The sequence below is a fragment of the Papilio machaon genome, chromosome 13, assembly GCF_912999745.1.
Source record: "Papilio machaon chromosome 13, ilPapMach1.1, whole genome shotgun sequence".
NCBI classification, from domain to species: Eukaryota; Metazoa; Arthropoda; class Insecta; order Lepidoptera; family Papilionidae; genus Papilio; species Papilio machaon.
In genome coordinates, this window is record NC_059998.1 from 50,243 (window position 1) to 156,149 (window position 105,907).

Sequence of the window (105,907 nt, forward strand, 5' to 3'; positions counted from 1 at the left end):
TTGAATTTAATTAATTTTCTTTTAACATGTGTTAATGTAACAGAATTACTGAGTAACAGTGTTTAAAATATCTTCGTATGTTGAGTAAGACATATTGCGTATACCATGTGTAAATAGTTCGCATCTCATCCGAGGACTCAGTCAATCGCCGCGAGACTAATGGCCGAGATTTGTCGCCTCAAAGTGAATGCGGAATTCATACCAAGATTCGTTCAAAGGCGACCATAAAAGCTCCAAGTATTTCTTGTACTATTGCTTTTTATTGCAGATAAATGAATTGCTCAATTGAAAGGAATGTAACTGACTTTTATCAAAAGGCTCAGTAAATGTTTACACTCATAAACTCTTTTCACATCAATCAAAGATATTGTAAGAAACTATTAACTTAAGTTAGTTATCAAATGAATATAATTTCATATAATTTAGGAACATTAACAATGAAATAATATAAAGTTTGCCATCACTGCATATTGTAAATTATTGTGTTTTAAAATTTTGTTAATTTCTATGGCAATAAAAAGTTTATTATTAATATTGTTATTATTAAGGTGTCGTTATAAAAATAAACTTGTATTGAAAACATAAAAAAGGTAATAAAAAAGTTAATTATGGTGTAGGACAGCGCCGGTCTGTGCGGTCCATTTCCGTAGCAAAGCCACTGGTCTGAGTGTGAAAATGAAAGGTCTGCGACATCGTAACTGCGGGCAACTCCCCGGGGCTACATTTCCTGTAAAATTTCACGCTCCACTCCGTCGACATTGTCGTATTAATTAAAAGTTACCATAGACTTTAGTTCTGAGTAAATCAGGACTTAGTGAAATGTATCCACTCTCGCAGTCAACGAACCGCAACATGACTTTTATGCTAATTTAATATGAACAAAATGAAACAAAGCAGTGTTATTAGACTAGGTGCTAATGGCCACTGGAAAGTAATGCTTACTTTTACCTAAATAATAACATTAATAGTGTAAAAAAATTAACTTTAAGTCGTGTATAAATACTACGATTACAGCTTACTGTCCTAATATAGTTTGTTAACCACATTTATTAAACATACCTTTAAATTCAAAGCCCAATCTACTTCAAAATAATCTGACTAAAACGAGTTCTGTATAACAAGATAATATCCAACCAATAATATTCTTTATTTTATCAACTGTATAAAATATTTTCGAATCAAACGCGAAGAAAATACGTAGTTTAAATACCCAAAGGAAATCAAGTGTATTGCGCTGCAGCACCGCCGGCCGGCCACGTTGTGGTCACAGCTGGCGGACTTGTGTTGACACACATGGGTAGAGGGTTGGCATTATTTATCAACTTGTTCATGATTGAAAAAATAACTTTTTCTTATTCACTAATAAAAAAGTATTCTAGAAAAACTAAACGACTAAAATGTCGCTTTCAATATTTCAACCACATCACTTAACATCAGGTCGGATCGTGGTCAAATGCTAAATTTTAAATTGTTGAACAAATAATGTACGATAAGTAACTTCCTTTATTTTCACTACTGGTAATTAAATAAGTTCTAAACTTACAAAAATACAGTACAGCAATAGAACTAGAAAATAGCAATGAAATGTAGCGACGAATTGATGTCTTTTTTAATTATTCAACAAAAGAGATGTCCGGTTGTACAACAGACCGAACTTTTACCTCATAAGCTGTTAAAAACACATAAAATTCTCCCGAGCAAAAATACATTTGCGGCCGGTAATATGGACGAGTAACGAGGAAGAGTAATGACGTATTAACAGGGAAAATGTTATATCCGTTTACGTGATGACCTCATTTCCCTCACACGTACTTTGATGTATTACAGTAAAATGCGTACAAATTTATTTAACCATATTCTTTTTAATATCATTTTCTAGTCTCACGACTCTAGTTACGTGAGACTTCTCTTTCTAGCAGCGGCTGCGACCGTAGAAATGTACCTTACTTTGCTTGTCGTAACTTTACCTGCACACGTGTATAAAACCATAATTGTTATGAGGAATCAATGTTGTAGTTATACAGCAGTTACTTCAATGGAAACTTGCCATTAATTGAGCTATAATGCTGTATTTAATTGCGTAATTTCATTACAAAATAATTATGATAGCTTTAAAGAAGAGAATTGTAGAGCACATCAACGTGGAGTGTTGCAGTGACAAGGAAGAGAGGGGTAGGGGCGAGGTGCCGTGCGGAGCGGTCTCTCACAGCAACAGATGGCCGCAATTGCACTGATTCAATAAACTTTTATTGGAACATAAAATGCGAGCTGCAAGCTGTCTAGGTATACGCTTGGAACCTGGACAATTAGCTAATAAGTTTACTTTCCTATTGCTTGTACCCGTAGTAATTACTTTATAGTTAAAATGATCCAAATATATAATAATAAAAATATTTACCGACCCGCGTAGTATCCGACGGACGGAGATTGACAGACAGAATCATAGTTTCTTTGGTAAACATGCTTTTAGAATTAAATAAACTTAAATTTAGAAAAAGTGAGGAACAATATCCACCACTTGTATTTCTCCGTTCAACTGTGTTCTATTGTGTGCAAGCGAACTGTAATAATAAATGACTTGTGAGTTTTGCAAAGCGTTTCATTATGTGTGTATTGAGAAAGTAGCGAAGTTGTCGCGGGGTCGCTGTGCTCGTTGTGTATTCATGAGGGCGGCGATCTCAAAGGAATATCCAACGAGCGTACTGGATCTCTATCTTGTGACGTCATTACATTCACATCGGTAAAGATAGTGCTTTAAACGGACCATCTGTAACTCGTACTTACACCTATTGCTTTTTAAATCTGTGGTCTATGCTCTATTTCCATCCACCATATTGTTGCACTGGGATTTGTCTTACATAATAATTTATGCGACTATGTATACAACTCGTTGGTGTCCGCAAGGGGCTCAGAGTCCAATTAATTGAGGGTAACTAAGCCTTACAGTTGGACCAGTGCAGGTTCACTTCTCACATATCTTTGAATTTGTTCGCAGATATGTGTAGATTGCAGTCGTCCGGTCAAGCGCTGAACGACTGTGTCACCGACGCGATCTATTCAACGAGCAGATAGCACAAAATGTTACACTCAGTGTTACATAATCATTAAGGGAGACCCTTAGTACAAATTTAGAATAGAAAATCAACACTAACTCGATTCTCAATCACTACATTAGGTTAATTATAAAGTTAAACAAAGTATATCCAATTGGTGTAATACAATTGTAGCTATGATATAAGATATGAAGGAATATTATTCAAATATATTTACACAAGCTAACTCGGAACGATATTGAAAACATTTGAGTTTTGCAGTAAGACGTAAATGCAATGGGAGCGAAGGTTCACAGAGATTGCCTGTGCATATTGCATGCAGGCGCCGGCACAATACGACTCAGCTCACACTGGATTACAACTCATTGTACATACACCCGGATCAGGAATTTTAATATAACATGTTGTTTATCTTGTACCAGACAACAATATGTCATATGCTTTGATTTTCAAACAAAGGAAATTATATTTATATTTTTTTGGGTTAATTTAATGTAATTATTGGAATGTAAAAAAATCTAAAATACTACTTCTTTATAACTAACTATTGCATTTATTTATTGAAACGAAAAGCTAAAATATTGTTCGACATTATGTTACTTAAAGATAATGAATAAATATTAAAAGAACATTAGTGAGAATTTAATTAAAATTCTTTTGTGATAAATGTTACCAAGTTAATGTATTTGAATTGTAAATGATATGTTTATTGAAATAGAAATCACCAACGTATGATATTTAATGAATCATAGAGAATATTTTGTCAGTGTAAAAGGTTGTTTGTTGAGTAAATCGGTGTCAATAAAGTTGTGTTTGATGATAATTCGGTAGCGCGGGGCGCGCGCTCCGCCGGCTCGGAAACGACGCCGTGTATCGACACATCACATCACATCACAATGTTTGGATCAATGAGAAAGAAATATTTCCATTTCAACGATCGTTTCCACGTAACATTAATTTAACTTAAAACAGAAACGTTTATTTACATCTCAAATTAATTCGAATGTAACAGTTTGTTTCTTTAATTAATCCTTGATTTACCAGGTCACTCAGAAAGTATTGCGAAAAAAAGTTTTTATGTATATGAGACTGGTCTGTTATAATTTATTTAAAAATATGATTAGTTATAAGTAAAAATAGGTACTGTCTAAATTCAAAACTACCCTACACATTTTCTGCGAGCTTATTAAAATTACCGTGTCTCATTGAAAAATGGATTTGCGTCGAGAACATTTTCGCGCTATGTTTTTTTACGGTTTTAAATGTCGCCTGAAACCGGACGAATCGTACGATAGACTTCAAATGGTATTATTGGATGAAGACCCTTCTAAGGCAACCGTGTATCGTTGATATAATGAATTTAAGCGAGGTCGACTAACTTTGGGGGATGAAGAAAGAAGTGGTCGCCCTTAGACGGCTGTTACGGAAGGAGACGTGCTAGCACTGAAAAATTTGGTCCAAGACAATAGACGAATTACATGTCAAGAGATTCAGCATATACTGCAGATTGGATCAGGAAGCCTTAACGAGTATCTACACGTGCATCTACGGGTGCAGAACATAGTTTCACGCAGGGTGCCGCACAACCTCACCGATGTTCAAAGGCAGGCAAGGGTGGATTGGTGCTATGATATGATAGACAAATTTGAAGCAGGCTTGTCTCGGCGTGTTTACGACATCGTTAAAGGTGATGAATCCTGGATTTATCAATTCGATCCAGAAACAAAACGCCAGTCGACGGTTTGGGTGTTTCAAAACGGATCAACGCCTACCAAAGTAAAGCAAGCTAGAAGCGGGGGGAAGATTTTGATCGCGAATTTTTTCAATTTGACTGGCTACTTGGTGTCAATTCCTTTACGAAACCAAAGAACCATTTACGCCGAATCGTATACTACCAAATGCTTGGCAGAAGTTTTCTCTGTTGTGAGAAACAAGCGACCAAAAACGGGCTACTGCTCCACCGCGATAATGTGCCCGCCCACACCGCAATCAAAACGAGGGACTTCCTAGACAGCACACTGGTCAAACTCCAGGGTCACCCTGCTTACAACCTTAACCTAGCACCGTGTGACTTCTTCTTATCCCCAAAAATAAAAAATCAACTCAAAGGGATTTAATTTTCGTCGCCGGATGATGCGCTCTCAGAGTTCGAGCAGGCTGTAAACGAGGTGTCTGCGGCGGACTAGAATAATTGTTTCGAAAACTGGTTCAGACGCATGAAACTTTGTATAGAGACTGGAGAAGAGTACTTTGAAAAGATGTAATAAAAATATATTTACCTATAGAATATTTTTTTTTAGTTTCGCAAAACTTTCTGAGTGTCCCACGTATGTTAGTTTAAATTCGAATATGTTCTTAAAGCTACGGATTATATATTGTTTAAACAGAAAAGGTTCTATTAAAGCTTGGTAAACACTTGGGTCGTTACCTTCACAGCTGAGACTGTTGAGGCTAATGAAAAAGTTTTGCCGCTCCATTTAGTTTCCTCTTGAAAGCTTGTTGCAAACTCTCTCGGGTTTCAGACGCCGTATTACTTACATCAGACATATCAATGTTTGAGAAGACTTTTGCCAGCTTTTTCACGTAAGAAGTTTCTCGGTCTATTACGTTTTTTTCCATTTGCTAAACCTAGAATAGAAATCTTTTATACTCGTAATGTATTTCTTAAGTTTATTACGATAATCTCTTACATTAAAACGTGGAGTAAACGTAAGCTTAAATTTCATGTGTACATATTTCGATGTTCTCATTTTAGTTATATTTTCCTAAAGCAACGTCTAAAAACTTCACGATAATATTCACTCTTCGTTTATTTCATTTTCTTATTTAATTATATTACTAACGCGTGTGACTCGCGCTGACGACAGTGAATACAAATAATTAAGAAGCTTAAGGAAATATGTGACGTAACGTGACGTGACGTGTCGTCGACAGCTAACGAGGATCTTCATGTTAACATAATCGTATATACCTATACATACGCAGCTCGTCATCAATATACTCGTATTATTTGGTACGACGCACCGACGCAGCTGCGACAGTGTGCTATGTACCTACTCTGAAACAATATAAGTAAGTACATTTTATGGAGAATGAATCATATTGATTAGCTAGAGACAAAATTTGATTGCACAAAAAAAAACGTTAAGTTGAATGGAACCATCGATGACGTCCGCAATTATAAATTCAAGACATTATACAAATTTAATTTTTGTTGCTGAAGTCTAATATTTTTTAACCTAATGCAAATTTTAATATTGAATTATAATGTCTCTCTACTTCCACTCAGATTCAATTTATTATCAGTGTGTGACGTCAGGCGACGTGTGTGAGGGCGCGGGGTGCGGGGTGCATGGTGCGGGGTGCCAGGTGGCGGTGCGGGGTGCCAGGTGGGGGGTGCGGTGGCTGCAGCAGCGCGTCTGTAATTAAATTGGTCAGCGAATGTGACGGCGACTGAAACATGCGGCTCGGCGCTGTACAGCTTTCACACAGTTAAAGCTTACGAAGGTTTACACTCGAGGACATTTATTTCGTACCCATTTTTCGGTGAAACGTAATTTGACGCTCACTATGCTTTTTTAAAAACACATCCAAATATTTTGTGGATATATTTGTCAAACAAATCATCACTCAAAATATACATAAGACATATTAAACTAGATTATTTGACAAACTGGTCAAACAAATACTAACAAATAATTTGACAAAAGTAACGTTTGACCAAAAGTATGCCTACCCTCCTGTAGAAAATTCCACCTCGTAGCACATTAGTGCTGTAGCGGTACCTACACGTAGCACTTATGACCTTGTAGCTAGGTCTACAGAGGTGGTAGCACCGGCAGAGCGAAGTGGGCATGTTGACATCGCGCTATGTCCGCTATAGCTCACATAATTCCATTTGGAGATCACTTGTTACCGACGCGATTCAATTACAGCAGCCGCCGCGTATGGAAATTGATATGTCACTAGTTTGACTCGTTGTCCGTTCACAAACTAGTGCTGATCTAAATTGCTAATGCGTACGAGGCTTTATTAGCTTAATTGTGACTAAGTATATAGTATTCTATAGTAAATAAGGGTTCTTCTCGTCTATTTAGTTACAGAAATGAAAATAAACTACATTAATTTTTGTTTCATATATTGATTCTATGTCGTTCAGAAAGACATTCTTGTAGTTGACCAAATGAAAAAAGTATTTGCAACTTTAGAAGTGTTATATATCACTTCATCAAAGACTCGTGGCTTTTAGTTTATTAGAATAATTTAATTAACAAGAAAACTTCGATACGATAGAAGTGACAAGCACGAAGTACTTCGGGGAAGGATAATGAACGGCCGCGGCGGGCGCTAGTTAATACAGGTGCAAGTTCAGCCGCAAGGTGGCGCCAATGACCCTTTAATGATTTTCTAATTATGTTTCCGATAGTTAGTTGTTGGAGTATAAAAACATCCAAAACAAAAAAATGTCATACATGTTTAAATTTAATTAAAAATTGTGTAATTAATGAATTGATAGATCCAGCCATTTCGATATTTACGTAGTTAATAAAGTGAACAATAACCATAAATTGAGTAAGGCAAGATAGCAGCTACGTAGCAAAACTCGCTGAGGTGAGAGTAACTTTGAACACAAGATAAAGGATAGAAAGAACGCACTAAACTTTTACCCTTAAAATTTATAACAGTAAAGTTTAATTTACATGGAATTTCAAAGAACAGAAAATAATAGTAATGCTGCTGTTATCATACAACAAAAATATAAATTACAAATAAAGAGCAACATTATCAAGCAAACAGGTCACATTACACGAATCGTATCGCAACAGTAACAGTGACAAAGGAAATATAATATAGCAGATATCATAAGCGCGTGCGAGATATAGAATGTCAGGCTTGTGTGGCGGGAGCTTGTCGCGAGTGAAGAGCGGCGAGCGGATCTGAGTCTTATTGAAACATGGCAAAATTGCACTGAAATTTCATTCTACGTTAGTGACTACTCAATATATTGGTGATTGAAATGTGAATTCGACCTTAAGAAACCATTGGGCATTGTCTTGTCATATTTGAATTTGGTGTCATTTAGCGAGCTTATAGTGAACACTTCTCCAAATTAGTAAAAGCATTTTATGACTTTGTTACATGATGTTGTTCTCACTACTTAATAGTCGCCATCCTCAAAAACAGTGATTTCGGTGAAACACTGCACAAAATCTTTAATTGTTTAAGAGGAAGCAGAAGATCACAAAATGTCTTTATCTAAGTGTTTCGCCAGTGAAAGCCTAGACTAATATGGATAGAATGCTTTACAACAGTATAAAAATGTTTAAAGCAAGAACAATCTAAGGCAAGAATATTAGTAATCAATTCAAAGGAAGTCAATATGGTGCGCTTCGACGAACACCCTCCGATCGATCCTCTGACGAAAATTGAATTATTTTGCTATTACTTGAACCTTTTTTAATTTAGATTTATTAATTTATCAAACGAGCTGATTGAGAATTTATACTGTTATTTATGAAATTGACGAAAAAAGATTCCGCGTTAAAACTCAAACAAAATCTGTTGATTAAGCAAACGTTGAATAAATGAAAAATCTATTAATTTTTAATTCTATCCTTACCTTATATTTTTTCTAGTTAAATTATACAAATTAAATGCCTTTTCAATTACACGTATGAAGAGAATTATGACTCAAAACAATAGCATTACGTCTCTTGGGCAATCGTATTTAATGGAATTTCTGAATAACTGTTTTCTATGCATTGAAAAAGTGAGTTGTGTGTTTTGTGGATATTGTATCATATTTCATGCACGTCGGGTGTCGGCTCGCGAGCCTCGTATTTGATAAACAAATCATCTTACAAATAAGGAAAGGATGACCCCAATTCTAGGGAAAATATGTCAAGTAAATAGCAATATAACTGTAGTTATATTTATTGTAAACCTCCTCTCGATTCTACTTAGATATCTATGTACGAAGAGTCGAGGTATTTCTTAAACGTTTCAATGATGTTATTTGAAGCTTAAGAATGTTGTCTTCAAATGTCTCATAATAAATAAATATCAATGCAACTTATGATGAAAGCATAGCTTTAAATCGATCAAATTGATAAATTGTATTTTTCGCTTACTCAGCGTCTACAATTTTGTTTTAAAGTAGTGTGCGAATGATCAATTCAATTAACGAACATGACTCGATTTCTGATAAAAATTGTATCTGTAAAAAAAAATTCTGAGGCTGTAATAAAGTGTTTTACAGAAGGAAATTGGATTTATGCAAGTTATAAAAGTTTATTCGATGAACTCAATTCGCGCCGAATAAATTTAATTTAGAGCTGACGGTGATAACAAGCTCGGCTGCTTACGAAATATTAAAAAGCTTTTAGGAGCTACTCTCTACTATTATTACTTTCGTTATAAATATACACGTTTGTAGTATTTTTAAATTTTGCTTATATCTTTTCCACTACGCCTAAAGAAGTACTTAAATAGATACCATTGAAATGGAACCTACCCAATTATTTTTAAAACTTTATTTGAACTAGAAATCTAGATTATTTTAATGATTTTTCGTAAATACTGATAACAATAATTTGGTGTAGATATTGAAATGTGTCATGTGATGACTTTGCAAGAATGTTACCATGGATTCACACTACCGGAATACTCATGCAGAAACATAATTTTATATCAAACATTCGCTTTGGGAAGGCTGAGATAAAAATATGTTTTGTGAGGGTATTTCAGCAGTGGAAACTGAGATTAAAGTAACTTGTGTATATTCACAAACACGTAGTGTGTGTGCGCGAGGCGATGTTGCCTTAAGCCCATATTTCCATAGTTATTGAATAAATTTTACGAAACGAATTGATACTCTCGCAACGAACTTTTTGAAATATCTCAAAACGAATTGAAAAAGTGCTCTGTATATTTTTTTATTGCATGAAATCGAAATTAATATTAACGAATATTCTACAAAAGTGTAGTTTAAATGTTTCGTTTATTAGAACTCATGTAAATTGTGTTACAAGCTTGATTATTAATGAATTGAAAACAAGTTTTAAATTATCAGAATCTATCAATGTATGGGTGGGAGGAGGTCAGGATGACGGATGATCAACACCAGCGCACAAAGTTTACCGTGCCGTGCATCCGGCCCGCGTCGTCCCGCAGCGGGAGATCGATCACTTCTCAACTAATGGATGTTAAATCTCTGCGGACGAAGACTTGCTTTATCAAAATTGTTGAAGTAAACAACGTTTAATGGATACGATTTCTTAAATCATGTTCAATGGAAATGTTCTCCTATATTAAAAGAAAAAAACAAATATTACCAAACAAAGAACAAATTGTGAGATATTAAAACATTGCACCACAATGCCCTAGGCAATATTAATTCCGTAATAATTATTGTAATAGTATGTTTTTAACCATTATTCACAGCTCAACAAAATTTAATAATACAAATGTCCAAATGCTAGACCAGTTTTGTCTGACAATGAAACAAACCAGTGAAAGAATCAATTTCAAAGCGACAATTATTGGCAAAAACATAAAGCTCTTTGAAGTTATATGAAAAATATTACACAGCGAGAAGTTCTGTCCATAGACTGAAATTAAAACCTAAATAAACTGTCAAACAAAATGTAAAATAAAAATGTTTATCATTGTTATTTTTATTTTTTCCCTCGTGTATCTACGCTAGGACCCTATACGCCGTAGACTCTACGGTGCGAATTTCAATTGTCGTAGCTTACATGTGGGAACATTATTGTTGTCTCTAATCATTTCTAAGAGAGTAATGATGATGAATATATTGTTGTTTCAGGCGCTACAAAAGTTGTAACTAACATAAATATTTTAATAAATATATTAGTTCACAAGATAATATTCACTCGGGCAGCAATTTTCACATACAAATAACAATAAGGTAACAGTGAAAAGACATAATGTATTGTATTATGTAAATTTATTGAGATTCCGCGTGGGATTGTTCGCAGATAAAAATCTTGTGTATATAATGTGCGGCAAGGAATGTGTACAATGGGTCCCGGGGGTCGTCGTTAGCTCCGCGCATTGTCCTTGCAAATTGCCTGCCGACCTCCCGCACTCTTTTATACACACTGTTTATATTTTTTATCGCTTAAGGAATAAAATAAAAGCGCCCACAGATTTATTAAATTCTTCAGTAGTACGCAAAGATTGAAATTTCTTATATTATTTACTTTTAAAATTAAAAAAGGTTCTTGGTATCATTTTTCTTTTACATTTCGATAAATACAAGAAACTTTAATCTTTTAACTAATTCTATATCTAAATGTAACAGTATTTTTCTTTAATTTGGTTCTCGTAACCAAGTTACCTTATACGAGTACTTGATCTTTTCAGTAGTGTTTCTACAGTCAACAGTCGATTTCATTAATTTTTTTATTGACATCTATTACTATATAGCAAACCGTAGACATATTGACACTTTATCAAAAATGTTTCGCCAAATAATGAATAGCATAATAATTTTCTTAAGAAAATTAAAAGTATACCTAATTTTATAAAGCGTCGGCAGCGTCGTTTGATGTGGAATACATTAAAATTTGAATTGCCAAGAAATATTAAAACGACAAGACATTTTCAACAATTTGAAATCCAAATATGTTTCATTAAAATGTACTGAATTGTAAATAATACAAGACTTGTGTCACACAAATGTTACATTATTATAATTAAAGTTTACGCTCGGCTTTTTGTCAGAGCGCGTCGATATGAATATCATCAAAATTAATATTGAATATTCAACATACTGTAGCGAGTAGATATAAGCTATATTGACAAATTATTGTAAAAGCATATTGAAGGATTGCACGAAGAGGTTGATAAATAGTAGAATTAGCATTTGAAAGCAGTGGCCGGCCGCAGTCTCGTAAACTTTGTGCAAATGCTGATGAAAACCATTCGATCTCCGGACTCGAGATCTAGAGAACTGAATGGAAAATAACTTGGCCCATCAGTGCAGCCGAACGCCGGCTGTGTTACAAAGTTTCATCATGATTTTTATCTCGGTTATTTCAGACCACATCTCTCTTATCAAAGTATTTTTTTATTTTCTTTTATAAATTCTAGCGACACATTCAGATATTTGCAGAATATGTGCATGTTGTTTGTTGTTTTGACATAGATACAGGAGAATATTCATTACAGAGTAAAAAATAAGGATTTGTGAAAAACTTTTCATCCTATTCTGCAATATAAAACATTTCTGCTCCTACCGCAAGCAAATCTATAACAGAAATGTACAACAGAACGTAATAAAGTTTGATAATTTTCTTCGTATGTCCCGTACGTTCCTACACGCGATAAAGATAATATATTATTAAACGTCAAGCCGATTTAAATTCAAAACTACGCAGCTTCTAGCGAGATTGGATTTAAAAAAAGTATATTTAGAATTCTTGTCAGACGGACGTGAGCGGACTGCGCGAGATGCCGACTAATGTTCACTAGTGATGAAAATAACATTTTAAATTTACTCTCACTATTAAATAGGTTATGAATTATGGTCAAAGAAATTCAATAAAATAAAATAAAAAAAAAACAAATACTTATTAAATGTGAAACACTTCATTTCAACTACATTTACTACATTTGATCTCAAGAAAAATGTTCAGTTTGAGCTTCAAATCAAATTTACTAATCTGTAATTTATTTGTTATCCATTTAATGAAAAAACATTTTTCTTTTGCATTGTCGCTTTTGAGCGTGGCCCATATTTATGTTCAATTTGACTGATAATGTCTCCATAAGATTGATCGACTTTTCTCCAACAGATTAGTGTAATAATAGTGATTGATTGGATTGCGAATGACAACGTAATAGCTATGTACAAGATTGTGTGACGTCACCGGGGGAAACTGTAACAAGTTTAAGAGCAAACCTTGAACACAATCCATTTGACCTAATTTATCGGTGAGAGTTAGCGGTACGACATCGGATTATCAGAAGTTTTCAGAACAACCGCCGCGTGTTCAGCGACGCGATTCCGGAGTTGCCGGACTCTGTCGAGCTAAGCCACTTTGATTTGTCTTTATGTTTTTGCTTTAACAATTTCCTATTTTATTCTGTTTTAGTAAATGAAATTATCTGTTTTAACACTCTCCCATCATTGATAATAGCTTATGTCCCCTTAAATATTACTTATGATGTACAATTTTTGTTCAGAGTTTTCAATGTCACGTAAAACATAAAGCTATTAAGTAATTTACCTGTCAGTCAAGTTTTCCTCAATTTGTAGAGCAATAGATGCAGTGTATTTGTGTATAAAAATCATTTGTAATAATGTCGATTGTCATTTCAGCAGGGTGTCAGGCGGCACTTCAACAGTAGGCCTGCAGTTTAGAGCCTTGCTTTGTGTCTCAGAGCAGGCGAGGACAAATTACACGGTCGCCGGCGTCGGGGTCGCAACATGCGGTGAGGTCGTGTTAATTACTCCTTTGATCCCGGAATCCGCCCCCGCCCCGCGGTCTAGTGATCGTGAAATTGGTCGCGTGGGCGTCGCTCAACTAATCTCTATATCTGACCATTTGACATTTACATATTGATACAATAGAGTCTTCATTAAGATGAGAATTGTATAAACAGTATACCCGTGGGTTTCCATTACCGAAACAAGTGTACAAAATCATAATATTATTGTCAGTGAAACGGATTAGTGGCTTCATTATGGAAAATAGTAGAATAGCTATCGCTATCTAACACTAGCAATTCACACATATATTCTAGTCAGCAGTGACCCCCCCCCCCCCCCTCCGCCGCTAAGAGTACTTCAGAACGAAAGAGTAAGTATACACTAGTAATCAGTTCAGAAGCATCCTTCGAATTTAATAATTGTGGAGAAAATATAGGCTTTAAAAAGGTTAAGAGAGTAATTAGGTATACCTATTTGCTTGCACTGTGTTAAAACTGAGTGAATAGATCATTTGACTGTCCCATTGATGTTATATATAATTGTGGAGAGCCACTCGCAGTCCACAGCAATCAAGCTGAGAACGCAGGCGAGGTGCAGGGGACGGGACGGCTAGACGTCGTAAAACTGGGTTACTTGGAACTCGCTCGAGGCGATTAATTCCCTGCCTCCAGCGACAAGCTTTTTTCTTCCGCAATGGATTTCTTTGTGTATTCTCAATTTTAATTACTTTTACATTTTCAGTGAGATTTAAATAAAAAGCTAAAGAAATTGCCTTTTCAATATGAATAAGATTTTAAAATTATGTCAGTAGGTCTCATCCGCTAGTGCTTAAGAGATAATAACTAAAGATAAATGTAATGTATCATCAAATACAGCGGCTTCGAAATCAATTTGATTTAATGACGAGCAATTTTGTGCACTTTACTTAGATATTTTTCTAGTACTAGTACTTGTCCAGTCGGGGCACGTCCTATAACATAAACTTTGATTAAATCCACAAAACTCTCACAAACTCTCAACTCTACCCCTGCTTTTTTATTCGAGGTTTATCTTCCAATTTGAGGACACTTTGTTTGAGTAGCGCGGTCAATCAACAGTTTGTTCCCAAATTCCTAATTTTAGAAAGCATGTCCATTTATATGTATAGTAAAAATCCATTATTTACAAAGAGTTTGAAATATCATACATAATTAGATGTCTTCCTTTAAAAAGCTTTAACGTATTTTATGACAGTGCTAGTGTGGAACTAACACAAATGATTTTTGCACACATAAAATTCTTCATCTATCTATATATATAAAAGAAAGTCGTGTTAGTTACACTATTTATAACTCAAGAACGGCTGAATCGATTTGACTGAAAATTGGTAGCTTAGAACCAGGAAACGGACATAGGATAATTTTTACCCCGTTTTCTATTTTTTATTCCGCGCGGACGGAGTCGCGGGTAAAAGCTAGTAATATAATAAAACTAAAATTTATAGATATATTTATCATACTTTTACCAATAGAAGACGATAGTCATGAAATTATTTTGCGGAAATACTTGTGAGTAGTGTATTGTGATAACTGTAGTTTTTGACAATGGAAACCGTCAGTAAGTTTTAAAAGAATCGCTCAATATACAGCAGTGTGCAGCATTGTTCAATGTACAATATATTTTAACAGTGGTAGACGCCAGTAACAACAATAGCCCGGTGGTCTCCCGCCACATCATACAGAAGACAGGCGACAAGTGGAAGTCATACCGTGTTTCGTTTGATGAGTGTGCGTTTCGGAGGCCTAATTTTAGTCCTATCTTCTTTCAAACATTTTTTTGGATGATGGATTTAATGCAGGAGAGGGACGCATAGAAAGGGGAAATATTGTCTTTATGCGAGTCTTCTTTTCCGTTTCTGCAATTGCGGATGTCTATGGGCCGTGGTCGGTTCTCCTTCGGCGAATTCAAGTGGCCGCTTGCTCGTTTGCCAGCTGCCAATATAAAAAAATACAGTTTGTTGTATTTTCAGTAACCTTTTACACAAATTATGGATGAACCTTTTTTATAAGTCGATGTCAAAGAATACAGTGGAGGGGGGGAAGTTTGTTGTTTTAAGGTAAATCCGCGGGCGATGGAGGCTCGAGGCTAAGCGCGTGTCGGCGGCGCGCGGCACGTATCGCCAACATTTAACTTTGCTTCATTCTTACGTCTTTATAATAATATGAGTAAATAAAATAGCCTTTTATTCAGTTCTACTTACATGTTACAATAAAAATAACGAATATTATATAAAGTTTGCTAGTGTAAAGGTTAACAGATTGAAAATTAGAAGTTAATGTTAGATGTTACTCTTCTAGTATATATGCTTTTTGCTTATTTTCTGCAGATCTGTTTCTTACGTCTTTACCATGATAAAATTAAATGTATAAACACGACTAAGTTTTGTGACGTCACCATTTGTATGTTTGGCCACTTTCATGTGATGAAATGAAACAATCAATTGACACATGTTTTATTTGTGTTACAACATATAAAACATACATTAACAACAATATACAGCAATACGCTTACACTCTAGTGACAAATGTCGCGGGCTCCTGTCTGTCTGTCTGTCTGTCTAACAAAGGAAGACTAGATAAAATGAGTTCAACTTACATCTTTGGTATGTATTCTCAAGCATTGGAAAAACATCTTTAAATATTAACCGTGTTTTCAAACCGCTTAAATATTTTACAGCAATCAAATTGTCTAAGGTTGGTTTCAGCTATTCTCAATAGATGGCGCTGAAGTAAAACACATCGACAATCTAATATAAATCAAATAAAAATTACATTTTGAAGAACTTTGTCATTTTTCAAAGATAATGCGTAGACAGAGTTATAGGAAATGAAATGAAACGTTTGACGTGGAATTATAGAGACAGGAGATTCCCGCGCGAAAATATACATATTACATCAAACTTACAGTTATTGGAAACTTACTGTTGAAGGAATAATATTTGTTTCAAATTTCTATTTTGTATAAACTGAAATAGCTCAAGTAATTACAAGCTATATAACAACATTCATATTTTATAAATAAGAAGTAAATATGACATCGAGTTTTTAAAATCAACTTTATGATATTGTCTTAGATAATTTTATGAACAAATATTCGTAACAGAAATAACTTTTTTAAATCATAAAATAACGCATTATTTTTACAATTTGTTTTATAAAATTTGTTCAGACAGTCAATATATAATTTATTATTAAAATGTATTTATCCAATACATTTAGTGAGTGAGCCTACACAGGCCTATGATCACTATATTTAATTTCAATTCCATACATTTTCTTATAAATAACACGATACAATCGTTGTCTTTTTGAAACATTTCATTTCTTTTAAAATATATGAAAATCTTTGGTATTTTATTTTTGGTATAATTTAAAGCTTATACAAATTTCTAACATTGCTAAAGGGTTGAATTTGAAGCATATATTTGTTTACAAGATTTTCATTTTATGTACTGACATATACATAATTATAACAACTGATTATATAAAAATATAAAACTTAAAAACAAATATAAAGTGCAAATTACATTAATATTTGTGTTCTTAAACAGTCTTAAAATAAAACTTTGTGCTCAACAAAATGCACTAACTTTTCACAGTATTATGAAAAGCGCCATCTCCCGGCAACGCGTTCAACTAACATTACAAAGCAACAACTACTCACACAAACTATAAAATGCTAAACAAATTAATAATTTTAGCAATAATTAATTTTGTGCGGAATTTTTAACCTTTAATATACACAGATAATGTTTGGAGAAAGCAATTTCATATAATTTTGCAGTTGTTTAAAGTTAAACTTTTGAAACAACAGCCGAGGTGATGGAGAACACATTTATGTATATTATTACGACTGAATCAGTGTTCGATTTCGAACAACCTTTGCTTATCCGCGTTGTTCGAAAATTAATAAATCGATAATATAATGGAATATTGAGTTTGTCCGTTACTAGATATTGGTCAGGAAGTTTATAAACCCATTACTACACGAGACAACGTAAATCTTCGATACTAATATTGTATTCTTGTGTCGCAAATATCGAATTGAGAGAACTCCGCAAACACAACATTGTATCGTTGACGAGAATTGTCTATTGCTCCGCAATCTTGAAAATTATAGCGACATTTCGTACAACATTTTTGACAAACAAGTTGTAAACGACATTGACATTGTGTAAGTCTAAAATCTCTGGGTTTCAAAGATTTACATCGCCTTTTATACGAAGGGTTTAAGACTATAAATGAATTTAGTGCAATTCACACTGCTGTATAAAGGACATCAAACATATCTGTTCTGAACATCGTACAAGTCGCTGCGCAGATGAGGCGCAGATGAGGCGCAGATGAGGCGCAGATGAGGCGCAGATGAGGCGCAGATGAGGCGCAGATGAGGCGCAGATGAGGCGCAGTTCAGAGCAGCTGACAGCGGCCGAGTCCGCGGCGCCGACGTCGCTGCTTCTCCTCCTGCTGTGGGTGTTTGCGGATGATGCGCAGATGAGGCGCAGATGAGGTGCAGATGAGGCGCAGTTCAGAGCAGCTGACAGCGGCCGAGTCCGCGGCGCCGACGTCGCTGCTTCTCCTCCTGCTGTGGGTGTTTGCGGATGATGCGCAGATGAGGCGCAGATGAGGTGCAGATGAGGCGCAGTTCAGAGCAGCTGACAGCGGCCGAGTCCGCGGCGCCGACGTCGCTGCTTCTCCTCCTGCTGCGGGTGTTTGCGGATGATGCGCAGATGAGGCGCAGATGAGGTGCAGATGAGGCGCAGTTCAGAGCAGCTGACAGCGGCCGAGTCCGCGGCGCCGACGTCGCTGCTTCTCCTCCTGCTGCGGGTGTTTGCGGATGATGCGCAGATGAGGCGCAGATGAGACGCAGATGAGGCGCAGATGAGGCGCAGTTCAGAGCAGCTGACAGCGGCCGAGTCCGCGGCGCCGACGTCGCTGCTTCTCCTCCTGCTGCGGGTGTTTGCGGATGATGCGCAGATGAGGCGCAGATGAGGCGCAGTTCAGAGCAGCTGACAACGGCCGAGTCCGCGGCGCCGACGTCGCTGCTTCTCCTCCTGCTGCGGGTGTTTGCGGATGATGCGCAGATGAGGCGCAGATGAGGCGCAGTTCAGAGCAGCTGACAGCGGCCGAGTCCGCGGCGCCGACGTCGCTGCTTCTCCTCCTGCTGTGGGTGTTTGCGGATGATGCGCAGATGAGGCGCAGATGAGGCGCAGATGAGGCGCAGTTCAGAGCAGCTGACAGCGGCCGAGTCCGCGGCGCCGACGTCGCTGCTTCTCCTCCTGCTGCGGGTGTTTGCGGATGATGCGCAGATGAGGCGCAGATGGGGCGCAGATGAGGCGCAGTTCAGAGCAGCTGACAGCGGCCGAGTCCGCGGCGCCGACGTCGCTGCTTCTCCTCCTGCTGTGGGTGTTTGCGGATGATGCGCAGATGAGGCGCAGATGAGGTGCAGATGAGGCGCAGTTCAGAGCAGCTGACAGCGGCCGAGTCCGCGGCGCCGACGTCGCTGCTTCTCCTCCTGCTGCGGGTGTTTGCGGATGATGCGCAGATGAGGCGCAGATGAGGTGCAGATGAGGCGCAGTTCAGAGCAGCTGACAGCGGCCGAGTCCGCGGCGCCGACGTCGCTGCTTCTCCTCCTGCTGTGGGTGTTTGCGGATGATGCGCAGATGAGGCGCAGATGGGGCGCAGATGAGGCGCAGTTCAGAGCAGCTGACAGCGGCCGAGTCCGCGGCGCCGACGTCGCTGCTTCTCCTCCTGCTGCGGGTGTTTGCGGATGATGCGCAGATGAGGCGCAGTTCAGAGCAGCTGACAGCGGCCGAGTCCGCGGCGCCGACGTCGCTGCTTCTCCTCCTGCTGTGGGTGTTTGCGGATGATGCGCAGATGAGGCGCAGATGAGGCGCAGATGAGACGCAGATGAGGCGCAGATGAGGCGCAGTTCAGAGCAGCTGACAGCGGCCGAGTCCGCGGCGCCGACGTCGCTGCTTCTCCTCCTGCTGCGGGTGTTTGCGGATGATGCGCAGATGAGGCGCAGATGAGGCGCAGTTCAGAGCAGCTGACAACGGCCGAGTCCGCGGCGCCGACGTCGCTGCTTCTCCTCCTGCTGCGGGTGTTTGCGGATGATGCGCAGATGAGGCGCAGATGAGGCGCAGTTCAGAGCAGCTGACAGCGGCCGAGTCCGCGGCGCCGACGTCGCTGCTTCTCCTCCTGCTGTGGGTGTTTGCGGATGATGCGCAGATGAGGCGCAGATGAGGCGCAGATGAGGCGCAGTTCAGAGCAGCTGACAGCGGCCGAGTCCGCGGCGCCGACGTCGCTGCTTCTCCTCCTGCTGCGGGTGTTTGCGGATGATGCGCAGATGAGGCGCAGATGGGGCGCAGATGAGGCGCAGTTCAGAGCAGCTGACAGCGGCCGAGTCCGCGGCGCCGACGTCGCTGCTTCTCCTCCTGCTGCGGGTGTTTGCGGATGATGCGCAGATGAGGCGCAGATGAGGCGCAGTTCAGAGCAGCTGACAGCGGCCGAGTCCGCGGCGCCGACGTCGCTGCTTCTCCTCCTGCTGTGGGTGTTTGCGGATGATGCGCAGATGAGGCGCAGATGAGGCGCAGTTCAGAGCAGCTGACAGCGGCCGAGTCCGCGGCGCCGACGTCGCTGCTTCTCCTCCTGCTGCGGGTGTTTGCGGATGATGCGCAGATGAGGCGCAGATGAGGCGCAGATGAGGCGCAGTTCAGAGCAGCTGACAGCGGCCGAGTCCGCGGCGCCGACGTCGCTGCTTCTCCTCCTGCTGCGGGTGTTTGCGGATGATGCGCAGATGAGGCGCAGATGAGGCGCAGATGAGGCGCAGTTCAGAGCAGCTGACAGCGGCCGAGTCCGCGGCGCCGACGTCGCTGCTTCTCCTCCTGCTGTGGGTGTTTGCGGATGATGCGCAGATGAGGCGCAGATGAGGCGCAGTTCAGAGCAGCTGACAGCGGCCGAGTCCGCGGCGCCGACGTCGCTGCTTCTCCTCCTGCTGCGGGTGTTTGCGGATGATGCGCAGATGAGGCGCAGATGAGGCGCAGATGAGGCGCAGTTCAGAGCAGCTGACAGCGGCCGAGTCCGCGGCGCCGACGTCGCTGCTTCTCCTCCTGCTGCGGGTGTTTGCGGATGATGCGCAGATGAGGCGCAGTTCAGAGCAGCTGACAGCGGCCGAGTCCGCGGCGCCGACGTCGCTGCTTCTCCTCCTGCTGTGGGTGTTTGCGGATGATGCGCAGATGAGGCGCAGATGAGGCGCAGTTCAGAGCAGCTGACAGCGGCCGAGTCCGCGGCGCCGACGTCGCTGCTTCTCCTCCTGCTGCGGGTGTTTGCGGATGATGCGCAGATGAGGCGCAGATGAGGCGCAGTTCAGAGCAGCTGACAGCGGCCGAGTCCGCGGCGCCGACGTCGCTGCTTCTCCTCCTGCTGTGGGTGTTTGCGGATGATGCGCAGATGAGGCGCAGATGAGGCGCAGTTCAGAGCAGCTGACAGCGGCCGAGTCCGCGGCGCCGACGTCGCTGCTTCTCCTCCTGCTGTGGGTGTTTGCGGATGATGCGCAGATGAGGCGCAGATGAGGCGCAGTTCAGAGCAGCTGACAGCGGCCGAGTCCGCGGCGCCGACGTCGCTGCTTCTCCTCCTGCTGCGGGTGTTTGCGGATGATGCGCAGATGAGGCGCAGATGAGGCGCAGTTCAGAGCAGCTGACAGCGGCCGAGTCCGCGGCGCCGACGTCGCTGCTTCTCCTCCTGCTGTGGGTGTTTGCGGATGATGCGCAGATGAGGCGCAGATGAGGCGCAGTTCAGAGCAGCTGACAGCGGCCGAGTCCGCGGCGCCGACGTCGCTGCTTCTCCTCCTGCTGCGGGTGTTTGCGGATGAGGCGCAGATGAGGCGCAGATGAGGCGCAGTTCAGAGCAGCTGACAGCGGCCGAGTCCGCGGCGCCGACGTCGCTGCTTCTCCTCCTGCTGTGGGTGTTTGCGGATGATGCGCAGATGAGGCGCAGATGAGGCGCAGTTCAGAGCAGCTGACAGCGGCCGAGTCCGCGGCGCCGACGTCGCTGCTTCTCCTCCTGCTGCGGGTGTTTGCGGATGATGCGCAGATGAGGCGCAGATGAGGCGCAGTTCAGAGCAGCTGACAGCGGCCGAGTCCGCGGCGCCGACGTCGCTGCTTCTCCTCCTGCTGTGGGTGTTTGCGGATGATGCGCAGATGAGGCGCAGATGAGGCGCAGTTCAGAGCAGCTGACAGCGGCCGAGTCCGCGGCGCCGACGTCGCTGCTTCTCCTCCTGCTGCGGGTGTTTGCGGATGATGCGCAGATGAGGCGCAGATGAGGCGCAGATGAGGCGCAGTTCAGAGCAGCTGACAGCGGCCGAGTCCGCGGCGCCGACGTCGCTGCTTCTCCTCCTGCTGCGGGTGTTTGCGGATGATGCGCAGATGAGGCGCAGATGAGGCGCAGTTCAGAGCAGCTGACAGCGGCCGAGTCCGCGGCGCCGACGTCGCTGCTTCTCCTCCTGCTGCGGGTGTTTGCGGATGATGCGCAGATGAGGCGCAGATGAGGCGCAGTTCAGAGCAGCTGACAGCGGCCGAGTCCGCGGCGCCGACGTCGCTGCTTCTCCTCCTGCTGCGGGTGTTTGCGGATGATGCGCAGATGAGGCGCAGATGAGGTGCAGATGAGGCGCAGTTCAGAGCAGCTGACAGCGGCCGAGTCCGCGGCGCCGACGTCGCTGCTTCTCCTCCTGCTGCGGGTGTTTGCGGATGATGCGCACCAGCTGGAACATGTCACAATGTATGTATTGTCAGCAGGGTGACAGTGTTGCAGTGTTGCAGTGTTGCAGTGTTGCAGTGTTGCAGTGTTGCGAGCAGACCTCGTGGAAGGCGGCGTCGATGTTGAGCGGCGGCTCCTTGGCGCTGGTCTCAATGTACGGAGCCGCGAGCGCGCGCGCCAGCTCGCGGCCCGCCTCCTCGCTGACAGCGCGCGCGTGCACCAGGTCCACCTTGTTGGCAGCCACCAGCATCGGGTACGTCTCTCTGTACATCACACACACATCACATAACTGCTCAAATATGTGCGGATTGCAACACAATGTTTCATTACATTATTTGTAACTTGTATTTTGTTAAAAATTTGTCTAGAATAAGCCATTTTTCATGTTATTAGGTATCAAACGTACAAGCGACTAACTAAATTCGCCAAATAGCGACCACACCATTACCTACCTTTAATCAACAACAGATAAGAGGATGCACAGAAGAAAGGATAGGAAGGAAAAAACGACTAAAATAAGTCATCTAGCACACACACTCATCAGACTACCTTCTATTTGGTCATGGTATTTCACCGGGTGAACCTGCACATTCATGCTTCAGATGTTGCTGTGCTGGTGTCTACCACTGTTAAGTCACTAGAAAACTTGTGTATAAAATTAGGTAGAAAACATTCAGAATGCGACCTGTCCTTGACGCGCAGTATCTGCGTGTGGAAATGGCGGATGTTCTGGTAACTTTGTGCGTCTGTGACGGAGTACACGAGCAGGAAGCCGTCCCCCTTGCGCATGTACTGCTCCCGCATCGCACTGAACTCCTCCTGTCCCGCTGTGTCCAGCACTGGAAGAACACACACCACAAGATCAGAACACCCCCGACTCCCTCTGCACGGAATTAATTAGAATAAAAACTTAGTTAGTGTTTTTTCAAACTAAGTTCTATATTAAACTTCATCAAGATCCATCGCGCCAGTCCGGAGATACAATCAACATCCATCCATCCGTCACATTTATAATATTAGTAAGATAAAATCAAAAACATCTGCATCGTAAAACTAAACCATTAATACAGCATTGGTTTTGATGAGAACTAAAATTAATGGCTGAAAGACAGAAAACAATATAGATAAAAAATATCATCGGTTTACAATTCAATATTGCTTGTAACTTGAATATTCCTACAACCTATTTTGTCTGTACAAACAAACACGTCTACATAAAAACATACACGCAAAATACCACATACCCACCTTTCAGGCTGAGTAAATATAAATAAAGAATTATCAAAACATGTTTGTACCATCTAAGATGCACCACTGTCCATCCACTTCAGTGTGCTGTATGTAGGAGTCCTCAATGGTAGGATCATAGTCTGTCACAAACAACTTCTGGAAGAACTGGATGGTGATAGCACTCTTGCCCACACCACCATCTCCTACCACCACCAGCTTCACCTGCAAATGTAACATTGTCACACATGTAACATTGGAACATGTCACCACACAGTTCCAGTATTACTATGGTATGTTGCATTATTTTTAATAAAAACTGGCACCCAACAAGCATTGCAACACCATATTAATATTTAAAAAAAAATTAAATAGGAACACCATCATTACCTAGTGGTACTTAACACTTGTGGATTTATTTAAAGGTTTTTTATAACATAATTAAATTAGATACTGGTTGTAGCAGATATTATTATGTCAGACTAGGTGTCGCCCGCCACTCCGTCAGCACAGAATTTAAAAAAAACCCTAAAAAGTTTTTATGTTAACAACTGTTTAGTGATTATTCAAACCACAAACTTACTTTATAGATGATAACATATTAAGGTGGTAGAATGTGTGTTAAAGTTTTCTGTATTTATTCAATATATGTTACTATAATTCATCATTTCCCTGGCCTTTTCCCACTCACGTGGAGTTGGCACACAAGGTTGTAAAACCTTAAAGTTTTGGCTTTAGTTTTATATGTCTGGCCACCTGTCTGTTGCTAACCCTACTTGGGAGGAATTTATTAAAATTAAATATCATATAAAATAAATAATTCAAAATAAAGGAAAAATAAAAATAAGTAAGAAAACATTATAAATAGAAAAACTAAGTTCTTGTCGCTGTAGTTACTGATCCCGTATACTTCAGTGGTACTGTTATACTTTACCATGATTTTATAATTATGTAACAAAATCATTAAGATTTAGAAGTATTCAAGTCATAATTAAAATCATATTCAGTATCAATGAATATAGTTATTCATTTCATATTGACAATAGAGCTCTGTGTGCACTTTGAAAACAGACAACTAATTAACTTCTACATATGTTATCAAGTATGTACTTGAACAACAAGCAATATATATGTTATATCCATTTTAATAATTTTTCCTTAACAAATACACAACAACCAATATTGAAATACATTACAGACTATCTGGATTTTTATGTAAACAATTTTAATTATTTCTACTTATTTAATTAAAATATTTCAGATTAATTATGTTACATGTAATATACATTTATACATGTATTTGTTATAAAACAGGTAAAGTTTCTATTATCATGTAGGTCTATTTTTATCAATATTAAACAAACAATTAAAAAGTAAACAGCTTACTGTCGGGAGATTGTCGCTCGGGGGACCGGGGCGCGTCATTTTGTCTGCACAGCAATAATTCGGCACTTGGCTTCGAGCACTCGACGTTCATGGGATATTATCTGTAACAATCCCAAACGGACCTTTTGTATCTACAAACAAGCACAGTGCTACATCGTACGTCCTACGCACCACCTGTATCCATCAAGTAACTGTACCTCTGCATTACTTCCTAGTCTTGTAAACGGTGCTCAGTCGGACCAAACGACCGTTAACAGTCGCGATCGCGTTATTAATATTTCGGTGATTAATAAAACCAAACAGTGTATTCTACTTTAATTATCTTTTTACATTTTAATCTTTTTTTTAAAAGATACGAACAATTTCAGACATTTTTGCAATAATGACAGATGACAGCCGATGAAGGATATGACAGTGACAATTGTTTCGGATTTTCGTTATAAAAATTAATTATAAAAATTATAATTGTGATGTAAAGATTCTGTTTGGATTGGATACAAAAATTCAAGGTAGGATTGAATGCTATTTATTTATATAAGTTGCCCAGAAAAATAAACTCTTCGCCTTATTGCGAAAAACCTTCAGAATTAAGTTATTGTATTGCTGTAGATGTAAAAGATGTTGAAAGTGTTGCAATATCAATGGAGATTGTAGCACCCTCTTGACAATGTGTTTTTATATTTATGGTCAGACCTTACAAGTAAAACATTAAAAAACTAAAGTCATAAAAAGTGGTATTAAATGAGTTTTTATAGAATCTTATAAAGGTGTGTGAATGAAATTACCCACAAATTCTATAAGTCTTGAGTCCAATACCCGCCATGTATATTATATTACATTAATCTGACGTTCTTATGGTAAAGAACATCGCGATGTACACAGGTGGGCACAGTTAATCGAAAAGTTAACTTCGTTAATCGTTAATTCGTTAATTAAAAAATTAACTTCGTTAATCGTTAAAGCGTTAAATTCTCGAAAATTTAACGCAAGTTAAAGTTAATCGTTAACAGTTAACCATGCCAAAATTATACATACTAATTTCACACTTATGTGGCGACACTTTTTTAAAATAGTAATTTGACTATACACTTTAACACATTCACATTAGAATTATAGAAAAGTATGGATGCAGTATAGTATATTTCATTACCAGTGCGGAAAGCCTGACATTGCAATGAGTTTCGACAAATGTCTACCCGAGCCGTGGCGCAGCCGAAGGTGAGGGTTGACAGTTGGAACAAGTTGTAATGACAGGTTCGCACGTGTACTAAACAACTATTTTTTATACAGTTGTACAAAAATGAAGCAATTTAATAGAATAATAAAAACACAATAAACTCAACTAACTAAAATGTTTGGAAAATGGCGCCAACTGTAAAAGAATACAAACAGAGATTTTTTTGTTTTCTTCACCCATTCTGGGTAGGCAAAGAACTATGCCCGAACAGCCAAGTCTTCAGTAGATTATTTTTATTGATATGAAATGAAAATGAAATTTAATGAGATGAAATAAAATGAAACCTAACCTAATTCATTGAATCAAATCATTAAATCTGATATAGTAACAAATTAGAAACTTCTTTTTAGAAATATTTGCACGAAACATAAAAACTTCAATGATTTTTTTTTTGTAAAAACTTTGTGGTTGGTTCTTCTTTTTAACAGACATTATTTTGAGAGTTGGGAAAGAGAACGCACGAGTAAAAAAGTATTTTAATATAGTTGTTCAAAAAGTGGCGTATTGCAGGGACGAAGAGCGTTTGGAATGTGGGCTATTACATACTCTTGCTTTTATTTACTCGTAATGAAATATACTACATATTTCGAATCTTCTTTTGATTTTGCCCTGTAGGTCACGTCTTTCCCGGACGTTCTGATGCATCACACTTGCACGCGAACTTCAGATATATCAATTATCAACTCGTTCGTTCACCATTCGAGTCGCCGACAGTCGCCCAACAGAGCTGAACTTACGAGCGTGGCGGGGAACGTAATTTAAACAAAATGACAACACGTCTCCAAGTTCCTAATTTAACGATTAACGGACTTTTATTAACGGAAGTTGAGTTTAACGGAAGTTAACAAAAGCGTTAACACTTTTTGAAGTTAACTTAAAAGTTAATCCGTTAAGCAAAATGTTAACTTCGTTAATTAACGATTAACGGATTAACGAGTTAATGCCCAGCTCTGGCGATGTACATATATCTGCGAATAATTCAAAGATGTGAATAAAGTCGTACTGGGTGTTCGTCGTATGTTGAATAGACCTAATACCCCAGCACCAGGATTTAGAGCTACTAAAATTTAGATGTTACTTTTTCTACAGGTTATCACTTCATTCCCAACATAAGTTCTCAAGACATTTATAATAAAACATACGAAGGTACGTTTATTATAAAAAGAAAGTTTATTAAGTACTTAGTAGGTGTATGTCCTGTAAATATTGTTGGTAGTATCGAATTTCTGCTAACTTACTCTGAGTCGAATGCGTTGATTTGCTCATACTGCAGTATACCCCTGCGAATATCAAGCGACAATAAATATTACCACTTTCATTTAACAATGTTAACCGAAATACACAGCCAAAGAAAATCTGAATTCTTTTGCAAGTTAACTTGCGTCCGAAAAACAGAGTGATCACTCCCCACGGAATCGTTCGGCTTAATCGAGATAAACCAATTCTTGCCTCCTCCGGCCTTGACAGCAAATGGCCGATATTAATTGAATCCCTGAATTGAATTGTACTTAGGATGGGCTGTTGACACTGTGACATTACGAATAGAGATAAAATTAATAGAAAAATATTGGTATTCCCACATTTAATTTACGATACTGAAAAAAGTCTTACTGAAAACAATGTGAAGCATTTTAACCTTAATTATAAGGTTTTTTTATACATTTCAAATATAAATAACGTTCTCACTCACGTGTCTAAATATGAACTAATTAATCCTCAAACCTTATCTCAGAATATTTAAATTATAAAATGGCATGAGGTCAATGATCGAAAACATTATCGTACAGGCAATCGGCCACGCCTAAGCCCAGGTCCGCAGTGACCCAAATTTTTTACCCACTTTCAAACATGTTATAGGTTATAGCTACATGAAAAACCGTCCGTTTTGTTATTTCATTTGATTATTTCTAGAAACTCGTAGAATAAAATAGTTGCTTTGCCCTTTTAAAGTTTGAAAAGTACTTCACGCTCAGTTCTGTAGTTCAACCGATTCATGGTTTTGCTAGATCTAGTAGAACTTATGGTTGAGTCAGGTTCATTAACAGATTTGGTCACTTGACGTAATGACCTGAGTGATCGTGCGTGATGTATTTTATTAAAACGTAATTCGCACTACTGTGGATAAATTTGCCATGCAAGGACTTATCGGCTCGAGAAATACTAATTCTATGCATTATACGCTACTTTTATATTACGAAAGAACTGTAACATTTAAATAACAAAAACGATGAGTAAAATGAGAAAAAGAAACTTTAACTGTGAAAAGACAAAGTCACCAATTGTCTGTTTCCTTTTTCTTTTTCAAATATCTTTTTTAGTACGTGTAAAACACACAGCCTCGCTATGATGTGTAACCTCAACAAATCTTTTTAACATGCCATGCTATCTCTTCACTAGCACAAATCATTCGGCTTTCGTAGACACGTGTACTGCTTAGTACATATTTACGACGCCCTCCGGGGACAGGGTGGGTAGCAGGTGCTGATTTATTGGCTTCGCTTGCCTCACTGATCCGTTTATCGCCCCGAATGTACCAGATTGTATTTTTACCTACTGTTGGAACTACAGTATATAGTTTGTACGTACGCAATATTTACAAGCTTTAATACATTTTTTAAAATATTAAACTGCATTGCGCATTAAGATATATTAAGCAAGCATTTATTTAAATCTGTAACCGTATTAAAAACATGCTATTTCAAATTAAAATTATTCTGTAAATTAATAGTTTTTGTTTTATTTATCGCTTCATTATGAAGTGTTAGTCTTTTTTAACATTGTCATGGCAACGGACCCGACAAAATGGCTACCCCTCCGGGCTTCCCGCGCTTTCGGCGCTTTCCCGCCTTATCGATTTTGCACGTTCTGAAATGCGTTTTCAGTTTTCCTAAAATGTAAAAATTGTAAAATGTATTTTTAATACAATTTTCTTTTTAGATTGATTAAAATATAAGTAACAGCTTAATAATATTATTATAGACACGTTATAAAACATTTTGAAGATATGGAAATAAGTACTAAATATGACATCAGGTTTCTTCCCGTTGAGGTTCAATGAGGTGAGTTTCATCCTTTCGCAGCTGTCACATATTTAACATGAAAAACCACTATGTAAAACCGTAGAATATTTTGCGCCTGAATTCGCCATCAGAACTATTCAGTAATATTGTAACCTTCATTTATTACGGCTGTCAAATGTATTAATTAAAAATAAGCTCGTAAACATCGTGTAGAGGTGAATACGTAACAATAAACACACGCCTGCGTATTGCAGAAATCAGATTGTTTCTGAACGGACCCCGCCGAATGGCAAACCAACCCTCAGTAGCTCAGTCCCTTGCGCACCTCCGCTACAGGAGAGCTTTTCCTTGCGCAAAACAACCGCCGGTTCATTGCACTTTGTTACATTAATCCAACAAATTATTCGATTCAAATTTTAAACAAAAATTATTCCTACGATATGCGTATACTTTATTTTGGTATTTAATTAAATTGTCGCGAGTGTTTTTAAATGTTGATATTAAAAAGATGCTGAGTGGCCGGTAAGTAATACAGTCTTAGTTAAGTAATGATAACACTCGTGAGGTGCTTGAAAAAAGCTAAGTGCGTACATTAGGCGTACTGTGACTTAATTAATCGGAGTCTGGACTGCTGATTTCTGCCATTACTTGGTATTTTTATTAGTTATGTAGCAACTCTCTCATTTCTCGTAGTTTTATCCTTTGTTATGAAAAACATATGCCAAATAAGTGTATGTTTGTTGCTAGTTAATTTTTTGTACAACTTTTCATGACTTTATTTTATCATCTCTGTTATAATTAGATAAGGTTTTGTTACGTAACTGATAATTGAATTTCTCAAGATCTCTGGTAGAAAAATGTACGGAAGCTGTAGTCTGAAAATGAGATAAGTATTGAAAATATAGGGCAAGTGTCAATCGAGATTTTCGCAATGATTGCGGCAACTTCCTGCTTTGATTTCTAATTAGCGTACAACCAACGATGGCGACGGCCATAGATCTGAAGACGTGATCTTTTGACGTCGCGCAATAAGATTAAATCATAACAAAGAAGTCTGCCGATTTTTGCAGAATAGCTCTATCTAATTAATTGTTTGTTAAAATTTTCTTTGTGTTGTAAATTATTTCTCTATTTTATCTTAACAATCTTTAACTAATAATAGTCGTAAGTCGTTAACACATTTAAAGGAGTTTTATTCTTGGACTATTTAGTTTTTTACTTTTATCTGGTGTTTATTATTATTATTTTTTAATAGAAAAGTACTAGTGCTTTCACACTAGATACATAAATAGTCAACATATTTCCTTTTCTGCAAAGATGTGTTAAATCAATAGTGAGTGAGTGATCCTACCTTACATCCTCACATAGCAATGTTGAAAGAAGCACTACCTGCTCTCCAGTGGAAACAAGAACCATAGTTGCGTTGTATCGTACCAACAATTTTTCTATTTACAAAGGCTCATTCTGTGAACGAAAACATTTTTCATTTACTATTATTGCTTTCTCGTTTCTTGTTTGTGCCGAGAACTTTGTACTTAACTTGAAAGACAAGTCTTTTTAAATATAAATTAAAATCGTTTGTTAACGCAAGGCTTGAGAATTCCGCTCGTCGATTTCTTTAAAACAGTTTTAATATGTTTTCATCGAAAGAATAAAAATAAAAAACAAAGTATTTTTTTTTAGAAAAAGCAAACAAAAATCTAACGAAATATATTTTAAATGGAATTTATTAATGATGTACAAAACTTCCAATAATTAATTAGAAATTATATAAAGAGTTAACTACAGTTTAAGTAAAAGACAAGATATTGTTAACCTGTTGTTCATTGTTAACTACGCGTTGTGTAGTGGCTGTTAACCCCTCGATGTCCCGGCAGAGGGATGTTCACACCTCTACGCAAAGTGAACAAGACACAATGCCTGTGTTACACAACACTACCTTTTTTGACTCTTTAAAAACGTAACTCCCCACAGTTTTAAAGAGTTTCTTCACTGCCAAAAAAACAGCTACAAAAGCAATATGCTTTGTTACGTTAAAGACTGATAACAATTGTAACAAATAGATTACTGATAAATACTAGGTACTAATCCATTGGTTATCGCTACATAACGCATACTAATAGTTCATTACTAACTTAATTACACTAGTAGTTAATTAATAACAAACTGAGAATTATTTTGGCATGGACCAAGACCAAGTTTGCTTGTATATATATAACTATTGTATGTTATAATTTATCTTATTCATTGTTTAAATAATTTTTAAAACGGAAAAACATAATTGAGGTACCTACCCCTACCCGATGGTACAATGTTAACCTACAAAGAGTGTCGAGTGCTGCGCGCGGCCGCAGGCGATGTTCTAGCCCACAGACTACGCTTAGCTCTTACGTCTGCTGAACTGCTCTAAATGTGGAATACATTACCTTCGTCTGTTTTATTATTTTTTTTACTGCATTCACCGGAATATACTAAAGACGTTTGATTTTTTTTTTTATAGATATTGTATGTTAAAAATTATACATAAGTATTTTTTTATAACTATTCAATTTATTGTTTTAATTGCAATGTACTTGTAATGTATTATTTATTAAATTTAACATATATCTACTGTTTCGTCGTATAACAAACATTCCACAGTAAAAGTTTTTTGTTCAATAATTCAATTAGTGAGCGAATGTGAACTCTCGCAGGCAACTAACTTTGCAGTTTGCTAACAAAGTTTTAGTTAATTATCATCGTCTGGGTTTTAAGACGATCAATTCAGTGCTTGAAGCATTAAAAAACCTGCTACGAGGAACATTATAGTTTTGTCGAGGAAAGCAATAACACTTATTTATGGACTTTTAAGCGTTGGTTACAAAATCCTGTATCAGTCCGTTTAGTGGCGAAAATTATTTTTTATGAATACTAAACATCGCCCAACGCCAAGCCCTTGAAGCTATCTGTACCGCTTGTACCAGCTCTTACTTCGAAGTTCTACCCATGTCTGGCGAATACAATCGGAAAACTATTCTCTAACGTCTCTATTCTTCGAAGTTTTCTATTATTACAAATGCTCTATGTAATGAATTTGATCAGCTCTACGATTCGTGAACATGAGCCATTTAATTATTCTCGAACAAGCGGATAGACGTCGTTCATAGACGAACAGACTGGATGTTATTACATAACAGCGTCGATAGCGGACATGTGGGGGCTGCTCACCCTCTGATCCAGGCGGGTACCTCGCCGCGAGCAATAACTAACCTTACGTCTAAAGTATTAAGGCCTATTTTTCTTAGTTTCTAATTTGTAGTGTGTAAATAAAGTGAGTTGTGGCGAAACCACAGTTAAAATTTTGATGGCAATAATCTTTTCGAGTATTTGACATTTCTAAAAACTTTAATGATATAACTAGCTTGACATTCTCATGACTCTTCAATGAATGAATAACAACGTAAGCATATTTTGAATAACAAACATACTAATGATTAAACTCCTGTCTCAATGATTACACTCGGTGCTATGTTAAACTAATAGAATATTACTTTTGCACAACTATTTCACTTCGCTGGTATATCACTAAACTTTAAGCAAAGTTAAATTTCTACTAACAACTCGTAGAATAAAATATTAAATAAAAAGCGTCCCTTTCATCAGATTATATGTGAGCAGGCTACGTCCCCTTTGAAGTACATGAAAGAGAAATATTTTGGTAATGCCGACCCGACTGTGCTGATCATCGGATAAAAATAAACATTTCGTATACTTCGATCATATTATGTAACTTATCAACATACGTTATTGGGCTAATTTTTGTGGAATTAAAGTTGTTTTTGACCGTAACGAATGTGGAGTGAATGTTCTTATGAAATAACTAGGTAACTTCTAGATTTCTATTAAACGCCAGCCTAATAGAAATCTAGAAGTATTTAATTTCTTAAATTAAATATGATAAATTTGAAATATTATATTTTTTTAATAAGAGTAATAATGAAAGTGATTACGTCGAAATAAATCGTGTGTCAAATATACATTTTATCCAGCTTCAATAAGGGATGATGTTTTCAAATCGTCAATATGATTTTACATCTAAGAGATGTTGGCAAATGCAGCCTGTACCTACGTGGGGCATTGAAATCCAATTTGTCGGGCCCGTGTCGACGCCGGCTGGGGCTGGGCCCTTCCCCATGACGTGAATTTAAAATCGATGTAAATGTGACACGGTGTTGATGAGTGCGACTAGACAATGTGACAAATGACACAGCGGACTGCCGACAATGCACTGAATATTGTACAAGAAACTGATTTAAAAAAAAACGTAAAATTATGTTGCATGTGTATGTTCTTGATTTAAATTCTTAGCGACCTAGTATACCTTAGTAACCTTTGTGTAATAAAAGATCAATAAAAACTTTTTTTTTTTCATAGCAATATTTCAAGCTATGTAAGTATTGAAAATGTATCGCGTGCGGCATTTAGATGTCAAATGCACGTTACAATAAAACAAGCGTCACGCGAGCAACCGTACTCACGACGCGACGCGCGTGCTACACACAGGCACACAGCACACAATGCCAGTGTGCGCCGCGCCCGCGACCTGCCTTTTATGCGCTTCCGGCAAAGGGGAGAAATTTAAATCTTACTTTACATCTTTGTTACCAAACTGTTGAAGAATGTTATTCTTTGAAATACGATCGTAAGTGTATCAATTTACATGTATATCAAATTCATTAATGGCATAGTAAAGTGGTTACACAAATTAAAGAGGGTAAACAAATAACATAAAAAAATTATTATTAACCACAAAATTACATGATAGAGTAGCAATATAGCGCAACAAAGCACTCAGTACAGTCGAATTATACAGACGTTAGTAGTAAATTCTAGGTAGTATTGTATATAAAACCGACATGGGACCTTGAACATAGTTTCCCTCGTAGAGACCCTCAAATTGAGTGGATAAGATCCGTGCTCGTTACAAGGAACAAAGTATGCTGAGTTATGAAACTGCGAGAGAAAAAGTATACTTAAAGTGATTTTTGTACCACAACCACAATAATATACTCACCTACGTGAAAAGTACGAAGAAGTATTTACTAAGTGACAAAAAATTATCGAGACTATATAGTTTGAGATAATATAAAATGAAAAATATACATATGCATGATGATCATAATGAAAAATATCTAAATATCAGTATCAAGCTAAATTATTAATCTTTAAAGTTTCGATAACTACTATAATATGTATTAATAGTGGTAGGATACTCTCAGTACCTACGAAACCGTAGCACATTTTCAGAACAGTTTAAAAAAGCAACTTACAATTTAGCCAAATTTAAATAATTGCGTCCAGCAAAATTAAAACAACATCTCAATAATGTCACGGAGTAGAGGTGTTCTATTTACGTATACATCAAAGCTGTGCAGGGACCCTCAATTACGTCTACTGATGTGGCAACGGAGCTCGGCCCACACACCGAGCTAAACGCCGTCGACGAGATAAGCGATACCCCACCCCCTCCTCCAGCCTACGCCGTGCCCCCACCCGGCGCCCGCCGGCGGTGGCCGAGGGTGGCCACTGCACTCGTGAAACCTCTTTTATTCAACGTTAGACCTCATAGTGATTAAAATACATAGATTATGATGAATCGATGTACTAATGCTAGTAGTTTCTGCAAGAACTTTTAGTGGTAGGAAATACTAATTTGTAAACAGTTTTTAGATGCCTTTACTCAAATAATCTTAGGTTTTTTAATTTCTCTGTCAGCTATGGAGATTGGAAGCTTAAGTTAAATACCTAATTGTTTTTCTTTCGTTTTATTTTATCAACATACGACTAATGTACACATATTTCTTGTAATTGGTACTTATTGCGAAAGATTTCAAGAACTAAAATTAAATGCTCACAAAATTTTATGAAGTTGAATTAAAAAACTTGGTTGTAAACAGTCTCTCTAACTTTAACGGTTGCTCGTTACTCTTGAACAAATGAAGTCAAACAAAAAAGGTAAAAAAGCGTAGTCTGTTTTTTTTTGAGATCGGAAGCAGGGCGGGGGCGTTCGCTAGGCTGCCCCGCGCTGCGGCAGAGGGTGCACAAAGGGTTGCGAGTGGCGAGCGACGAGCGCCCTGCGGCCCGGACCTAGATAAATATTTGATGCAATACACATTGATACTTTGATCTCTTAGCTTTGGTAGCAAGAAAAAACGCAACCTGACGGAAAATAACAAGTTTGGAAATAAATCTTTTATAAAATTTGTGAAGAACATTCCAAAGTAATCCAGTGTTAAATAACATTTAAAAAGTACAAAATAATGGACTATTATTGATAACATGTAAAATTAAATAAGAAACAATTAAGTTTTCAAATGTAAAATCGTATCGTTCATATTATATTTAACAACGAGTACGTGGGTGACTCTGGTCTCTACGGCGTAGCGCGTAGCTACGAAGCGTTATAACTGTTTAATAACGTCGTGAATACGTACAAAAGCAAATGTATTTGGTTCAATTCAAAATATAATAAATTAAAATAACATAGCATTAATTGAAAACTTCTTTAGATATTCACAAAACCGATGTTTTATCTCGTATCGTCAATATTTACACGTTTAAACGACATTTCCCGACCTAGTGTCTGTATGAGGGAGGGTTGGAGATCTCAATGAGCAATACTTGTGGAGTAGCAGGCAGCGACTACGGGGCTCAAGGGAGGCTCGCATTTCATTTAACGTCCGCGTGACGCATGGGACACCGGCGGCGGTGGCTGGGACGTAGGGCCAGACTGCGAGGGGTCGCTGGGGCGTCATTTTGGTCGGAAATGCTCTCGAGTCCTTGAACCCTGTGATTATAGCTACAAGGGTGTGGAAACCGTTTTACAAAATTGCTGCCATTCTAAGATCAAGATCTTCTCGTCGATTAATATTATTAACAAACAATGTTCTATTTAGAACCGTTTTTTCTTGAGTCGCGAATTTAAAATATAGATCGAATGGTAATCAAGTTAAATTAAATTAATTAAAATTAATTTTCGGATCGATCTTAAGGATCGAATTTTGATTTCAGGGATTAGTGATTAATGTAATAAATAACCATGATATTCTCAGGTGAGATGTGGACGTGCGTGGAGAGCGCCGGGGGTGCGGGAAGCGCAGCGCCGTGCTCACGCGCCAAGCATTCGGCGACGCTGCTGGGCGGTCACCTGTACGTGTTGGGTGGCCGCGGCGCCGGCGGCTGTCTGCCGCTCAGGGATTTCTGGCGATACTCACTTGGTAACGCAGAAAAATATAGACTTGTAGTAAGCAATTCATGCACGCTCTCTAATCTATTCTAAAAACATAAATTACAGCATTAAGGAATATAGCATCGCGGGTCGGTGGCAAGCTGCCAGCCGCGCACCAGACGTGCCCAATCACTATTTATCTTCAACTAGACAAAGCGTTTAGAAACACAATACAGCAAACATTTTTATTAAGTATGTTTTATGCAGATTCAGTATCGAATAAAATTCGAAAGAAATTCGATGCGGCATAACGTATGACAATGTAACCACTAACAAAGTTTGGTCTTGTGTGTCAGCGCGGGGCGAGTGGGAGCGGCTGGAGCAGCGCGGGGAGCCGCCGCCTGCGCTGCAGGAGCATTCGGCCACCGCACATGGAGACAAATTGTACGTGTTCGGCGGCGAGCCCGGCTCCTCCTCCAGCGAGACGCCGCTCTGGATATACGACACGCAAGTACGATGCATACAGTAACGCAGTGCGATCGATAAGATTCTCAAAAACTTAGTTATAAGTCTGTTCCAAACACTGCCCTTACACTTAAGCGATAAGTGGTTACGGATGTCGATAGTATTGTATGAGTTGATTGCAGTTGTGCGTGTGGCGCAAGTTGCCGGGACGAGTGTCCTGCGGGGGCGGGGCGGGGCGGAGACGCGGCGCGCGGGCGGCTGTAGGCGTGTCCCCGAGCGCGCGTCGCGGACATTCGGCACACACGCTGGACGACTGCCTGCTACTCTACGGCGGCTACATGGACCTGCGCGGCTCCACCAACGAGCTCTGGGCCTTCCACTATGGTATCAAAACCACAAATTATTATGATTCTGTGAATGAATATTCATTTTTCGAAAGAAATTATTTAAATTGTTTTTCAGAGTCGGAGACGTGGCGTGAGGTGCGAGCGCTGCGCGCGGGCCCGGCGCGGCACCGGCACGCGGCCGCGCTACTGGCCGAGCGGTTGTATGTGCACGGCGGGCAGTGCGACCTGCGCGACTGCGCCGATCTTTGGCACTACGACATCCGTATGTAACAACACACTGTATCAATTCAAGAGTGTGTCACGACTGACGACTCGCCGTTGTACCAGAGTATCGCTGTACAGTGTCGCGCGTTTGGACGTGCGTACGCGCGGGGCGGGGACCGGCGCCGGGCGCGCGCAGCGGACACGTTGGCCTGCGTGCGGGCGCACACCTCTACATCTTCGGCGGCGAGGCGCGCGGACACCCAACCAACGAAATGTGGCGCTTCCATTTCGGTATCGGCTCTTTCATATATTTGTTTAATTGACGATCCCATTAGATATGTTATTATATCCCATTGTATATAATAATTTATCTTTTTTTAAGTTTGTAATACATGTACACGATTTTTAACATTTGAACGTTCGACAGCTACAGAGACCTGGGAGCGGATGAACCAAAGTGTAAAGTGGCCATCGGCGCGCGTGGACAGTCGCGCGCTGCTGGTGGGCGGAGGCTGCGCGGGCGGCGGGAGTACCGCGGAAGGCGTGCGGGCGGGAGCGGCGCGGGCGAGCGTGCGCGCGCGCTCGGACCCGCCCGGCGGCTTCCTGCGCGAGATCTCGAAGCTGTCCTCGTTCCACCTGCGTCGCGCCGCGCGCTGCTCGTACAGCGTTCTGGCGGCCGTCGACCAGGACTCCACCGAGAGCCTCTCGCGCTCCGAGCGGCCCGCGCTGGCCAAGTCGCGCTCGGCCTACGTCATCGACGGCGGCGAGAGCCCGCGCGCCGGCGACCTGCCCGACTCCCGCCGCGCGGACCTGGCGCGCGAACCCATCTCCGTGCCCGACTTCGCCGACATGATCCTGCCGACGCCCGTCCTCTCGCCCGTCGAGGCGGCCAAACTCGTCTACCTAGACTCCGAGGACGAGGAGGACATCAAAAGGGACACTTCGCGGAACGGTCACGCCGAGGAAGCGAAAACGCCGAAAACTAAAGTGATCAGCATTCCGAAGTCCGCGTCGGTGAGGTTCATCAAGGGCGCGACGGGCGCGAGCGAGGACGAGGCGGATCTGTCGACGTCGGACTACGCGAGCGCCGAGAAGGTGAACAGGATATCGGGACCGTCGTCGCTGGGCTTCAGCAACCCGCATTACCTGGGGCCGGACGTGAGGAACCTGGGGGTGGCGATGACGCCGGACTCGGGCGTGGGGCAGGGCGACATCGAGCTGCAGGACCTGGGGGTGCGGCGCGGAGGCGGGGCGGGGGGTGGGGCGCGGGGCGGGGACACGCAGCTGCACCTGCTGCTGGTGGGCGGCAAGGAGTCGCCGCACCTCGCGCTGCTGCAGAGCCCGCTCTCCATGTGGACCTACCGGCTGCTGTAGCCGGCGCCTCGCCTTCAGCGAGCTGACCTCCGTTTAGAGGAACTAGAGATCGTTCCGCGTCCATGATCTCTTTAGTAATCTGCCAGTGATAAGAAAGTAGCGTCTTAAAGATTAGATGTAAATAAGGAAACATACAGGCAAACACGATCGCTGATGAATCGTCGAGTGACGAAAGACTAGGACGATTAGATGTGAGCAAAGTTAATCCAGAACAAAATAAGAAACAAGACGAACAATTCATCTCATTCGTCTGTTTTAAACAGATAACAAATGTGACAGAAGCCATTCTAGTTGTCTGCGTGTACATTTCCTTTCTTGGAAGATTTCGGCTATAAGTAACGTCCAAAATTATAAAAATGATGTAGATATAAGAAGACTCCATCAGGTACCGGTACCGTGCCAACATTTCGAGTATTGTAGGATAGTTTTTTAATGTATTTGTTTTATTTTTCATGTTACAATATTTTTTATGTTTCTACAACTGTTGCTATTTATATTGTTTCAGAAGTGCAATATATGTCCGTTCGTCTAACGATATACATACTCAAAAAACCTACAAGATGTCTCCAATTTTATTTAAAAAACAATATAAAATCTGCAGTTCTTCTTGTGTTCAGGATGTCTATGGGTGTCGAAGATCACCTAAGTGTATCCGCCGTAAAAAATATATATTGTCTATTCTTTGTACTTTAAAATCTACATTAAGTGGGCCTACTGTTGGTCTAGCTAATGTTTGTGACAATCGCTTTCGTATCATCATCGTCAATTAAATATGGCGAAATTAATATGACATTTTTGGAGTACTTTACGTCCATACTGCACAAATTTTAATACAAATTTTGTCGATGGCCAAAACTATGGTGATTATTACAAATATTCGTGCACGCTAAACGTTTCTGAGTGCGTCAGTAAATAAGTTTGGAGACAGCTTGCGCGTTAGTGTCAGCTAAGACTGAGTAGCGTAGAATAGCGTTAGTTTTGTACGTGTTACATTTTGTTTTTGTCTCGATGTTTGTGTTATTTATACTGCAGATGTTATTTGTCACTTATCTTCCATATTGTTGTCTCAATTTTGTCAACTACAATGATAGGGATGACGTCTGATGACAAGTTCACCACTTTATGTCTCCGCTCAGGATATGTGCAGTATATTTTTTTTAATTAATAATTTCTGACCTGGATACTAGTCCTTTTGGCCGGATATATGCAGGAGCCTTTAGTATTGCCAGTTATATTAAAATGCGTAGGCCGATTTTTTAACATATTTTAATTTTGTATCTGGTAACTTTGTCAAGTTGAAACTTTTAATTACAATCAGTATTGGGAATAGTATTTTACAAATATTAAATATGGTGATATTATAATGCAATAACAAATCTACGAAGCGCATAATTTAAATTTTATTAAACGTAGTTACGTATCAATATAGACTTTTATTTTCGACTAGCTAAAAACTTTATAAGTAGGCTATGTGTTCTTCCAGACTATGTTCTATATCTGTTCCAAATATCATTCATCCATCTAAACTTTTGTATTTATTATAGTGGGATTTCAAAAGGTAACACACAAGTGTTACATGTGATATATATATTTATAAAAAAAGTCGTGTTAGTTACACTATTTATAATTCAAGATCGGTCGAACTGATTTAGCTGAAAATTGATGGGAGGTAGCTTAGAACTAGGAGACGGACATAGGAACTTTTTATCATGTATGCATTTTTTTTTATTCCGCGCGGACGGAGTCGCGGGTAAAAGCTAGTACTTTAAAAAGAAACAATTCTTGCACAAATGTTGTCAAATTGCTAACAATCTGACGGGAAAAATAAAACCTCAAGAAATCTAAAATGTTTTATTCATATTTATAAATAAAATTTGTCAACTTAAATAATATGTAAACTTACACTATTATGATTAATTTTAATTTTTATATTTGTATTAAAAATTAAAATTAATCAGGAAAAATCCAATTAAAAAACACTAATTTTTACGTTAATTACATAAAAATACAAATGGTAGAGATCCAGATATCAGATGTACCTAAAGTATTTGTCATTACTGTGAAATTACACTGTCTAAATACTTGTATGACAACATATTGTCTGTTTTTCTCAATGAGAATGATTAGTGTTTTTTAAAAAGTGTTACGACAATGGAAGCCTCCACTTATTGTGTGTGTGTGAGTTAGGAGGTGAGGTAGGAGGTGAGTTAGGAGGTGTAGGAGGCGGAGTTTTTGAACTCAACTCCGAAGAGCGCCTTGCAGGCCGCCTGCGCCGCAGAACGACGCGCCTCCTTCTTGTTGGATGCTGGAAATAATACATTTCAATCATTATCTAGAATGTATGTATGTATGTATGTATCGAGGAGTGGAGATGGAGCTGACCCTTGCCGATGTATGTGGCGCCGTCGACGTCGAGGGCGAAGGTGTAGATCATGTTCTGAGGTCTGTCTCCCTGCGCCGGCAGCTCGCGGTACTCCAGCGCGGGCCTCATGTACGTGAGCAGCATGCAGGGGTGCATGGCGCCCGCGTCCGCCGGCAGGGTCTTCGGCTTCTTGGAGCCGCGGGGAGTTCGCGTCCCTGCAGACTCCACCTCCAGGGCGAACTCACATTCCGACAGTTGCTGAAAGATACCGACAAAATTAGATTCCAAAGAAGTAACCCAGGTGTGGAAGAAGGGGGAGATCACTGACCGCTGAAGTGGGGGGCTTCAGCTGCGGCACCTTGTGTCCCTCCACCTCCCACTCGCAGAACAGTTTGTGCAGAGCGAAGGACGCCAGCTGGATCATCGGCAGCGGCTCCTCCTCCGTCTCCTCGCCGATGCTGGTGGCGGCACCGCCTGCACCTGACACTGCAGATACAATCAAAACATACAGATATTTGTTTTTATTCACACTCTGTTGTGTGAAATGATGATCAAAGACATACCTTCATTGGTGATGGCCTTGCTCATCTTCTTGATGATGAGGTCGCGTATTGCCTGCTCCGCCGCCGCATTGCGCGCCATCAGCTTGTTCTCACCTCAAATGTTACACATTGTCAGTATAATAACATGTTACCACTTAGTTAATTTCAATATTCTTGTAGTCAAATGCTATTTCGGAGTCGTTTAATGATTATTATTTAAACAGTACATAACGAAGTGGAAGTATAACTTACCAAATCCCTTGTAGTTGTTCCCCTCGAGTGTGAGGTTGGCGCGGTACGAGTGCGGCTTCATGTACTGGTTGGGGCTCATCACTGTCTCCACTTTGAAATTCTGCAACAAGACCAGCGACCACACACTTTGGAACTACTTCTGCATTTTATCAATTAATATCAAAATACGTAAGTCGGCAGTCGACTTTGAACTTTGATCTGGTCTTGAAGAGCCAAGAAAAGGACGGCTAAATTGCTCTTCATCTGATCTCTGAACCGTCTATTTCAACACCCTTGGTATTATATTTTACACAGGGTGAGTGTGGGAGGTGCGTGAAAAGGTTACAACCACTTATTCTCCAATAATACAAAAAATCCCCCTTGTATTTGTATTATACTGAAATAAGTGAGGATATGGATGTGTATGCGTGTTTGTGTGTGTGGGGGGGGGGCATGTACTGACGGAGGCGAGCTGGTCCTTTGGCAGCATCTCGTTGAGCACCATGAGTGCGTTTTTGGGCGAGAGCAGACGGCGCAGCGTCTCGTTCTGCCGCCGCCGCCGCTCCTTGTTGCTGATCTTCTTCACTGCACATGAATACAACAACTTAATACAATGTTATACAAACATATCCAATCGTTAAACTTATCTGATGATCTGTGGAACCACTTTAACAAACATTGTTTTATTTCTTTAAGGAATTTAACACAGCGGAAACATATATATGAGAGCATAATTTGTTGTTGATTTGTTTGTGTAAAGCAATATGTTTTGCAGGTATTTGGTGAGTTGGAACTCATTTTTCAACCCATACCTCCAGCTAATTTAGACTTCATCCAGGGCGGGCGAGTTGTGTCAGTATTGTCAGTGGACATGTTGATGTCTTCTTCTTTCTTCATTTCTTCATCCTCGTCCTGTCAAACGATCATCTTTTACTGGAACTAGCTGACAAACAACTTTAAATTCTTTGAAAGATTTCTACAAGCTTGTTATGTTAACATAAGTATCTGTCTACAACATACCTGGAAGTTATTTTGTGCGGGTTTTTCCACTTTGGGTTCCTCGACCTCATGGGTCCGCTGCAGAAAATGCTATTTTTAATATACGCAAGTAAACAAAATAACATGATGTGTATACAATTTCTTCAAAGTTCCACACGCATTATAAACGTAAAAAGTTTATCTTATTGCAAAAATCTTCTTTTTAAATACATACCACTAGAGAAAACCATCACCCACATCAAAACATAACCAGCACATTAGGTGTTCAACTTTATGTAAATGCGAAATTTAATTCTCTAAGTGGATATGTAGTGACAAATCAAATGATCAATGTGAGTATGTACTCACGCTGGGTTCGAACGGGGTGGAGCGCCGCTGGTGGTCCTGGTTGTCGGACGGCCACGCGCCCTGGACGCAGCAGCAACCGTCAGCGGGCATTGTAGCCTCGACAGCAATGCCCCTGCCCCCCTTTACCTCTCATACATCACACACACACAAACACACACATAAACTTTTACCAAATTATCACTACTACAAATATCTTTTTGTAACCCAAACAAACTCTGTAATTATTAACTTTATGATGAACAATCTTTTGCTAGCTTAGCAGTATACCAAGATATATAAAGAAGAGAGAATGATCTGTGAAAATTAGTGAACGATCAATTTTTAGGCATGTTTCAAGTTGCAGGCAACGTTTACATGTTTGTGACACTGAATTTAAAATTGCTACATTTATTATTGGTAACAAAAGATCAAGACACATACGTCAACAAGCACACAAGAGGGCAGCTGGCATTTACTATCAACCTCTATGTTCCTAACATGTGACCACCCAGTGAAGTTGCACCAAACATCATTACCAACCACTTGCACATAATCAAACCATATAAAGAGTTACATCTCTTAGAAGACAACTAAGAGATGTAACTCTTTTCATCAGTTATGTCAATGTCATATGTAAGTGGTTATCTACATTCCAGTACAACATCAGACGGCAGTTACATTCTAGGAGTGTAGAGTAGGTTACTATACTTAGTCTAGAGAAATCTATATGTACACAAAACCTATGTCTCATGTACATAACGCATTCTCATCCTTGGCTATGCTCTGAGAGGCGCAAACCCATTATGTACATATATACCAAATTTTTCTTTTCATATAACATTATCATAGAGATTGACAAGCATTCGTTGATGCATAAATCTTCTATGATATTGCATTTATATGATCTGAGCTCAGTCAGAGATTAGCTGGTGACTTTGTGATGCCAGCGCCAAGGTCTGATGCTGAGGGCTGCGCTGTGATAAACATATTTATCATCAAATGTTTTGTAAATGCTCATGTACATAAAGATAAATTATCATTGTTACATAGTAACTTCATTACAAAAAATCTATATAAGTAGATATGATGTTGAGAGATAGATAGATAGAGATATAGTTTTTTTTATAAATTAATATCATAAATTATTGATCAGCAATGAAAATTAACTAGTTATAGGCAACTGACGGCTGAACCTAACAATTGGTCTCTCAAATCATATTTGACTGTATATGCATTTTTTAACCATTCAGAATTTCAACAATCTAAGGATTGCAATTATCTAAGGGTGCTAATGATCTTAGTTACAATTCTATAACTAGTTAACACCTGTAGCATACCTCCAATGCAAATTACAAATAGCAGTACCCCTGGATAAATTACGCTGTGATCAAGTGTAGATTGAACAATTTGAGTCGAGGAACAAGACATTGGAAAAAAAATCTATAAAATCGATTTCCATTGTATGCAAAAATGTAGTTACAATTTTATTTTTATTGTCTGCCACAAACAGGTGTGGTAGTAAAGTGTGGCTGGCGTCAGAGATCAACGGTACCGCAAAAGGAAAGAGATAGATTTATAAAAAATTTAGAACAAGGAGTTTAGCTAATGTTTCTCTAATGACAATGAATAGCGAAATTACCGCAAGTCCCTTGTTACGGAGGTTTGCTACCGGGGCAAGGAACAATATTTATTAGGTTCAGCCCAAAGAAGTTATATAAAATATTCTAATTATATTTATTGACTAAAACATGTGCAAGTAAACTGGGCATCCTAATGGTTATTAATATGAAGCAATCTAAGTAAAATATAGCTAAATTTTAATTTTGCTCAATATTTATGTTGTGTATACTGGAACTAAGAACAAATTTGGGTTGTAGCAAAATTACATTTACAAATTGTTGGCAGGTCAGCAATAACGAAATAAATGTCGCTCACCTCGCCAGCGGAATTTGCCGGGACAAAATGCCCCGGCGTGTTGTAGCGCCCATGGTTGCGGTTGTTGTCTACAAAAACGATTCACTGTATTAAACAAACGAAACTAGTCCCATAGGTTACCACACAATGCACCATTATACCTAAATACTAAGGAATTACTTGTAAGTAATTCCTCTAAATATTAAAAATGGCCAAACACTGGTATTTGACAAAATCAATAATTACGAAAGTCTGTTGTACCGATTCAAACAATTACCACTGATATCGTAAGTTTAAGTATCTAAAAAGATATTTATAAATACCTTATGTGCACAAATAGTTAAGAAAACGATCAAAATTACCAAAAAATAAACATGAAACTTACATTTGTTAAACATTTGTTTATAATATTATATGCAAACGCGTAATATTCAATGCGACTGTTTGTATTCAAACCTAAATTGTATAATTTACGTTACGTTACGTTAATTACTGTAATAGTTCACAAGTTCAACATCATCTATTAATTTTATTATATGAACAGCACCGACGCAGTGCAGTGCCTGCGCCTGTCAAATTTTTACAATTTGAGGTCAAAGAGTATGTAACTACTTCGTAGTAGTTTGAGCTCACAGATTACAAATAATATGTAGCAAGCAAGATTGACGTTGAGTTTATTCCTAAAAAAAAAATAAAAAAATGCAAAATAGGCAAAATAGGTTACTTTACTGACGTGAGGTTGTCAATATTACCATTCTAAACTAGATAAGGCAAAGAGTTTTTATGTATTTGTTAAAATCGTATGAAAATGAAAATTAAAAAACTCAAAACTTTTAATGTTTTTTTTGTTTCCCTCCTGTAACATAAAGCTACCTTTGTTATTCCTCTCTTTAAAATACGAATCAATGATTATGTTTTAAATAGTCTCAACGGATGCGGAAGACGCATACTGTTTAATGGAAAGGCATTGGGGATGGCTTATATCCAGCAGAGAGTAGACAAAGGCTGATGATGATAAGTCTGAACATACCACTATAAAAAGTTCAACTGCAGTTTTTCGAAATCAACAATTTTTTTCAAAAAATAAAAACATAGTTTACAAAGTACAATATTTTTGTTTTTAAAGACAAGAGTACATAATTAAGTCATTTGCATGTATTGCGAGTATTGGCAAGGAATGTTTTGAATATGACGGCGTATCCGCCAAAGTCAAATGTCTGGTTGACTTTTAGCTGTCAAAAGTCAGCCAAGCGAAGCGTCACTGTCGATGGTTGTGAGGGCGGCCATTGAACAGTGTTGTTCGAGACGGCGCCCGCGCACCACGCTTGCGACGAATCGCTTAGCATCTAATTAACAATTTAAATCTAGCGCTTAACTAAGTTGGTGTCGCATTGGTTAGACACTACAGTGTTCATTCCACTGTGTATTTTTGGTTACCTAACCCTTATTAAACAACTGCGATTGCAACAAGGGTTAGGTAACCAAAAATACACAGTGGAATGAACACTGTAGTGTCTAACCAATGCGACACCAACTTAGTTAAGCGCTAGATTTAAATTGTTAATTAGATGCTAAGCGATTCGTCGCAAGCGTGGTGCGCGGGCGCCGTCTCGAACAACACTGTTCAATGGCCGCCCTCACAACCATCGACAGTGACGCTTTGAAGGGGCAGGAGGGCCTTCATCAGAAATCATATTGTGCGGGTAGAAAAGCGGATATGTCAGCAGGTGGGCGTGAGCAGATCACAAGTCCTTGTTGCAATCGCAGTTGTTTAATAAGGGTTAGGTAACCAAAAATACACAGTGGAATGAACACTGTAGTGTCTAACCAATGCGACACCAACTTAGTTAAGCGCTAGATTTAAATTGTTAATTAGATGCTAAGCGATTCGTCGCAAGCGTGGTGCGCGGGCGCCGTCTCGAACAACACTGTTCAATGGCCGCCCTCACAACCATCGACAGTGACGCTTTGAAGGGGCAGGAGGGCCTTCATCAGAAATCATATTGTGCGGGTAGAAAAGCGGATATGTCAGCAGGTGGGCGTGAGCAGATCACAAGTCCTTGTTGCAATCGCAGTTGTTTAATAAGGGTTAGGTAACCAAAAATACACAGTGGAATGAACACTGTAGTGTCTAACCAATGCGACACCAACTTAGTTAAGCGCTAGATTTAAATTGTTAATTAGATGCTAAGCGATTCGTCGCAAGCGTGGTGCGCGGGCGCCGTCTCGAACAACACTGTTCAATGGCCGCCCTCACAACCATCGACAGTGACGCTTCGCTTGGCTGACTTTTGACAGCTAAAAGTCAACCAGACATTTGACTTTGGCGGATACGCCGTCAAATATCTTACAAATATAATAAATGTAAATGTTTAGATGGATGGATGATTGTTTGTTTGTTACAAGGTATCTCCAGAATGGCTGCATGGATCTCAATAAAATTGGTTAAGATGTAAAACATAGTCTGGAAGAACACATAGGCTGATTGTTAAGTTCTTTTAATGCTGCATGGACAGAGCCGTAGGTGACAGCTAGTATAGTTTTAAAAAGTAATATTAAAATGGGTATTTTTCAGATAAAGTAATAAAACAAATTACAGAAAATAGTTTAATATTTTTTAAACTTTTGCATCTTACACATACATGTAAATTACACACTATTGTACAATATTAAGAAACATAAATATTGCACAATAATCAAAAACAAGTAAGGAATAGCAATATGTACATTGTGTAATTTAGTCAATTGTCATTTTAAAAATTTGTATTTGCAAATTAATCAGCCAACAGAAATGTTACCTGTAATATTTTATCATAGAAAATGTGTACAAACTAAAAGTCACACAATCAATAATGCTATAGTCACTAGCTGTGCCCACTGGTGTTATGACATGCTGTCAATGAGGGACGCTCGCATTGTTGATGTGATGGCAGTAGGCTTGGCATCGTTCAATTTGAAAACACTCTCAATCACAGATATTTCAGTAGATGTAGTGTCCATGCCACAAAATGCACACCAGTCATTGACCACCATCCCCGCAGCCACCACTTCACTGCCCCTGTTCACTGTGCCAGCCACAAGGGGCACCTGCAGGAGGGACGAGAGCTCGTCTTGATCCTGTATAGTGGTTTTAGGATGCACAAGCCCCCCTCGGTTGCTCAGTGCTATATAAGAGCCTACGAGTACGTTACCGGCTACCGTTTGTCGGAACACTTCTACATCGAGCGTGTCTGCTAAAATTTCTTCAGTGTCGCGGTCGAGGTCCGGGTGCACTAGAGCTACATAGTCGTTGCACGCTATTACGTTTCCGAGAGCGCTCAGCCTTTCTTCGACTCGTTGCACTTTGACGCTGTCGGGCAAACTGTTTCTGATGTGTTGCAGCTCTGTGTCCGTCGTGGACGACGGTACCAACAGGCCGTTCTTGTTGGCTACTGTCATGCGACCAATAATTCTACAGCCGGCTATGCTAACATGTACGACAGGAATTGCTTCTGATAACTCCGCTTCGAAAACGCTGTAGAAATTCTCAGAGCCGCCGATTGCGACCATACAATAAGAATTTGTTAATTTACTAAACACTCCCACTTCGTTATTATTTTCAAATTGTACGCGGACCGCCATGTTTTTACTTAACTTTTTAAGCTTGTTTATGAACAACGACGAGCAAAAATGTATCACAAAGTATTTCAATCTTCACGTGCAACTCTCTTTCAAATGTCGTTTTGACAGTTTCAATGAGCCATACAATTCTTCCTCTACGCGATATTCACCATGTTGTGCAATCGGTCGCGTTCAAATATTAAAATTTTTATTAATGATTGATTACAAAATTTTAACTAAAATACTGTTATAAATTAAAATGGAATCGCATAAATTATACTAAATCTTCCGATACGTGTCTTATTTAAAGATCACGAATATTTCAAAGAAACGTATCGTTCCAGTTATCAAGAATAGGATAATTCAAAATTTCTATATAGTCAAACACATAGCTAACATATATAGTGGTTTGATAGTCAGTGTCAAACAAGGATATCTGAACCGGTAAAAGGCGTACTATATGAGTACATATAAAACCTATTTAAACATAGAAAATGGCATAAAAGAAAAAATTACATGAGAGCTACAGTACATAAAGGATATCGTGACATTTTTGATGTTGACGGGGGGTCGCTAGTGAGATGTCAAAATTTAGTTTTTCGTATGCCCACCGTTTTAGATAACATTGTCGGTTTATATACAGTAGGTCTAGTACGAATATTTGTGCGATTGTCACAACGTATTGTTCGTGTCGTCGGTGTCGTCGATTTTTGTTGTATACTTTACTCCCGATAGTGGCGCTGCACAGTTTTTAATACAAATTCTGTCGATGACAATCCGATAGCGGTTGTCACAAATATTCGTGCTAGGGTCACAGTCACAGCTCAATATACAATGCATTTATTCATGACGCATACATGAGTATTTGTAGCATGTTCCAATAATTTTAAACAATATTTTCCTAACAGGACCGTGCCCCAGAAAATGAATAATGCGTAAAGTGTTCATGCTAAATAATTTCAGCGAAAATGAAGAAAGTCCGAGATTTTCAGGAGATATAATACAAAATTTGAGACGCGCAATTCTTGTCCCACCTGAATATAAAACAAATATACAACAGGCATTACAAAACGTTGATTTCAAATTTCATAGAAGATGCAGTTACACCAATCTTATAAGGGTAATATTTTAAAAATAAATTAACTATACAAACATTATAAAGAGAAAGATTTGTTTTTTGTTTGTATTCATTGCTTGTATCAGCCTATTCAGGTCCGAAACTATTGACCCGATTTGAAAAATTCTTTCACTGTTACTGTTGGGAAGCAACAATATCCCCAGGTGACATAGGCTATAAATGATTTTTTTTAAATTCCGCGCGGACGAAGTCGTGATCAACTGCTTATTAACTATATAGAGATCAGTAAAACCGACTCCATAAAACCATTATAATTTTAGTTTTTTTTTTCGATAATTAATGCTTGTCATTTAAATAATCATCAATGAAGGACATCAAACCTAACCCGAATAGCAGCATCAGCATTTCTTTCTGTTAATAAAACTATTGCGGTATTTTTTGTATAGGAGTGTAATGTAGCAGAAGGACAGACGTTGCTGATTTTCTGGGGCTACGGCACCTCTGACAGCGGAATAACGATCATGTCAACTTCCAGCAGTACCTCGAACCTCATGTCAGTATGTATCATTGCTAATTTTGCTGCTTAAATTTATCAGTTTATAGTAACTCCGCTCCACCTCTATTCATTTATTAAATCTGGGCTTGATATGTGTGCTTATGGTCTGTAATGTCCCAATCTTACATATAAAGTTAACAAAAGTTGTATGTACAAATCGATCCTTCCGGCGAAAAGGGTTAATAAACCACAAATAAATTATGCTGTTACGTAACGAGGTGCATAAGGGTGTCTAGATAAACACTGAGCGACAGTTTGTCTCTATTCGTTTGAGGTCAACGTAAGACTATGGCAGGGATTCATATAATATCGACATAGATGTGTATATAATATGCGCTTCTTGTATTACGAATGTCATTTACGATACACTGTGACGACCTCGCAGCCGGGAGCGCAGGGCAACCAGCAGTTGCGCTCCACGGGCCAGCAGACGGACATCACCTGCGGCTACTCCAGCTTCGCCTCGCCAGGTGCATTTTGCAATATTACTTACAAGTAGAATAAACAACACTTAGAACTAAAAATATGCTACGATCTAGGATTCTCCAATGGTAGGGTCATCATCAATGGGCGTCTTCATTTAATCGTATTTAAATTGAGAGTAAGTAAACCACGTCGTTTTACGTTTACAGTTTTTAATCCGTTATATAAGTATTTTTTTAAGAGTTCAAAGTTTTGTTTTGTTCAGTGGTAGTGGGCGAGGCGGAGTCGCAGCGCGCGCTACGCGAGCGGCTGGCGGACTCGCTGACGTTCGCCGCGCCGCCCTCCCCCCCGCCTGCGCGCCGCTCCGCCTCCATCCTGGGCTCCGTATGCGCTCTGCTGCTTAGGAAACAGGTCGGCACCGAAGTTAAACGTTTCATTTTCTTAAGCGGATGTAAATCTCGCTCTCTGTATTCTTTTTGGAGTTAAAATACCGACTTTCGACTTTCCGCCAGGGATCGTCAGGGGCGGGTGCGATCGCGGGCAAGGAGGCGAGCGTCGCGCGCAGCCGGCAGTCGGGCAGCATCTGCCGCATCTGCTTCGGCGGCGCGTCGCGCGAGCGCCTGGCGCGGCCGTGCGCGTGTCGCGGCACCGTGGCCGCCGTGCACCGCTCCTGCCTCGAGCGCTGGCTGCTGCAGGCCGCCACCTCGCACTGCGAGCTGTGCCGCTACCACTACGTCGTCACCAGGACGCACAAGTCATTGCTCGCCTCATACCGTCAGACCATATCTACACGATAATATTACCCTATGTCCACCTATTGAAATGTGTGTTCGTGTGTTACAGATGGTCGTGGTGGCGCGCGGCGCTGGCGTGGGCGCGAGGCGGGGGCGCGCGCGCGTTGCTGGCGGACGCGAGCCGCGGCGTGGCGCTGGCGGCGGGGGCGCTGCTGGGCACGGCGCGGGCGCTGCGGGCCTGCGACGCGGCGCTGCAGGCGGGCGCACGGCGCGGCGGCCTGCCCGCGCTCGCCGCCAACGTCTTCTCCTCGCTCCTCATAGGACTCGTCGGTACGTACGCATGTACGGTAGACGGTAGGTAATCTATACATGGGTTTATCTTACGCGCTGTTATATTTCAGCGATTGTTCTTAGATCCGATCTAGACGTCTCTCCTCCCATTATTGAAGTATAGAGTGAATAAATAAAATGAGTATTGCACACTTCAGGGTTTATTCTCAATTACCTATATTGCAATACATTTAGACAGATAAGCGAGCACCATCAATTTGTCTTCGTTCCTACGTCGGGTCGGCACAGTACGTATTACCCTTCCATGCATCGCTATCGAGCGTCATATCTGAATTCGCTCCCTTTTTACGCGTATCCTCTTTTACACAATCCATCATAGTGTCTTCCTCATAGTTTCTTCACCTTTGTGGCCGTCCACATTCGTCTCTCCGGAAAAGATAAGGAAGCAAGAGTGAGAAAATCAATGTCCAGTTTCGCGCTACCACTGAGAGGTGGGGTCGGTTGCAGGCGCGCTGAACGGTCTGCTGACGACGTGGATGCTGCTGAAGGTGCAGGAGCACCAGGCGGCGTGGCGCGCGTGGCGCGACAGCACGCTGCACGTGCACGTGGCGCTGCCCGACGCCACGCCCGCGCCCTCGCGCCCGCTCTCCACGCGCGCCTCGCACGTCTCCGCCGACGTCTCGCGCGCGCCCACGCCCGCGCTCTCGCCCGCGCTCTCGCAGGCGTCGTCTGCGGCCACCCCGCCCCCCGCCCGCAGCCACACCGCCCCGCCGCTGCCGCTCGACGCCCCCATGTAATATTGTTGCCTTAAGCTATAACTGTCTTACCGATACACATAATGACAAAAATGTTTATATATTCAGTCGCAAGCGCCTTTATTCATCGCATTTTTATCTATTTTTATTTTTATATCGAGGAAAATACGAGAGCTGTAAATAAAACGACACGAATAAAAATGTTAATTATATTTTATTTCTCTCTAATAATATAAATTATAATAATACAATAGTTGTCAGATTTATATAATAGTCAGTAGGCAATTATTACAAGCCGATATTATTAATGTCAAATAAAAAAAGAATAAACAATTAAATTAATGTTAAAAATATAGTAAAGGTAAGCGCGATGCGCTGCAGCGAGGCGGGATACATCTCGCTTATGTAGAGAAATAAGTGAAGGCGATCCCGCTCCCAGCGGTCGGATATTCTCACCAAAATACAACTTATAAAAGAACTACAATACTACGCATGACCTAGATTAACATCGCTCGAGATATCTGTTAGTTAACTTACACGCTAATTTATAAAGAAATCACATACATCTTGAGATTAGAATAAATAGGAGGACCGTTCACGAGACAGCGCTTGGAGAAACGGCGAGTCGGGCGGCTCGCTGGCCGATAAATATCTGACATATAGCAACAAACAATTTAACAAATGTTCTTTGGAAGAATAAATATATCGAAACGATTGTAACGCTTCGCGCGACCGCAGCATTCGACTACCGAGTGACGTCCGGCCGCCACTCTGCCCGCGATGCGACTGGCACGGAGCGGGCGGAGCGGCGGCGGGGCGCGGACTAGTTCTCGTCCTTGAAGCGGCGGTAGATGGACTGCACGTAGGTGAAGACGCATTTCCAGTCCGGCTTGCGCATCGCCACCATATCGTCCACGTCCAGCAGGGGGTAGATGCCCGCCTTCTCTCTGCAAACGTGTTACACCATAAGCGACAAAGAGATCACGAGAAGAGAGAGCTGCCCCGTCACTACGAGATCGCCGAGAGAGGCGGTTGAAGCGACCGTCTCGTGTCGAGTTGTATACTCACTCGGCAATTTTGAAGGCGAGCGTGAAGTTGTGCCGGCGCTTGTCGGGCGAGAGGGCGCGGTAGTCGAAGGCGTCGGGCACGAAGCGGTGCACCAGCGCGCAGAATGCCAGCCCGTCCGCCCAGCTCGTCGAGAAGTTCTCTAGCTTCACATTCTGCGGCACACGCGCACATACGTCACACATCATGCCGCACAACGGCAAACTATGTGCCATAGAATATTAATCTAACAACACTACTTAACCCTCAAACCCTACTCGGGGTGCTGGAGCACCCCACAAGGTTTATTTTTCTTATTTATTTCGTTGATTAATAATGCACGTGTTTGACTTTCCGCGTATTTTACTTTGAGGTTACGCGCCACGGATTGGCCTGTGTCGCGGCGACAGCCGGCTGTTGTAGATTTGTGCACGAGTGTCGTTGGGTGCTGTAGCACCCCAGTGTAGGAACAACGTAAGTTTTAAAAAAAATTCTAAACTATTTTTTAAGCTTACTTCTATAGTTGAATTATTTTATTATAAACGTATAGATTCCCCAGATAACAACATTGAAGTTGAGCTTCCAGAAATTATTAATTTTGATAATAAAACAAAGGGAGAAGTGGATGTGTTCGATGCAACGGCTAAAAAATACTCTGTCCAAAGAAGAACCAAACGTTGGCCAATGTGCATTTTCTATGGGTTATTGGATGGAGTTGGTATTAACTCTTGGGTTCTCTACAAATGCTCAGAAGCAAATAATAAGCCTGACATAAAGCTTCGTCGGAGTTTTCTAAAAGAATGAATCTTATAGATGAACATTTGAAAATGCGCCTACAAACACCAACTTTGAAGAGGGATATAAAGGAGAATATCGCTGCGATTCTCAAGCAACTCATGCCTGTCGATTCTTCTGGGTCTGAATGTCACACACAGGGTCGTTGTGGTTTCTGTCCGAGAAACAGGGATCGGAAGAGCAAGACCAGGTGCACCAAGTGCAAAATTCCAATTTGCTTGGAACACCAAGTAGAAGTATGCCAAAAGTGCTCAAATTGATGTGTAATGTAAAATTTTAAGGCTGATTCGTGATCTCATAATGTCAATATATATAAATAAAAGTATAATTTTCTATAACTGTTTTTATTTCTACACTTTACTAACTATTTTATTTTGGGGTGCCTTGTCACCCCTGTGTAGGAATACTGTGTGCGCCAGGTAGTGTAGGGTTTAAGGGTTAATTATAATTTTTTTTTTTTATTATTAGATTATTACTACTTGATATTTAGGTTCTTACAGTATAAACAGGAACAACAAAACCATAGAATAATATTTACAAAAAAATATGGTACAATTAACATGTAAATTAAATAAGACATTTATAACAAAACACTGAGATTCAAAAAGAAATTGCCAAAGTACAATTAACCAAAGTTAGCAGACGTCGAAAAAAAAATAGACACATTGATTCCCTTTTTTAAGAATTAGGCCAATGAAAATAATTTTGAATTTTAGAATTGTTATCGTAAAAGTGAACGCAGCCGTGCCAGTCGCAGCTGGTGTTGCCCGACTTGGAAACACAATCATGCTCTACAAAACAAACACCGTTATTTCTGTTAACTATTCGTATTTTCTAGTTTTCAACGTTAGTCTACACTTCAATCGACTAATTTTTCGTAAATAATAAAGTTAATAATTTGAATAAACACTGGATCGTTTATCGTATTTTTATTTCGTGTATGATTTAGATATTCATGATTAATTATACGATACCAAAGCAATAAAAATTGGTCGTGTGATGAATATGAAGATGAAGTACATATTGTATGTTGTATAAATACAGAGAAAGTGTAAAATACGAGAGTTGCACATCCATATAAAGCGTAAAAAGCGTGGATTTTATGAGGCGCAGCGCCACACCGCCGGCGCCGGCGTCGCGCCGCCATTCCCGCCGCTGGCAGATGTAAATCTTATCACTCCCATCTCAACATCTCTGAACATCTCTGAACAACTGATACTAATTATAGTAATAGGGAATGTCATTTCTTAAAAGATTTTTAATGATATTGATGTTGCTCTTTAAATCGGTAATGTATACGTAAGAAAGTAGAAATATTTCTTTAACAAGCATTTGTGTCTTATACAAGATAATTACACTAATAGTTTCGTGATATTAAAGCATGTTTAAATATGATTGTAATCGGATAAAAATAAAATTTACATTTGCCAATAACAACACGCTCAACAACCCCACGCTAACACCTAAATTATCTAGGTTACTAGTGCCAAATGAACTGTCAGAGTGACAGCTGACAGTGACGGATTACAGAGAGTGAGTGAGTGAGTGTGTGAGAAGGAGCATTAGGAATTCGGAGTGGTGAGTGGTGGGCGTGGGGTGGGGGCGAGGGGCGAGGGGCGCGGCGTGCGGCGTGCAGTACCTCGTAGTCCCGGGTCTTGTCGCGACACCAGTGCAGCAGCCGTTCTTTTATAGTGACGGCGCTGGCTTGCAGCGCGGGATCGGTGAACTTGAAGTAGGGCTGCGACGGAGAGCCCGGGCTCTGCGGGCTCGCGGGCGCGCTACAAGCGGGATTCAGGTTAGAGTGCGCACCACCGCCGGCCAGACCCCGGCGCCAGGGACACGGGGGCACACGGCCCACGACCTGTCTTTATCATGTGCCCACATGCCAGACTAAGGGCAATTTTTATTTTGCTATATGTTTAGCCAATACGACACGACTGTTGTTGGAAACCGAAGATAGATTAAAATATTAATCCTAATTTGCAAATAGGGGAAACGTTTTATCCATACATTTTTCTCAAATGAAGCAGAAGCTTCAAGATTGTAACAATTCTAGTCAAAGTGAATGCCACAGTTCTCGAGATTGTAATATGTTATTTCGTAAGTCTATCAGTCGTATAGAGCAAACGGTAGCCGAGGAGTCGTCAACTCCAGGCGTTGGTTAGGCGGTGCGTTGTGACACGGAGGTGCGCGCCGCACGCGCGGTGCTGCGTGGCGGGAAGTGGGTCGCGGGTTATTTACACAAAACAATGTGGTGACCGATTGCATTGAAACCGAGATAGAGTATGACATGTGAGCTGTATTTGATGAAGTTTGCTTGACGCCGGAGCGAGGTGAGCATTGAGCGGCTACAAGCCAACGCGGATGACGTGTAACCGATGAGATGTACTCGGTGTAAGCTAACGCCCGCTACTTTTTTTTTATAATAAAGCAACTAATAAAATGTTATGAATGTGATATAATAATAATATTTACTTGTTTCCCTTATTCGTATCCACAGTCGCGGCTGTCAAAATAAATAAATATTTGCATTAAAATAATATATGAAGCGAGAAACGATCGATTTCATATTACATACTATGGAAATTCTAGATTAATGTATGGATATTGGATATATGTATGTATAAAAAAAATAATAAAATATTGACATATTAGGAAGGTTTTAAATGTAGTATTTCATGTCTGTATCCGAGCATACGCCTGTGTGTGTGTATGTTTGTGTGTGTATGTGTGTCACTCACTTGGGGGAATTGATGGTGTTTTGTTTCTCGAGCTGCCGGAACTTGGCGAACGGCGAGACGGGCTTTGGAGCCGCGCGCGTCATGCTCTCGATCACTGCGCATGAGAAATATTCAGGTTTTAAATGAGTACGTCCGTACTTTAAGTCATCATTCAGTTCAGTCTTCATGGCTGCGGTAATTGTTTTGCAGTGAGTAGCGACGTAAGATGGAGTAAGCGTAAAAGAAAAAACCTTTGGAATTTTTGATGGTGGTGCTGGTGCTAACGGTCTTCTCTGTGGAGTTCCTCCTCACGCTGGATGTCACCGTCGTTACCTCCTCCTCCTCTGAAACGATTCACAAAACTTTATCATGCACCCTCATTTTCAATGTAATACTATTAATGAACAAATATAAAACAGTGTAAAAGTTAACAGCAAACAAGTCGTAATACTTAAAGCTATTAGTCAAAATAACACAGTTACAGGACACGTACAGTACTGAACACAAGTCTTGGGCTTTAACTTTTACTGCACGAATCGACTGTGACAGTGTCTGATGTCGAACAGAGCGGTGGAAGAATGATATTGATTAAAGTGATAATAGTTGATTCACACGGATGCAGAAATGCGGAGGATGTCGCCCCCACCAGCGTCTCCGAAAGCCCAAGATCCGTGTCGATTACATTCAATGATCGGAGGTTTAGCTGACATGTTTATATACATCGAGTGTAGTGGGGGGCGGTTGAAGTGCGAGCATGGGCGGGGGCGGGGTTGGGGCGGGGGCGGGGTCATGCGACGCGACACAAGCGGACGAGCGCCACACACACACGACTCACGTCTCGCGCCTACCCAGTGGAATGTAGCGCTAAGCTAGCGCCGACACGAGGTCCTCGAACGCGTCGTCCGCGTTGCTCTCGTCCAGCAGCTGCAGCTCGGCGAGCGTGCCCATCGTACGGCTGCGGCCCAGCGCGAACATGCTTCCTGGCGCGTTAGCCGCGCGCGCCGCCTCCGTGCGCCCCGCAAAGTACGCCTCCACTGTTCGCCGCTTGTCAGGAAGTTGTTCGCGAGCGATGCCGCCCTCGTACAGCTTGGGCGCAGCGAGAAGGTGCATGGATTTCGTGCGAGTTGTCACCCGGCGCGGAGAGGGCTGCGGCGAGGAAAGCCGATGCCACGAGCCGCAGCGCGCCAACGGGCTCGAAGAGCCGCTGGAGGCCGACCGGTTGGATGGGATGCTGTCACAATCGGACGCGAGGTGCCCTTGACTTCGCGAAGCGACGGGCCGGCCGAGACCGGTCAAGTTGGAGGAGCTTCCGTCGTTGTAGTTTCGACTCAAGATTCTCGATGGCGACTTACTCTCGCCGCTGTGGTTTCTATATGTCGGAGGAACGACGGGTGGCGCCAAGCGATCCAACGCTGCGCGGAGCCCGTCGGCGGCTCGCGTTCTGACGCCCGAGGTGATGGTCGCAGAACCGCGCACCGGGCCACGCATCACTTTTGTCTCGACGCTATCGTGTTCCGTGGTGCCCTCCTGCAAGTTATCAACTTCTCCGTTCTGGTAGGGCGAAGACTTTGCGGGGCTGGAGACGGGCCGGGTCGGTGTGGGGTACTCGACGTTATTTTCGTTCATCACCACGTCTGGCAAGTAATCGACTTTGTGCGCTTTGGCCTTTTCTATGTCCGGCGTTTGTTGCAGAGGAACGAAAGAAGCGGTCACGTTGGGCGGGGTGTAGTCCACTATAGTGTAGGTGGGCGGAGCGGGAGGTTTTTGTTCAGGCTCGCGGTATCCGTTTGTAGTCGATCCCCGGCGGTTTTTCTCGCGAATCTGTCGCTCATAAAATTCTATTTGAAGTTTCTGTGCGTCCACCGGCCGAGGAAAAGGCTCCCGGGGCGTATTCGTTTCATGTATCTTCTTTACGAGTTCCGGCGCTGACAAATCATTCTGACTGGGAATCGCTTTGATAGGGTAGCTCTGCGGCTGGGGGGAGGTGACGTGAGTCGGTGGCGTGGGGGGATGATAGCTGTATAATTTAGGGGGAGGAGCGTGGGACTCCAACTTATCGTTTTCAAATTTGGAAGCGACAAGTCCGACAGTCTTTTTGGGCTTGTCGTTATCCGAAGCCCAAGGAACTCGAGGGGCTGGGGGACTGGGGACAAAGGATTTTTGAGTGTAGGCGAACTGGGCTAAGTTATCCGACGTGGGGGATTTGTCTATACTCGACGGAGGACTCCAAACATTTGGAGAAGCAGAAATGGGCGAGGTTATTTTCTTGAGGGGTTTGAAAGCCGACATCGGGGCGTGGGAGAATTGATTTACGGGGATGGGTTTTGCAATGAAAGGCCTTATCACGCTGGGTGGACTCGATGGGGTTTCGATCGAGGGTGGCGGCTGGGAGGGAAGGGGAGGGGCACGGATAGATTCTCTCCGCTGAGCCCACGGAGGTCTATTGATATCGGATGTGACATCGGAGAGGAAATTTTTCGGTCGGGCTTTGTGGTCGCTGGCGTTGTATCTGCGGGCACTAGCACTTATAGAGCGCGCGGGCTCGACGTGCTCGGCACGCTCGCGGCTCTCGAAGGCATTTTTAATATTACCGAACCGGCTGCTCCAGTTAGCGGGGCCCGTCGACTCATTCTCCCGGTTTTTTTGCATAAACGCAAGGAACTTCCGATCGTTGTCCGTCTTAGGACGGAACTCTGGCACGGCGGGCGCGCGGTCGCCCTCGTCGTCGTCGATCTTATAACCGCCCAGGGGCTTACCTATATCTATAGTATTGGCTCGTTTCATTCGAGCGCGCTTACTATTATTATTGAATCTATTTAACGGTTTGGAAACGTCTTCGGAGGGCACGGCCGCAAAATTATACGTGGGAGGAAGGGGACGGTACAGAGGTGCGCGGTTTATTTCTCCCGGAGACTTTTGTACCGTGGGCGAGCGATGGACGGGGCCACGTCTGGAGGGTTCGTGAACGTTAACTTTAGCATCGAATTTATTCGCAATGGCGGCTATACTCCTGGATTCCTGCCAGCGCGGTACCGGATCTGGCGCGGCTTCCGCTATGGAGTGCCTAAAGAAATCTGGTTTACGAGGCGGCTGGGCGCGCTTTTCGACCGTGTTTTGCGGCTCCATCGGGGGAGGGGCCGCCTGTTGCACGCACTGGGGAGGGGGGGTTGTAGAACTGTCGATGAGTCGGCGCGCCTCCTCGAGGTCGCTGTGAGTGACGGCCACGGTGTGCCTGGCGGCGCGGTTTCGCCTGCGCAGGCGACGGCAGCCGTCGAGGCGGTCGGCGTCCAACGCGTCCTCCAGCCGCTCGGCCAGGCTGAGGAGGGCCTGAGCGTGCGGGTGCTTGGTGGGCGGCGCGAGGGCGGCGCGCAGCCTGGCCAGCGCACGGCGCACGTCGGCCACTACGGCGTCTGTGGCGCCGGGCAGCGGCGGCGCACCGTCCTTGGCCAGCAGGCCCTGTAGGAGCGGCAACAGGAGGCACTCACCGCGGGACTCGCCGTCTGCCTCGCCAGCGATCTCGCTCACTTCTGCGGCCGCCAGCGCCTCCGTCACTGCACTCGTGCATGCTGTAATACATTTACTTCTAGATTATAAAGTAAACCTCTTAAGAGTACGTGTTCGTCAATATATTTAGGACAGACCTTCCTGCTCGGCCATGAGTGTGCGGATGCGTGCGCGCAGACGACGTCGCTGCTCGTAGTCGCTGCACTCCTCCAGCTGCAACGAGACGCGGCGTTTAATGAATTTGCCCAATTTTTATTAAATGAAATGACAAGAAGAAAGCTTCTAACTTCTTATCAATTCGCTAATTAGGGATGAAAATTGGTTCTAATCGTATTTAATTTTGAGTAATAGAAGATGTTTTAATTTTATTCGTTGCAACAGAAGTAGCCCAAGTCCGATGACCATTTGTATTTTATTACGAGATAGTTCAGCTTTACATAAACACTAATGTTGAAAAACTGCATTTATGTTTGTACAAATAGAAGAATAGCACCGGAAGTGGTCGGCGAGCGAGCGGAACTAACGGCGACCTACATTGCACCCCTTGGTCACCGTCCACTGAGCAGCTCGCGGCGCTGCCGACTAACTGATAGCTACAATTGATATAGTCTGCCACGGTGTGTTGTAACTCACAAGCTGGCGCAGCTCGCGCTCGTCCCAGCACTGGTCGAGGTCGAGGTGCTGCACCCTGCTACTCCTGCTGGTCACCTCACCGTCGCCGTCGTCGCACCGCTGCACTGTCTCCTGCAACAACACGAAACTTCATCATTAGTTTAGCTTGTTTACTATTTTTTTTTGTTGTTTAGACGACGTGACGACATGTTATTTGCCGCTAACGAGTGCAGCGATCTTGTGTGGCCGTAAAACAACTGACCCATGACTGAAAGAACTGACCCATTTTGTAAGGCGATACAAAAAATTACATATTTTAAATTTTATGTGTGATATGTACAAACAACAGTTGTTTTCTTAAATAAAATAATTTCTGTAAAAAAAAAGCATCAGCAATGCAATAAACAATAGTAGCGGCAGACATCGGCCGAGGCAAAACGCAAGTTCATGCTGTTTGTTGTTACTAAACAGTAATAGAAATTAACTTTGCAGGCATTTTTTGTTCGTCATCATGATGTATATTAAATATCTTGATGGAAATATAAAAAAAAAACACCGTTGGTTTACTGGTCCAGTGCCACAGATGTAAAGTGTTTCTCCCTGCTATGCTCGGAAACATGCTGAGTTTTTACATCGAGATCGATTTAATCCATTTGTAATAACGTTTTCACTCTTTATTGCTCAAGTATATAGGTATATCGTTGCATTCACCGACTGATGTATATTTTAGTATTCTTGCAATTTGAAAATCATCTTTTGACGTCAACACAAAATTTTGAGCAGGTATACACTGTCTATTTACTTTTACTTTCCTTTCAAGCGATCTCACATAAACCGCGCTCAGAGACTTTAATTGATATCTAAGACAAACCCTTATTGTAGATTTCTAACACTAAAGATAACTATGGGAGAGCACTAATCGGCTGCAGTAGTAAAAGAATGTATAATATTTCAACTAAATATTTTGCGCGACTTGGAACCTTTTGTGCGTTTCTTGTGGTGAGAGATGTGTCTCCGACATGACATGACACATGAGTTATCGCTTAACGATGTTTTTCAATAGTTTTGTTGCAGTTAGCGGAGAAGGGCGCGAGGCCAATTTTGTAGTCGCGCATTCCGCAGTCCTCGACCTTGAGACGCCATTGTTTCTGATACTTTACGAAGATTTAGAGATGCCACAATCACAATATATTCTAGTTAGAGGCCGATAGATACGTAATTTGACAGATATAATCGGCTTTCGGCTCTAAATACATTTTAAAATAAAAATTTGTTACCTTTAGTTCGTGCACTTGTCTCAATGCTTGGGTACAGTAAGTCTGCGTATGCTTTATGACGACAAACTAACAACAATGATGGATTTACAACGAAATTAGCATTCTTTGTTTGAATTAATTACTAACATCGCGTACTTGAAAATAAATTGTAATACTGTATATAAAATTATTTGTTGATAAATACGTTGCTATTTCGAGAGCAGTAAACAATTAAAAATACAAATTAAAAAGTATAAACAAAAAAACATGCCTATTCATGTACTTGAACAATATTGTTTACAGCTAAAAATAGAGACTCATCTTATAAATATAGTTTATGCCATACGCGGAGCAGTTGTCTTGCCAAACTTCCTTGTGCATGTCCAAAGCCGCTGCACTGACAACATACTTGTACAGTTGAGGACGTTTATTTTCTGCCCATAGGGATAACAGTCACTTGACGCTCACGCATTTAGGTCGAAAACTAGATGTAACCTATTAGTAGTATCTATGAATCTGGCGGTGTTCCACCTTAAAAGCTACTGTCTTTTGAACGTTTTGTACACAATGAGACGACGACACAAACATTTAAATCTGTCTATACGAGAAAAGTTCGGTCAGTGCGGCACGACTAATTACTTTTAGCATTACTCCGTCGTTTGCGCTACTCACTACTAATTGAACCTAATTGATAATTATAAGAAGAGGCGGAATTGGTCTCGTTGCAAGAAACAAAGCAATTTTTCTGCAAATAGAACACCGCGGATTTCCGCGACTGTACCTAAATATAGTATTTGCTATAGTATAGATGGTATGGTGACTATTTTGCTTTATTATATTATATTTAATTGTAAATGGGAAGTGAATTTAATTCTTTGATACTACAATAGGTATCTTATTTTAAAATAGCACAAACCACAAAAGGTCTTTCGTAATCTGCTTTATGAGGAAAATCTGTTCGTGATATTAACCCAGTAATGAGCGGAAATGAACTAAATATAGGCGATACGTTTCTTGGTATAGCAGAAGATCAGTAGGCCAGATTTTTGGCAGGTCACTGAGCGACCACAGCCGACCGCCGACCGCGGACCGCCTAGCACACGTTTAAAAATATAACAATGTGTTGTAGCTCGCGCAAATTTACCTCACACACTTTCTTGAAAATGTTACAAAGAATTTGTTGATATAAAACAATGTTGATCATTTATTTTACAGGCTATTTTATTTTAACCATATTTTTTAATCTTTAAGCATATTTCGCATAGATTTTCTGATTCTTTCGGTTAAAGGCGATAAAATTATTTTCGAGCTTTGATCTGTAAGAAAGAAATAGCCAATGAAACATAATACGTACGTTATCAGTAGCATTTATATGCAGAAGTTGCTTCTTGTTACAAGTTTTCGCGATTAACGTCAAAAGGTAATCTGATAATAAAATGCTGACAGCAATATCAAAGTAGTTTTATCTGTAAGATTGCACAACAGTTTTTGTAAGCGGTTTGTAACAGTATCTCCCGTTGTTTGCTATAAACTTTCTTTTTGTTAATTTTCATGTTTATTAGTACAATATTTTGCTTTTAAAAGAGAAATTGCACAATTACTAACTTTATTTAGATTCATTGCATGACAAGACATTAAACAAGCATTTAAAACTATACTACAAGTAAACGTGCAAGTTTTGTAAGAGTTTACCATTTGAAGCTAACATGGCTTGTAGGTTCAAGAATTTTAACACATCATAGTGTTATGTTTCCTAAGATGAATTCTAATTTCCAGCGGTAAAAAAGTTTGGATAGACGCCAGATTTTCAGTGTGGTATAAAAACGTTATATTTGTTTCGAAGGTCGTATCATATTCATAGATTTATTGAATTTCTAACAACTAACTCCATGGAGGATTATACCTTTGTATTGTTGTTTTTAAACACTTTCTAACTACAAACATTGATAATATTGAATATTCCTATTTCGTTAAAGTATTTCAGCTAAATTGTATAGAGCAGCAGTATGAAAGCAGTTGAAATACGACAATATTGAAGCATCGCTTCGCTACACAACTAGCACGTGTTGTACTTCCATGCTTTATCAAACAGTTTTAATGATTTAAAGATATAAAAAGACCATACATTTTGCAATACATATTAAAAAAGGTAGCGTATTTTAAATCAATTTTACATAAAGTTAGAAAATAATATGGAGCATGAACAAGAGAAATTTTACAGCGCAAGAATAAAAAACAACGTTTACCGCAACTATAAAGCGTAAACGCGGGAAAGCTGAAGAGCAGCGGAATGGCCGTCACCGCAAGTTATAATAGAAATATTGCGGTTACAAGTTTGATGAGTGTTAGTGCAATCTTGTAACAAGTGTTACAGTGTGTTCAGCAGCTGAGGATTATGGCTTTTTTAACATCTTACCTATATATACCTATCAGTGCCACAATATTTTGCTCCCGAATGTTACAATGGACAATCCAGCGCTTGCTCACACGACTTTGATGTTAGGTGATGATATCGGAAGTTGGTAACCCAGAACAACAATCATTCATGGTTTTTACTAATATACTAGTTAGTCTGTTTCTGTTAGTAATCGTTCTTTAAAATGATTTGAGTTTCACGGGTTTGTTTAAATTGCAAGTCAAGCCAATAATAGTTGTACTACATCACGTAGAATCTGTCAATTGCATGGTGGCACGCGGAAGATGCGTCACGCTGAGCGTCACGTGAAATCAGGAGCGAAGCGAGGAACTACGTAGTATGCACCAAGTTGTAAACATAACAACACGTGCTAAATTATCTGCGCAATAACATATTGTGTTGCTCCCGAACTGTTCTGTTGTGATCACTTCGTTTCCGAGACCAAAATCCTCGTTTAAAACATAATTCTTATCTCTGTTTTGACAAAGATAATGACAGTTATGACAATATGTTTTATACAGAAATTCTGTCTCAGAAACCAACGTTATTAATCAACTGTGGACTCTGGAAAGTACTAAGTATTTAAATATTTTTGTTAGAATAATCGGACTATGTTATTGAAATTCGAAGATGCTGAATAACGATGACGTTTATGTTTAGCTCGTACACGTAGAAGTGAGTAAAAAATGGATCAAGGTGAGGTGTCGCAACACCAAAAGAGGCGAGGAGAGCGCACAGCGAGGGTTCGACGGCCAGAGCTGGCAACACACCAACCAATACAAATACTACAATATTCAAACTTTATGCCGGCTCCTTTTACGTCCTACTGATGCCTAATTGAGAGCCTCCATTATGTTTCGATAACACTATACCAATCGCCAAGCTCACATACCCATGCAATTCTGATATTGCGAAATTTAACACATAACTAAGTAACTTAATGGGTATATCAGATATCTTAGACAAATGAAAACCAAACATTTCATATACAAAAATTCGACTTGAAATAAGTATTTTTTTAAATATTAAAGTGATACAAGTTTTGGAATATGAAGTTTTTACCTAAAATTATCTGTTACAAAATATGGCGAAATAGAATTCCAATAATTCATAATTCTGACCCAAAATCTAGTTTCTCAGTGTTCGGGTTATCATGAGTAGAACAGGTGCGGGGGAACACGGAAGTAAGACCGTACTAATTACTAGGTCCTTATTACAGGTACCTTCAGGTATTTGTGGTAATAATACAAAGGGCTGTGTACACTAACATTAAATGCAAATTAAGACGACAAAAACATAAACAACATTCGCTTCTCGAAAATCTAACGAAAAATAAAACGTTCGTGTATTTGATCACAATTTAACAGCGTTTCCTAGCAAACTTTTAGTATCTTGAGTATTCCAGGTGTACGTTATTATTGCGTAAAAAACGATAGGTGCGCAGGCGCAGCGCAACCGCTGGCAGACAATCACGTACATTGGGCGCTGGTTATATTTGGCGTAGTGCGGTATATTGGGCGCGGAGTGAATGCCCTGTCGTCGCTCCTGCTGCCTCAATTGATGTACAAAGCGCATGTTCTCATGTTGAGCGACAGCGTACATCAAAGAATTTAAGTGCGACATTACTTTTTTTATCTCTTATTTCTTTACCTTTACAAGTTGCGTTTTAGACAATCTGTTTTTGCCTCTATCCGTTCCTAATGCTGTTGAATGTTATAAGATTTCTGAACGTTGATCTGTCCCTGAGACCCTTAGTTTTTCCCGACAAATGCATTGGATACGTTTTGATAAAACTCTGGCAGAGAAATAAAAATGTTTATCATGTAAAATAAACACTGTAAAGAAGACAGAAGATAGATCTGGAGGACAAAAACCTGAAGCTCCGACTCCGTATGAGTGGGATAAGGCCGATAGATGATGAAGTAGTTGACCTTAAGTGGAAAGATTGGACAATATAGCTTGTCTTATACGAATGTAGAATTCAGGAAGCATGTGATATATTAATTAGTAGACACTAGTCCGCTACCCGCTGTCATCTACACCAACATCTCTATCTAATGCAATTCGGCAATGACAACCAACAGCGATACAATTAGTGTACAACACATTCACAAAACTTATTGTGTTGTTGAGGAATCGGTTTCCGCGAGTTTTGGTAAACACGGTGATGCTACAACCGTGGTCTTCTACTGACAAAAAGGTTTTTTCGTAGACTATACACTTAATGGTAAGTTATGAAGTGTAAAGGATTAAAATTTGAATAGAGAAATATATTTCCTTTTGCAGAATTACTTGAAAATCGACAAACCCTTTTCAATATCTTTTCAATTAAGTAGGGATCTATTTAGGGTGTCTGAAAATTCATCCTACTTGCAGACGAAGTCGCGGAACTACTACGTTATGATTCGGTGCATTGCAACCGGCAACAGGGAAGTGCTCACAATTTTATGTCATGGAAGCGAACTACACCAGACTTTGCGCAACTAAAATTAGACAGACCTTGATACCTCATGCGTACATCATTTAGTGCAAATAAACTTCACCAATGCACAACAAAATTTTGTACACTGTTAATAATTTATTTAATGAACCTTGTGATGTCGGCAAGTTTTAAAAAATTGTGAAATGTAAACGATTTTAAAACGTAACTTGTAAAATGTTTTGACGTCTAACAAGATGTAACGCCGGACGACGTTCTTCCGGGAGATAAAAACGGAAAATGCGCATGTTTCTTTTAAATTCAGTATGACGATTGAAGATTATAAAATTGCATGTTAAAATATTAACAGTTTACAGTCGAGATGATACAATATTTCAAAATATTCTACACTTAGTGTAACGTCGTTAAAATCTAAAGTTACATTATTTTCAGTAAAATGCAAAGGAAATACTAAATAAATAAATGGATTGACAAAAGATCAAGTAACTTAATATAAATATGTTTTTTGCAATAGGATCTCGTGTAAAACCGCAGGCGAGACATTGCGTCGCCGCCGTCGAAGTCGGTAAGCAAACACTAAGCCACGTGCTGCAACTGATATGCAGCGTATCGCCTTGCAGCCGCATTGTCTGACGCCGACATATGACCTGACCGCCCTCCACCAGGCCAGCAGCACACAGCCGCGAAAGCGATTCAAAAGATATGAAACCGAAACAAGAATGGAGTTTTCTTCGCATAATATTCGCGGGAAAGTATATTTTGCTTTTTAAATCTCGCTACTAAATGATAAATTGGAGTTAACAAAAATCATGCCAAGTACGAAATTGGTTTCGTTTCGGTTTCGGTGATAATTATGTCTTCGGTTCAGAGAAAAGTCAGGATTAAGTTTCGAAAGAATGAACGATAAAGCAACACGAAACGAAATAAAACAAAAGAAAAAATAAATGAAAGCTCAAATGCTTTAAAAATTACAAAATTATATATTATTGTGTATTCTTGTATAGCCAAAGTTGTATACTCACAGACACTATACGTAATTGTGAAAACTAAACGCATCTGTATATGTAATTTAGTGTGACAATCGTTTTGTTATGATTTTAGTTTAGCAAAATGTCTGTCGGCCAACTCAAAATGGTAACTGCATTTGTGATATTTATCTTTTAAATTGTATAGAATTATAGTAAATGTTTTTAATTCTTACACAAATACTTACTTTTCTGAATGCAGCTAACAATTAGATAAAACAAATACCAATAGGATACTTAAAAAACGTTTAAGTTATTCTGTTTCGGATGCGGCGCTCCGCCGGCGCGCGCGAACTTTTGCGCAAAAGCATTGCTTGACAGAATAATTTGTGTTACTCTTTAAGCATATTTTTTTTTTCAAAAAATCATAAATATAACTTAAGTCAGTAATTAAAAGCAATGAAATAATAATTAATTTTATAAATTACATTTTTAACATAAAAAATGAAACATAACTAGTCAAAATAAGAAGTCAACAGTGAAATTACCGGAAATGAAAGCTTTATGTTCGTAAAAGTTTTGCAAATTAGATAATTTAAGAGAGATGAAGGAACGGAAATTCTAAAAGCACTTACCTAACAAAGCTCGATTTAAAATACGCAATCCTAAAAGTTTACAAAGCACTGCGTGAAATCAGAGAAAATATTTTTTATTGCTGACAGTTCCGGTCACTTTTATATTTTTAGACCATAAATTTAATTTATTAAGTTTTAATGGCGTGTCAATTTTGACATGAACCGATCTGCACGGGTGTATGGAACGGACTGCGCGAGCGGCCCATAATGACGTCACCGCTACAAATATAGCGCAGAAATTAGTTTAAGGCAATTTTCGAGCAAACACTTTGATTTAGCGGTTTATAAAGTGTAAATTGCTACGAACAGTGTGTTGACATACGTCTTTACGTAGGAGCGGGGTCGGTGAAATGTCGGCGCGGTGTTATTTTTGGCGCGCTTTTCGCGTTTCCCGCGCGTGTCTTTAAACGGCGCGGCGCGGGCGCATACAGCGCTCGCTTTTGTTTACTATTGGATTCCTCTCCGATCGCATCGATACGCATTTATATTACGCCATTATTTATAAACATTTTAACGAAATTGCAACATGTGTTCAAAATCCACGAGAGTTATGAATACCTATAACAAGTTACGTGGAAAGTAAATCAATGTGCGAAGGCTGCATTTAGCATCGTATTCAAATAATTCTTGTATGATAATATAAGAATATATTTTAATTCATATTATTTCTATAGTTATTCATATTTTAAACAACTACTCAAAATAAAGAAACTATTAAGTTACTCGTTTTCCCTTATTAGAAATATTTTCAATATGCAAAACGTATATTAATTCTTGGTACATTGTATGTTGCATGTTAATAAATCATAGTGTAGTGACATGACAGGAGAGTGTGCCTGCGCCCGCGCGCGCAATGAACTTGGCTGCCGCTTTACTTCCTTATGCCGCTACATAATTACAGAGATGAATCTGTGCGCGCGGAAGTCTTATGCAAGTTTCGATATCTAACCGTGATTGATTCACAAATGTCTATTTCTATCTACTTTGATAATAACTATACAATAAATAAATTGTTTTACTCGTATACTTAAATCATTTTAATGTTATAGAAGACAAGTATTAGCAAATGCCATGCTGTAGCGATATGTATACTTCGTAATCTCGACAAGTTAACAACTAATACATAAAATTCTCGTGTCACAGTTTTCGTTCCCGTACTCCTCCGAAACGGCTTGACCGATTCTCATGAAATTTTGTGAGCATATTCAGTAGGTCTGAGAATCGGCCAACATCTATTTTTCATAACCCCCCCCCCCATTTTTTAACTGCGCGCGGACGGAGTCGCGGGCGACAGCTAGTCACCTTATAATCGTCTTATAATTACGATGGTGAATGTATATTAATTGATTTATTATTTAATACTTTTCATTAAAAGCACAATTAGTACAATTTTAGATATGAAGCTGTAACGTTTGGCCGGTGTAGTTGGTGCGCGGCCAAACTTGTGTTTGTATTATGAACTAGTACCTACGCTACAATTTTAGTTTGGACAGAGAGCGCGCATGAGACTGCGCCGTCATTGTTTGTTTTTAAATCGTATTTTCATTAATTACCAATAAAACTAATGGTATTAAAAAACGTCGATGCATTTGACAGCCAGGGCGTCGCATCCTTCAGCTTTCGTAATCACCTAAAAATTGTCTTTCGTACCGTCTTATGTAAAATTACGATCGGCTGTAAAATTTGTATGGCATTGTTACCGACCTGTTTGACGATGACCTTGCCCCCGGCGCTCTCTGTGACGTAGCCTTGCATGCCGGCCATCAGCACGCTGGCGCCCAGGAACTTGTTGAGAAGCGCGCGCGCCTCCGCGTCCTCGCCGCAGTCGGTGTCCTCCACCACTGCACACATACACACACATTCGTCTACTCACGATGGCCCAATAACAGAATCATGACAATCCATGTCTAATTGGCTCAAGTTTGGTAAAAAAGAAACCGATTAAAAAACTGATCAATATAAAAGTGGATTTCTTAATGACATCGCTTACCTATGTCAGCATTTTTCATCCTGGTCAGTATGTCCTGTACGCCGGTGACCTTAGTGTCGCTATCTAGGAAGGAGCGCTCATGACGTGCGCGGCTGCGTGTCGTCGTGGTAGTGGTGGTGGTCATACCGTCGCCGTGCTCCTGCCGGCTGCTGCTGGTGGTGGTCACCACGCTCTCCTCTGCAGAACCCAGACTCTGCTCGCTGTCGGTGCGGTGCAGTTCTGACATAGAAGAATAAGCGTATATTTCAAAATTCAATGAATAGTCTTTAAGAAGTCTTTCAACAATGGTATCGCCAACAAGAACATCTGTTGCACGAATGGGCCGGCTCGCCTGGTGAAATACCACTCGGACGAAGACAGGCGTAAAATGGAAGAAATCCCGTGTTTCGTCTGATGAGTGCCGGAGGCCTAATTTTAGACCCCTTTCCCTTGCCATCCTTTCCCTTTTTGGAAAGAATTTGTACGAGAAGTGGATTTCACGCCTAGGAAGGGGAAGTATCGTCCTTCTGTACGTCCCCTCCTCCGTCGTTAAAGGTAGGCAATGCATCTGCAATTTCGGTTGTCTATCGGCAACGGTCACTTCTCTATTGCGGCGAATTCAGATGGCCGCTTGCTCGTTTGCCATCTTATGATATGAAAAAGGTCAATAATCTTATTTTCTTACAACAAATATTCTGTTCTATTCTAATTGTTTTATCTAAAAGTTTCCAAAAAAGTGTACAGTACCTTTAATTAATGAGATATTATTAAGTTAAAATGTATGAGAACCAGCCTACATGAGTGCCAATAGTATTTTGTCTTGTTTTTTAGTTGTAAGAAAACAATCTTACAAAGTTATCAGCACACAATACGAAGTTTATATAAACTCAAATCTTTTTGTACTGTTGGCGTGTTTACTATCCCACGGTCAAGCCACCAGCCACTGTAATCACATTTATTGTTTGACTTTTTTCTGTCATTTAATGTTTACAAGATGTCAACGTACGATTGAGGAAGTGCCGTGCGAACTACGATATTTTGCCTTTCAAATAAATTTTTAATGGCAGGAAACACTTACTGTTAAAATATAAATGGCGCAAGAAAATAATGAAACAATATTAGGTACTGACAGACTAAATAACGATGATTACACAAAATAATGTTGTCTAACTTGTATGTATGACGAAGTGTCATACATACAAGGTACTAGGTAATGTGTTGGACTCACCAGCGTGCGTGGTGTCGTTGGAGCCAGTGTCCTTGATACTTGTGCTGCGCAGGATGAGCCCAGCCTTGGGATACGACGCTCGCTCGTTCTTACTGCTCTCACCTACACATATACAAAAAGCTATCAACAAATTTGTATGTAATATCGAGAACCGTAATGTAGTATTGTAAGTGTTTGCGTTGTTGATAATGAAAAACCTATTTTCTTTTTTTTTGTCTGTCTGTCCACAAAACCGCCTTTGTTTCGGGTAATCGTCGAAATGGCTGGACAGATTTTGACGGATCTATTATAGGCGACTTGATGTCGTTGATGTCGCGAGCGACCGCTAGTTGTGAATAAAGTATTACGTGATATAGTGAAATGCAGTAGTCGTGATTCGAGTCCACTTAATAAAAATAAACAAATTGAACGCTCTTATAACTCGTTACAGTGCGATAATGTTAACTTTATTGCAAAGATTGGATGAGTCAGCCACAACTTCCTAAGCTTATTCATTAATTCCCGGCCACTTTCTGTAAACACTACAAAAGTAAGGCGAGACTGCCTTCATAAAATATTATGATTTCCGTTTAACTTAAGCGCAATAAAAGTATTTGGCTTATGATCTAAGTAAAAACATTGTCCGATTTTAATAAATTACGATGCAATTAAAACGGAGTTTTAAAACATTAAATTAATTACCTTTTGGTTTAAAATATAATCTCTCGCCGAAAGCCTTTAATAAGATATTTTCGAGTAAATGTCGAATTCCGCGGTTTTTTTTTTTACTTTTTCTTTTTGAACACCGTTATATTGCCAGTGCGCAGCGTATCAACACAGGTAACGAGCAAGCACTGAGCACCGAGCACTGAGCACCGAGCACTGAGCGCTGCTGAGGCGAGCTGCGACACGTTCGAAAGTGAACTCATTATATAAGTCGATTGCAGGCTTTTAGAGTGTCTGTACTCAGGTGACGTCACGTCGCACGCTTAGCTCGCCTCCTTCACGTCTACTATGCATTAACTGTTACCTAATTATTGGAATGATAAAGGTTCAGATAGAAATATTATGTGATTCATCAGTATTAATCAATTTTTTGATTGATTTAGATAAACAAAATGCGGAGAAAAAAATTTAAACATCCAAGATACTTGCAACGTAAATGAGTTTCACTTTCTTACGAGGATCTTTAATTGAACGAATGCTGTCAAACGAGAAAATACGAATTTCAAAGAAGAGTAAACTTACTTGCATTCTTGATGAATTTCTCCGTAAGAGATTTGACGGAGCCCTGGCGAAGAACAGTCTTCTTATTCTCGACTCGTCTCTCACTCCTGCCAGTATCCTTGCTTCGCGGTTCCATTCTTTGCACGTTTTCAATTCTATCCACTCTCTCCTCCCGCAATCTTCCATCTTTCTTGTCCCCGTGACTAGTTCGGCGACTTCCAAAACTTTCTTCTCTCGTAATTTCGACAGAATACCCATCGTCTACAGTTTCCTTTTGCCTGCGATTATCCTCTCTTTTACTCTCCATCACGTATGTTTCTGAGATTTCTTTCTGGTTGTACCTTTGTGTGCTGTCTGTTTCTTCCAATCTTGTTACTTCTACGTTATATTCGTTGTCTGTGTCCTGTCGTGTCACGTGTCGGCGTTCTGTGTTATATCTATCTTCCTTGTCGGTGATGCTGTGTTTCCTTTCGTTGACATCCTCTACGTACCGGGTCTCCGAGGAGCGGTCGGTGGTGGCCTCACTGACGCGCCTGTCGTTGTGTGTGAAGTGTTCGAGTGCGGCGCGATCCTCCTTCTGTTAAATAAATCGACAATTTGTCACGGCACGGAACAAAAAATGTAATGAACGCAATTTTATCATTGTTGTGTTGGATTCGATATAGTCATTTGTTGTACGGTGATGGTTGAATTACTGTATTTTTATGTACAAATCTAACATAGTCTTATTAAATTATTTATTTAATTAAAACAACAATAATTGTTAAATATCATTTAAAGACATGTATCTAAAAATTGTTTAACGTTATCAAATTTCAGCACTTAATTGGTTTCCTTTTACAACTTCGTTTTTATTCATAGATGTTTACCTAACTTGTTTTTGACCAAAAGGTAGAGTTAAATATTAAAAATTATCGTTTTAAATTCCATCCTTTCAACTTAAAAAAAAAAAAATGTTTTGTTTTTTGCTGCGCGATTTTGCTAATAAATTTGTGAAGGCACTTACAGTATGTATCTCGCTGTAAGTCGTGCCGCTGTCACCACCAAATTTCTTGGTGGTGGTGATGGCGGCGAGGCCGTGTAACTTGGAAGGCCGTTCGCCCTGCTGGTGCAGCAGCTTCTCTAGGTCTTCCGGTTCGGTGGAGTACGCAGTGACAGACACCGTGCCTACCGGCTCGCCTCCATTCTTGGAATGATACTCTTGACGAATCACGGTACCTTTGACTGTAAACATAATAATTGATTTTAACTCTTGGAAACAACTACACTTTAAGTAATAAAATGTTTTTAATATTTATGTAAGCATATTTATCGAGTACAATGTTTGACGACTGTTCACCTTGAAAGTGATCTTGTAACTGAACTGCGGTGACATTTTATACTCATATATGTATGTATTTATATTTAATCTTATTCACATAACCAGTACGAAACCTGTCACGTCTGTCGTATTCCTTTTTTTCTTTCGTTAAAACAATACATGTTTTTGTTTGCAAATTCTAAGTATTAAAGAGCTACTTATATCGGGTGTATTTATAATTTATGCGTTGTTTAATTATTTTTTTCGTTTAAATATGTAGTAATTACGAAAAATTCAAATAAAACAATAAAAGCGGAGTGTTTGCCCCATAGATTACTCGTTAAACCTGTACAAATATTTATGTAAGAAGTAATGTGAATCATTTTGTATAACATTACCTTGATAGTTTGTGGCCCCTTTCTTCAGCGCTTTGATACCAAACAGCGGTCTGCCGTCCGCGTCGAGTGGTCCGGGCCCGTAGCTGGATGTAATCACATCGATCGGTTTGGAGATCACTTTAGATGGGCTTGCGGAACGATACTTCGGCTTCTCATTCTCCGCCTTCTTGGTACTGTACGTGCGCACGGATGAGGTGACTTTCTTGAGATTCCTGTTTGTCACCCAGGAGGGTTTCTCTTCCTGTTGCGGTTTGGAAGAAATCTTCTTCTCGATATCATTTACCGCTTTGCCGGTGGTTTCTTTTTTCTTTTCTATTTGCGGTTCTCGTTGCACCGGCTCAGCGTTTGGCTTTTGCAACTCTGGGCTTCGGCTTCGAGACTTTTCTGGACTCTTAGGTCTACGTGCGGGACTCGGACTCTTCTCGGGCGAGGCGGACCTCTTTCCATTCAGCTGCACAATCTCAATGACATCTTTCGACGATGTACGTTCTGTTACATTCTTTGTTATAATTGTCGAGGAATGTTTGGTCTCCACAGTATCCTGCTCATCTATGACATGTACAAGGTTAGGTCGCTCTTGTCTTTTTACAGTTTGTTCTTCCTTTACGACAGTCACAGTAGCTTGTGCAGGTATTTTTTTAGGTTTCGGCGATGAAGTCTTCACTTCTTCAGATTTTAGACCGATCTTTTTCATATATGCCGTAGCATACTCGCTGAAACGATTGGATTTTGGTTTCGGCGTTGCTGTTTTCGTAGGAGACCCAGGCCTGCCCTTTTTATCGGGACTTCCAGGACGCATCGGACTTTTAGATATAGGTTTTGACTTTTGAGACAGTTTCGATGGACTTTGTGGTCTTTTGTTGTCTGCGACATTGTTATTTATCTTAGCGTGACCATTGGGTAATGGACTTTGCTGTTCTTTAGGTTTTGTCGGTTCAGGCGAAATATGTTCGGCTTGCCTGATTGGGGAGTGTCTTTCAGGCGACGGAGATTTGAGAACGTTTCTTTGAAGCTTTGTTTTGAGTTCAGGAGATGGTTCTCTATCCGCCGAGGGCTGTTTTCCGGGAGATTGCATTCTGAAGTACGATTTAGGTTCCCTCTCTGGTGACTTTTGTGGAGTAGATCTCGAATGGTACTCAGGCGTGTGTGATCTCGAATGGCGTTCCTGTGACGGCGCTTTCTTGACCGTCGTCACGGTCTCCTTTGTTATTCTTGTGGTCACGGTATCGTTCTCTTGATGTTTCTTAGCAATGCGAATTTGCGCCCGAATGCGACGCCTCTGTTCGTAGCCAACGACCTTTTCCAACTGAAAAATAATAATGTTATTAAGAAATTTAATACCTTTGAATAGAATCTTTTACATTTCTAATTTATCACTTTCTAAATAATATTACTAACCAGGTCGAAAACATAATAATGTAAGTATTTAGGTGGTACAGTTGCACTTACCATTTGCTCTAGAAGTTCAATATCATAAATATCTTCAATGCACGGCTGGTGGTGCTCGACGCTGCTGCGACGATGCTCGCTGGTCATAGAGGACCTTTCGATACTCGTCCGCCGGAGCTCAACACCAAACTTTCCGCTTCCTCGTCGACTGCTAACTTCAGGTTCTTCTGTTACTTTTGGTTCCTCTTTAAGTTGGCTCGTTTTTGTTGGGCGCAAGTATCCAGGAATTTTGTCATGCAATTTTTCATTAACATCGTGATCGCGCTTCTGTTGAGGTGATTCAGATCTCTCTGATCTGGAAGCTGTGGTCTGTTTTGTGACAGTTGTAGTTGTTTTTGTTTCAACTCCTTGCTGCGCTGGTGATTTATTCCTTGCAATATCTGGAGACTGTGTTCGCGCAGGAGTTCGGCGTTGTGTTTCTACAGTCGGTTTAGGTTCAAATTGCTGAAGAGTACACGGACTTCCAACATCAGACGTATAGGTCACTTCGTCATCTTTGTTATCAACGTGATCTACTTTAATAGGTTTTTCATCTATAGCCTTCGCAACAGTTGGATTAGCTTTGGGAAACTGTTTAGTATCCGGTCGTTTAGTTACCTTTGTGTGAGTTACGTCTTTAGTTATTTGCTTTTTTGTTGCAATATTTTCGAACAAAGCTTTTGCTTTTTTAACGGCGTCACTGCTGCGTACAGGTGTGATTTTTAGAGGAACCTTTTCAGTTGGCTTGTTAGACTGAACGGAGCTTTCTCTCGTTGTCTTCTGAGCCAGCAACGATTTCTTTATAGACTCGTCTCGAGTCTCTAATTCTTTTTTATGTATTTCTTCATGAGTTTCCTCAACTTTATAATCGTCATCCGACTCGTAATCGACATTTTCTATAATTTTTCTCATAATTTTGTCGTGCTTTTCTTTAATTTTCTTTTCTTTTTCCTCTACCTCGTATGATTCGCACAAGAATTGTTCAGCTGTTTTAACAAACTTATTTACTTTGTCAGAAACGCTAAGCAAACAGTCATCACTTTTTAAAGATTCGTCGACATCGCTTAAATCTGGACGTTCTATTTTGTGACTTGTTTTTGGTTTGGAAACTTTTATATTCTCAGCTGTTTCAACGAATAAATGAGCTTTATCATTAACGCTAAGTTTAGTGTAATTATCTTGATAAACAGTCTCCCTGTCGTACTCATCTTTTATGTTTCGTGATGGGCTTCTACTGACCTTTGTATCTCTTGGACCCTTGGCAAACTTATTTACCTTTTCAGAAACTGAAAGCAAACATTCGTCTGTAGTAAGATTTTCCTCAACAACATCGGAATGTAGCCTGTTTTCGGTTGCTTTAAAACGCTGAGAACTTTCTTTAGGTTTGTTTACAGTCTGGAGTTTATTGGTGAATCTAGAAACTTTGTCAGTAACTGTGAGCAAACATTCGTCCGACTCTATTAAACTGCTTTGGTTATTTCTTTTTACAAACAATTCATCATCTTCACATATCTCAACTATGTCATCTACAATAGACTCAGCTTCGTGAATAGTGTGATGCGATCTCTTGTTCAAATCATCGTCCGGTTCATTAACTTCATCCGGGAATCTAGGAATACCGACATCTTCGGAGAAATTGACTGGAGTAGGACAAATACGATCTGGTGAATTTTCCCTGGAAGACTTCGCTTGCTGAACGTCAATAATGACATCATCTTCGTCAACGGATGTATTTAAAGAAGTGGCGGACTTGGGTTTACTTGGAAGTTTAGACTGTGACTCTTTAGTTATTGATTTAACGTTCTTAGCAACACTTGATAATCTATTAATCTTTGAAGTTGAAATATCGTTGACATGTATTTCTGGTTTAGACTTAACCTTTTGCGGCGATAGTGACTTTTTGGATTTAAGTGTGATATCACTGCTTGTTCGGGTAACTTTCAAATCGGATTCTTTTTTAGGACCCACATCTTTGTTGGGGATCTTTGAAGTTGGTGTTTTTCTAATTTCCGTATCAGAGGTCTTGACAGCACTGACTTTAGTAGACGATGTCTTCGTAGTTGAAGTTTTGCTGAAACTATTCTGTTTTATTACAGCCGTTGACTTTTTAATTTCGCTTGTTACAGTTTTATCAAGTTTAGTTGGTGAAGGTTTTCGAATTAGTTGAGAAGGTGCATGTTCTTTAGGTTTAATTCCAATTTTCTGCACTTGTGGAGATTTGGGTCTCTCTGTTGAAGTAAAAGGTTTTTTAGGAGATGTACTTCTAGGTTTACTTTCAGGAGTATCTGGTCTCGGACTGTACACGTTTGTAACTTTCTTAGTAGGCGAAACATTTCTAGATGAAGGTTTACTGGATTCTTTTTGTTCTTTTGTTTTATCAACTTTAGGTCTCTCTGTATGGGTTTTATCATGTCTTACAGATATTACACGTTTTTGTACAGTTTCAGTGATTTCGTTTGCATCAAGTGTTTCACTTTCCTCGACATAATCTGTTACAACATCTAAGTCCCGTAAGCAAATGGTCGCCTTCTCTGGACTTTTTTCACGGCTTGGTACTTTTTCTTTTCTATCCGGTGATAATTTTCTCAGAGACTTTTGTACTCGATCTAAAACTTCTTGCTCTCTTTCTGATGATATAAATTGACTAGTATAGTCAGATGTTGTGTGATCCTCAGAGGCCTTTTCATTAGGATAAGTCGAAAATTGATTTTCTGGCTTTTCAACAGACTGTGTTACTTTCCTCGGTTTATCAGAAATGTTTGGTTTAGTTTCTTTTCTCTGTATATTCGATTTTGGAGCTACTTTTTTTTCCGGACTGTGAGGTCTTCCGTGTTTACTTGAAACTTGGTCTTGTGGTTGATTAACAGGAGATTTATGTCCTGTTCGTTGTCCCACAGGTTTGGATTCTGAGCCTGTGTCAGGTTTATAAGAAGTTCTCAACCCGTGTCTTACAATCGAATCTGCAGTATGTTGAGATACAGAACGATCTGTTCCCGGCTTTCTTTCAGGTATCTTTGATGCAGGCGTGTTAGGATGTTCTAAATTCGTTCTGGATCTTTCATCGGGGATTTTGTGTTTTCTTTCAGGACTTTGATGCGGTGATGTACGTTTAGTAACGATTTCTTCGTGTTTTTTATTCTGTACATTAGTATTTGTTGTTATATGCTCTGATTGCGTAACAGCTTGATGTTCTGTATTTGAAATTATGTCACGCAATTTTGTTGGCGAAGGGTCTCTAGAGGGTACTCTTTGGGGTAGGTCTTTTTCATTTTTCCTTGTTGGATGAGATTCATGTATTGTATTTTGAGATTTTCCTGAGAGTGATTTCTTTGTAGGTGAAGAGTCCCTTGATGGTAATTTATCTGTTTCAGGCTTCTTTGTAGGTGAAGAGTCCCTTGATGGTAATTTATATATTTCGGGCTTTTTTGTAGGCGAAGAGTCCCTTTTTGGTAATTTATCTGTTCCAGGCTTCTTTGCAGGTGATGAGTCCCTTGTTGATAATTTATCTGACTCAGACTTCTTTGTAGGTGACGAATCCCTTGTTGGTAATTTATCTGTTCCACTCTTCTTTGTGGGTGAAACGTCCCTGAATGGTAATTTTTCAGTTTCAGGTTTCTTTTGAGGTGAAGAGTCACGTACTAATGTTTTTTCAATTACTGTTGTTTTAACCACCGATGAATCTCTTCTTGGTGGTTTCTGTACTTTATCTGCATCAGGTTGTTTAAGCGAGGACTCGCTTGCAGGCATTTCTTGTGTCTTAGTAGCGTCAAGTTTCTTTGTAGGCGATGAATCTTTAACTTTTTGTGGTTTATCTGTATCTATCTTCTTGACAGGTGACGTATCTCTTGAAGGTAATTTTTGAAGCTTGTCGAAGTTTGTTTTCTTAGTAGGCGATGAATCTCTTATATGAGTTTTATTTGTTGTATCTATCTCTATTTTCTTTGACGGGGATGAATCCCTCGATAAAGGAGATTTTGACTGCGAATTTGTTGTCGATACATCGCCGGGAGACGTAACTTGTTGATCAAATACCACTGATGTTTCGTCGGTGTTCTTATCATCTTCTAGATTGGACAATGTTTTCTTCCTATTTATCGGTGTGTCCTGAATCAAAACTTGGTTTGTAACGACAGTTTTCGTTGACTCTTCTCTTTCTTTTTTCAAAAAGTCACTTACAGTAATATTTTCTTCTTTTGTTTGATTATAATTCTTAGATTCCAAAATTAAAGAATTTTGGCCTGGTTCTGGACTGGTACAAGGAGACACACTAGGAGAGGTGAGATTGGAAGTTTTCGAAACTGTGGTTGATTTAGTTTCTTGCGTAGAACTCTTCGAAGAATTGTCTTCCATCATTCCAAGTATCTTACGACAACGTTCTTCGTAAGTTTCACGACGCTCCAGTGGCGGTTTAGGCTTTACTGGAGTATGATCTGATTTTTGTGATTGATCCTTTTCCTGTTGTATTTTCCGATCAGGGAAATCATTTTTTTCGTTTGTCGGAGACACTCGGAAACTAGTAGGCGGTTGTTCTGTTGGAGATGTGTGAATCTTTTCAGTGGGAGGTTTTTTCAAAGAACTTTTTCTGGGAAGATTACTTTTGTTAGGAGATGAAATTTTCTGCGGAGACGGAGATCTACAAGGTATTTTAGAAGGCGAAGTAGGTCTCGTTACCTCAACCCTCTTATTGACATCATCTGTAAGCACTGCTGTTGATTCCGTATATGTTATACTATCATCAAGGTCCGTAACAATGACTTCTTCTCTACGAGGAGAGCTAAAATACACAAATCCACTAGCAGAAGTAGTGGGAGAACTTTGACCAGTAGATGGCTCTTCTTCAGAAGATTTTGGTTTTCTAGTAGGACTGCTGGAAGGAGTTATTAGTTGACGCGGTCGTCCCTTCGTAACCGTCTCTTTTTCTACATTAGTTTTAATTTTGTTTGTCTCTTCTGATATTTTTTCAACGTCAATGAAATCAGTAGTCTGTTTATATTTATTTTCTTTCATTAGAATTTCAGTTGGGGAAATAGTATCTCTCGTAGGAGGCTCACATTGTTTTGAGGGGGATTTCAGGCTGACTAAAGCTTTATTAGATTCTTCAAAATTATCAGAAGTGGTGACAGTTTTTATTTCTGTCTGATCAACATGTGTTTTGTTGTAAGTCTTCGACGGCGAAGATTCTCTACGCGATGTGTTCTTCTTATCTACACGTTTATTATATTCACTTGTCAGCTTAGTACACTGGTCGTCTTTATTGTAATGTGTTTGAGTTAGGTTATTCTCTGTAAATGTAACCGAAGTTTTATTCGGAGACGGCGATCTCGCTGGTGTTTTTGGTGCATATTGCGTTGTTTCTGGTTCATTCGGGATAGATGGATGATTTTTATTTTGGTCTTTAATAGGAGTATACATTTTAGTTTCTTCGTCGATTAATTTATAGTGATCTTCTTTTAACAGCGCTGTACTTTTAATAAGGTTTTGTTTAAGATCAATATCATTATAAGGTTTTCTTTCTGGACTTGAAATTCGTTTTGGATACTGATTTTTCTTCGGTTCTGGTGTATCAAATCTTGTATTGTTATCTTTATCTGGACTAACACTACGTCTGTTATAATATTCTTTTTGATCAGGTGATTGTTTCACATTGTAATCAGACTCTGAATCATCTTTAAATGATTTCTTATATTCAGATTGATCATAAGAGGTCTTGTTTTGTATTTCATCGGGATACATTCTATTATTGGTATTTTTATTTATTTCTTTCTTGTCAGGACTTCTATCGCGTTTCTTGACGTCAGGCGATGGGGGATAATCATAATGTGACTGTGGTGTAGGACTACGCCTTACATTAGTTGAATCTTTAACTGGAGAACTACCACGAATTGGTGACGTAGCATATATTTGTCCTTTCTTTTGATTTGGTCCTCCACTTGTCTTTCTCTCAGGACTTAAAGTTTCTCTTGTAGGTGAGTCCTTATGTTCCTTTGGTTCCCGATTAGGGCTTGGACTTAGTCTTGGCGTAGGTCTAGAAACATTTGATCGATCTGGCGAAATTTTGCGGTTATATGTATTGGAGTAAATTTCTGTATTCTTTGATTGCTCAGGACTAAAACTTGGTTTTGTTGGAGTATAATTGCTTTGTGGAGCACGTGAAGGAGAAGTATTTTTATAGTCAGGACTCGTGTGGTATCTTGTTGATGAAGGAGTTTTTTCGGGACTGACGCTTGATCTTGGGTGGTAACCTTTTTCAACTTTCTTTTCGGGGCTATAGCATCTGTTAGGAGATTTGGAACTTGGTGTGGCATGGTGGTGAATGTCATCGGTACGTCTATTGGTTTTGATTTCTGTAGAAGAATGCGTCGAGTGAGTACTAGAATATCTTGAGGAATTACGACTAGGAGAAAATCTATCGGATTTTGTAGGACTACCGTCTCGGCTGGATGGTTTTCTATAGGCCTTGTCAGGACTTCCTCCACGACTTGTTGGCTTTCTATAAGTCTTGTCTGGGCTGACACTACTTCTTAGAGAAGAATTGCTCGATGCAAAAGTTCTACTTCCTGGTGAAGATGCTCTGGTTGACGGACGGGTTGGAGTGTCTGATCTTAAAGTGCTAGCCCAAGCTTGATGTGAAGGGCTGTAATCTGTGCTAATTTTTTTCTTGGTGTAATCAGATTGATACGTAGTTTGATAGGAATCTGTACTAGTCTTACGCTCAACTGTTTCTTCAACTTTTTTATCATTTTTCACAACATGTATAATTTCTTTGTTATCTTGTTTGTATATGGTTTCATCTTTAACATCGTGTCGTCTAAAATTCTGATTGTCCGTAGATAATTTTATTTCGCGGTTAACTTCGTTCATGTCTTCTTCCTTTGTTTTCTCATGTCGTCGAATTTTTTGTTTATCTTCCGATGATAAAATATTACGCCGATCTACTACATCAAACTCTTTTATTTCATGTCGTCGAACATGTTGGTTATCTGCCGAAGTTACAACTTCGCGCCGATCTACATTATCAAACTCTTTAATCTCGTGGTGTCTGACACGGTGGTCATTTTCGGAGGATATTGATTCACGCTGATCGAAGTTATCGAACTTGTTTATTTCCTTGCGCCTGACAAGGTGGTTGTAGTCAGACGATATTACGTCGCGTTGAAAATCGTCGTTGACATCGTCTACTTTACGAACTTGTTGAATACGTCTACTATGTTGGTCATCTTCTGAAGATATTACTTCCCGTCGATTAACTTCATCCACCTTAATCTCATTCCTTTGTTCTTTATTGCGGCGTTGGACTTTCTCTTCGTAATCACTCTTTTTATTTGTAGAATAATCATATTCATGATTTCTTTTAAAATCATAGTCATCTAAATGTCTTTGACTGTCAACAATGTCGTCAGAACGATCGGTAAATGTATCACAGATGTTTTTAGACAAAGACTCCTTTAAATCTGAGCGTTTCGTAGACGAAAAGGTCGACGATTTACTTTCGCTTTTCATTTGCTGCGAATGGCGCTCTGAACGACTGCTCTGGACCATAGGCGCTCGAAACTCTCGGCGAGTGCTCGTTACTCTGGTACCGTCAGGAAGACATCTCGTCTCCACTATTACTTTTGTATTGTCATCAGGATATTCAATTTTTCTCGAAACTAGTTCTCCTTGCTCATTATTGTTTCTCAAACTACTATCGTAGTCGTTCGTTCTAGTAATTCTTTTTGTAGTCATTTCTTCGTTACGTTTGTTATCATAAAATTGTTCTTTTACATTCGAATCGTCAGTAATGTACGGCGCAGCGTCATTGGTGGTCGAAGAGAATTCCTGGAATTTGGACGAAGAGGTGGAGGAGCTGGTGGTGCTTGAAAAATGAGACCCGTCGTCTGTTTGACGCACGACTTGCTCGTGAGTGGCGGTGTTGGACGAGCTCTCGTTCCTCTTCAGGCTGGTGTTGCCGTCGTCGTACTGGGTGACGGCTTGCTTGTGGTGATCGACAGCTGCGAACTGTCCCTGTCCACCCTCTACGTCGTATTTGCCTTCAATATTCGCTTGAACAGTTTTGATGTGGGTGTGGCCATCGTCAGTCGTTTTGTTCTCAGACTCCACATTCCAACCGGCGTTCGAGAGCTCCTTCAGATCTGAAATTTTTTAGAAGAGTGTGAGCCACATGTAGAGAAAGTGTCTTCACTATTACTGTTTAATAGGCGTTAGTTCTGTTAGGGTTATAACGGTGTAGACGTTCAGGAGAACCTTGGCCACGATACGCGAACTCCTTGGGCGGGGAGCCCGCGTCGCGCACCTCCTTGCTCTTCATGGATTGGAAGTTTTGGTCCGCGAAGGACTTCACATGGCCCTGCGACGACGTGAACTCACAACCTGCGCCGGGGACAATACTACACTGGTAACTTTATATAAATAATAACAATAATATACATTGAGAGGTATAATATATAAGTAAACATTTCGTTAAAATAGCATTTGAAAGGTGAGTATTATCACCTTTATTGTCGGAGGCGGGCTCCGGCGAGTAGAGGTTGCGCAGCCTCTCCTCACGCAGCCGGTACATGTGCGCGCGTATCTCTTTCTTCCGAGAGAAGTCTTGAGTCTGCTGCCACTGAAACACACACATTAAACTGTATACATATAAATTGCTAATAATGCAACTTTGGTTTGAGCAAAGCAATTTGAAGACATTAGTGACCAGTTATTACAGTTTGTAGTTCATAGAATTGTATATATACAAATTTTAAATGGTCGTATATGTGTAAAAATTTAAGATAAGAAAATGAAGTAATTATTACCATGCGTCGCAGGAGATCCTCGTCGCGGATCAACGAAACGTCTCCGTCGGACATACTGCGGACAAACGGAACGAAAGGTTAGATATTGTTATTTAAAAGTAAGTAAATAATGTATCTATGCTGGAGAGTCCTAACTATCCTCGATAACTGTATGTCAAGGTAAACAATTTTCAAAGAATTCACGCAAATATGGACAGTTTAATTCACCTTGCGTTAACTTTGGTCTTCATATGGCGGACTCAGCATTCCTAAAATATCCCGCTTGTTTAAATTATTGTCTTGGAACATTTTGATATGTTTTTAACATGTTTAACGCTTTCAGAGCCACCGACTTGCCTGACAACGTCACTTTCATACGAAGAAGTTGTAGCGGCGCATTAGAACATTGAAACTACACAACCTTTTAAAACTAGATTAGTAATCCAGTTGCTAAGCTATTATACCTGTGTTTTGTAACTTATCGAATAAAAACATTATATTACTTGTAATTAGTATAGTTATTGATCGTCGTTTGGTTAATTGACGCGACGACATGTGACAGCCGTAAAATAAAAGATGTCGGCGGGCGCGCAAACTTGACCGCGTTTAGCAAACAGGAGTGACGCGCAGTGACTTTAGGTTTAATATATAAAAGCTAATGACGTCACAGCGTCCTCGATAATCAAGAATTGAATGTCCTTGTGTAGGTCAAAGTTTATTCGTCAAATATTAACTGATTGACTGACTTGGTCCCTTGTTCCTGAATTCGATATTCAACAGAATTAAAATAATCTTTGTTGGCTATTTTGTTAGTAGTAGGGTCAGATGACGTAAACCCTTAGTATAAGTAATAATTTAAAGCAACAAATAGCACGCCATATGGTCGGTAGAGGTGACAGGGGTTGACCTTATACAAACACGAGCTTAAGCGAGATGTTTGTCACGCATCTTGTTTTGGAGTCTGCGAGACATATGGCCGGGCGGCGGCGGCGCGAGGCCGCGGCCATATAGGGCTTCGCCCTCGCCCCACTTGCTCCCGCGCCAGATATGGACGCTGACCTGGATAGCCGCGAGATTCAACGACCCTATGCCAATCCTGACATAAGCTATCACCGATACGACATGTTTTCTTAATAGTTTTTTGCCTAATTGATAAGAGGGTAATGTGGATTTGACTGTCTGTAATTTGCTTTGTAACGATTCGTCTTCTTCCTCGGAGCATAATAAAAATTCTGAATTAATGAAAAACGACTTCGAATTTAACACGTTGTTACTTTTTATTTCATTGATGAATCATGATTTTTCAATATTTTCAAGTATAATCTAAAATAATAAAGTTTTACGAGTAAAAGTAACACTTAATTTAAATTAAAAAAAAATTCTTTTAAAATGCAACTAATAGATGGCGCTATTTCATCTATTAGAGGCTGTCAGTCGGGTTCTTTTTTAATTAATGTTAGGTTACCATGTTTTATGACTAATGTAATACATTCATTAGAACAACACAAGGGCGGGGCTAATTGTGTGATGAGTCGTCGACACATTCCTACCTCGTATATAGAACTACCACAGCCGTTAAACGTTGCGACAGTAAAAGGATTCTGTGATAGCAACATGAACAACACTTATGATAACAACAAAATTTATGTTCCCATGTTAACGCACGAAACAACTGTTCCACTATAGTATATATAAAAAGCCTCAGTTTGATTTTTAATGCGCAAGTCAATTAAAATTCAATAATTCTTTTAAACTGAATTAGAGGTTTTGTAATAATGCGTTTTGATGACACAATTTTTACGTTGTAAAGTAAATGTATATCTTATTAATATTATAAACTAGCCTTTACCCGCGACTCCGTCCGCGCGGAATAAAAAATAGAAAACGGGGTAAAAATAATCCTATGTCCGTTTCCTGGTTCTAAGCTACCTGCCCAACAATTTTGAGTCAAATCGATTACATAATATTACGTAGTATATAGCAGTGCGGAGTGGGAGGACATCTCTAATGAATGGTAAACAAACGGTAACATATGTCTCCATTGCGCGCTGTAATTGATGACAACGAATGGGATTTAAAATGGAAATAATTAAGGAAAAGATCACGCCCGCGCACACTTCTACTTAAATATTCTAACATTCTAGATCCACACACGCAATTACCATTTGTAAAGATTGTTTTGTTAAATTTCAGTTAAATTAAACGCAACTCCCGAATTCGAAATCGTTTCCTATTAAAACGTAGTGTTCAATCACTACGCCTTTGAGAAAAATTAACTACTATCATTTAAAAATGTGCATCTTAGGAGGTTAATGAAGTTAAGTTAATCTAAGTTAATACCAAAAAAATGATGAGAACGAAAGTGTTCACAAGAAGTGCTACAATGGTGGAGTGTTGCAGCGGTCAGGTTGTGTGAGGGCAGACGGCGGCCCTTGAACCGTGCGCCGGTCAACGCGGTTTGACTATGTCTCACAGAGGAGATACCTAGTTAATGTGTGCCTTTTTAAACTTATAGTGCAGGAGCCTCTCAGAGGTTGAGCACTTTCCGAAAATTATGGAATATGAAGAGAATTTTTCTTTTATGACAATGAACAAAATGCTTAGTACTAATATTTTTATTATTTAATTTTAAGAAATATAAAGCAAATACGAATAAACCTACTTTAAAGCTCTTAATATCTTTGGATGTGCAAATTTATAGCGACGTTTTCTGTGTAAAAGAAATATATATTGCAAGGCTGTAAATTTTGTAAGCTGTCCCTGAGCGATAAATATAAAAGGGACCAGTGATTTATTCAACCAGATATTACACAAAATTTTATTCTTTTGTAACATTACAGTATTGGTCAACGCTTTATTGATATATTTATGCATTCGTTTTGAAAAAATATGATTGTGTGAGTAACACTCTACAAAGTATCATACTCATGATATAAGTAGTTTTAAACTGTGAGAGAACTTGAGGAAATGTAAGTAACAAACTCATGTTTATTTTTCCTCGTTAAAAAATGGCCACGAATACTAAATTGACATCAAGTTGATGCCAGCACTCTCTGTATAACTAGTGTGATCGCCGAGAAAGTAATATTTTACTTAACTTACGCGTCTGCGCAAGATGATCTATGGACGCAAAGAACAAGTATGCGAAGAGAATGATATAAGAAGCGTAACGATATGCAAATGAGCGACCTTTAGTTATTCGGTCTGAGATGGCTGGTTACTCAGAACTTACTCCTCTATACATATTCAGACTTAAAAAATTGGCATGTTTCATCTGTTATATTGACGATTACTCTTTCTTACTCTTTCTTTTGATGTCGTTCAAGAGCGAAGTGGGTAACGAATGTTTTACTAAAGTGCTTAGGCACATTTGCTTTATTACGTTTGGCACATTTCTTTTAATACATCTGAATATAAGAGAACAGAGTTATTAAAAAGTAAGCGAATTTTTGTATCTTCAACAAAAATTCATCATCATCATGATGATGATGATGATGAATTTTTGTATCTTGTTATTTTTAAATATTCAAGATTTTGTATCCAGCTAATTATTAGTACGATAAAAGATTTCTTTGCTTTAAAAAGCGAGTAAATTGAATGCCAAGAATGTGAATTATATAATTTAAAAAAAACATTAGTAAAAGGATACGTTAAAAGGATGTTTAACGTTCTCGTTCACCTACTTTCTCATGCGCCATAGAAAAGTGAATTCAAACACCATATCCGCGACGACGTCAGAAACACCGCGGCCGGAATGTTTCCGTGCTCCTCTCCATTGAATACTAAAGAACATTTAACGAAGCCTCCAGCGGATAGTGAAAGCTATTCCATATAATTACAAACAGACATACAATAGAGACCCGCGGCACAATACTAGTATTTACGATATTAACAAAGTTATCAACAATCTATTGTGTTTGTTTACTGACTCAGCGGCGGACAGTCTGTCTATTGAATTGTTATTTATTGAATAATTTGAATTTTATTATTTGACTTTGGTTATTTGTTTAAAATAAAATGAGTAACGTGTTTTGTTCTACATTGATTAATTAAATACTTGGTATTGTGATACAATAAATGTAGTCTTTAAAGTCACAGATTAAAGAGTACAAATCAAAACAAAACAAAGCAAAACGTCCGGCAGTTGGTGCGCGATTTGATTTTATTGTCCGACGTCTGCGAGTCGGATGACGTGAGTGCGGATTATGGTATTAGCAAGTGATCTCAGGTATTACCTCAGCCAGGCAATAACTTGGAGCAACTCTAGGACCTATAAAACCACCTCGGCCGCCCACCGCAAGCCGCCACCGCGCTCTCCGATGTGGCTCGTCCTTCTATAAAATTCGTCGCCCCCGCTTTTACAATTGTTTATTTCGTATTAAAACGGAATATAAAAATATTGAAGTCTACAACCAGTCTCGGTAGTGCGAGACAAAAACGTAAATTGATCATATTAGGATGTTCAGTATATGAAACTGAGACAATTTCAAGTACTCATATCAGTTCAAAGAATAGATGCTAACTATATATTGTTTAGTTCTATGTGGCGATTATATTCCCGAGAACCCTGATGTAACGCGGCTCGCGGAGCTTCAGTACCCTTCCCAGTACGGTGACCATAATACAACTCATGTTGTAAGATAAGTCAAAAACTTTATCAGTCATATCTTTAAATAACAAGATTTGTAAATAATTTCGTATAATTTATTCTTAATTTTGAAGCAAAGAACAATGGTTTCCAAAATAATACGTAAAAGTTTAACTTATCCTTTACGCTGTTTCACCTTGTATCCTTAACCTTTTCTTTGTCCCGACTTGGCGGCCGCGAATGGCCAACGTAATATTGCAACAATATAACGTGTAGCTGTATGTTCCTGGCAGAACTGGTTCCGTACGGCGCGGCGTGTGCCCACCAGCTTTGTTAACTTTGTAACTAAAACCAAGGTATTGACGCATCGCCTTGTCTTAGTTTGTGCCAAATGTTTGATCAAAAGTTCAAATGTTGGCTGAATATAAGCCAGAATTAGATGATACCTATTTTACATCTCTACTTTTAATGATCACTAAGTGTACTTTTAGTGTAACAAATCTGCCCTTAGGAACTGCTTAGTTGTCCATTAGTCGTATCTGAGTACGGTTGTTCACAATTTAAACATTAGCTACTTTATTTGGAAAGCCAAATACTGACGAGTTGCTAGAATTAACACGCGTGGGAGTGAAAGATTAAAACAGACATCAATTATTATATTTGTTTGCCGACATCACAACCTCCGCAAGGACAAGCTTTATGATCTTCAAATATTTGCAATGCTGTAATCACATGCGGTGTTACAACGAAAGTCATCGGAATGAAATGAATAATATGACGTTCATCAATCGAGGCTTAGTTAAAAAGCGTTTTCTTATTAACTAAGCTAACAATAGATGTACTTATCAGTTAAATTTATACAAAATAAAAAAAATAAAAATGTCGCAGATAAGCAAAAATAGTTAGAAATCAGTTATTGGTTTGGTTCGTTTTTCAACTATACTATAATTGTATTGTGGTAATTTCTTAACTTTACATAAGAAGAAGTAACATTTAAAACAATATGTAATTAAAGGAAAACATAAGTCATTGTTTAATGTGAAGACATAACAAGTTATCACGTAAACTAAAGTGCCATTAAAGTATTCTCCGAGTTACAATAACACATGCTAATGATGTAGCACTGAACCATTTTATACTAATGATCATCTAGTCTTCATCTCCTCATACCTCATGGCACAAGGCCCACTGACTTCCTACATACATACATACATCAGTCAAACAATGTGCTGACATTGACATTTACTAATGTTTTCACAAAGTATTGCAATTCATTAAATTCAGTTATGTTTAAATCAGGATAATGTTTCATTTTGTACGTTTTATGCATACGTAAGTCTTGTAGTTATAAATCAGATGGATTCTGGTAGAAAAAAAGCTCGATATCAAAAGCGATTGTTAAGATAAATTAAATATGAGAAAACCTTATATAGCAACATGTTCAGAATAAATAGCTCTGTGTTTTGCGATTTCTCTCATGATTTTTTTTTTATTTGAATGTAATGATTATGTAGTTCATATGTTAATTGTAGGAAATTAAAAAATGTCTGAAAAATTCAACGTTGATCAGCAAATAGTTTTTGACGGTTTGACACGAACGTGGCCGACAGCCAGCAACGGCCGCGACCTTTGCCTTGCTATCTCACTTTAAATCCCATTACTTGATAGCAATCAAAGACAATGAAGACGAATAGAGAACTGTCATGAACTAGACGAGTCTACACCCCCGGTATTATTGTGACAATTGTATGTATACATATTCTCGTCTCTTACATTCTTTTTGACAACACCACAGAAAATATTTATTAATACAAGTGTCAGTGCAGTCGAAACGCACAGTTATACAAAACAGCAAATGCTGAATTACTATATTAATATTAAGAGCAATAATTAAGAGAGTTATTGTGACCTAGTTCTCTTTATGAAATCAACGTTGATTGTAAGTTCTTCGAACTCTTGTTAATACGAGCGTTTTTATATTTTTTGTTTATGTTTTCAAATTAGATAACTACAGTTTGTCATTTATTTATCCTATTTACAGTTCTGTAGTAGAATTATTTGTATATTTAATAATGATTATTAAACGACTCCTGTTTTCGAATTGTATTGTATTTATAATTTTTATGTTTGTGTGGACTATATATAGCATAAGTACGAGTATAAGTTCGTATTTTTCGTCAATGATTGACGTCTGCCTAGATTGTTAACAATATGCAACACGTGCTTAACATATAACTGTTGAATAGACTTTTTATATTCTTCCTGGCTGAGTATATTTTTATTTATTGTTAGTAATGACTTAATACTTTGTATGCGAACAAAATGTTGCGATTGTCCTGTGAGGAGCTAAGTGCAGCTAACGAGGCGACGACGACGCTGTAGTGAAGGCTGCGCCAGTCTCGCACACACACATATATATCTGTTATACTATTTGCCACACATTGAATTATTTAATGGTCACTTAAAATACTGCGGCACTCAGACACGTTAACTAGTCTCTGTACAAGTCCCTTAGTGTAAATTTATTTATTTAGGACATGATATTGGTATAGTAGTGATTCGTTCGAATTCGCGGGCATTATGACTGATCAGCGACTTCGAACCCGCGTTAGGGTGTGCGGAGTGAGGGCTCTCGGCGCGCGGCACGAGGCAGTGACAGGCTTGCTTTCGCGGTCGCGATTTTATTTCGTGCGGTGACATCAGCCGCGCCAGTAATGTGCCCCGTTAACAAGGATGGCTTTATCAAAATTAATCGACTGTTTTTGCTTTACAAATATAAATCGAAATTATTTTCAGTTTTGCTTCTATAATAGGAATACAATACAATTCGTTACGTTACGTCAAATAGATTAAAAGACGAAAATAAATAATAAAGAACATTGTGCTATTATTATTACAATTTATAGCACAATCTGACATACATACACATACAGCAACATAATACAATCAGTGATCATACATATTCAGCAGTCGGCGAGTTCACACGACTGAACATGGAAACCTGATCACATCTCTTACGTTCCGAGATGAACGGAACAAAAAGACGTAACATAAATTATACAAGAGAAAATTAATGAACTGTAAAATAGCCATTGTCTTGTAGCTTTATACTTAAGACATGTTTTACTGACCGCAAGATACTGTTTACTTCATTGTACGATACATTGCTCAACTTTAACACCTATGTTCTCAAAGATTTGAATTTCATTAGATGTGTACTAATATTTCACAACAATGTAATAGTAATTTTATTAACCGTATCATATGTAATGTCTTTCAGTCATACATATAATTACAAGATAAAATTGTAAGTAAATTTATCTTAAGGGTCTCAGTAGACAGGAAACTAGAAAAGCGTATCAATAAAGGCTTTGTAAAAGTTAGTGCGAGTGAGTGCAAATATTTTCGATTCAAAACAATTAAACAATATAGTTCATGAAATGTTTATTTTATTAAATTGAGTAAATTTTAGAATGATGAATGCATTCACAAGTTATTAGAATTGTTACAAAATTTATTTCAGTTGAGAATATCGTAACAGGATACGTAAACAAACCGAGCGACTTTTAAAAAAGAAAATTCGTTTTCCCGAAATTAAAAATTAGGGGAAAACTGTTTGGAATCCCAATACCGTAACACATTCAAAAACATGTTCCATAACATCTCTTTAAAAAGTAAATCAATATTTTTCAGTAGGGAAAATATTCGCTAAGAAAAACCTACAATAAAGTTCATCACAATATAAGAAATTTCACAAAACAAGAAGACAATCACAGAGATAATATTCGTGGCTTACACTCACCAAAACAACACCAGAAGTTAAATAGGATATCGGACAGAAGGAGGTCTTTAGGTTTGAGACGTGAGGCGCAAGGAGTGAGGAGTGACACTGCGGAGTGTGTCGGCTGAGCGGCTGGCACTGTGCGCGTGGGCAGCGGACCTGACACGCCGCCCACCTGCATCTGTCCTGCACAGCCTAGACACACACCATCTATACACGAGTGCTCTAGGTTCGATTTTTTGCACTGATTTTAATTATTGAAGTATTAAAGTTAGTCGGAAAACGACACTTTATACCAGAAAATTCTATTTTTAATACAAAATAATTTGATAAGTATCGAGGTCCCCTAGATTTATATAATTCTGAAGAGGCTATCGATGACTACTCAAAATACTACTACAGTATTGATTACTGTGTTACACTCCTCTATACAAGTATGTATGAACCGGAATCCTCACATCAAAACTTCCTGCAAATTTCACCGACACAATGAATGTGACACTCGACACATGTAAATACGAACCAGTGCGGGTTTCCGCTCGCGATCATTATAATATCCACAGCTTTCCTTAATATAACAAAAAGAAAAGACGTTACGGATTCAACATTCATTCTAAATAAGTTTTATAAGTACTTGCCCGTTCCAAGTCCCACTTCCACTTAGCGACTAGTCTAGCATTTATTTTTGTATACCAGTTGCGGTAATACTACTGGAAATAAGACATCGACATCAAATAGAATCTTATTGTCAAATCAATGTGACCAGCGATGGTGCATTACCCACATTCCACAGTGTCACACTTAATCTTGAGGAATTGGCGGCGGTGTTTGTTTTAGTTGTGTTTCGAACCGGCGGCCGCGGGCTCGCATACCGCTGCTGTGAGTCACTGAACCGTCGGGGCGGTGACGTGCGCACGAAGCGATACCAACACCAATACGAGACTTAATTCTCGGAATGCATTAGTGACAACAATTCATCATTTACAAACATGACAAATATATTTATACATACTATATTATATTGTATTCAAATATTTTCAAGCAGTAATTAGTTTCCCAGAAGATATTTCATTATACTTGAAATTAGAACAACCATTAAGAAAGACTAGCCAAACTTTACGAGTGCGCTTAAGCAAATTAATTAAATTCACTCTTACGTTAGGCAATAAAATGAAAATTATAAACTTTTATTACTGATACTCGTAAAACTCTTGATCAGTGTACCGATTGCTAAACGTTTAGTTAATTGCAAAATTAAAAAACATTATGTCATAATAATTTAAATCAGTTCAGTTGAAATTCCTAATTCCTACAAACCTAAAACTCTAACATTAAACTATGGTAATGTTTTCAACAGAGTACACTGAAATTATAACATTATTTATTTGAACGGTTTCTAATCATCACTGTGAAATAAAAGAATACAATATTAACTATTCAATTTACCCGTTAAAAATGAATCTACAAAATTCAACAGCCGACTGTCGCAGGATTCTTTGCTGGCCTAAAGTTAATTTCTGCACACTTTCCGACATAGAAATAAACACATTTTAAAATCATTTATCATCAACGACTGTATCTACTGATAGTTTGACATAATACCTTATTATTTTTTAATGTATGACAATCGGTGTTTATCATGCGAAGCCACGTCGACATACTGGTTACAAAGAGTCCGGCCAAATTTGGACGTCCCAGGACATTGAACCGAACATAAGTTATGCCAAATTATAATTAAAAATATGGTATTAATTATGTAATCAAGAGAAGTCACGTTGTGGAGAGAGTGGGAGGGACTTAATATGTTTATGGAAAGTGAGACATTGTGATTTAAACATTATACTTGTTTTTTTTTTTATAAAATAATATTTAGTAATAATAATAATAAAGTAGTCTATTAATAATAATTGTCCAAATTAAAGAATGCTAAAACGACACGAGTTAATACGATATATTACAGTTGTTTTATGTTTTCATTGTTATTTAAATAACTGACATTTGCCACCATCATTTTGTTAAACTATTACAAATTATCCTTAACATTAAAGTAAACATATTTAAGAAGGAAGAATCAGTATAGTTGCGTTGAATAAATGTAATTTGGTGCAAGATTGAAGGTCGCATGTTTAAAGCAGCATATCCTCTAGAATCTAGAAGATCGTAAACAAAGCAAGTGATTGAGGACTGTAGGAGAGTCGCGTCATCGCCAGATTTGATAATGTTAGAACCCGTTCACATGTAATGTTGCGTTTTCATTCCAAAAATATTTAACAATTACGAAGCAATTGTGTAACGCCAATAGCAAAAAGATCATCAAGTATGTCTCCTACTAAGAACAAGACTTAATAACTTAATTATTTGAACTCAAAATTTTGGAATCGACTTTGAAAATATTTATCAAGTAGTGAACTCTTCAAACGAGTAACCAAGACTATAATAATACCTACCTAAGCAAAAATACTATTTTTGTTAGTATTTCATGACGGACAATTTTGAGAAAAAATATTGTGTAGTAAACGCACGATTTCTTCCTCCAATGTGAGAGGGTTCTTATAATTGCTAGCGAGACTAGATGCGCGTGGGTGACTTGGATTTGCGCAGTGCACGCGCACGCGCACGCGCACGCGCAATGTAGTCATTAGTTTGCCATTAGCGAGTGATGGAGCGATAGCTGACGAGAAGGTGTCGCGACAGCAAGGTCACTCCGCCACTGTGTCAGGAGCGCGCCTCACTTGAGACCTAACAGCTGATGACAGCGGTAAAGTTACAATGTAACACTTACCCTTCTTTGTTTCTGCCTCTTTCTATATTATTGGAGTCATTTTATCCAAATTTAAGAGTTTAACTTTATTTATTGCATAAAGCTAATCAACTTACTTTAACACTTTTGGAAAAAATTGTGTTTTAAAATAATACTTTTCTTACCAAGTTTTTGTATTAAATGACATTTGCTGCATGCTACTGTAACTATCGCATTGTAGATATTAAGTGGTCACTGTAGATATTAAGGAAGACTCTTAGAGTAGATTTCTTTTACTAAGTCTACACTAAGGGAGACCCCTTACGACTATGTGTGAGGGTCTATATACTTTCGACGTTTGGTCATTATTAATTAGGCTATGTACGCTTTGGGATTTTCTAAAGGTGGGCAACGTGAGCAAGTGCATTGAGCGTGGGATGTTAGACCAGGGCTTGTAGCAGCTAATTAGGTGCGTTGTAACGTCCCTTGCGGTGGCGCCCTCTGGCAACACTCACTGGTGCGTTTAGAAAGTGCTCTATGCAATTAATACGTGTCCATGGATAAAACGAGAAATTAGATATAGATTTAATTAAAAAAAGGGTAAATTACTTAAGTTTTTAATGATCCAGACTAATTCTTTTTTCTTTAATACTTAAATAATCTAGAATCTTCTTTATAAAATACACCGATCGCTGACACTTATAGATAAAAAAGTAAACTGAACTAGTTTAGAAACATTAAAAAACAATTAACAAATTATTATCGCATCGAATGTAACAATTACCTCCAAACATTATGACAACATATTACATAACACGATGTGCATATTAAAAACATATAACCTGTATATTATTACATTAAAAACACGTAAAAAAATAATCAATAATAAACATGATGTAACGGGTTGTTCAACTAGACGTTGTCACTTTCATTGGAGCATCTTCGATCGATCGAATTGTCATACGGGTTTTGATTTCCAACCTGTTTGTACAGACAATTATCTCCGGTTACAAACCTTATGACTTAAGTTCTTGACTTTAAAACATACGGAAAAGTATGTTCGTAACATTTGCATTACAACAATATTCCCATTCCACTCGTTGTGTTTGAAAACAACAGAGAAAACAATAATTACCAAGTCACATGACTCTGTACGTGATAAAAGTTTTTGGAGGAACAGAATTTTGTCGACCAATTATTACAGATAAATGCAAAAATTGTTACGTAGTTGGCGACAACCTTCACACGATTTGACACATCGCTAAACCATTTAAATAAATTTGTTTCTGCGAAAACTGGTTGGTCCGCTGTGTAAATTGTGTCAAATATTGTTATATCGTGGATAAACAATGACTGAACTCCAAACACCTTGTCACACCGCATTGTGACTGCGAGGCGGCTATACCTACTCCTTTGATATTTCATCAACAAATGATTAAGGATCTATCAGCCTTACCTGTCCCATATTACGATTGGAATAGAAAATTAAAATCCTGATATATTCAATGGAGTCAATTCACTTTGGTACACTCTCTCATACAAAGTAGGTACCTAACAAAATAATATTTGGATTCGGTCGTACATGTCTCTAGCCTTATCTAATATATAAAATTCTCGTGTCACAGTTTTCGTTCCCGTACTCATCCGAAACGGCTTGACCGATTCTCATGAAATTTTGTGAGCATATTGAGTAGGTGTGAGAATCGGCCAACATCTATTTTTCATTTTTTTTTTAACTGTGCGCGGACGGAATCGCGGGCGACAGCTACTCCTTACTATAAAATTGTAATCCTATGATTCCGTGGATTTATAAAACATACTCATGAAAATAATAAAGTATTAACAGTTTAGATTATGTGTCAAATTTACATTTCACTATTCCGATGTTTGTGTAAATCATTAATTTAACTTTAAATATAAACAGATATGACAGAATTAATTGGAAAATTTCTTATTTGTTTAATTTAATCAAGTAACCGACATATGAATGCGGATGGACAAACAACAGGAGACAAAGCAAACGAGATACCGTTGTTGAAGGATTAGAAGAAATGCGTCGATAGGGCACACGGTGCAGCGCGCGTGCGCCGCGGCGATAACGTGCACGCACCTGCACATGTCTGATGCAATAATATTGAACTCGGAATAAAAAAGGCGTTATCGCATGGTACTTCTTTTAATACTATTTAAAAAAAACTGTATTTTAATTTATTAATTCTATGTTTACTTTGTTAAGATTACAGCCTAGTTTATAAATATCTAGCATTTTATTAATCGTGGTAGTATTGACAATGTCAGATTATTTATGTTTATACACAACATGTAAATAAAAAAGTATCTCACTCACTTAAGTAAATTGACAAAGGCAAAAAAAAAATTGACTCGCCTTAAAACATTTTATTACAACAAATGCACGTTCTATGCTTTTTTAATGTATATATTTTATGTTTTATGTATATATAAAAATTATGGGCAAAGGTAACATTTACCAGCAGCACACATCGCGCATCGAGGGCAGAGACGAGGCCGCCGATATACACAAGGTAAATACTAAATAATTGTAGTAAAAGTGTGACATCATTTAGGTTTATCAAAAAATAATTATCCTTCACATGTCTCGAATGTGGCAACACAATTTAAAACCTCTTTTCTTTATCTCCAAAAAAAGTGAAGCAAGGTATTCCAGTTTGGGAGTGCGCGTTTTTTTATTTACCAGAGCAATGTCATTTTTAAATTTATGTTGAAAAAGTTTTTAGCATACACATTTAGTAGATATATTCTCAAAGACAACTTACAAATACATAATTACATGTGTTGTTCTATAAAATATATAGACTTATAACTATGATGACTTCATGTTCGACACGTTAGATAAATACATAAAAATATTAATTTAATCTCCATTCAGTTCCGTTCTTGATGGCGTCGTTTGTTTACTTGATACTGAGACATTAAAGACCGCTATGGTAACTAGAAATATGAATACACTTTGAATAAATTAAATACTTCGATGTAATCCTACACACAACACATCAAATAAGTTACTTTATTTTACTAACTAGTTTCACTAAAAAGGTACAACATCGCAGAAAAATGCTCAGATTTAAAAGGATTGTTTTAATCTATAACACTGTTGATGTTGAGTGCAGAATTAAACATTCTGCCAAAGAGGTGGCATACAGGCCAACGAGACCTTTGCCTTTTTGTAAAATAAAAATATAGACAAGATAGTAAGAGAATGGCGCGGGAAGTATTAACAACGTGATGTAGTCGTGATTAGAGTTTTATGAAATGTTTATGTAAATATGTATATAGTTTCAGTAAAAGTGATTTTAAGAACGAATAAAAGCATTTTTGGCTGCCGTGCTGCTGTTATCAATTTATACAAGCACGGCATTCGATTAGAATACATAACCTCACAAGTGCGATTAATTTGTAGTCACATAATTCCGATGTTTTTATTTATCAAAAATTAGTCATTATGTATTCGTGTGCATCTTATTTAAACAGTGATTCAATTTAAACGACTTAGACAAACAAACAACATTCTAACAAATTCAACATTATCCTTAAACACGTAACGAGTTTTATTTTAAACAGTAATTTGAAAATTAGCTGTAAATAAGAAAACTATAACAATTAGCTTTGAATATTCGACTCTTATTTATAAAAAGGAAGCTACCTTAATACGAGTAGGCATCTTTATTTAAATTTGAAAACATTAGTATTTCGTAAACAAAAAGTCGAAAAACTCCTTTAACTTGCCAATTTTAATTAGATTGAACTTAAATGTTGCAGTGTGTGAAACACAGACTTGAGTGAGTCAGTCGTGACCGCCGTCCCTGTCGGGCTGGGACTCAAACCTGACCGCTTATCGGTCTATCTAGACTTTACACCGCCTGGTTCGAGAACCCCGCGGGATCCTAGCGACTGCTTTTAAAGCTTAGCTTCCCTTGAGATTTTTTGCCTGTTTTGTTTTATAATTCATTGATGTTCAAAGAAGCGAACCATATTGTTTTTAGGATATGAAAACAGTCGATAAACCGTGTACTACCTACAGGACCCTTTATAAGGCAGTTTATATTGCTTTAAGTTTTTGGTCGATTTATACGATATGTCGATTTCGAAATACGGTTTCTACTTGGTACATATGTAGGTATAGATCTCATTGTAATCATTGAATGCCCTTAGTTACTGTAAAGAAAACAGTAATGATCGCATCTACTTAAGTATGTAAATACAAATGAGTATGCCAATTAAGATGTATGGATGAAGATAAGACGATGTATATTCCAATGTAAACACGATGCAGAATTCCTCGAGTTACAGATGCATGTACATGAGAGTTCCAAAACACAGGTGAGCAAACAGACAACCTCACGGCTCATATTTGTTTTGATACAATGGATACAAAGCCGGGAACATTCCTGCACCCACCGACCGGCGCTCGCACCGAAACACAGCATAACCCAAACATTCAGATCATCTTTGTGATCCCACTGTCCAAACACTTGTATAGAAACATTTTGTCATTCCAACCATTCTATTTGGAACAGATATCTTAAAACTAGTGTTTCTAAAACTACAGTCAAATGACAAATTAACGACTAAGTTTAAACTATGGTTTAATATAACTAATAAATGTTTGTAAATCAATATTCTACCTGCAATATAAATCGATTTCAAAGCTCTGATTTGAGATAAAATATCAAAACAAAATATGGTTTATTCGGTTAACTTTTGTTTCACGTTTTATTTGAAATCACAATGAGCTTAACTATAACTTATTTTCAGAACTCGTAGTCGTCATTAACGATGTATTTTAACTGAACTCATTATAAATCCGTTAAAAGACATCGCCCTAACGAGACGTATTACTAATTCATGAGTTAATTATGTTATATGTTGTAACTCACCTGAGAGCGAGGCGACGTCTTCTACCCGAGACCGGCCGTTAACATTTAAAAACTTTACACTATCTATTCAATTACACCTTTACTTAGTTAAATTTTTAAATAATAGAAGCTCAATCGTGTGTTAGTGGTTAATTTTGAAGCGTTAAGTCTTCGCGAAGTCGGTTCGTTCGTGTCGGCCGCTCGGCGCACTAAACGGTCACTTGAGGTCGGTTTATTTTATTTTTTGTTTTTATTTGCGTTGGTAGCTAAGAGCGATTTGTACGTGTGGTACGTTCGGCAACCGAGCGATCACTGCGCACTAGGCTGCGCCGGCGCAGGTCCAGCGGGGTGCCTCCGCCACACTGCCTGCTGACGGCTGCCCTCCCATCCCTCTGCCGGAGGCTTCGATGCCCTCAACCCAACTAACGTTAGAAAGCTACGATTAACTAACTCGCCTCGCTAAATATGCTTACTTAATTTGCTGACTTTTGTTTTAAATACAAAGTACCTTAGCTCCTTCGGACATCATCTTACTTATTATTATCTAATTTACCTTCAGTCATTCCACATTTCATTTTTTTATTCGGAGCTAATAGTTAAGTACAATGATTATTTTTGTAGTAAATCCCGAAAAAAGCATGTCTCGCGATGACCGTAACTTCTAAGAAATTCCGTCTAAAAATTAAAAAAAAAAAGTACTTTTTATATTATAAGTATTATATATATTTATATATATTATACGGAAAATCATTCTGTTTATCTGACATAAAATGTAAAGAGTGAGATAGCTAGCAGATGTTGGTAAACATATCCAATAATTATTGCTACCTGTATTATTTGATGATTAGGTGATATAATATTTGAAGTAAAACCTTGACCTATATTTGATACATATCATTAGGTACATTTGACGAGTGACGTCAAGCGTCAAGTCGCACTCCTGCCATTTCCACCTGCCACAAGCAACCACGACCAGCTCCCGTGTCAGCCGCACGAACTTATTGTTTGTAAATCAATGTTGTTTTTAAATTGCTATTGTTCCTCGCAGACCACATTAGTCGCAGTGAGGATGTACTAATTTAATACATTGCACTATGTATTCTGGCATTTCATATTATGAAATAATACAAACCAGTTTATGGCTAAAACAAGTATTATTGAAAACAAAGGATCGTATTGCAAATGCGAGTCGAGTGTTTAGATAAAAACCTTATTGCGCGGCGGTTTGTTTTGAGACCTAATATTAAACGGATGTTTGAATTGAATGATTTATTTAATTATCTAATTAAATATAAAATTAAGCTATGGTAGATTATGTAGCACATTTACTGAAGGAGAAAATTTAAAATGTATAGGTGTATAGTATTCTTTACGTAGATTAGAATTTGGTATTCTTTATAGTTTTAGAGCGAAGTATATAAACAGAATACAAAAATATATTTGTATGAGGTTCATATAAAGTGTATATCTAATATATAAAATTCTCGTGTCACAGTTTTCGTCACCGTACTCCTCCGAAACGGCTTGACAGATTCTCATGAAATTTTGTGAGCATATTCAGTAGGTCTGAGAATCGGCCAAAATCTATTTTTCAATTTTTTTTTTAACTGCGTGCGGACGGAGTCGCGGGCGACAGCTAGTTATATATAAAAGTATGTCAGTATTGAGTATATTGGTAGTAAATAAGACATCATTATAGAATGCAAGTCGAGTGAGGCTCTTATGGCAACTGCTGTATGAAGCTAGTGTTACCATGACCAAAGCCTCACAACCTGGAAACAAATTGTTTTATTTTTATATCAATTGTATGTGAATATTTGGTAATATAAGTAAAAAAGTTCTTAATTTTATACAGGTTTTATACGAAATGTTGTTATATTAAAATAATATAAAATAACATGATAAGAAACTTCGTAAAGGTTCGCTTGAACAATAAACAAGTTATGTTCATAGTTACTTAATACTAACTTTACTATCAACACACATATCGGGAAGTGTCAAAAAATTGGTTCCCTTAAGCATTGTGCTGGTGAGGAGGCGCTTGCGCAGGTCCGCCATGTTGATGCAAATACGTGTCGTCATCGCTCCAGTCGATGCGAGTATGACCTCATACTGTGTGCATAATCTTTTTTACTTATTTTTGAAGTTATTACCGTCCACAGTTATAATTGATGACTTAACGGAAGCAAGCTTTTTGGAATGAACTAAACAAACGCCACTGCTTCGTAAATTTAATTCGGTTTTATTATCGTAATAAATGACTTTTTGATTACTAAAAGTAAAATGTATGATTACTAAATGTAAAATGTACAATGATTATTACAAAATATTTGTAAATTTAAATATGCCGAACAAAATGACAATATTTTGTAGGTTCTTTACGATTAATAGCAATTTCTGTTTAGTTCTAAAACGCGTCGTCACTCGTCATAGAGCACCAGCATTTATTGTACAAGTTATCCTCAATCCTACGCACATAATTACTACATTTTATTGACAAAGTTATGAATAAGATTCTCGACAGCAGCAATTAACGGAGGCTATACGAGTAGTGTAGGCGACAAGTTAGACAAGAAATTAACCGTGACTTAAATACTGAAACTATCACTTTGACAACCGATGCTAAATGGCGGGAAACCACTGTCGTTTTACTGATTTATACGTATGTGGAATATAGTGCTCCCTACACAAAATACTAATTATACTTACTGCTAATTTTAAACGTGTATTTTTAAATGATAACTATTTTTATTTAAATGTAATCGTTGATGAATGAACACGTTAGAAATAATTAATATATGCACATAAATTTAGAATATGCAATGATAATTCGCCGCGTGGGAGATGGCGTGCATAAATCTTGGCAATGCCCAAACACGAGCCGAATAAAAAAAAGACAATCGGTCGCCATTCCGGGATTGCGCGAGTTCCCGCGCCGCGCCGCGCTGTAGCGCAGGTCAACAACCCGCGACCCGCGCTAGCGTGTTCACTGGACGGCCGGGACGTTCGGATACCTTCACCTCTCATACTTATGCTCTAACCGATTGGGATCCAAGTTATGAACCCCTTTACATTTTTATTACAATCGCAGTCTGTTCAAAGTCTAAATATGCGAATGAATGTCGTCTAATCATAACAACCAGCAGGCTCTAGTGAACAGCCAGCCTGTGCTATACAAGCCCAGCATAATGTCATTTCGCCCACGCGTGGACGCCATCGAGACACCTCGACTCCTAAACACGTCGCTCAGTTATCCAACGCGATAATCATATTTTAGTTCTGATAAGAGCTATTAGTCTCCAGCTACTTATTTGGTCGGTGACAATGGTATACTTCCTACCAATTCAGTGACTCACTAACAAAAAGCCGTAGTTCTTAGCGATCTCAGAAAAAGAAATGCAGAAGAAAATGCAAAATTATAGGTAAGCTGCTAGTGGTTTTTTATGTTGTGCTGCACTATTTCCAACTCGTGTAAATGAACAGATCACGGCATACAATATTCCACCCGCGCACATTACATACAGGAGTAAGGGCAGGGACACACTGCGTGATGCGTGACGCACGATCATAGTGCGTGAGGCAAGCGCCGTCTAATGCGTAAGTAGGTACCTACGTCACGTAACGGTATAACATTTAGCCAAATTACCCAGTCATTGGGTGATGTTGTTGTTTCCAGTTTAAGAGCTTTTACAATAAATGCATGTTTGCGTCATACCAATCGGTTCCTGTTGTTATCCTGATGCTCAAATAATTATTTTACGATGTCAATAATTTACGACAAGGTTGACGTTAAATGTCATGTCAAATAAAACCAAAATTTTATAATTCTTTAAAATTACAAAAATCAGTTTTAAAATGTATTTTAAAATGTAAATTACCGGAAACGGCCACAAATAATACAGATTAATATCTCTTTTTATTGCCTTTTGGTGCTACAAACAATACTGCCTACAACCCAGCCAACGATTGGTCATTTGAAATTGAAGGGACTTATATTCAGCGGCCAACAGGATAAGTGTGGCGTCAGAAGTTTGATATCTCTCAGTGAATACCAATGAATCATGGACAATGGATATAATTTTGAAAGACCAATGCAAGACAGATTATCAAAATATAGAGGTGGTAAAGAATACCAGTACCACTGAAGCATTTGGTATAAAAGTTGTTCATGTGAAGGGGCTCAATCTCCTTTGGACTGTTTGTTTTTGTTATTTGGTTGTTTTTATTTCTAGCAATAATTTTTAATCTATTTTGACTTTAACTTTAAGTTTGTGCCTTTGTGTTTTTTTTTTTTTCTTTTTCTTTTATGATTTATGTTTTATAATTTATTGTAATATTTATTTTAATAAGTATTTTAATTAAATAGTTGTTAATAAATTGTATATAAGTAGTCCCTAGGAGGGTTTGGCGTCAGGCAGGCGGCCGGCCAGTGAAAACATTTAAAGCCAAAACATTATTACAGTATGTGCTACAGGATTGAAAGACTACGAATTGCGAGTTGGAATGTTGGTACAATGACAGGTAGAGGAAGAGAGTTAGCAGAAGTCTGTAACAGAAGAAGAATAAATGTAGCTTGTTTACAAGAAACGAAGTGGAAGGGATCGAAAGCTCGAGAAATTGGTGATGG

General features: G+C 39.2%; 6 protein-coding genes and 1 long non-coding RNA gene across 18 annotated transcripts; 3 read left to right on the plus strand and 4 right to left on the minus strand.

Moving 5' to 3' along the window:
* The first annotated feature begins 17,904 nt into the window (after window positions 1-17,904).
* On the plus strand, window positions 17,905-20,117 carry LOC123721605. 4 transcript variants are annotated; one of them, XR_006756267.1, is made up of 3 exons: window positions 17,905-18,296; window positions 18,640-18,993; window positions 19,680-20,117. It is a non-coding gene; the product is annotated as an uncharacterized LOC123721605 (long non-coding RNA). The 4 variants fall into 4 exon arrangements; XR_006756269.1 differs by lacking the exon at window positions 19,680-20,117 and adding an exon at window positions 19,466-19,583 and having other exon boundaries at window positions 18,640-19,111; XR_006756270.1 differs by lacking the exon at window positions 19,680-20,117 and adding an exon at window positions 19,241-19,412 and having other exon boundaries at window positions 18,640-19,111.
* Window positions 20,118-21,854: 1,737 nt separating this feature from the next.
* On the minus strand, window positions 21,855-25,326 carry LOC106710401 (ras-related protein M-Ras). The gene is made up of 6 exons (XM_014502442.2): window positions 25,118-25,326; window positions 24,921-25,021; window positions 23,606-23,759; window positions 22,993-23,146; window positions 22,408-22,570; window positions 21,855-22,311 (listed from the first exon to the last, which is right to left on the minus strand). Exons 2-6 carry the CDS (start codon window positions 24,957-24,959, stop codon window positions 22,225-22,227), a joined length of 597 nt encoding a protein of 198 aa, XP_014357928.1. The 5' UTR covers window positions 24,960-25,021; window positions 25,118-25,326; the 3' UTR covers window positions 21,855-22,224.
* A 76-nt stretch (window positions 25,327-25,402) lies between these two features.
* On the plus strand, window positions 25,403-40,067 carry LOC106710400. Of its 2 annotated transcripts, none has more exons than XM_014502440.2 (7): window positions 25,403-25,429; window positions 36,269-36,433; window positions 36,741-36,895; window positions 37,032-37,233; window positions 37,312-37,458; window positions 37,539-37,691; window positions 37,828-40,067. In XM_014502440.2, exons 2-7 carry the CDS (start codon window positions 36,274-36,276, stop codon window positions 38,772-38,774), a joined length of 1,764 nt encoding a protein of 587 aa, XP_014357926.2. In that variant the 5' UTR covers window positions 25,403-25,429; window positions 36,269-36,273; the 3' UTR covers window positions 38,775-40,067. The 2 variants fall into 2 exon arrangements, with proteins under 2 accessions (XP_014357926.2, XP_014357927.2); XM_014502441.2 differs by lacking the exon at window positions 25,403-25,429 and adding an exon at window positions 29,671-29,699.
* Window positions 40,068-40,827: 760 nt separating this feature from the next.
* On the minus strand, window positions 40,828-45,626 carry LOC106710409 (double-stranded RNA-specific editase B2). Of its 3 annotated transcripts, XM_014502452.2 has the most exons (11): window positions 45,535-45,626; window positions 45,171-45,238; window positions 43,257-43,316; window positions 42,930-42,986; window positions 42,722-42,821; window positions 42,373-42,494; window positions 41,931-42,030; window positions 41,700-41,792; window positions 41,465-41,622; window positions 41,157-41,394; window positions 40,829-41,079 (listed from the first exon to the last, which is right to left on the minus strand). In XM_014502452.2, the coding sequence occupies exons 1-11, from the start codon at window positions 45,545-45,547 to the stop codon at window positions 40,982-40,984; spliced, it is 1,107 nt and encodes a 368-aa protein (XP_014357938.2). In that variant the 5' UTR covers window positions 45,548-45,626; the 3' UTR covers window positions 40,829-40,981. The 3 variants fall into 3 exon arrangements, with proteins under 3 accessions (XP_014357940.2, XP_014357939.2, XP_014357938.2); XM_014502454.2 differs by lacking the exon at window positions 43,257-43,316 and having other exon boundaries at window positions 40,828-41,079; XM_014502453.2 differs by lacking the exon at window positions 45,535-45,626 and having other exon boundaries at window positions 40,828-41,079; window positions 43,257-44,209.
* A 2,238-nt stretch (window positions 45,627-47,864) lies between these two features.
* LOC106710340 (eukaryotic translation initiation factor 6) lies at window positions 47,865-48,919 on the minus strand. Its single transcript, XM_014502361.2, has one exon. It carries the CDS (start codon window positions 48,768-48,770, stop codon window positions 48,033-48,035), a length of 738 nt encoding a protein of 245 aa, XP_014357847.1. The 5' UTR covers window positions 48,771-48,919; the 3' UTR covers window positions 47,865-48,032.
* A 533-nt stretch (window positions 48,920-49,452) lies between these two features.
* On the plus strand, window positions 49,453-52,628 carry LOC106710274. Its single transcript, XM_045680663.1, has 7 exons — window positions 49,453-49,869; window positions 50,274-50,384; window positions 50,769-50,853; window positions 51,072-51,229; window positions 51,352-51,560; window positions 51,650-51,870; window positions 52,339-52,628. Exons 1-7 carry the CDS (start codon window positions 49,681-49,683, stop codon window positions 52,626-52,628), a joined length of 1,263 nt encoding a protein of 420 aa, XP_045536619.1. The 5' UTR covers window positions 49,453-49,680.
* Window positions 52,629-52,809: 181 nt separating this feature from the next.
* On the minus strand, window positions 52,810-101,686 carry LOC106710338 (microtubule-associated protein futsch). Of its 6 annotated transcripts, none has more exons than XM_045680438.1 (19): window positions 101,302-101,685; window positions 85,298-85,352; window positions 84,996-85,110; window positions 84,747-84,872; window positions 76,524-84,634; window positions 75,075-76,380; window positions 74,383-74,600; window positions 73,398-73,953; window positions 72,171-72,272; window positions 70,964-71,182; window positions 70,678-70,814; window positions 61,283-61,393; window positions 60,787-60,862; window positions 60,631-60,711; window positions 57,397-57,489; window positions 57,167-57,260; window positions 56,065-56,203; window positions 53,655-53,806; window positions 52,810-53,533 (listed from the first exon to the last, which is right to left on the minus strand). In XM_045680438.1, exons 2-19 carry the CDS (start codon window positions 85,349-85,351, stop codon window positions 53,410-53,412), a joined length of 11,814 nt encoding a protein of 3,937 aa, XP_045536394.1. In that variant the 5' UTR covers window position 85,352; window positions 101,302-101,685; the 3' UTR covers window positions 52,810-53,409. The 6 variants fall into 6 exon arrangements, with proteins under 6 accessions (XP_045536394.1, XP_045536395.1, XP_045536397.1 ...); XM_045680439.1 differs by lacking the exon at window positions 101,302-101,685 and adding an exon at window positions 93,667-93,765; XM_045680441.1 differs by lacking the exon at window positions 84,747-84,872.
* Between the last annotated feature and the right edge of the window lie 4,221 nt (window positions 101,687-105,907).

Bases quoted from the DNA above. Each gene is read 5' to 3' on its own strand.
- LOC106710340 (XM_014502361.2), bottom strand. From the start codon at position 48,770: ATGGCGGTCCGCGTACAATTTGAAAATAATAACGAAGTGGGAGTGTTT.
- LOC106710338 (XM_045680438.1), bottom strand. From the start codon at position 85,351: ATGTCCGACGGAGACGTTTCGTTGATCCGCGACGAGGATCTCCTGCGA. The intron at 84,873-84,995 runs GTGATAATACTC...TCCCCGGCGCAG, and splicing joins GCCCGCCTCCGACAATAAAG to GTTGTGAGTTCACGTCGTCG. The intron at 61,394-70,677 runs GTCGGTAACAAT...GTGTTGTTGCAG, and splicing joins GCAAGGTCATCGTCAAACAG to GAGACAGTGCAGCGGTGCGA.
- LOC106710401 (XM_014502442.2), bottom strand. From the start codon at position 24,959: ATGACGCGCCCCGGTCCCCCGAGCGACAATCTCCCGACA. The intron at 23,147-23,605 runs GTACAAACATGT...GTGTTCTTCCAG, and splicing joins ACAGTGGTGCATCTTAGATG to TGCTGGACACAGCGGGACAG. The intron at 22,312-22,407 runs GTCTGCTCGCAA...GACATGTTCCAG, and splicing joins TCGACGCCGCCTTCCACGAG to CTGGTGCGCATCATCCGCAA.
- LOC106710409 (XM_014502452.2), bottom strand. The intron at 42,987-43,256 runs GTGAGTACATAC...CATTTTCTGCAG, and splicing joins CCACCCCGTTCGAACCCAGC to CGGACCCATGAGGTCGAGGA. The intron at 41,623-41,699 runs GTATGTCTTTGA...TTGTATCTGCAG, and splicing joins CAAGGCCATCACCAATGAAG to TGTCAGGTGCAGGCGGTGCC.
- LOC106710400 (XM_014502440.2), top strand. From the start codon at position 36,274: ATGTGGACGTGCGTGGAGAGCGCCGGGGGTGCGGGAAGCGCAGCGCCG. The intron at 37,234-37,311 runs GTATCAAAACCA...ATTGTTTTTCAG, and splicing joins GCTCTGGGCCTTCCACTATG to AGTCGGAGACGTGGCGTGAG. The intron at 37,692-37,827 runs GTATCGGCTCTT...AACGTTCGACAG, and splicing joins AATGTGGCGCTTCCATTTCG to CTACAGAGACCTGGGAGCGG.
- LOC106710274 (XM_045680663.1), top strand. From the start codon at position 49,681: ATGCGTAAAGTGTTCATGCTAAATAATTTCAGCGAAAATGAAGAAAGT. The intron at 51,230-51,351 runs GTTAAACGTTTC...ATCGCGGGCAAG, and splicing joins GGAAACAGGTCGGCACCGAA to GAGGCGAGCGTCGCGCGCAG. The intron at 51,871-52,338 runs GTACGTACGCAT...GGTCGGTTGCAG, and splicing joins GCTCCTCATAGGACTCGTCG to GCGCGCTGAACGGTCTGCTG.